This window comes from Pleuronectes platessa, chromosome 3, assembly GCF_947347685.1.
Source record: "Pleuronectes platessa chromosome 3, fPlePla1.1, whole genome shotgun sequence".
NCBI classification, from domain to species: domain Eukaryota; kingdom Metazoa; phylum Chordata; class Actinopteri; order Pleuronectiformes; family Pleuronectidae; genus Pleuronectes; species Pleuronectes platessa.
The window spans coordinates 20,824,027-20,933,542 of record NC_070628.1 but is presented as its reverse complement, the minus strand read 5'-3'; the positions used below and the strand labels follow the sequence as shown (position 1 = coordinate 20,933,542).

Here is a 109,516-nt window from a genome sequence, read left to right as displayed (position 1 = left end):
GTTGTCTTTCCTCTTGGGAGCAATCATCAGACATTTTAAGGACATTGAAGGTCTAGATAATTAAATTCATCATAAAAACTAAAAAACTTCTAGTTGTGAAGAAAGTATTTTGCTCCTCTGGCGTCAGATGTTAGAGACACTGTTCAGCATTGAGTAGCTACACTTTTAATTCATTTTTTAAAGCTTGGCTTGCATCTAGTTCATTTAATTTAAATTAGTTTATAAATTTCACAAAACTTTGCAGAAAAGGGAATTCTTGAAGGCTGACAGACTGTACAGTGATGCTTGCAGGAGTGAGTGCCAGTAACATCATCTGAATGTGAAAATACAGATAAGGCATTTTGTTAACTTGTCTAAAAACCACATTTGTATATCATTACTTGTAACTCTGACAGCACCGAATTATAGTGTGACTCATTAGTGAATAGACAGTAAAACTGCATAAGCATAATCATACTTATCTTCTAAAGTCTGCTTTTGCAGACATTTACAAAACAAGTGTTTGGACCAAGGTGTGAAAGTGCTCCAACTTACTGTTGACAAGCAAACGGTTCAGCGTATTTTCTTGCTCAGGCAAGAAATTGTAAAACCCAAGCTAAGACATCACTAAAGTGGTCCAAACTTTAGATTTTGTACTTACCCACACAGGCAGCATCCATTTAAGGACTGTCATATTCTTCTAACTACCAGGAGCAGCTAATGCTCCCGATGGGCATTGGCGAAGTCTGCAGGGAGGATTGTGGAAAATACATTATGACCATGAAGGGTCAGTGAAAATCCACACATCCTCCACAAAACTCTCAGGATGAATCAGTGTGTGGTGGATTTGTTTCATTCAAGCAAAGTGTATTGGAAAAATGTACTAAGTGTGGTTGAAACCTATTTTGTAGTTGGAAAGTAAGTTTTTGCAGCCCTGCCTAAAGACGTTTATGACCTGAGCTGTTTTATGGTCTGAACTTTATGACCTGAAAACTGCCAGACCCTTTAGCCACTTATTTACCCTCCAAAGAACTGAATGTATGTCATCTTATCTCCTAAGGAAGACATATGTAAATCAGTTGTCTGTGTTTTGATTCATCTCTCAACTTGCGCCTACAGAACCAGTCTGAACTGGTTCTGAGGGATAGCCTAAGTCCTCCTATATAAGATCCTTGCATTTGACTGTTCTCCATCTTATCTCTGAGTTCCCTGTGACTCTCTGTGTTGATCCTTTCTGCAGAAAGCCCATATTAAATACACAAAGACAAATTTGGTGTTTCCAGCCTCTTGTATTTCATCACAATTGTTAATCTGAACTTCAGCCAAATGGACATGTCTATTCCAGGTATTTATGACATGAATTCTGTTCTATTTTAGTTCTATGTTAGGGTCTTCATGAATCCACCAAATACTCAATTTCATAAATATCTCAAGCCTGGTTTAAAGTGTGAAAGCAGAGAGTGGGTCTGTGATTGAAAGGAGATGGAGCAGAGCATCATTACTGAGCATCATCTTCAAGTCCACTTTGATTTCAGAATAAACCATTAAACATATTAAATTTGGTATTGAATGAATAAATAGGCTATTTGAAGGCTAAATCCAATTTTCTTCAACATTTTCCTGACCTTTAGAGGCAAGAATTGGTTTGAAATCATCCGCTTCATCATGGGCGTGTGTGTGTGTGTGTGTGTGTGTGTGTGTGTGTGTGTGTGGGTGTGAGTCTATGACTTCCTGTGGGTTAAAACTGGAGAGGAAGTTGTATCCACGCGCCACACGAAATCAGGAGGTGTTATTTTCGGAACAGGACAAAAACAGCTCCCAACAAAGACATGGCAATGTCAAAGGAGCAGAAATCAATCAGCCGTGACGTCTCTATTGTGGAAAGTACTTGAGTCCAAGAACAAGTGAAGACTGGGTGAGGTTTAACAGAAGAGGAAAAAACACTGCCCACAGCTGTGTGTTACTCTGAGTGTGTGTATTCAATAAAAATCTGAGCACGCCTCGTGAACACAATGCAATTAGAGTTTGTGATATGAATCGAATGTTGTTCCCACAGTAAAGCTTCAATAAGAGTGGTCTTTCCCCTTGATGGTCACAAAGAGAAGAAAATCTGACTTTCTGAAATGTTTGTAGGAAACGACTTCACAGTGGTCGATTCCAGAGACTTGGGATCCCACAGAAACTTTGCGCTATCAAAAGTGATTTCAGACGACAGTCAGACAGGGATGAGGATCTATGTAATCAGCTAGCTGCATGTGTAGGGAAAAATTTAAACTGAGAGAAGAATAAGAACATCTGCTCGGCTGTTATAAATGGAATTGAATGCCTCCACTAAAGTCAATAGGGGCGAATCTGGTCAAATATCTGCTCAGTGGTCATCCTATGGTATAGAACAACCTAAACTCAAACAGATAATGATTTGATGATGTCAGATGAAGTAAGAAGAATACAAATTTCATGAATCTTTAAAAATAATATTTGTTGTCTGTGCAAAACTCAATAATATTCAATCCACTTCTCATAATGGTCTATTGGCCCCAGTTCACTATGTACATGCTAAATCGTTTTATTTTCAAAGTCTGTAATCCTCCATAATAGCAGAATATGCAAAGATTGTGACATTTTTACAATGTTTCTCAATAGGTGTGGAACAACACGAAAGCTTTCATTTGCTTTCATCTGCCTCCGGTTTGAGCTGTGGACCTAATATTGCTTTGTGTGGTGTGTGTAGTGAGATTGTGCAGGTGGTGTGACTGCTCTGAGTCTAGAGATCCAGACTGTGCCTCCTCAACATCAGCCCTGCCGGCCCTGTGACTGCTAGAGAAAGCACTGACTGAAGGCTCATCAAGTTATAATAGTTGTAACAGCAATAAAGAAGCAGACAGAGGAAGATGCTGATTTCTTTTTGCACTTGGCCCTAACTTCAGTAATGACGTGTCGGCTCATCTGCCAGAAAAGTGCCACTGCTGCACCTCATGCCACTGAAATGATTTCTCCTCGACCCTCGCAACATATCCTCGCATCAGACCGACAGTCTCCATGTCTTCACCTGATGTGCTGAGATGAGCTGCATTTCTCTTTTTCACATATGACTTCAGTGAGTTTAATGAAGAAGTGAGGAAAGGGATGAGTGGAGCAGCCCAGAATAACACATTACGGTATAAGACACATGATTGATGTGACCACTGATTATTCCAATGACAGCGTGTGGCGAGTGGACGAGCCCGCTTCAGAAAGCACATGAATCACACGGAATCAAGTCACGTCTGGCTTTGCATCAGCTTGAATGATATCCACTCGTTATTATAGCTACCGTCTCTGGGACATTTGAGACTCTCTCCAACAAACAGTCGCTGCCAATGCTTCACTGTCACTTTGTAAATAGGAGCCCGTCTCAAGTCAAACAGCTGAATGAATATTCCCCATGGCATCAAACCATCAAACCTCACTGAGAACATCAGAGTTTTTGGACGGGAGAATCTCTGTGGAAAATGGATTGATGAAAATGTGGTGGTAGTTCAGGTAAAGCTGTGGCCGGTCACCTGAGAGCGTGAAAACACTGTGAAAGTATAATCACACTGCAAAAGGCATTAAATTGTGATTACACCCGATTGCTAATGACCTTTTATGTGACATCAATAAAGGGACGTATGCAAGGTGGCTCAGTCAGTCGACTTGAGTCTGCCGCTAGAAATGTTTTCAGTCTACTCTAAAACGAGGAGAGGATGTCGGCCTCCTGGACTAAGATGGAGAGCTGGTTCCTCAGGGTGTGGTAGCTGAAGGCTCTGCTCTAAGAACTCTAAGAACAACAAGTAATCCTGTATTCTGGGAGAGCATTGCTTGAGTTTTGTGTTTAGGTACATGTGAGCTTTTTAAGATATGATGGTGTGTAACCATCCTGGGCTTTGTTGGTGAGCAGGAGGATTTAAAATGTTCAATTTCATAGGGATCTAATGCAGTGATGTTCGCATAAATTCAAATTGAAACTCAGACCTAGATGTAACAAAGGTTTGGACTCTTATTGAAGTGGGATGTGCCTGATTTTCGCAATGTTACCGAGGTGAAATATCATAACAGTGAAATTTGTTTTATGTGGCAGTAAAAGGACGTATACTTGTCAAGAATAACTCTTAAACTGTTTACTTGTCTTTTCCTTTTCTTGCAAAGAAGACGATGAAAAAATGATGGCAGCCACATGGTTGTGTGTAATTTTCCTACCTTCCACACAGTTCCTGCTCCTTGCACAGATTGGAATTTCATTTCAGTGAATCAATCACAGTTTCAACATATATTTGATCATAGTCAGTGTTGTCTTTTTTTCCTGCAAATGCTGTTTTACCATCAAAATTTGTTATTTCGACATGAGGGGCACTATGGAGCCGGAGAAATGTATTTACCAAGCAGGGAAGCTCTATAAATATGAACCAAAAATTGTGAGTTAAATTAAACGTTTTATGGAAGGATAATACTTAATTGCTTTCAAGTGCTTTCAAGTGATTGTGTGGTGGGTATAGGAAAAATAAATTGATTCAGGAAAGGGTTTAGTTTATTAAAAGTTTGTTGGCTTATGATTCACGAGGCTGTATCTGAGTTCAACAGCCTGAGTCTCTGAGAACCAACCGTGTATGATCATGTATACATTTAAATAGATATTGTATTGTATTGGCAGTCACTGGGTCCTCTGCTCTTATCTCCTCTCTCATGCTGTGGTCTGTGTAAACAGTAGCACATTTTGGGAGAAATGTTTCCACAGGGACTCTGCTGCTGTGTTTGTTCAACGTTTTTTAATGACAAATAATTTAATCATCCCATAAGTGTGTGTATGTGTGTGTTGTCAGGGTCAGAGCTAAGCAAATATATATAGTGGTTAGAGTTCAATTCAGAGGAGTGAATGTAAACAGTGGAAACTCCTCATAAGTCTAGTAAACTTCATACGTGTCTGTGTGTGTGTGTGTGTGTGTGTGTGTGTGTGTGTGTGTGTGTGTGTGTGTGTGTGTGTGTGTGTGTGTGTGTGTGTGTGTGTGTGTGTGTGTGTGTGTGTGTGTGTGTTTGGGTGTTCTTGTATGTTCATGCATGTGTGTGCTTTAAACTCTCAGAGCTTATCACCACAGCATGTTCCTCTATATGTGGATACAAGCCGGTTCACACTTTGAAATGCAAAGACACATTTGGCGCAGGCGGCTTCTGAATTTCAAAGAGCGCGAGGCGGTGTTCAGTTTCCCACAGGGACCGTTCCAGGGCATCAAAGCTGCCGGGCCCTGTGACCTCACCCATTTTTATTACAGAGAGTGAAGAAACCAGAGCAGAGACTAATAATGTGATAAGGTTTGTCTCAGAGGAGAAACATGTGAATCAGCAATGGTACGATGGGAGAACTATTGGATCTGCAGGCAAATGTTTTCTTTCCTCCTTCTATCACTTTGCAGCTCTCTAGGAGTTTTACTCTGAGACGGCTGGCAACAAAATTCACACCTGTAACAACAACATTGTGTAGTTGTGAAGTGTTATACTCATTTTTAGTGCAGTCGATCTGGAGACTCTGCTCGCTGGTTTTACTATAACTAAGGAGATGTGTTAAAAATGCTTAGCCTTAGAGGTGCTCAAGATTTTTATATCTGTTGACACATCCAGGCTAGCTTTTCCTTATTTTTCCAGTCTTGATGCTAAGCTAAACTAAACAAACATAGGCTTAGCGTCATATTTACAATGCACACACACACACACAAGTGGTACAATCCATTTTGTCTCAGGAAGAAACCGTATTTCTCACACCAAAATATGTCCGAATTTTTCATCAAGATCCACAAATGACTCTCGACAAAGAGAAATCAACAAAGATGTCGAAAATGGCCTATGTTAAAAGGTTACAAAGTGAAACAAAGATTCTTCCTACCACCAAGAGTCATTGAAATTAGTTCTTCTGTTTTTGTGTACTGTTGCTAACTCACATACTAAAGAACGAAAGCATGTGAATCATAACGGCCTTGTTGAAAGTTAGAATAAATGAACAGATCTGCACTGGAGCACAATAATTGTGGATTTCATTAAAATGATCACATTTATGATGCATTTGAGATTGGACGAGTTTGCTCAAGGCCGAACATTTTTGCTGTATGTGGACACTGTGTTTTGAGGAGAAGGATTAATTAGGCTCAGTATCGTGTGTAGACATTAATCAATCAGGGGTCGCTGTTATAAACTCTTGCCGTGCATGTAAGTGCGGTGTGCATGTGCGTGTGCCGCACATTTGGCGTAGATATAAGTGCACGCATGTGAGTGCGATGTACATGTAAGTGCGGTGTGCATGTGAGTGCGGCGTACATATAAGTGTGATGTGCTTGCCTCTAGAATAATCTGCCGGCCTCTCCTCTCTGTCCCCAAGGCTCTTCACCACTTTGCTGCCAGAACAGCTGCATTGTGTCTGTCTGTTTGTTATCACGTCTGATTAATTCATACGACGTGTCATGCATTCTTGATGTATGTGTGTATTGTGTCACGTGTGGTGCTGTAGGACTATACAGAGGCTTGGTTTGGAGAGGAACAGGGGCTTTTGATTATTATTCAATTTTCAGTAAGTAGTGTGTGAGCCTTCGAGGTCAGTGACCACGCTCAAAGATTCATATAAAGAGAACAGAAAGTCAGTGGAGAATTGAAACCGCACAATGAGCCGAATCAACATGAATTAATTGAGCCGATAAACAAGAGTGCATCTATTAGTTTTATAACCCCCAGCTGCTGCAGCACTGACACCATGCCTCCTCCTCCTCCTCCATCTCCTCCTCGTCTAAATCCCTTCTTTGTTTCATGCTTGCATCTGTTGCTTTTGTTGTTATTCTTTAATTCTTGGTTTATCACACACACTGTTCCAGAACAAAAATCATTTAGTATGCATTTGCTGATTGTGAACACTTAAAGTGATCGACGTGCACCAAAGGTTGATAAGCATCAAGTTTATATATATTTTAAATGGCTTTTATCTGCAAAGTGCGAAGTCACACAACTTCATCTCCTGCCATGGTGATACCAGAAGCTTGACTTACTGATACGTCTTGTGTATTTAATCCCCATGTTTTGCTCTACATTTGGAGACTAGACTGTAATTAACATGATTTACAGATTGTTTATGAAGGGTTATAAAACTGGACAAGACAATGAAAACTAGGTGTTCCCTGATGGACAGATTATGCTGGAACACGTCTCTAAGAAGTTATAAACAGTAGGAAGTGGGTAGGAGGTGAGTTTAATGACCAACATACACAGGCGCCTCTTTGCCAAGGTCATCTGGCACAAGCAACTTCAGCACATCAACTGGTGGTAGTGGGAGTGAGCTGCTGGTAGACGGAGCTGAATTTTAGAGAATTTATGAATTACTTCATAATGACTGTGTTGTTCACGTTATCTGATGTCAGCAGCTGTGTTGCTGCAGTGTTCAACTTCAAGATATATAAGAATCCTTCATTAAAATGTCAAAAAACAAGTCGACTGATGCATTTTGTTGACTTGTGTATCTACATTATCCAAATGTTTCCAACAGTGTTTAAACCCAAAGACGTCACCACCAATATTCAATCTAATGCAGGGGTGTCAAAATTACGGCCCGCCGGCCATCTGCGGCCCGCCATCCATTTTAAATCAGCCCACCTCAAAAAAAATAAAAAAATAAGTAGTACTTAAATGGCACTTACTTATAGCACTTTGTAGTTTTGCTCTATTTTTGAAGAAATTGTACTTTCTTGATTCTTGTTGTTTGGGGTTTGTACCCTCGCGTACCCTTGAATGCATTGATTGTAAATCGCTTTGGATTAAAGCGTCAGCTAAATTAATTGTAATGTAATGGACTATGGCTCACTGTATTGTACTACTCAGTTTAGACACTAGGTGGCACCCAACTCACCCCTGATCTGCCAGCTGTCCCTCAGAACGCCGCCAACGCCCCCGGCCCTGAACGACGCAATTGAGGCGCACGGTCAACGGTCCGCTCCAGGGCAGGGGGGCTTGGCGGCCTGAGTGGCCCAGACCGTCGAATTTTTTTCTGTATGTGGCCCTCGGGATAAAAAGTTTGGACACCCCTGATCTAAAGGGGCATTTTATTCGGTCACATTTGAATTAAATTTCATCATACCTTCTTTAGCTAGCTGGCCACATGGCTGCTTTTTTCCTCCCACTGTTTGTATTGGTCATTGGAACTGGATCGTAATTGTTCATTGACGTTTACGTAACATGAATAGATCATTAATAAATTACCGTATCACCTGAGTCACGTCAGGTATATTTTCTTCAGCAGTGGTGGTAAAGACAACAACTCTGATGATCCCATGTTGCTACTCGATGTTGTGAAACAATATTTTTTTTTTATTGGGAGATCCCGAGCTATCATGGCTCAATGCACTAAAACACATGCAAATAGACAAAACCCATTTTAAAGGTGAAAACATTTTTATCAATTCAACAACATATGCTATAGGTAAATGGAAAATATACTCACAACGCAGACAAAGTGTGTCTAGGGCAAACTACCAACTGATGAACATGCCTGTGACACTATAGCCTGCAAACAATGCTGATTCATTGAAGAGGCCCGGCTTGCAATTTAATGATGACAAATTTACAATTCATTGTTCAACCGAGGGTGCAAAATACTAAACTGAGCGTGCGATGCAGTAGCAGATCCGTCCATTTCTGTCTCTATAAAGTCTTAACTTTGTCAGTGTCCGAGGAGGAAGCGCTGATGTATGAGGGTGTTGTACCATTAAGAGACTTACAAACAAATTCAATAATTTAAAAATCAATCCTCAGTGAGACTGGAAGCCAGTGTAAAGATGCTAAAACCAGAGAAATGTGATCTCTTTTTCTCGTGTAAACCCTGGCTGCTGAATTTTAAGTTGTAGTCGGTAATCCTGAATATAGTGCATTACAGTTGTCCAGGCGAGAAAGTATAAAGGCATGAATCACCTTTTGGGCATCTTCCAGAGTGAGGTATGGTCTTACTATTGCATGGTTTCCTAAATGATAAAAGGCAATCTTTGTTTATGTGTGAATTAAGAGTTCAGTTGTTTTCTCTAGTCTTTCTTTCCTCTGCTCAGTGTGTGTTTGTGTGTGCGTGTGCGTGTGCGTGTGCGTGTGTGTGTGTGTGTGTGTGAGAGAGAGAGAGTGAGAGAGAGAAGTACAGTGGTGGAGACGGCAGAGGACTCCACTGGAAATGTCTCTTCGCCTCAGACCGCTGATCCTGAGTCTAGGTCTGGATGTTTTGGTCATTATCACAGAAGCTCCTTTCACTTTCACCCACTGTGACACACACACACACACACACACATCATGTCATCTGTTTTGTCTATGAAAAACTCTCGCTGTGCCGGAGATGGAAAATCCAAGAGTGGGCTAAAACAGTGACGTCTCATACCTTCAGCACATTTATCTCCTATTTTGTCAGAAAATGAAAACATGGTCACGGCTGTACATTTGTCAAATTAAATCTAAGATGTACGACCTATAGTTTATCATTTTAATAAGACGAGCTTATTAATTAATGTTTTCCCGTAAAAGCCCATATCCTCAAATAACTTAAACCTCCTTTTTTTCAAAGATAATTGAATTAGTTTTTTTATTTAAAGGTGAAATAGGAACAAGGACAAGCTATATAGATTGTGAGAAAAAAGAAAGAGAGAGGGAGACGACGAAGCAAGAGCAGATACAAAATATGAGATATCTTAAATCAAGGCAAAAAAAAAATTATGAATGTTTATATATGGGTTTGGGTTCTTCTATTCTTTAAGCTTATTTTATTTATTTTCTTGCAGTTATTTGTGTGTGCAGTGTGGGGACCCCTATCCCACCTAGGCCTTTACACTAGGCCCATAGACTAAACACTGATGATAACACAGAGTATAAACTCTTTTCTGTACTAGGTATTTATGGATTTAGATTTATTAACACAACCTAGAATGGTACTCATTAGAGTGCATACCTCTGCCAAGTCCAACCATCCGTTTATTATTCCCTGGGAAAATGATGAGAACTTTGGCAATGTTAAAGAAACTTTAAAATATCCTGGCTCCACCCCTTTGTCCAGATCTGTGCGAAAAGTGAACGGGTTCTTTCTTGTAATATATCCTATCCTTCCACCAAGTTTCAAGACAATTCTTTCCACAGACATTTGTTAATCCTGCTGAGAGACAAACCGAAAAATAGGCAATGATAACACACGAGAACGGACCTATTCTCAGAAATTCGGCAAAATACCTTTTCGGCCGGCCGAAGGTGATTTTGTGGCTGAGGCACCGCAAATGGCAAGTCCAGTTCTTTATGCTGCCCCCATGTATTCCTGTTCATTTAAAAATGCATCACATCCCTGAGGCTTAAGATGCTGTAACTGCTGTTTAACTGTGATGTAAGGCACCAAAACCACAGCCATCAAAACTGAACTCAATGAGCCTGAGGATTTATTCTTGACCTTGGAATTTTGATCCCACGGACTACTTACTCAGTGTGTAAAGCTTCAAGCTTCATCTTGTGGTCTTCCTCAGTGACTCTGAGGTTTTGGTTCGGTGTTCACAGACAGTTGGTAGTTTGTTTCCAATGTTCTTACAGTCCCTCGTCCCCTCTTATTTCACTGAACTAGCATTTGATAATTCATGTCAATGATGTCATACACCACTAAGCCTTCTTTGGCCGGTCCTTCCAGTCTTTCGCGTGTCTGCAAAGATCCTAAGAGTGTTCCGAATGTTAAACGGAGGTAATTGTGGTCACTGCTGATTCTTTGGTATTTTAAATGTTGGCTGCTATCAGAACATCAATGTAAAATGAGTATAGTCCATGCCCTGGATCAGATGGCTTTATCCAAAATTACAGTTATCAATCAATCATCCATCAAGTTTTATTTCTAAAGCCCATATTCACCAATCACAATTTGTCTCAAAGGGCTTATCAAGGTGTGACATCCTCTGTCCTTAACCCTTAAATAACAGTGTTTAAACATTGATTAGAAAAAATAATTTTTTACATAATGGAAAAGTGTGTCAATATTTATACATAAGAAAATGTCAGATAGCGATGATGCGAGCAGCAAAGACAATTGAATTGAGGAGTTATTGTCAGTAATGGTAGAATATGTGAGTAGGCGTACTGTATGTCCAACAGTCTTTTTTTAATCATTGTTCATGATCAGCTGCCAACAGGAACCACGGTTTTCTGATGTGTGGGATAAAAAATAATTCAGATTACTATCAGGCTAAGTATTATCTGGAGAAGAAAAGCAGATATGTAAAGCCTATCCTCTTTGGATTTGTGGACATGGCTTAACTCATAAACAGGTACATGCTGCAACAGAGGATAAGAAACAGCAGATCAGGAAAACCAGGCCGCCGCACTAAAAGCCTATAGGCACACAGTGTCCATATTCCTCCCATTCCCTTCTGTTTCATCTTTTTTCTTGCTTATCACTCCTTAATACACTTTATTTTTTTTAATGTTTTTTGTAATAATACCCCTAAAATGTAGATTATTACATTACATTATATATCTTTCAGCTGATGCTTTTATCCAAAGGGACTTCCAATAAGTGCATTTAAACATGATGGTACAAACCCTGAACAGCAAGAATAATGTCAGCACATTAGCTTCAAAAAGGCCAAACTACAAAGTGCTACAGGTAAGTGCCATGTAAGTGTAATTTTAGCTTTTTGATTATTAGGCCGTCATCTTCTCAACCAGGGTGTAGTCGTAAGAGATGTGTTTTTACCCTGCGGCAGAAGATGTGTAGACTTTCAGCTGTCCAGGCTCCCAAATGGTCGTGATTTTTAACCATGTCCTGGATGTAGACTGGTCCCGATCCATACACAAGTACTAGTGTCTTGAAGTGGATTCGGGCAGCCACTGGTAAACAGGAAGGGAGCGGAGGAGCAGTGTAGTGTGAGAGAACTTAGGTAGGTTGAAGAACAGTGGAGCTGCTGCATTCTGGATGAGGTGCAGAGGTTTGATGGCACTAGCAGGCAGACCAGCCAGGACGGAGTTGCAGAAGTCTAGGAGTGAGGGGACCAGAGCCTGGGCCAGAACCTGTACTGCCTTCTGAGTGAGAAGGGGACGTATTCTCCCGATGTTGTGCAGCATGAATCTACAGACACATCTGAACTAGAAGTCCGTGAGATCCAAAGCCGCGGGTGAAATAACTCAGGCTTGTCGACATCCACTGACTTTCCCCAATCCTCTTTCTCATCCCTCACCCAGTTCCCCGCTCTTCCTCTGTCATCACCTCCATAAATCTCCATCTCAATAGTCCATAAAAGGCAGTTAACTCTGGGGTTTGTTGACCGTGGAAGATGCAGGGTAATTTAAAGGCAGAATGACTAAGCCAGAGGTGAACCTAAAATCTGGTGTCCTGTAACATACGGTGTAAATTTAATAATGTGTGACTCTTTAATTAAATGTGAAAAATGTCCTTTGAAGGTGGTAATGAGATTTTGTAAAAAACAGAAAGTTTTCTGTTCCTGTTCCTGTTCCTGCTCCTTTTCTTCAGTAGATTCAAACCTTCATCAGATGAGAATCATGAAGCTGATTGATAATTGTACAGTGTTGTTTGTTGATGAAAAACACCCATGGCAGATAATCAGACAGATTTTTTTTTAACTCAAGTTGAATGTGCTCCATCCTCTGTTTGATATTGATTGATTGCTGTCAGTAGCAACAACTTATCCACCCAACCAACTGCATGTAGTTCCAATGCTGTTGGTCATGTTTGTTGGGGAACATTAATTAACGCCGCTTTTAGAATTCCAGAAAATGTCTGGAAAACTGGAAACTTTTGGGATCGGACACGTTTACATCAGGCAATGGTCTGGGCGCTCCAGGAGTCAAGATGTAATGTGTTATTCCCATTCTGAAATCATGTGGGTTTTTGTTACAGCACATCGACACTGGTGTCTGCCCTTAAAGGCATCGTAGTTCTCGTTCCAAGTTCACATATTTATCTTTGTCTTACATGTATGGCTCCTCTTTTTCATCCTGAGATATTTCTATTCTCTTTGTTTTTCATTTCATGTGTTATAAACATCATCAACGCAACCACTCGCTCGTGGGGTGTATCTCCTCCAGTGTTGTGCAAGTTCACACCTCTCATGAACTAGTTCAAAGTTCAGTTCACACAAGTAAATATGAATAGTTCACGAAATATCTTGTATGTAGGGATTCAGGAGTTTTTCATGGGACTTTGGGGGCCCAGGCCAAAGGGAAGTGAAAAAAGAGGACACAAGAGACAAAACCACAACATACTGTATATATATCATCTAATCTTCAATAAATGTTAGAACCATAGTGGGTGCAGACTGTGCATACACAACACAATGTACTAACGTTTAAAACCAAACCCCCAACCACCTTCCCAGTTGCATGTACACATGCTTAGACTTTTCTTTCTTCAACCAAACCTTTAACATTACAAAACTCTTTGCAGAGAGTTAGTTGCATAGGGCCTCGTTGGGGGGAGTCGACCATGGTGTCATTGCACTCTCTTGTACACAGCCGATCCCAGAATTAAAAGTGGTTCTCACAAAATTTCTGTTGCTGTGGACTAAGGTAATCAGGCATTCTCGGGGTCCACGCCCAGGTCCGGGCCCTATTGCCGGTTTTACCAAGCATGTTGCGACGCACCTGCACTGAAGGTATTAGCCTAGCTGTTTAAATCATTAAAAACACTGGAGATGTAGGCAGCAAGTCATGAGTGAGGAAACAAAGAGAATTGTATGTGTAGCTCAGTGTAAGCATATGTACCTAAGCTATCAAAAATGAAATCATCCATCTATTATTCATATGGTTTATCCATTGAGAGGCGATGGGGGACTGGCGCTGATTCCAGCTGAGAGACGCTGTACATCCTAAACAGGTCGTCAGCATATTGTAGGGATAACATTCACCCTTATGGTCAATTTAGTGTCTCCAATTAACCAAATCCCAATCTTTGTGTCTTTAGATAGTGGGAGAGAGCCAGAGTCCAGAAAACCAGCATAGAAACGGGGAAACCATGCAAACCTCACAAAGCGAGACCGCGACCGAACCAGGATTTGAACCGAGCACCCTCTTGCACCACTGTGTATTAATCATAATTAACGTCAAAAACCAGGTCGGGATGGCAGACAAGGTCAACCTCACCTTAGGAACAAGATAAAGTGACAAAGCCTTATCAAAATGATTTGATGGTTATGAGCACAACGTGAAGTGAGCGACTCCAAGAATCATTATTTTAGTTCCTGACTGAAGCAGCTCAGTTAATTAGCTCTGCCCTCCAGTGTTTAATGATTCACTCTGTTTTGCTCTCATGTGGCGTCACTGACTTCGAGGCAACACCTTGACATGAAACATGACTTGTTGTCAGCCTCAGGGCTCAGTCACTAGTCCTTGTCCCATTTTGTCTGCTTGTTACTGTTGATTCGTGCTTTAAAAGTGTTCAACTGAATTTGTGTTCTTTTAGGTTTTCAAACAGGGGCAAAGAAACTTTCACAGTCTGTCTGGATGATTGAATTTGGATAACCTCCACTCCAGCCAACCACAGCGTCAAAGACAGTGAGATTTCTCAACATTTTTCACAGTGTCTGTGACACTGAACTGCTGACAACATTTGGAGCTGATATTTATTTAAACTCCCTCCTTTTTCTTTTGTTTTTCTTTTGAGGAGAAAGTACATCATTTTTCAAAAAGTTCTTTAATGATGTGAATAAGGAAACATCAGAAATCAATCCACAAGATGATTAATGACACAACATTATTGCTTAAAGGCTCTCAAATAGGTATTTGATGAAATAATACTTGCAAAACACCCACTTCATTACTGAAGGTATTGGTTGCTGTCTGCTTTTGTTGCTCCCATGCATGGGTTTTCGTAACTCTTTAAGCTAGTAAGTCAAGTGTTTTCTTTAGCCAATTTATAAATCTATTCTACGTATCTCACGTTCAAGATTTGGGAAATAAATTGGCTATTTTTGTGTATATATTAGAATATATTGGAAAGTTTGATGAGCAGATGTTGTCAGAACAAACCAAGTTCACGAGCTAAAATTTGTTTATAATTGACTTGGTCAATAAAAAAACTGGTACCTTCCGAGTGGCTACACACCAAGAAGTTGCTGCTCCTTCTCAACAAATATTCACATAGTTTTTTCTTGCTCTGTGTAACAGAATAAATAAACAATTACTTTGTAAGACGACTGGATTTCTCAAAAGCAAGAATCCTTGTTGCAAGGCTCCAAGCTATCCGCTTGTGGCCGAACTACAGAGCTTTGAGATAAACAACAGTGGTTTGGGTTTAGACCAATCACAACCAGTTAGATTAATGTGTAACAAACCATCAGGTTAAACAAACATGTTATTAAGCTTTAGAAGTGCATAGAGTTGTATTTTGTTCCCTCCAGATATAGCTTTAAATTTAACACGCAGGCATAAGATAAGAGTGATCTTCTCATCTAAATCTTTGTGAGAAAGTAATTCAGACTATTCCACAACATTTCAAACTATTTTTATTTGACTGTATCTTGGTGACTGGTTACATATCTACATATTGAAAGCCTATTTAAGAGGTGATGTCTAAGACAAGCAGGTCAGTCAATTAAGCCATTTTCAAACCCTTGACCGAACCCTTAATTGGCTCCAGACTTTTTGCGAAAGCTTCCTTTCACACATGAGCAACGCAGCGAAATCTCTGGATGATTCAAGTGACGGGTGGTGTAGCAGGCAGAGGCAGAATGTAATGTATTTTTGTCTCTGCAGCGATCATTTGTGTTTGTTTACAGCACATCCACACATTACATTATTACATTTGATTTAGCTGACGCTTTTATCCAAAGCTACTTATAATAAGTGCATTCAACCATGAGGGTACAAACCCAGAACAACAAGAATCAAGCAAGTACAATTTTCTTCAAGGTAGCCAAACTACATAGTGCTATATGTAAGTGCCATATAAGTGCTACCATACAGTGCCTTGCATAAGTATTCACCCCCCTTGGACTTTTTCCCATTATGTACTGTTACTAACTGGAATTCAAATAGACTTAAATAAACTTTTTCCCGTTTGATCAACAAAACATGCATAGTACTTTAGAGGTGCAAAATAAATTTTATTGTGACACAAACAATAATGAGAACAAAAAAGTTGACATCTGTTGGGTGCATAAGTATTCACCCCCCTGTGTCAATACTTGGTAGAACCCCCTTTCGCTGCAATTACAGCTGCAATTCTTTTGGGGTATGTCTCTACCAGCTTTGCACATCTAGAGATGGAAAGGTTTGTCCATTTTTCTTGGCAAAAAAGATGAAGCTCAGTCAGATTGGATGGAGACCGTCTGTGAACCGCAATCTTCAAGTCTTGCCATAGATTCTCTATTGGATTGAGGTCTGGGCTTTGACTGGGCCATTTTAAGACATTAACATTCTTTAATCCAAACCATTCCTTTGTAGCTCTGGCTGTATGTTTAGGGTCATTGTCCTGCTGGAAGATGAACCTCCGCCCCAGTCTCAAGTCTTTTGCAGACTGCATCCGATTTTCTTCAAGGATTTCCCTGTATTTGGCTCCATCCATCTTTCCCTCTATTCTGACCAGTTTCCCTGTACCTGCTGAAGAGAAGCATCCCCACAGCATGATGCTACCACCACCATGTTTCACTGTTGGGATGGTGTGCTCAGGGTGATGGGCAGTGTTGGGTTTTCGCCACACATAGCGTTTTGCATTGAGGCCAAAAAGTTCAATTTTGGTCTCATCTGACCAGAGCACCTTCTTCCACATGTTTGCTGTGTCTCCCACATGGCTTCTGGCAAACTCCAAACGGGATTTTTTATGGATCCCTTTCAACAATGGCTTTCTTCTTGCCACTCTTCCATAAAGGCCAGATTTGTCGAGTAGACGACTAATAGTTGTCCTGTGGACAGATTCTCCCACCTCAGCTGTGGATCTCTGCAACTCCTCCAGAGTAACCATGGGCCTCCTGGTTGCTTCTCTGATTCATTTTCTCCTTGTCCGACTCTTCAGTTTGGGTGGACGGCCTCCTCTTGGTAGGTTTGCGGTTGTGCCATATTCTTTCCATTTTCTTATGATGGATTTTATGGTGCTCAGAGAGATGTTCAAAGCTCTGGATATTTTTTTATAACCTAACCCTGCTTCATATTTCTCCAAAACTTTATCCCTGACCTGTTTGGTGAGCTCCTTGGTCTTCATGATGCTGTTTGTTCAGTAATGATCTCCAACAAACTCTGAGTCCGTCACAGAACAGGTGTATTTATACTGAGATTAAATTGCAGACAGGTGGACCCTATTTACTAAGTATGTGACTTGCAAATGTGACTTGTGAATGCAATTGGTCGCACCAGATCTTTGTTAGGGGTTTCACAGTAAAGGGGGTGAATACATATGCACTCAACACTTTTCAGATTTTTATTTGTAAATAATTCTGAAATCTATGTAATATTTCCCCCCCACTTCCAAATGATGCACTATTTTGTGTTGGTCCATTACATAAACTCACGATGAAATAAATGTTAATCTGTGGTTATACCATGACAAAATGTAGAAAAGTCCAAAGGGGGTGAATACTTATGCAAGGCACTGTATATGTATATATAATTATATATATAGAATGACTTTTTTATCCAACCTCTAGTCGGAAGAGCTGTGTCTTTAATCTGCAGCGATATTTAGACTTTCTGCTGTCCTGATGTCACTGGGGAGCTCGTTCCACCATTTAGGAGCCAGGACAGCAAAGACTCCTAAGTGATTTTGTTGAGTGGTTAGCTCGCAGTGAGGGAGCAGCAAGCCGATTGGCATCGGCATGACCAGAGGTCATACTCTAACCAGGTCATCGGTTTGATACCAGTCTTCCCTATCTGCATGCCGAGGTGTCTGTGGGCAAGATACTGAAACCACATTAAAAAGGTGCTGCCCATAGATGCACTGTTTGAATGTGTGTGTGAATGGAAACAACTGAACTGTAAAGTGCTTTGAGTGATCAACAAGCTATAAAATGAAATAAAGTTTACCATTCAGTACATGTCTGAAAGCAGCATATGTGACTTACATTATCCTGCCTAACTTTTTAGTGTTATGCTTAAGCTAAGAACAGTAAGGCTTCAAGCGTTAAAAGAACATTCACAATTTATTCCATGACCAACACTGAAAATGGATTCACCAGTTTAATCTACTCACCATCATCCTTCCTTTAGAATGTTCTGTGTTCCTATGTTCTCTCTGTCCATGCATCCATCCCTATATCTGTCTGTTTGTCTGTACAATGCAGGGACTGAAGATTTTGGATTGACCAAAACAAGGCCAAGACAAAAGAGAACGGAAAGGAGGAGGAGGTTGAAAGATCCCCCTTTAATAAAAAAAAGGTGACTTTTCCATTTCTCTTTTATAATAAACAGCATGAAAGAGAAACTGCAAATCCAATGATTTAGAATTAAAATGTAAAATATTTGATAGATTATGTTTTTAAACCAACCAGCTTATTTAAAACGACCTCATTGTTCTGAAGGCTGTATGGCTTTGGTTTAGTATTTCCATGAGTCACCAATGCTGCAGGCTATTGATCACCCACTGAATAATTAATGTGCATGTGCAGGAATCCAAGAGAAATGCCATCTTGAAGTTTCAGCTGTGGAAATAGGAAACCTCTGTTCATTTCTGATCTGTGCATGTGTGAATGTAACAGACTGCCATTGCAATGATCGTTCACATACATGCATTTTCTCAGCCCTTCACAACGGGTGTCATGTTTTTTCTACATATAAAGCTGTGAGATGATTTGAAAGCCTGTGTTTTCAGTCCTGGATACAGAAAACAATTGAATGCAAGAGGGAGGCTGAGGAGGCGACGCGAGAGGCCGAATTGACGTTTCTATTCCATACAAACGGAATTGCTTCTTTAAGACATACTTCACAAATTAGTTCCATCGAGCTGCATTTGGCTTGTTTATTTGGATGTTAATTTAGTTGTTTTGCCTGCCTAATGTCTGTAATTATGATAATGGACTAATATGAGTGCTTTTGGCGGCGCACTGTGAATGTGCATGACAACGTGCCTGTGAGCCATAACTTAATATTCATACAAGTGCGAATTTCACTCATCTCTCAATATTATGCCTTTTTGTTCATTCTTTAAAGCTCTGCTTCATCGACACACATTAAAAATCATTGTATCTCAAAGCACATGCTGAGAGACGCTGCAGATTGCTTTATGCACGCTCCATTTTTGCACTCAAATCTCTTGTAATGCCGGAGAAAGAGAGGGACTCCTGCTCAAGAGATGTGGGCATTGTGAGATGACTGAGAGAAGCAGTTAGCAATGCAGAATTATACTGTCATTAACTCAATGACAATATTAAACAATATTCAGTTGCATTAAAGCAAGCCAATGACAAAAAGATTTAAGCACCACTTCTGGTTATTCATCCTTCATATGGTAAAGAGGGATGAGTCACAAATTTCAAGTGGTTTCACAGAGCTCAAATCATTTCCAGAAGATAAAACAGGCGGTCTGCAGATAAGGAAACTCATCTGAGGTAATGAAGGCAGCACAGCGGCTGAGTAGTTTGTTCTATTGCCCTGTCACCAGAATATGAACTGATCTTTCTTCTTCTTATGTCCCGTTTTTGTCGCCTCAGTGTTTTTAACATGTGTTTTTGTCCTGAACACGCATGGATTGATTCTTTGAAGATTTAGATTTTTGGGGGGCTTCTCTCAGGTGCTCCACTTTCCACCAAAACTCCAGTGACATGAAGGCTTGATGTTTCTTAGAAGATAACAAGGAAGATGAATATTTGCAGAGAGAAGTGACAGAAAACCCTGTGATGTTTGAGACTGATGCTGTTCCTAGTTTCATGTTTAGTGACATCCAGTGGTGATGCTGCATAGTGTAACCAATTGAATACCACTTGCGTTATGACATCTTCACACAGGGAAATTGACGTGCATAAAAACGGGGGAAAGGAAACATAGCAGGACTTCCTCATGATCAGTCAAACACAAAACTGATACAATTGGTTCAAAAGTCCACAACAATACAGTTTCTAAAGAGAGTAAGTTCCACAACTTGCAGTGTCTGTTGATTTATATTCAACTACTGTGTCTGTCAGTTCACTTATTATTTAAGACGACGCAACTGAGGATTGTAGTTTGGTGAAACAGTCCAGCACATCACGTATCTTTGAAACTACTGTACTAATCGGTGTCAAGAAAATGTTCTAGGTATGGACAGGACATTGTTTCTCAGCATAAATACCATGCATAACAGATTGACAGTTTACTCTGTCAAAACCAACAGATTTAATTTTAGCCGAAACATCTTGTGACCTCTGACAGTTTAAAAGCAGGTGTTCAAATGTTTCATCTTCATCGCCTCTCCTTCCCTGTTTTATTTGTGTAGCAGAGTGGGGAGACCTGAACCGGTTGGGACGTGACGGACCCCGGGAGGAATCGGGTCAGGCTGGGTTTCAACCAAAAATCTGAAATAAAATTCCGGTTACAGTTGATTCAATCACCTTAGGTTGGTTTTCTACTTGATTTTTTATCAAGGTGAAGCCGCCTCCGAGGAGGATATCAGAAGACATTTAGGCTTAAAACTTGGCGTAAATGACGCAGTTTCGAGTCAAATGTGAATGTCGGGGCTTGCAGACACTTGGATGACACCACACAAGGAGCATGGAGGCATGTTACCTTTTTTTTTACCTGTTGTTTCATTACGTCTGAAGAACAGGTCACAACCTCATTTGTATTGGATTCGGCCGCAAAGCTGTTTACCCCTGAGACTCCACAAATGTTTTGTGGACTCAAACACTTCACCCACCGCTCCATCAGCATAGCGCGTGATAATGAGTGAATTAAACATTTTCTGTGAACTATCCCTTTAAGGTCCCTACTTCTTTAAACTGTATAAGTGCCAGTGTTTGGTTTGTGTGTTCCAGGCCACTGTAGAAACACAACGGTGCAACATGGCGGACTACGTGGACAACATGATTATTGCTCCATTCCATTTTCCTGACAGATCCCGCCAAAGCTTTCACACTGGTTTTTTAATCTTTTACTCAAATACAGTGCACAGCTGTGATATCTCATACAGTATTCACTCAGCATCAATGGTTGTTTGAGAGCAATCTATCTTAACTATCTATTTAATTGCAGCAAAAAGAGAATCATCTTTTACAATAAAGCTCATCTGTGTTTCCTAAAGAGGAAAGAGAAAGTAGAACAAGCTGCACAACTATTTCCATGTGTGTCAATTACATTGTTGAATGATTCCCTCCGATACATCCTGCTTGTAAGATTTCATCTTGTTAAATGTAATTTGTGCCACATTTACATGTTTATCACACTATAGGCAGCTTGTATGTCCTATTCATCAAACATAAAATGACGTTGTTACTCATAATCAGAGCTGTACTGACAACCTTCACTCGAGATGTGACTGAAGTCATTAACAAGATTTGAGACTTGATTTCCCTTTTTGCATAAGAACTGTTATTATACTGCAGCTATTGTTTATTATATTACATTTCTCAAAAAGTGGACGAATCTTTATTTAGAAATAATTTTGGAAAAATGTGTCCAGTGTTTTGACATCATTTGAAATGACTCATTCATAGAACGCATGCTGTCAACTTGTGTGATGCTGTGAATAAAGCACCCGCAGCCTTACCCACAATGCCCTACATTAAAGAGATAGGGACACTTCTAAATAAACCAAAAAGCTAAATTCCTGATAGTGAACACATTTCTACATCTCATATCATCATATTACTGTAACTTGATGGAGCCTTTAACTCAGTTTGGCTGAATTAAGAGAAATTGCATTATAATGTTTTTTAATACTAGCCACTTTTACTGTTTAATTTGCATTATATTTATGTCTGTTTCCCTTTTATTTGCTCTTCTCTGTTGAACATCCTATGAAAGACAACGCTTAAATTGGGATGCATTTAAAGGGACTGTTTTATTGACTGAAATGAAATCTCGAACGTTGAACCTGAGAGGAATAAAACGAAAAAACATCCACATGCCTGTGCATTAACAAGTATTTTTAATTAAACTCATTGAACCCACATATTATATATATATATTATTTTAGTCAATACTTTATTGTATTTGCCTGCACTGTTACTTTGATTCGCAGCAAGGTTTATGCAGAGTTCAACTATAACTCATGTATTGCGTAACCTTTATTCACATGTAACATTTAATATTGGTGTGAATATGTATGTTTTGATCGTTATGACACAAACTTACAGTTGGATATAATAATACAGTATATTATAACTAATACAGGAAAGGGTGGATGGAAAGGGTGGGAGGAAAGGGTGGATTAAACTGGACCGATGTAAAGCAGGCGACACAGTGATGTTGGTCACAGTGGTAATGAGGGAGGTGAGACTGCGAGAGAGAGACGAATGTGACACTATAGGTGAGAGTGACCTGAGGCGTTCAGGGTTTGATGGAACGTTTTGAACATATGACATCATGACAATATGCACTGCACACTTCATATCCACCCAGGGAAAGGAAGGGGCAATTTCAGCAGTGTGTGCGTGTGCGTGTGCGTGTGCGTGTGCGTGTGTGTGTGTGTGTGTGTGTGTGTGTGTGTGTGTGTGTGTGTGTGTGTGTGTGTGTGTGTGTGTGTGTTTGTGTGTGTTCTTTAATTGCTCCATTGTCCTCCTCAGGCATCCAGAGGTCTGTTAAAACTCCTGTGCACTCCTGAAAAAAATCTCGATAGATATCAATATTTTAAAAAAAGGAAAATGAGAGAATGGTTAAGACTCACCCAACTACAGCCTGTGAGTAACCAAACTCTTTCATGAGTAAATCAGCCTTAGATATAAATCGATATATATATAGATAGATAGATATATATGCATCCTGATTATTTCTCAAGATGAAATAATTCACAAAGCAAACGAATGCAATTCCCAGGTTGTATATTCAAATGCATATAGGTCTGAGATACTGTAAATAAACACAACAAATATATTTTGTAAAAACTCATAAATGCATAGAGAGGAGTAAAGGCCAGTAAAGACACAGGGACAGAAGTTGATTGTGATAGAAAGTGAGTGTGATCAGCTAAGTAATAACAGATCTCTACAGCCCCACTGTGGATATCAGGTGTAACTACAGGCACTTATTGTTTCCACTGAAGGCCCATAATTCGACTGAACAGCCACTTTGTTTAACTATATGCATTCACATGATGATCCAATCATTTCCAATTCAAAGATCTGAAATCATTTTTGTATATTTGTGCAAATTCCTAAACAAGATTGGCATGTACTAAGCTACCATGATCACGGTATATGAGGGACTTCAGGGGCCCTGTGTCTGGAGCCTTGGGTCATTTGCCTGTTTATCCAGGTTGTTGTAATACATCCATCTCATTGTTTCAAAGTCAACCGACTGTTGCTGTAAACCTGAAAATAAAGACAACAACAATTCAAACTCGCTGAATTCTGGAGCAATACTGAATACACAGGAATACTCCATTGAACCCATATAAATCCACGGACAATGTTCTCCAGTTGCTGCAGATCTTAATTGTTAAAAATCAGACTGCTCTCCTCTTACTGTCCATTGCTGCATCTCCTCCTTTCAGCCTCTGTCTGAAATGCTTGGGTTTAGCGCCTGTCTTTAAAGTCCCCCCTCCTCATCAAGCGCAGTCTCCTCTGGTTGGCCAGCTGCCCCACTGTGTTGTAAATGCTTCTCTTGCTTCCAACAAGTTTTGGAATTTTCAGCCATCATAGTACAAATTCGGTTTGAAAACAAAAAATACTGACAATACAATAATCATTGGAGATAAACCAGGTATGATGAACAAATTGGTTTTCTAACTTCACTCTGCACCATAGACTGTTAATAAAAAGCTCTGCACTCAACATCCAACTCTCAAACAATAAAAAGTGACATGAGCAGCGGTGTCAACTGCGGCCCGCCATCCAAAATTAGCCCGTATCAAAGTCTAAAAATAAAATTGACCATGGCCCACTGTGCTGCACTTCTTAGTTTAAACACTAGATGGCGCCAAACTCATACCTGACCTGCCACCTGTCCCTCAGACAATTCCACCACGCCCCTACTGCCCTGAGCGAAGCTTCTGGCGTAGTGAAAATCAGTCGAGACCCCGTCCAGGGAGGGAGGGGGGGGGGGGGGGGGGGGCGTGGCTGTGATTACCGACATGAACGTAATTGACCTGCATTTGATTGATTTTGCCAATAGTAGTGCATTAGAAGTGAGGCGGTATACTTCCCGTCTAGTGAGTGGCCCAGTCCTTCCTATATTTTTCTGCATGTGGCCCTAGGGAAAACAACTTTGGACACCCCTGCTCTAGATCAACACCACAGGACAATAGAACAGCCCATTCCAAACAGGCAGGTTTAGAACGGGCACAACACAATACAAATGTATTTACCATATTACTGACAAAGTGTTTCAGGTCCTTCAGGAGTTTTTCTGTGTGTGAGAGCAGCTCCTTTGATTGCAGATCCTTTAACTTTAAAGTATTTTACATAAAAATGATATGACAGACTGGAGCAAAGAAACTGAAAAAGCACAATATGTCTCCTTTAATGTTGGACTGGACTCATTAGGTAGTCAGAGACGGACAAACTAACTCACCTGCAGTGTTTTCTTTGTAAAAGTCTGACAGCGGAAAGAAAGGGTTTGGGGAATGCCGGCACTTTGCCTCATTCCTCTCAGCATGAACAAATATCCAGTAGCTCCTAGTGATGGAACGATTTAACTGGGTGAGATGTTTAACATATTCACTAGGGACACTAAGGTCAACTCCTCTATGATTAGTAGAGAATAGTAGTACTAGTCGGTTCCACTAGCCTGTGAGGTTCAGGCTTACAGTTTTTCACAATTGTTAACACACGTTTTTAAAACATTAACGGCTTCCTCAAAACTGCACACAGACAACTGAAAACCTCACACACAAAATGCTAAACCTGACACTCCCTTTGCAAGATGACTCTTTGCCATCAAATCTCTTATATGTTCACAAAATGGAACTCGTGTTTTCATTTGGTACACACAGTCATATTTTCAAATGACACACACATACCATTCATTGAGTACACACAACTAAGCATTTGCTTGCACACTACCAAGCATTTACAGCACACTGAAGTGCAAAATTGAAACACACCATATGAATGACAATGACTCTGGAGAATGAGCCATTTCTCCTTTTGTAAAATGTCTCAGTGTTGTTCTACCTTTTTGATAGTCAAACATAAAACAGCACACAAATATGCAGCATAAAAAGGTTTATTTCGGTACACACAGAGAACAGTACAGTACTGTAAACCGGCCTGCTCACCCCCCCCCCCCCTTCACAAAAATTACAGTTTTTCACAATTGTTAACACATGTTTTTCAAAACAATAACGGCTTTCTCAAAACTGCACACCGAAAACTAAAAACCTCACACACACAATGCTGACAGGCCTCGACACTCACGTCGCCACAAGCCTCCTCCATGGCCTGGAGCAGTGAGACCCGGTCCTGTGGGTTCCGTTCGTACACCTTCCACCTCCAAGCTGAAAATAATTCCTCTATGGGATTCAGGAAAGGAGAAAAAGGTGGAAGGTATAGAACGGAAAAATGTGGGTGGTCCTGGAACCACTCACGCACTTGAGCAGCCCGGTGGAAGCTCACATTGTCCCAGATGACAACGTGATCGATCCGCTGTGGGTCATCTATCTGGTCAGGTGGTACCAGCAGGTCATGCAGGCCATCCAGGAAGACGAGGAGACGGACAGCGTTATAGGCCCCTAGGTGGGCATGACGGTGCAACATCCCATGGTGATTCATTGCAGCACACATTGTGATGTTCCCACCACGCTGGCCGGGGACCTCAACAATGGCCCGCTGGCCAATGACGTTTCTGCCCCGTCACCTCCTCTTCACCAGGTTGAATCCCACCTCATCAATAAAGATGTACTGGTACAACACATGAGCTGTGTCATGCTCCTGGAACCGCTGACACAGACAGCATGAGAATGCAAGTTACAGTATGGACACAGAGAGGTCAACACAGTGGGCTACAGTGAGACAAGGAGTAATATTGAATTACAGGTACAATACATGCATGTGTCAGTGCTGAATGTTGGTACTTAATTACAAGCACAAACGCTCGCCGTAAATTCTTGAGTCTGTGTTCCGTTCGAATGGGACCCTGAACACTTGTTTCATCTGCATGGCATTCCTATGAAGAATACAGTCCAATGTAGAGACGCTGATGGTCTGGACGTTTCTAAATGTAGCATGGTCAGCCAGGATCCTAGTTTTTACAGTTTTTCTCAGTTGTTAACACACAAAAAGCGAAAATTCAGCACAATTTGCACAACCTTCACTTCATGTACCAATCGCTCGACCCAATTTGGCACTACTTCAATCTCCCTTATCTGCATTAGACTCTGACTTTCCTTCTTTACACTCTGATGTCAATTACACATCACCTTGTTGTCAAAACACTACACACAATGTTCAGTTGTTGCACACACTTCTCAAGTAAAATCTCAAAGCATCAACCTAAAACACACAAATACTCAAATCTCTAAACATTCAGGTCTGTTGAGCAATTTCACCACATTTACACAGCCGAAGAGGAGACTGAAACTGTATGGTTCGTGAGAACCACTCCATCACACTCAGAAAAATACAGTTTTTCACAATTGTTAACACATGTTTTTCAAAACAATAACGGCTTTTTCAAAACTGCACACAGACAACTGAAAACCTCACTCACAAAATGTTAAACCTGACACTCCCTTTGCAAGATGACGGCCATCATTCCCAAGGATATTGATTTGATTAGGTTTTTAAAAAAAATTGTATTTGTTACAAATTAACCTGCTGAGACTGCTATGACTGAATCATCTCAGGGATAATGTGGAGACAAAGACGAGCCAGATTTTTTCATTTGCATGGTTACATCTGAAAATGTCACTGTTATTTTGTCATCCTTTTAACAATTATAGCCAGAATGTGCCATTTCTTCTTGGTTAATATTGTATTTGATTTATGGAAATCATTTCACAACCTCGGGCAGCAAAGTGGTGCTATGGTAAGCACGTTTGCCTCACAGCAAAGAGATCAGGGTCTTTCAATGTGGAGTTTGCATGATCTCCCCATATCTGTGTGGGTTTTCTCGAGGTACTCCAGCTTCCTTCTACACTCGAAAGACCTGCAGATTGGGATTAGGTTATTTGGAAACTCAGAATTGACCAGGAAGGTATGACTGGATGATGTCTTTGTGTGTTGACTCTGTGATACTCTGCTGTCATGTCCAGGGTGTACCACGCCTCTTTCAAAATGGCAGCTGGGATTGGCTCCTGATCCCCCCACAACCATAAAAGAACAAACAGTCTAAATAATGGATGGATGGATGGATGGATGGGTTGATCCAGGCGGCCACATCCTGGATTGTGTCGTGGTGGCAGTTGATCGTTGATTATGATATAAATAAATTGCTTAGATATAGAGTATGCTTACTAACATATTGTCCCGTTTTATGCAAGCAGGAGGATCCACCAATGCAGAACAAACAGTGTATCAAAAAAGTGTCCTTTAATTCAGGCAAACTCAACAAACCAAAAAAGCACAGGAAAGGGTTAGGGCTAAAGCATAGGAGAGATATGAGCTGACTAAACAAGTCATCCCTGCTCTCTGTCTCTGGGCTGTGGCACACTCCTCCCTCTTTCTCTCTTTGCTGTGTCTCCATCTCCTCCTCTGACGCATCACTTTCCACTTGCTGTGCAACTGGGAACAAGGCACAATTTACAATGCATATACTTGTATTAACCATAATCATCTACTTTTGCGCCTTATCAATAAGAGGCCCACCTTGTATAGAACACATAAAATAACTAATATATTGCAATGTTGTGTTGTTTATTGTTGTTGTCGTCTTAGATTGAACAATTGCATTGTGAACAACTGGTACATGTCTTACTCTTACCTTGTGCTCTTTAAATCCAGCTGGTCAGGGATCAGCTGCCTTTTGCAGCCTATCTCCTCTCTTTACAAGGCATGCATTGCACTGCAGAATGAAATATCAGGAGAAAATATGATACACCGAAAGCACACACAAACAGTGACATTTCGTTTTCCACAGTATTTTGATGTCAACAATATTATTTATTCTAATGAAACAAATTTATTTCCAGTTAGATATTATGTTTATTGTGATATGTTGTTGTACATATCACTGTTGCTACTGTTGAAATAATATTTTGTGGTATTTAAAATATTCTAATCCTGTTCAAAATTTATATTGAATTTTTTAATTTGAATGATAATTAAATAACTAAAAAACAAGCATTGATAATTGGGAGGATGAGAAAATCAGAGTCACATCCATTCACTAAAAGACTTGTGAGAATGTTTTGTGATTTTTTTTTCTATGCCATAAACACAGTGTGTAAAATGGTGGACAGAAGTATTCGTCCATGACATAAGAAATACATAAAGAAACAAAACAGCCATCATATGTATTTCCGCCGATACGCACGGCGTTATAAACCACATCTATGCATGTTCATTGCTCACTACGGTCATGTAAAAATACACGCAAATACATGCAAACGCCATTTACCGGTGTTAAAGTGTTTGCACCCGCTGCTTCAAACAGCGCTTGGCGTCCGGATGGCAGCCGCAGCAGAGGGCACATCAGGGTAATCTCAGGTCAGGTCAAAACCCCAAAACCCATCATGTGACTGACGGCAACCAGGTCCTTTTATTTATAGATATTAATTGTCAAATGTTCTTCATGAAGGGCCATGGGCAGGACTTCACACACAAACCAAAAAAAGGAAAACATGCCTCTGACAAAAGGGCACTTTGGGGCATCAGGGGCAAAGGGGCGGGTCCAGCCCCCCCTGCACAAATGAGGAACAGATGGAGACAATCACAAGGGCGGGAAACAGGACAAAGACAGGAAGTCAAGCTGGAAATACGAAAGGAGAAAAAAAAACTTCAAAATAAAACCGGAAACAGAACTCACGGAGAAACATAAATCCAAACACAAGGAAAACACAGGTTCGGGCAATACAAGCAAATGATCTGCAATCCAAAACCAAAGCACTGCTTATCCAGGAGGCCAAAGTAATAAGTGCTGAGTCATGACACATATTCTACTAACTGTAGACCGACTTACTGTCATTTACAATTTTCATTGCTGCTGCTCCCTTCATCTCTCTCTCACATTCTCTTTAGTCAAAATACTGTCAACATTGATACACCTCTCCATCGATAACAGTCTTTTCTCATGAATGTTTTATTATTTTATTGACGTGCTCTGTTACACAGCAGTTATTTCAATCCTATCCGCCCTGGTATAGAGGGATCCGTCGCTCTCTGGTCTCTGTCATGTTTTTGCTAGGTTTGCTCACTCCTGTTTAGATTTGATTGATTGAAATGACTGGTATTACTCCCATCCAGACGCAAATTACTGGATTCATATGCCTTTATAGAACAGCATCCATGTTGATGTGTGCTGACTGTGGATCGGTAGTCATAGCGCAGGTCTGTGAGTTAAGCCGTGAGTCGGTGTATTTCTCATCCCTCTGAGCAGGGCCGGGCCCACCGCCACCGGTCCTGCAGGCTCACGCGCAGACACGGGCTGATCCACCGGCTGTGGCCGGATCCCGTTGCCATGGCGATGACGTCATGCTGCAGCACCGGGAAGGAGGGCGCGTGCGCAGTAGCAGGGGGAGGAGCGAGGTGACTAGAAAACTGCGTAGCCTTATAGCACAGCCACAGCTCCTGCGCCATTCAACCCGGGACTGTCCACCGAAGCAGAAGCACCGACAGCCAGCATCCAGCATCTAGCCAGCAGCACCGGAGACGGTACCAGCTTCTTCTTCGTAGACAGAGCCACCACCACCGCACCGACAACATGCGTGAGATCCTGCATCTGCAGGCCGGCCAGTGCGGGAACCAGATTGGAGCAAAGGTAGGAATTAACGCTAGCACGCAGCCGCCGGGGCCCTAATCGACCTGATAACCGCTTTATTATAACTGGACTAAATTGTATTCTACGAAGCCATGTCTGCCCATCCGAGCCAGTAAGTACGGCCACGACGCCATGTCTCCCCACTGGAGACAATAAGCCCCTTCATGACGCTATTTCTGCCCACACGAGGCGGTCCTACGACGCTAATTCTCCCCAGCCGAGACCGATGCCCCCGTTACGACGCCATTTTTACCCACCCGAGCCATTAAGCCCCGGCTCGACGCCATTTCTCTCAACCGAGGCCAGTAAATAGGTCAGCGAGGAGGGGAGGGTAGTGGAGCTCAAAGCGGCTCCTACGAATATGGGCGGTGGCCGGCAGAGATGTCCCCGCCGAATTTCACACGAGGCGCGCAAACCTAGCGCCGTTGCTGAGAGACAGAGGCGCGAAGAAACAAGATCCGTGTTTCACCGTGAATCCAGACAATCGGACGAAAGAACACTGCGTCCGTGTGTGTGAGATGGAGGGTGGTGTGATCGAGGTGTGGCTCGCAATTCACAAGAACGCCGACAGGCGCATCCCCCCCCCAGCACGCACACACACACGCCTTCCCCTACCCGCATTGGATCATGTAAAATGAAAACCGTAATTGGGTCAAACGCAGAGGTTTATCCCCATCGCTGCATGACTCAGTGTGAATGGCCTCCATCTTAGTGCAGGGATCCGTCGAGTTAAGAAACTTAAGGTAGATAAATTTATATTCAGATATCATTCTAGGGCGTCAACCAACAAGAGTTAATTTAATCTAATCAGTCAGTTACTCTTCTTTTCAATCGTTAATAATGTGTCTGAGATACACCCGTTAATCAATAAATCATTGGTTAAGACCTTGATCACAAATGCATTTTAGGCTTTAACAATTCACACTGCAAAAACTCCAAATAACCACAAGTGAGGGATGATTGAATCATGAATGGGTTCTTATAATATAATTATATAATTTGTTTTTTGGCAATAAAGCAATATCATCTATAGCAATATATATATATATATATATATATATATATATATATATATATATATATATATATATATAAAAAATCAATATATTAAAAAAAATGCCTGTATCAAATAATTGCTATGCAATTCAATGGACAATATTTGTCCATGAGGGGCACAGGGTGTCATCCATTGACTGGGTGTGGCCAGTGGAGGTTGGCTGTAGGGGTTTTCTTATAACATCCACCATCAGGTTGCTGAAAGATCTGGGGATCAGAGGACAAGCCCTGCGTCAGACCATAAAAGAAACATCGCACACTGCGGAACGCTGCAGCCAATAACTATTGATCAGGATGAAAACTCCCAACTGGGCCCCAAGATGCTAGGGACACACCAACTACTGATCATCCTGTAGTGGACCGACCTTAGAAAAGGGCTTCTTGTGATTAAAAGGCCAAAATACGACATCCTATTACATCGCCGTAACCCTACTGGCGGTAGGCCTTGATTTGATGCGGCAAAACCTTTACATGTATCCTCCATCTGGCGCTCTTTTCAAGTGTTCAGTTTAAAAAGGCTTAATGTCTGATCTACTGAGCGGGCCACATGGTTTTTATAGTACTGCCATACGAGCAAGTGGTCAGATTAACCTTTAGCCTTATTTTACTTAGGTTTGGCCTGTATCTTTGCAAGCCCAAAACATTTGATGATACACACTTGTGCTGAAGACCCTCAAATGTACAAGGAATATTCAACATCTCATCTTGTATGCTAAAACATCACGGTGATGCTGCTGTAGCTAAACATCTGCACCAGGTTGTAAAGTCTATCATCTCCTGTGCTCACACAATATTTAACTTCACTGTATTGTCAAAGATTTTACCAGCTGGTCTCTAATCTCACCAATCTGTTTGCAGTTCTGGGAGGTGATCAGTGATGAGCACGGCATCGACCCAACAGGCAGTTATCATGGAGACAGCGACCTGCAGCTGGACAGAATAAATGTCTACTACAATGAGGCTTCAGGTAAAAACAGAAACATACACGTATTCATTTGTTATGTTTTTTTTCTACGATAGTTCTAACCCATTTTTTTTTTTTTGTGTTCAAGGTGGGAAATACGTCCCGAGGGCCATCTTGGTGGATCTGGAGCCAGGCACCATGGACTCTGTCCGCTCCGGCCCCTTTGGCCAGCTCTTCAGACCAGACAACTTTGTCTTCGGTACAGTCACAGTCACAAACATGGATATTTAGTCATTCATTACACAAGAAAAATATGGTCAAGTTATCAGCATTTTAATGCGACTTGCTGCAGTCTAAATTGCATTAAAGTTTCAGAGTTGAAAGGACAAACTAAGGCAGAAGTGACAAATGAGGCTGAATATTCAATTAGTTTGTATTTCGCCTAATAACATACATTATCACAAGGTACTTTTATATAGCTATACCTTGAAAATTTAAGAAACTCAATGAGCAAACACTTTATACAGGAAGAAACCTTTTGATTCTCTTTGGGTGACCATATGGTTGGACCGGTTTTGAGTGAGCATAGAAAAAAGAGAGGTGGATGGAAAAGGAGACCGATCAGGAAAAATTGTGTAGATGTCGTATTTAAGCTCCATCGGACTGGTTGTCATGAAAATTGTATTAGTACTACTTGTAGATTTAATGATATGAATATTCAAATGGAAGATTGTAATGAGTCCTTTCCCTCCAGGCCAGAGTGGAGCAGGTAACAACTGGGCCAAGGGCCACTACACAGAGGGGGCTGAGCTGGTGGACTCTGTCATGGACGTAGTGAGGAAGGAGGCGGAGAGCTGCGACTGTCTCCAGGGTTTCCAGCTCACACACTCCCTGGGTGGTGGTACCGGCTCCGGCATGGGAACACTGCTCATCAGCAAGATCCGCGAGGAGTACCCCGATCGTATCATGAACACCTTCAGCGTGGTTCCCTCTCCTAAGGTACAGAGATTATGTCCAATTTCTTATTGTTTGTATGTTGTCCTACTCTTCAGCTCCCTGACCTCTGCGTGTTCCATCTTTAGGTGTCAGACACAGTGGTGGAGCCCTACAACGCCACCCTGTCAGTCCACCAGCTGGTTGAGAACACAGATGAGACTTACTGCATCGACAACGAGGCCTTGTATGACATCTGCTTCCGCACCCTCAAACTCACCACACCCACTTACGGAGACCTCAACCATCTGGTCTCTGCCACCATGAGCGGCGTGACAACATGCCTGCGTTTCCCCGGCCAGCTCAACGCCGACCTCCGCAAATTGGCCGTCAACATGGTACCCTTCCCTCGTCTGCACTTCTTCATGCCCGGCTTTGCCCCCCTGACCAGCCGCGGCAGCCAGCAGTACAGAGCCCTCTCTGTGCCCGAACTCACTCAACAGATGTTCGACGCCAAGAACATGATGGCCGCCTGCGACCCACGCCACGGCCGCTACCTGACAGTGGCCGCCATCTTCCGTGGACGCATGTCGATGAAAGAGGTGGATGAGCAAATGCTCAACGTGCAGAACAAGAACAGCAGCTACTTTGTGGAATGGATCCCCAACAACGTCAAGACAGCAGTGTGCGACATCCCTCCACGTGGGCTCAAGATGGCCGCCACCTTCATCGGCAACAGCACAGCCATCCAGGAGCTGTTCAAGCGCATCTCCGAGCAGTTCACCGCCATGTTCCGCAGAAAGGCCTTCCTCCATTGGTACACCGGCGAGGGCATGGATGAGATGGAGTTCACTGAGGCAGAGAGCAACATGAACGACCTGGTGTCCGAGTACCAGCAGTACCAGGACGCCACGGCCGAGGAGGGCGAGTTCGAGGAGGAGGGAGAGGAAGAAGTGGCCTGAGGCTGAAATCACTCATTTCTCCAGTGCACTCGTCACAACTCCATCCATTCTTCCCCTGACTTCAGCCCTACTCTGCTCTCTACTCTTTATTTTTACAGTCCACCCATTCCCTTGCTCCTTTCCCTCTGTTTTCTTTTCTTTCCTCTCTTCCTCTCTCCACCTTGAGTAGGAACACCAAGCTGACCCTCCCATTTTAGTTCTCATGTAGAGGTAGCTAACACAGTTGTGCTTGTGCTCTTTGTTCTGTAGCCTTCTGGTGATGTTCAATTATCACCCAGCAGTTCCATCAATAAAACCGTTCAACTCACCTATATCTGAGCAATTGTCTAATTTGCCATTGATTGAAATAAACTTGTCGTGAAAAATTGTGTGATGCGTAACATTTTTTTAATCTTTTTGAAATGTGTTAATATAGGAGATGGTTTAAATTTGTGTGTCAGTAAAGCCTACACTCTGACCAACATCCCCAAAATATATTTCTACTGAATTATGTAGATTAAACAGTTATTGAACTAAACCGAATCGACCAAGGAGAGAATCAGCGACTTTTTTCAGGTTTTCCTCGATGTCAGCATGAAACTAAAATGGAGACCAGTATTGTCCACCGGTTGGGTAATGTTACACCACAAGGGGGCAGTGTGAGCTCTGGCAGCTGGGTTCCTCTGAGCAGGAAATGGACTCTGTTGCCTCTTCCGCTATGAAAGCAGTACCGGCACATGTTCTGATATGATAGAAATACTTACCCAGCCGGTTTTCTAACGGTAACTAGACACCATCAAGGGAGAAATAGTCCTGTGGTCAATACTGGTTTATACACAGTGGCGGAGGGAGTACTCAACGAATTAACTTAAGTAAAAGTATAACCAAGACAGATGTTCAAAAGTATCTACTTTTCAACCCGAGAAAAAAAGGTTTTAAATATACTTTGTATTATCATTAAAAGTGCCACATCAACTTTCCAACTTGAGTTAAAGTAATTGGGTTCTTGCTTTTAAATTTAAAATTACTAAAAGTCAATGTACTTGTAGGGAGTAGCATATTCCCTTCATTAATATGGAGTCTTGGCCTAAATTGGAACAATTCTCTTATTTATTAATTTCCAAAATATAAGAAACAATTTAAAAATGTGTTGGAGTAGAAAGTAGTTATTGGCTGATATATGTTTTAGAGAACCACTTAAAAATACTCGCAAATAAATCTACTTAACTAAGGTACAGATAAATGGAAAAAGTATTTAAGTACAGTAAGGAAGTAAACGTATGTCGTTACAACCCTCAAACAAAATACAAACAGCTTCAATGTTGAGATCACTTGTTTAATAATGGTCATTCCAATTTATATAATAGATGATTACATTTTAAAAGTTGTAGTATGGAAATGAAAAATGAAATCACAGGAAGACAGTGATATTTGTTAATGCAAAAATATTATTCTACAAATTGGACATTCCAGCTTCTGCTCATGCAGATACATATGATCTAAACCTTCCAATAAGTAAAGGCTGAACAATGGAGAGATGAGAAGAGGTGGTGTACAACAGACGTCACACATACATTGACAACACACATAATGAGATAAATCAGGAAGTGTTGGTTCACTCTGTCGCTGTCTGTGCAGACTGCTGCTTCTGCTGTCCTCTATCTTCATACACACCACATCAGGGTGGACGACTTATCTCTCTGCCCCCCTGGACTAACACATGGACACGAGCACATTCGGACAGCATGGGCTCCAGACTGAAGTAAGTTTTATCAAGTAATTTTTCTTCTTGTACTTTCATCATCATCATCACTCTGTTCTTGTGGTTTTCATCACTTCCTCTCGCAGCTGCACAGGAAGTTTCCTGCAGCAGCCTCAAATCACTTTTAATACATTTCGTGTTGGACCAGTTTTTGATCAAAACTCACAAGAACCGAGTTGTTTAATAAAACATAAAGTTGTATAATGAACATTGTGCTCTCTCTCTTTCTCTCTATTATTATTATACTCAGATTTTGTTTAATTTTTATTGTTAATACTTTGTACAGTTTTGCTCTTATATTTTCACAACTTGTTTAGTGTGCTATGTGCCCGATACCTTCATTAAATTGCATTACCTTCATCTATCTATCTATCTATCTATATGAATATTTGAATGTAACCACACTTAACTCTCTCTTGTGAGTGCTGAAAATATTGATTAAATTCAACATAAATGTGTGGGTAATACACTTTATAAACTTCTCTAACATCTATCTCTTTGCTGTCAGACAAAACCCGGAGCAAACCTTCTACTGGTTCTTTGAAGCAACTTGTCCTGTTGCCAGAGACAAAGGTGAGGCCCCTGTCCCCATTCCCTGCAGGGCCAGGTTAGACGGGAGAGTGACCTACAAGAGCGTAGTGATTTGCCAGTCAAAGAGAAGTTCATACAAACTTGTTCCTGTAAAACTTTCCTCTGACTCTGCTCGTCATCTTCCTGCCTGGCACACGGCACAACTGTTAAACACCCTCTGAGATTGGCTCCAAAAAACAAAAAGCACCTCTAGATCATTTCTGTGTCACGAAACAGCACAACGTTAAGACTTAGTGTGGGGTGTTTCTGTAGAGCTGAGAGTTGCTCTTGTGCTTCCTGTCACGTGATCAGTCAAACCACACAGCCTGCAGTCTAGCCATATTTGTAACAGATGAGAACGTGTCGTGGTTATGTGAAGGACTTAGCAACTAACGAACGGAATAAAGGGGTTCAAACATCTTTTTATTGTGATGCGACATTTATTGAATTTGGCCATTTGTGATCATTTACCACATACACTTTATTTTCTCTCTGCCTTGTAAAACTGGGCGAAGATGTTCATTCATTTCTTTGACTGTTACAGATCCTGGTGTGCTGTTTCAGTTTCCAGAAGACTTCAGTGATGAGGTTGTCGTACATGTCTCCTGCCCCTATAACATTATATCTGTGGATACAATGTTACATCATAAACTAGAATGACACTCAGTAGACTAGAGTCTACCAAAGATATCAGTTCCCTTAATATGCCTGTTTTTTTCGATCAATATTCATAAATGATTCCCTGTGAAATTACTGAAAATGAAAAAGAAACAAAAAAGTTTCACAATATTAAGGAAAGTAAAACAAAAATAGAATCCTGAATCCGCCCCTTTGTTTGGATGGTTTGGTCCTGGGCCTATATCCCATCCTTCCACCAAGTTTCAATAAGATCTGTAGTTTTTGCATGACCTGACAAACAGACCCACGAACAGACAAACAGCTATGAAAACATTAACCTTTTTGGTGGAAGTTATGACCCTCGCAGCTTGTTTTTAGCCTCATTAGCAGCTTGGTCCTACAGATTGTAATGTCAATTGGTTTGTCCATTCACCACTTTGGTGCAGATTATAATATCTAATTAACCTTTGCATGGACTGCCACAATTGTTATCATCACACAATCATGATACCCAGAGGATGAGTTTTGACCTCCACCAGGGAGGTTATGTTTACATGTGGGGTTCGATAAGGGGACTGTTGGGTCTTGGCTGAGCTATGTGCTCTACTGAGTGACATTCTAGTTATAATTTTTTTGTTGTTTCATATTTCTCTCATGAGCTGTTAACAATGTTGATAATCCACCGATTGTTCATTTAGCTGCAGTATTTGCCCCGAACTTTTATTTAGCAAACATATCACATTACCATCAACCTGACATGTACTTGTCTTTTTATCTGGATCTGCACCAAATTGCACACAGTCATAATTATCGGTCCCCTAAACATCTCAGACCATTAATGATCCGGAAAAAAAAAAGTCCAGACTAATATTTAATAGTAGTTTTTGTGAATCCTGCCGAAGAACTTACAAAATCTTTTGTTTCTGCTTATTCCTCTCTGCTAGGAGTCCTTTCAGACGTTACCTAGATTCTGCTTCCCATATGACATACAGAGGTGAGTATAAACTGGCTGGTTTGCAGCTCACTCCAGCTTCTGGACTGTTTTGGTTTTTCCATGTGTCCAACCCTGTTCATCTGCTCAGAGTGAGGGCTGGGGTGGCCGTGCAGCACTTCACCTTCGTTCTCACTGACCTTGAGGGATGCCAACGCTTCGGCTTCTGTCGTCTCGCCAACAGCATGCAGACCTGCCTTTGCATTCTCAGGTACATGCGTGTGTGCATGTGTCTGAAAGTTTAACCATGACTCTAGCACCTCAATTAAACCCATTTTTCTTCCATTCAAATCCAGTTACCTTCCCTGGTTTGAAGTGTTTTACAAACTTCTCAACAGCTTGGCTGATTACCTGACAAAGGGACAGGTGAGTTTCCACGGCTTCTAATGTTTCTGCCTCTACATCAGTCTTTCATACGATATCATTAACGTAACGGACATTGTCTTCTCACCAGACCAATGAGATGAAGGCGCTGCTGGCTTCTCTCTACCATCAGCCCCTACCACTTGCAGCTGGATCTGTCACTCTGCAGATGGTAAATCTCTAATTAGCCAATAACACCCAGGGGTGAAACCTCACAACTTTACGGCTGTTTTCTGTCGGTGGTTTGCGTGTTGTGTTTTTTTCTGAGGGAGAGCAGCTATTGGTCAGCACAGGGGTGTCCCATCCTGTCGGACACCCGGAGGGTCAAGAGGGGGTGAGTCCTGCTGGAGTTCACTTGGTCTGGAACATTCGCTAAGCAGAGACAAACTAACTCCTGCTGGAAAACTTCAGCTGTCTGTGCTTGTTGACTAAACCTGATATGTGCCGACTAAAACCTCGTCTGTCAGCCCTCGAATCAATCAAACTTAACACCATTAACATCTTAAATTTTGTCAGTTAACTGTGTGTATTCATAACCCGTGACTTTACTGACCTCATCCTCAAAATCCTTTGTCTTACGAGCTATGCCTCAAAGGTACAGCGGAGTGTATTTTTGCATTTCATTCCAAAATGGAAAAATCCTCCTCTTGAAAGATTCATAACCTAAAACAATTCCCTGGTGAAAAATATAGACAATATTATTCAGGTTGTAACCCATTTTTCAGAAATTCCTAATTGATTTTGCAATACCCCATTCATCGGTTGGCATTGTAGCAGCAGATAAAATGTATTCTTTAAGAACTGTAGTTTGCATTAGTGGGAACATAAAGCAACACTATGCAAAAAATGTTTGTAGCGTAGGTTTTCTAAATGGAGAAAATATAAAAGTTGGGCTCCAGACAGGGATTCTTCGCCTGTCAACATTTACAATATATCCCGGTATGAGAGATAACCCGGATAGCTCAGGTACCTAGCTACACGAAACATCAAAGGAAAATAAATTAAATACAAAAATACGGTTAATCAGTATATCTTCAATTATCTCATTTACTCAGGTTAACATCAAAAACAAATACGTACGATATATAACTCAACAGAAAAATACCAATTTTCAACCAAAATCTTCAGTATACCATGAAATCAAATTCTTTTCCAAATAAGAACAATTAAACGTCCCTTCGGGTAAACTTGTGGAAGAAACGTTCATTAAGAGTTCAAGTTCAAATGTTTGTTGGTGTGTGTGTGTGGGGTTTTGTTGGAGAGGGGAGTTAGGGTCCAAAGAAAAGGTGCAGTTAGGGAAATGTTTGTTCTTTTGCTTAGGAGGTCCTTTATCCCCAGGTAGAGGGAAGAGAAGGGGTATTTTCCAGAGGCAAGCGAGCTTGGTGACGCCAGGAGAGGGTAAAGAGTGTACTTATCTGGCTTCGTCTATCCAGGACTGAGGGAATCGCGTTCTGATCCGAGCAGGGTCCAGGGGTTTAAAATCCACTTCCTGCTCCAGGGATTAACTTGTTCCTCAGGTTCCAGGACGTTGGTGCCATCACTCCATTCAGTTCTTAGTCATCTTTCTTTACTTGTTGAGCCGTTTTTTTCTCCTTCCTTCCGTCATGCTCCTTCACCTGTTTACACTCCATACTCCTTTGTTTGAGTTTCCCTCTCTTTTTCTCACACAGGTGTGTCACCTTTATTATCTTCCTGGCCCCTCCTTTTCCTGTTGAGGCCTAAAGGGCCATTCTGTCCTTTTAGTTTTCCTCAAATCTGCTACATGTTAACCTTAAAATAGCATCTTCTGAATTAGATTGATTGTTCACTGACTTGGAATTGTGACAATGGAGCCACTTTCATTCCCACTCTTCCCCCTTAAAGTCTGTTCTTGCTCTGTGCAGCTTTGGTGAGTGGGTACGATCTCCGATTAGAATTGTTTAACCAACTGATTTTCTCTAAATTATATTGTCAGAATAACATCCAGTAAGTTCACAAGTGAAGCCAAACTGTAGATCGGTTGAAAGGGCGTCTAAGGAGTAATTAAGACCAGCATTTATCTGCCATGTTCCTCGAGTAAACTTTTTAAATAATTCTTTAGAGAGTTTGGTGTATTTGTTTAAGCAACAGCTCCTCTGATTTAGGAAGCCAGGGATCATGAGAAATACTCTCCGTATAGTTGTGTTTCAGTTCAGTAAGTGGGTTTACGCTCTCACAGTCACTATATACACTCAGAGCTCCAGTCAAGAGATTGATGGGCTTTGTTATTTCTTCTCCATTAAAACCACTTATTCGCTAGAAATCTAGCCCAACACGATTCATCACGACGTCTGGCTGCAGAGGGCGCTGCTGCTCATTGAAAGTCACAAAGTGTTGCTTTAATTCAGTGTTGTTTGAAAGTGAAGACAAAGTTTAATCCAGCACAGGAATGGATGAGTAACCCAGTTAGTGATGAAAGCTTGTGTAAACACAATGAACACAATATCAGGGGTTGGATTTGCTGAAGGTCTTACAGAAGGTTGTGTTACAGTGGATTCAATAGACAACAACTGTAAAGGACGCCGAATTTTGGAATGAAACTCCAAAGTCTGATCCTCTAACCTTTGATGCTCACTTGTCTGAATGATGCTGAAAATACTAATCAATCAAAAAAAGATGTTTTCATTTAAGTCACAGGTTTATTCAAATTTGTCTGTTTAACTCATTTTGACCAGGTTCCATACTTTATTGCTCCAGACCCCAGAAGTCTCCCTTCCATCCCTGAAAATGTGAGTTTGTCAGATTAAAAAAAATCCTTCGTAAAGCAAGAGGGATTTTGTTCAAAATACTATGCCCATTTAAACTGGTGTGTGTGTGTGTTTATCAGAGGAACTTAACAGAGCTGATTGTGGCAGTAGATGTGGGGAACCTGCTCCAGCTCTACGCCAGCATGCTGTTTGAGAGACGCATTCTGATCTTTGCCAGCAAACTCAGCACTGTAAGAATCACATTAGTCATTCTACTATTTTTATCATATTGTGTTTTCCCCTGTGTTCACTCTCTGGAAACGCACTACCCCTTTTTTTGAAACCATACTTGAGATAATGTCCAATAGTAACTGTTCACCCTTCAGCGCATTATTAACCTCCCGTGAAGACAGAAACCACCCGAGCTTCTGATGAATGCTGAAACATTGCAATTAGAACTAGAATGGCATCTACAGTACATACCTCCACCAAGGCCCAAGAGTCTTCTTAAATTAAAATTCAATTCAAGAACTCATAGATCTCAGTCCACTTATAACGAAATAAGTCATCATTTTAGGCCACATGTCATTTTGGAGAGGAAATAGCAGAAATAATAAGCCTGTCGCCTGCAGTGAAACTGGGAAAGCGTCTTTTATAGTTATGCTTTAGTATAAGTTTCACATATTACAAAATATTTCGTCTTTTGGCTTATCAGCACCATACCATCATAAATATCAAGACTTTAAACAGATTGAGCAAGAAACTGTGTCTGGTCTGAAAAAGAACCATGCGGACTTGGAGGAAGTGGCCTCTTTTGTGGAGGAAGAGAAGTTTGATAGTGGTCGACTGCAGAGTTGCAGTTTGTTACATCTGAATGATTCTCAAAGGGGTTTCATAGTTTCTATTGAAACTGGGAGCCAAAATGAGCGAGACTCCATCAAGCACTGGTTATTTCTTTATTTGGGAATTTATTACTTTTTTGTCATTAAATTATGAATTTATTATCTTAATAGTGGGACTTAAATCCTGTTCTTCTGAAAATTAAATATGGCCCTAATACTCATCATACAAACAAACCGTCAAACAGACAAATGGACATAAACTCCATCATTGTGCTGCCTTGAAATCACAAACCGGCCTACATGACTGGACCACACGGACATGTTTGTGTGTCCTGTGCGTTGTTGTCGTCTAAACCTGCCTTCCATTTTGTCTTTGTAGCTGACGTCTTGTGTGCACGCATTCAGCACTTTGTTATACCCCATGTACTGGCAACACATCTTCATACCTATCCTGCCGCCTCACCTACTGGACTACTGCTGGTAAGAATCTGTCCATCCCGTCAGCCTCCTGTGCACTGACCTTGGATTAATGCAAGTTTTTCATTTGGTTGCAGTGCTCCTATGCCTTACCTAATAGGGGTCCACACCAGTCTAGCTGAGGTAAACTGATGAAAACTGCTTCAGTCAAATACCAAACCTTTCAAATCTACCAGCAGGTTTGTGATGTAAATGATTATAAGACGTGTCTGTGTGTGTCTGACAGAAGGTGAGGAGTCGAGGGTTGGAAGAAGTTGTCATCCTAAATGTGGACACAAACACTCTAGAGACGCCCTTTGATGACCTTAAAAGGATACCTTCAGATGTGGTAATACATTCTCTGTGTGGAGGATTGTGTACTTTTTTTGTGATTATTTATGAGTCTCTCTTTCGTTTTGTTTGTATCATAGTGAAATATGACTGGAAAGTTATTTAAACGCTATATTTAGATGATGGTCTGTAGCACAGAACCAGGTGATGAGTGTTAACCACAGGAACTGAACTTGAAAGTAAAGGTCTATTTTAGACATTGCCTGTGCATTTTCTCCATATGTGAAGAACCAAGGTGAGGTAATTAGAACCAGTAAAGACACTGTAGTTATTTTGGATATAATCAAACATTGCAGCAGCTGTAGGTTTGGGTGTTCGGTAATCTGCCCCAAAACATTCTAACAAAAGCCAAATAGCAAATCACCTGGGCACGTACATTTTGGGACGGGTAAATCTGGCTCTGGTGACAATACAAAAGTGACTGAAATGATCCCTTGGCCCCAGGGAAAGCTACTGGGACGGAAGAACTACTGCAGTGTCAGACAAAAATACAAAAGTCCAAACGTTTCCTCCCTCTTTCACATTACACACTCCCTCCACATCTTCAATTGATGGAAAGTTGCTGTTTTGATTGTGATTAGTTTACAACAGTAGCACTGTAGGTTCATCCAAGATTAATGTCAGAGCTGTGTCGGTGAAACTGTTTCCAGATGTCTGGGCTGAAGCTGTGTTTGAAGCGTCAGGCCGTGTCTCCAGGCTGTGGAGTCTCTCTGGCCTTCCTGAAAGCTCAGGCTCTGCTTTTCGGAGGCTACAGGGACGCACTGCAGACTCAAAAGGTCAGTCACTCACTCATCGGGTAATTAATAGATGGCAATTTAAAGGAGACATATTCTGCTTCTCTCAGGTTTTCTCTCCTGAAGTTTGTCAAATAGGTTTCTTGTTTATGTGATATGGGCCTGGAAAGATACGGTACTGGCCAATCAGTGCAGACTTGACTTTATCAGGATTCATCCACATTCATCCATTTTCATTTGAAAGCCCACCAACTCCTCTACAGGCACACGTGGTTCCCATTCTACTCCGGAGCTTCAGAGCCACTGAAACAGAGATGTTTGGAAACACTGTTGGCCCTGTTTTAGTTTGAAAACTCCGGTGTAGTCTGGATGAAAACGATGACGTAGACACTCAGAACAACTTGGTTATTGGGTCTTGTTGTTGGTCATAAGGGGGAATTAACTTATTCGTCATTCTGGGGAATGAGAGCTAGGCCTAGGGGATAGAGCGGGTGATCTGCAACAAGAAGGTTGCCGGTTCGAATCCCACTCTATCCCATCTGCATGCCTAAGTGTCCTTGGCAAGATACTGAACCCCTAAATGGCCCCTCATAAATGCTGAGTGTTCTAAAAATGTAAGTCGCTTTGGATAAAAGCGTCAGCTAAATGACATGTAATGTAATTCTCAGCTGAGTAGGTACATTTACAACTCTGCTTTATCAGGTCAGAACAGAAGGCCTGTGTTTATACATTTGGACTCTTTATCTCTTTCTCTGTTCTTCTTTGCAGGAAGGGGAAATATGTTTCAGTGAGAAGATGTTTCTAGATCACAAATCTCCCAGTATGAGGCAGTTTCTGCAGAGTGCTATTCACCTACAGCTCTTCAAACAGGTAAACCCTGCGCTGCCCTCTGCTGGACAAATACTGCAGTTAAACAGTGAAGAGGAGGTCGTAGGGCAGAGAACAGAAGTGAAAGGTTGAAGCTGTTTATAATTAATGTTTCAAGCATCCTTTGATTTTAACCTAAACTGTTTGGTTATATTATATCAGACTTGAGATTTCCACGTGGTTAAAGCCACAGAATTGACTCTAAAATACAGTTTGTTGAAATGATCCTGTCCAGTGAATAATAAATAATATTTGTCTTGTTTTAGTTCATAGATGGCCGCCTGGATATTCTCAACAAGGGAAAGGAACCAGATGACCTCTTCGAGGAAGAGATCCTAAAGTGTGAAGCAGCAGCTGGTGTGTGTGTCTGAATATTAGTTTGTCTCAAATGTTCTATTACTCACTTATCACTTATCCTCTGTATATCTGTTGATCTGCAGGAACAAGCAAATCGTATCAGCAGTTAGTTGGTAATTTAAAGGTAAGTTATTTTTATCTTTAGTGATACACTTTTGTATATCGGGGCATTTTGTTTTCCCAACTTGTTCAAAAGTGCAACACTGCTGCGTTTCCATTCTTGACAGAAAGGAGGAGGGGCGCTAATCCTCAACATGAGGTCCAAAGCTCACATGAGGGTGAGTAGAGGTGTTTGTGTTGGGAGGGGTGCAGCAGGTGAATGTTGTACTCATCATCTGTTTTTTCCCTCCCAGGCCAAAGGTCTCGCCAAGTCTGGTCTGAAAAACCTGCTGTTGCACAAGGTGGGCTTGTGTTTATGTGGGCATCCGCTTTGTTTGGTGCAAACTCTGCCGAAGTTTGCCGTGTCACTTCTTCCCTCCTTCCTGTTTGTGTGTGTGCATTGCAGGCCAACAATGAAGACCACACCCTGCAGAGAGGAGGATCAGTGGCACATCGCCGTGGCCAATCTGACTGCCTGCAGGATCGCCTGCCGATCACACAGCACTTTGGGAAGGTGAGACCTCTCTCAAAACAACCACACGTCCATTTGCACACATCAGCCTCATTCATTTTGAGCTTTTTATTAAATTGGAGATCCCGTCCACATATATTAATGACCCCCTCATGCCTGTTCCACTGTCTCCCACTGCTCGTGTTGCCCTGTTTCTTTTGCTTCATTGTGATCCACCCCAACATTTGCCATGTTGTTTGTGGGGATGTTGCTTTGTGTCTATGTCGCCTCTTATCAGTCACGTCCCCGTCGGCCCTTGCACAAATTCAGGTCCCCCAGAGACCAGGACAACTTGAAGGACACAGGAGATACATGGGATGGGTGAGCAGGGTTGCAAAGTAACAAAGTACATTGACCTAAATACTGTACTTTAATGCAGTTTTGTGGCATATACTTTACTGGAGTGTTTGGATTTTTTGCAGGTTTAGTCCAATTAATTTCAGAGGGACTTATTATGTGTTTTACCTTTATTCATTTATCTCACAGCTGTAGTTACAAACTATTCTTTCGAAGTAAGAGCTTGCACACAAACAAATTGCGAGTTTACAAAATGTGATGTATTTTAACAGATTGAGCCGTCCAGGATTCAAACAAACCAACAAACTGGATGAATCGTATTCAGGAAAAAGAAAAGAAGTGGTCATTGCTCAATGTGGTTTTTTTCTACCTTTATTGAATGAGCAAACACATTTTTCTGTGCGGCTGAACATTTACTAAAAACTGGCAAAAGAATAAGTTAATACTGAGAATAAACCAGACAATCAATAGAAGTTCAAAGAAACTCCTATTCGACCCAACAGTAAAACTGGCTCCATATAAAGGTTACTAGGATGTACTAAACTTTCAATGGGTTATTGGATACATTTTCATACATTTTATATTATATTATATTAAATTATATTTGGATGTACCTAAAGCAAGTGAGTTAAGAGACAGAGAAACAGGGAAACCCAGGTAAAACATGATGATATCCCGTTTGTGTGATCCTTTGTTCTGTTCTTAGAGCTGTGTCCGAGCCGGTGGTTGAGCCTGACTCTGAGCTCCAGAAGGATGAAGACGAGGGGGAAGATACGCTGCTGTGTGACCCGGAGGAGATGGATCTGCTCGGGGAGATTTTTGACACCCTCAGCTCCCGCAGCTACAATGACCGCGGCGTGCTGTACGGCACCCGGAGCCTGGATTTGTTCGGGCCAGACACTCATGATTATATCACGAAGGTAAGAAGAGGCGGAACTCATACACACACACACACACACACACACACACACACACATAAATACTATAGTCTAACAGGGGCTGTTGCTGTGATTCCAGTTTGGTCGAGTCAATCCCAGCCAGGAGAGCTTGTGTCTGTCCATCAGCGGCAGTGGCAGCCTACACAGCTGGAATCTGGACACCACAGAAGAGCTGTCAGACGTGACGGGGGACTCTGATTGGCCATACCTAGACATTAGGGTACCGGAGGACGAGGAGTCAGAGAGTCTTCTGGCAAGATGTGAAAAAGGGGAAAATAATAGACAGAGGGAGGATGGAGAGAAGCAGGAAGAGGTAAAGGTAGTGATAAATGGGAAGCCAGGAGGAGAAAAAGAAAACACAAATACATTTAAGGAAGTGGAATTTGAGGAGAAGAGAAAGAAAGAAGGTGAGGAAATGAGAGAGAGCCTAGGAGAGGAACCAGCGAAAGACAAGCGAGAGGATGAAGGGTTAACAGAAAAGAGGGAGGATGAGAGAAATCAGAGTGACGAAGTAACTGAAGGACACAGAGAAACAGATCAAATACAAACAGATGTAGCAATAGAAGAGAAAAATGAGAACCAGGACGACAAAGAAAAAGAGGTAAAAGGATCTTTAAACACACTTATAAAACTGAATCCCCATGATCGCAACACGGTAGAAGAGCAGCAAGGACAACAGGAGAGAGCTAATCCAGAGAGCACAGCTTCTTCTGGACCTCAGAGCCTCGCAGCTGACCCTCAACCTCCAGCAGGCCAGGAAAAAAGTTGTGAAGAAGCAGTGAATAAATCAGAGCGAGAGTTAAGACAATTACCCTCTACGCCGAGAGTGCTGTCTGCTGTAGAACGCTTCCAGTGTCATGGATCCAGCCGGAGCCTTCTGGTGACGTCCAGCACCAAGGGCTCGGCTGAACCTGGGAGACCGGGCAACGTGTTGTGGAGCAAGGAGAACACACAAACCCACGATGTCTTGCCACGTCACTCCGGTCCATCAGAGGAGAACGACTGCCCGGAGGTGCATAAAGAGGAAGACTCCCCACTCATCAAAGTGTCTGAACTTAAGAAGAGATTTGAAGCTTAAAGGACGATGCTGTTTGTTGTTAGTGTTGACAAGTCATGTGGTTTCCCTGGTTGTTTCTAATGAAGATGTTATTCAGAATTGCCACCCTGCGGTGGTTCGCTTCCAACCACCAGAGCCGTTTCAGTCTACATTACTATATATTTTTTCCAGACTCATGAGGTGAAAATTTGAAGAAATTCCCTAAAGGCAGACTTGAGACATCATGTTCATGTTTTGGGAGGGCAGTCACCATGGACCTTAAGGGTCTTTCAAAAAACATACATTCCAAGAACAGTCGAGCACTTCTTTAGCTAAAACAAAACAAGAGTAAAGAGTTCATTTATTGACGTCAACTTTCAGCTGCAGTTACATTATGTGTGATCGAGTCAAAATAAAGGACAGCACCTGTGGCTCAGGTCGACAAACCCCTTCTTCAGGACACAAACTTTTGCCAAGTGATAAATAGTGAGAATATTTTTTTGTTCATGTGAATCTTGTTTACTTGATGGACGGACTGGAAGCACGGCTGAAAACAAGAACTAAATGAATGTGTTAACAGTGAGGACACTGATTGGTTTACGGATCAGCTACAGCTACTATGAGGGATCATTTGTCAGATACACAAGTATGTGAGTACTCTACAACCACGTGTGTGTGTGTGAGAGAAAGTCTCTATGAGCTATTGCCCAGAGAAAACGGACAAATGCTGAGGATAATTACCGCATGTTTGGTAACTTGTACAGAATAAAGTTTACATTTTGAACAATCGAGCCTCCCCTGGCCTTCAATGCTCCAAGATAATGAAGAGAACGAGCTGCACCACTGGGTGTGCACATTGTTGGTTTATTTATAGAACACTATGAACATTGATTTTGAAATTTTTAATATGAAATTGAGCTTCAAAGAGTTGACTTAAAGGTGCATCACAGTCATTGTCTTTTAATCATTATCCTTAATCTATAAACGTTTTATACATATAAATATATACTTACAGTGATCTCGGTACAAATACAAAATATACTTAAGCTCATATCCCTCATGTGGCAGAACACAGGGAGTACCTAGTTAAGAAAAGGGAATATTAACTCATGACATATTCCCTCTTCTAATGCAGTGAAACAGGCGCTGGAGTGGACAGTCCATTCAGTCTGTGTGTCGTCACCGGGGAGGAAAAAGTGCAGCACAAAGTGTTCTGTGAGGATTCATGGTGCAGAATGCAAACGTAGATAATCTCTGGTGATTAGCAGCAGCGCTTCAATAGAAACCAGCAGGAATTGATCCAGGGGTTTACACAGTGACAAAGGAAAGAAGGCACGCAAGGCCGCGTCCATCATATGAGTCTTTCTTCTTTGGGCAGTGGCAGCGGCAGAGGCAGGCCGGGTTTCTCAGATCCCGCCGCTCCCGTCTGTTTCCTCTCCTCCGCACTGGGCCTGTATGTTCCCTCCATCCTCCGCTTCTTCCTGATGACACACACCAGCAGCAGCAGCGTCAAGCTGAGCAGGGAGAGCGCGGCGGAGACAAGCGCCGACACCGCAGGGGGCATCAACACCTGCGTCGCCATAGTGATGGAGAGCTGGGGAGGGAAGCGCACACAGGTCAGGATGTCAGAGGGGTCAGTTTTTCTGAATTTGATCACTTGCAGTGTGTCAGTCTCTGCAATTAGGTTTTCATCTGCATTTCTGCATTAGTTAGCAGCATAACATAAAAGCTAGTGGAGGGATTACGATGAAACCTGAGTGAGGGTCAGGCAATAATCCATTCATTTTTTTAAATTTTTTTTTTTATTGTGAGTTGAGGCATTTTTCAACTCTGTTGTTGTCCGTATGTATGAAAAAGAGGAAAATATCCTTTTAATATCACAACACGAGAATGTATGGCGCACACACACACGTCTAATTAACAAACAGATTGTTTTGATAATCGATTCATAATTTAGTCTGAGAAAATATGAAAATAGAACAAAAGGGGCACGGGACACCATCAAAAGTTTATAGTTTGTTCACAAAGTTATTTTAATAGCCAATCATCAATACAGCTGAATATATATATATATTGACTAACAATTGCAGATAAAACCCGATAAAAACGTGGGTAAATAGTGATTGTCATCTCTCTACATTTAACAACATAAAAAAAAGACTATTAGACTACTATTGAGAAAATAGGAAAAATTGCAACGAACAATTCAAATGCCTACTTTATTACGCCCTCAGGTATGCAATCACTAAAGACTGGGTGTGGGAGCGGGTCTATAAACTGGTCCTGGGATAGGTACATACCGAAACCACGGACTATCACCTGGTGAAAACCCCTAGAGACAAAAGGACAAAACAATCACCTCACCACAAATGTCCTGACACTGACGGGTAGTTCCTTCTTCCCGTGTGAGGATAATGCTTTTAACTCCAATAACTCTCACACTACACGTTCATTTCCTCTCTAATCCTGGAACAAACTAAATGCCACCGCACGTCCGTGTCGCCACCACAGCGCGGACGCATACCTGCGCACGGTGGAATGCGGCAGGTCCTGCTGCACCTGTCTGACCGCTACCGCCTCCTCCCCCTCCACTCCTCCTCCTCCGCTGCCCTGAGCCGAAAGGTGGAGGAGGGACGGAGCTGCTGCCCTGAGCCGACAGGTGGAGGAGGGACAGAGCTGCTGCCGCTTTCCCGACGCTCACACACACTTTACGTCCAGCTGTGATCGTGGACTGCGTGCTTTATTTGTTTATCTTTACCTGCAGGGAAACGTCGGATGAAGGCTCGGTTACCTGTCAGGCGTGGAGCGTCCCACCCACGTGCCCCGCAGCGTCGACCTTTTGATTCAAAGGCAAGATGCTTCCGGTTGACCGATGAACTTCATGCTCCAGCGGGCATGGGGTCGCCCTGTCGCGGCATGACTGATACTATTTCCCCCTCACCTGCCCTCCTCCACCTGCCTGTGCGCTAGGAACTGAGCCAAGTCACATGTCCTGCCTGCGCCAATCAGAAACTCAGACATCATGGAAGCTTGGGTTAAATGATCAGAGAGAAGAGGCCTTGTGCTGAGTTCAGTTTGTTAGCTGAGCTGTCTGCTCTGTGGTGTGATTAATTATAATCAAATTACACATTGCAATTCATAAGAGGTACATAGATGACCATGATAATCATGGTAGAATTCAAAGAACAATAATAATTCGGCAGCCCAAGTAAATTCAGGCATATTCCTTCTGTAAAAAGTGTTTCTATAGCCGAGACTTAAAAGAAGTATGAATCTCATTCCAGAGCTTTGGGGGCTTGATGGCAAACGCTCTGTCCATCCTGTTGGTCAGCCTGGAATCAGGAAGGGACTGCAGAACCTTGCCCACAGATCGCAAGCTACGCAGAGGGAAATAGGGAATTAATGATTTAGCCCCGGGCCAGGTTCATGGAAAGCCTTAAAAAAGAATCTATACATTTTAGAAACAATCTAAAAGAAAACTGGGAGCCAACAGTTGTGATCTGATCATATCTCTTAGTTCTATTTAAAAGTCTGGCTGCTGAGCTTTAGTTGAATTGTAGAAACTACAGTCATTTCAGGATTTTCAGATGAAGATCAGAGGAAAGCACAAGGTAATAAAAGCATGTATGATTGTTTCTGCTACTCTTATTTTTGGATTACATTTTTGGCAATATTACCGAGATGGTAAAAACACGATTGGATAACTTATGAAATAGTTAAATTATAGTCTAACAATATGCAGTTTTAAAAGTTTTGACATGTTGTGAGATGTGGTCAATAGATTGCAGTATTTCTTCAGTGATCTGTTGTTGCCGAATCCGGTTCTGAGTCGAGTTCGGCAACTCTTGGAGAAAATATTTGTTTGTTTGATCAAAAACTGTTGAAATAATGTTAATGATATGAAGATGTATGTGTAGGGCTTTCTAGGCTGTGCCCCTTTACTTCATGGAGCCGTGTGGCACTGAGTTGGACAGGAGCTGTTTTTAGACAGGAAATCTAGTAAATTAGTTACAGACATTTTCCGGAGTTTGGCACATAAAGAACGCATTAGGAGATCTGGGTCTAACAGCTAATCTTTTAATGAATTTAACCAGATGACGAATATTTACCAAGTCCCCTGAGTGCCTGAACAAATCCATTCCAAAGATAATAATTCAGTATCCACATAATTGGAACCTGATTGTTTTAAAACAATGGGATATAGATTTTATTGAATACATTCATCAAAATACATTTGCAAGGCCCAATTGAAATCATTGAGCCATGGAATTTTGTGAAATCCGTTTTTTTTATGAAGAATTATATAAACCATTACAAAATAATAAAATCACTGATTATATCCTTTAAAACTGAGTGAAAAAGAAAAAAAATTCCCAGATTACGACATTCCCAAAAAATCCTTTAACTTTAACCAGCAATTACACAACACTGTGTTCACTGCACTGGAGGTCTGTGAGTGTGTGTTTGCTTGTGTGTGATTTGTGACTGTGTGTGTTTTCTGAATCAGCAAACTCAGAAGAATTATAAGTGACTTGAGGTCTCTAATCAAAACAAGCTTTTTTTGTATGTCGCAATTCAAAACTGTCCATGGCTAAAGCAGAATAGCTTCTTCGATTAAGTGTTTATTTGTGAGTATGTTTTGCATCAGTCGGTTCTGTTGATTAGTATTGATTCTCTTATGTTTATCTTTTTCTTCATAAAGGTGATAACCTTTATCGGAACTGAACAATTTCTCAACTGCTGCTGGGAAATTGTGTAGTTGTGTTTGTGTTGACATGTGTTCAGAGAACTCTGGGAAGGGGCTGGTGAGTCGGTGTGGAGGTGAACTCAGTAGAGGAGGGAGGCGAGAATATAAAAAGGAGGGAGCGGCAGTGCAACAGTCGACATTGTCAGCAGAACAGAATCAGCGAGGAGGATGAGTAGGACTCCACTGTGGCTGCTGGCCTGGCTGGCCTTTTCCTCTGTCACCTCACTGGTTGATGGAGCTCCACTGTGAGTAGATCTGTCTTTGTTACGTCTGCTGAGGAGTTTATGTTTTCATCCCTGTCCATTTGTTTTTCAGCAGGATAACGCAAATGCATACTTAGTGGATTTCCACAAAACTTTGTGGAACAATTGTACATGGGCAATGAAAGAACCCATTCACTTTAAGAGGGGATCCATGCAGACACGGGAAAATCCAGAAACCCCCCCCCCTCCTATTTTTGTTCACAGAGAGAGATATGACATTTTTTTACTTTTAGTAACAATAAAATTAATAATAATAATATTATTAATAAATCTTATTTGTATAGCGCTTTTGAAAGAACTCGGATAAAAACATAACATCATTATATATTGAAAGCAGCTCTGAAGAGGTGAGTTTTGAATAGCGGTTTGAAAGTGGACAGGTCGGTGAAACCTGATAAATTAGGGGAGTTCCACAGGGAGGGGGCAGCTATTTAGGAGGTTCTGTCCCCCCAATTCTAATGCTTGGTCCTCTGTGGAATGGAGAGGGTTTCAGAAGTGAACAAATTCAGTTCTTACACTGTCCAGTTTAGAGTTTCATAAGTCAAGGTTATGTTGTTTTTTAAATCATGTCAGTAAGGCTTGATTATGTCCTGAGTTTGTAGAGTGATGTGTTAGAAAGGACAAAGCAAGCAAAGTCCAGAGACATGATGAAATGTTTAACTTGTAATTTAGATAAATAAAAACTTTAGCACAGACTCTGAGACAGTAGGTTGGTGCCTGAAAAGCAAACAACAAAACTAGGACAGCACTCAGTAGCGCGCAAACTGCTGCCAAGGTCCAAAAGTTCATTAACAACATTATATTACATTTCATCACATACTATTTCAATGTTAAGGTAAAACACATGTGATGGGGCCTCGAAACTTTTACATATATATGTAAATACCAGAGTTGAGGATTATTATTAGACATTATCTTCTTAACCAAGGTGTAGTCGGAAGAGATGGGTTAGCCTGCCTTTAGCCTGCCTAGTTCCAGCTAGTTCCACCATTTAGAAGCCAGGACAGCAAACAGTCGTGATTTTGTTGAGTGTCTAGCTCGCAGTGCAGGAGCAGCAAGCTGATTGGCAGATGCAGAGTAGAGTGGACGAGTCGGATGTAAGGTTTAACCATGTCCAGGATGGAGGCCGATCCGTTACGGGCAGTCAGCACATTCATAGACATCAGCAGGGTGTTAGTTGTCAAAGAAATCAGAGCGGAGACTGTTTTAAAACATTTTATTCACTTAGCTTAATCATTTACCTCATTGGATCTATAGACTATGAAGCATCGTAGGATAATTCTTGCAGCTATTTTAATATTTATATAATCATTAGGAATTAAAATATAACTAATTTAAAACTTGGGCATATCAATGCATTTGCAGGAATTTATATGTATAGATATTATAATCTAATCATTAAATAACATATATTTTTACTCGATCATACAAGACATGCCAAATTTAAATCCTGCTCTCAGTGACAAGAGATATCTCATTTTTGCCTGTGAGTAAACACAGTTAAGTTAGTTTATTGACTTGAATATCTAATCGGACATAGTCAAATCCAAGTAGTACAGCAAGCTATTTGTCAGACTAAGAAATGGGTCTGCTTCAATGGTGGACCTTTGTCCTCTTTTTATATATTCCAAAAGTGTCAAGATTTCATGGTTTCTTTTCTGAACCACACCACATTCCTCCACAAAATGTCGTGGTAATTTGTCCAGTAGTTTAGCATAATCCTGCCTATAGACAAACAATCACACAAACACATGAAGATGAAAACACAACCTCCTATAGGTAAAAAAAAGAGTAGTGTCAGTTCATATGGACGTGGGCCACTGTCCACGTCAGGCCTTCGTGTGGCCTGGACAAAATAGATAAGAGCCTAAAATAGCCCACTTGAAATATAGCAAAAGTGGCCGTGCTCTAGGTAATATGTAATCCTGATGTAGACCTATAGTGGCCCATATGGTAAATGGTGACTATGGCCCAAACACCACAAAACAAGTTCAGCTCACCTTTGGTTGACTTGCAGTATGGCTGTGGTTTAATTGTGGCCCAGATCGAGCCAACAGGAGCAGATTGCTCAATTACCATTAGTCCTTGCTGTAGGTTGGCTAGATTACACTGTGGCATTATGACGGTGGTTTTATTTATCTTTGTCTTTTCCTCCTGCTCTGTAGGAAGGTGATGTCTGCCCCCAACTTGCTGCGTGTAGGAACGGCAGAAAATGTCTTTGTGGAGTGTCAAGACTGCACAGGAGGAAACATCAAGGTCGAAATCAACGTGATGAACCATCCAACCAAGAACAAAAGGCTGGCAACCACATCTGTGACGCTTACCAGTGCAGGACACTTCCAGGCACTGGGAGAAATAAGGGTATGTGAACCACTGTTGCTGTGACTTGGCGTCATTTTCTAACATGAACTCCGAGAGAAATGCTCCTCACACATGTTCGTCCTGCTCCTCGTTCACACACTCATTTCTCTACATGCTGCCATCAGATCCCTGCTGGAGACTTTAGCAAGGACCCCAAAGTGAAGCAGTACGTCTACCTGCAAGCTCAGTTCCCTGACCGCCTGCTGGAGAAAGTCGTCTTGGTGTCCTTCCAGTCTGGCTACATCTTTATCCAGACTGACAAGACCCTCTACACCCCAAACAGTAAAGGTCAGTTCAATACGACTTCAGCGCTGACGAACTCACCCATATCTCTGCAAGTAGGCCATCATTTTTTCTTTTTTATGAATGACTGCACTGTAAGATAAACCTCTGTCTCTCTTCCTGTCAGTTCATTTCAGGATGTTTGCAGTGACGCCCGGCATGGAGCCGGTGGAGAGGGACGAGCAAATTCAAAGCGAAGCTTCCATTTCCATTGAGTTTGTGGTATTGCATTTTACCTTTACATTTTACAAAGAAAAGTTGAATTATAATAAGCTCAATGGCACATCATTTCCTAGCTTTCACAATCATCTCCAACGAATTCTTAGATTTAAAAAAAAAAAAAATACCTTCAGTGGATGTTGTTCCTCAGACGAAACAATCACATTTCAAGGGATGTGTTGTGCCATCACTCAAAGTAGAAGTAAAGAAGCATTGTTGAAATAGCCCAGTGTCCGTCATTGAGCTGATAACACGGAGGGATGTTGTTGAAAACTGTTGGTTGTTTGTATTGTTAGACTTCACTAAAAGTGGCAGGGTTCAGTGTTAATGGTTGTCCAATGATTTGAATTTTAAGACTCCTGATGGCATCGTTTTACCTCTGGATCCAGTCTCTCTGAAATCAGGGATCCACTCTGGAGATTACCAACTCGGTGAAATTGTCAGGTTAGTATTTTATTAAATTAAATGCAACTTTTTTAGGCAGCTGTCAGCTTATTATTTTTATTTACAACCTGACAGCTGTAATCTATTGGACTGACAGAAATAACAGAACAGGGACAGACTTCATGATTTATTTGAGAGTCAACCTGAGTACTTCAAATGCAGTTTTTCTCATCTTAAGACAATTTAATTCAAATTTTTGTATGTGTGTGTGTGTGTGTGTGTGTGTGTGTGTGTGTGTGTCTGTGTGTGTGTGTGTGTGTGTGTGTGTGTGTGTGTGTGTGTGTGTGTGTGTGTGTGTGTGTGTGTGTGTGTGTGTGTGTGTGTCTGTGTGTGTGTGTCTGTGTGTGTGTGTGTGCATTCATGCAGCCCTGGACTTTGGAAAGTTGTCGCTAAGTTCCACAGCAACCCACAGGAGAGCTTTTCTGCAGAGTTCGAGGTCAAAGAATATGGTGAGTCCCTTTTACCTCAAGCGTTATTTACTGTAAAACCTAAAAAGCATTCATTCATTTTTACTTCCACAATAAACTTACTTGATGTAATACATTTTTCATTTTTTAGTGCTGCCCAGTTTTGAGGTGAAACTGACGCCTTCGAGCTCCTTCTTCTATGTCGACAGTCCAGATCTCACCATCAACATCAAAGCTACGTATGTGAAGGTTTTTGTTTTGTGGTTCTACAGAGAAGAGTTGTCATTATTGGATTGATTGAATTAGAGGATGTGTTGGAGCTTTTGCTGAATTAGTCTGTTGTCATTGTTCAGTGGTGGATCTAGGAGTTTTCTGAAGCAGGGGCCATAAATGGCCCACAATTTACATGAGGAACCGATTTAAATATCCAAAATCAATGCATAACTCTTGATCCAGTAAGGTGCACATTTATGCATTCCTTGTTTGGCTCGATAGCTTTAAGCAAAGCCACTTATTGTATATATTTTGAAAAGTGATTCTTTTTCAAACACATTGTGTTCTTCAAAAAAGCATAGAAAGTAAAAATCTTAACAGTTTTAATTTTTTATAAGTATTGTGAGTAACTGACCTCGTTTTCATATTTACTATAAAAAAAATGTATTTCTTAAAAAAACAAACACTTACAGGATATTGTCACTTCAGGGCCCAATCACATTTAAACTGGGGGAAGTTGTGCCCGGTGGTCCTACCCCTGGATCCGCCATTGTTTTGATTTAGTTTTTTTATTTTCTTAGTATACTTTTCTTTTTATTTGTGTTAAAGAGTTTATTGATATTTTCCTTATTTTTGTAAAGCGTCTTTGACAGCATTGAAAAGCGCTATAAAAATCTCATGTATTATTATTATTATTGTCACATTTTGATGATCCCAATTTTAACTGCTCAGTTTTTCTTCTTTGTGGGTTTAAACCTTTGCTTAGTTATCTGTTTGGTGAAGAGGTGAGTGGCCAAGCATACGTGGTATTTGGGGTTCAGTATGATGGTCAGAAGATAAGCTTCCCCAGCTCTCTTCAGAGAATATTGGTGAGCACATACTATAATTCTGTCTGCCAATTTGCCAGTTGCATTGCATTTCATTGTACTGTCACATTCCTATCTGCAGATATTCAATATTCATGATGTTCAGAATGAAGCCAGACTGACCAGTACCTCCAACCTTTTGCTTACTGTTCTACTGTGCCACTATACTGTGTTTAATAGTTTTTTATGTGTTATGTCACATTAGATCGAGAATGGTAATGGGGTGGTCCAACTGAAGAGACAGCACATCACACAGACCTTCCAGGATATCAATAAACTGGTGGGGAGTCCGATATTTGTAGCCATCAGTGTGCTGACAGAGAGCGGTAAGAAAGACAAACTGTGAGTTTGTGCCATTTCAGCTTGTCTGATTCAGCAGCTCCAAGGACTTATTCAATGTCATTGACAAATATCCACACTATGAGCAAAAATATCAACTTCATTTAGGATATGTGCATTAGAAATGACCATTTTCATATATCAGTTTAGAATGTGAACAAATGTAATGAGGCTGTGCTGGTGTGCGTTTGTGTTTCTGCACAGGTGGTGAGATGGTGGAGGCAGAGTTGAGAGGTATCCAGATTGTCACATCACCCTACACCATCCACTTCAAGAAAACGCCCAAATTTTTCAAACCGGGAATGACCTTCGATGTTGCGGTAAAGCCCTGACAGATTTATACAATTATATAAAATAACAATGACGTTCTATATTTCAATGATGCAACATGAACGAATTATATTCCAGAGGGCAAGCAGTAATTCATACATTTCAAATCATGTGTTTATTTATTTGCTGGAGACAGTGCTTCTTATTCCAGAGACAAAATACTGTAAACAAGTTAGCTGTACAAGCTAATTTGATCTATCAACTTTTACCAGGCAACCTGAAATAAAATAAAATTACCTATGCTATATAATTAAAAATATTTATGGATAATATATATGCAATCACAAATATTGTCTGAACTGACTGTACAAAAAACCCTGAACAAAACACTAATCCAATTTCAATGTTTGGTTTTGGTTAAATTATTCATGTGTTTTTTGTAATATATCGCAAGGTGTCTTTGGTTGTCAAGGCACAGTGAAATAAAATGTATAGTTCTTAATATTTTATTATTATTATTATTATTATTATTATTTCTGTTTTTGTTGTTGTCTTGAGTTTGTATTTTAAAGGTTAGATAATTCCTACTCAAATCAACAGGTTAATTATTCTAATCCCACATAGCAAAATTGTTTGGGCCTACACTGTCCCACTGTCATCCAGCCCACATACTGCGTGGAATGATGGCACTTGGGCAGTACGCTCCTGTTTGCCAGATCTGAGTGGCCCTAATTAGTTTTGTTCTAACATTCACCATTGTTCTGTTCTATCTATTATTGCACAGTACATACACTGCATACAAAATTATGTAATAGAGATTGTTTGCCCTTAATATGTGATTAACTGTATGCTTTGATAATACAGGTGAATACTGTGTACATCATCACTGAGGTGAATCTCATTGTTTGCCTGTTTGTTTCCTTGATGACAGATTGAAGTCACAGATCCAGATGGAACTCCAGCACAAGGTGTTGCAGTGGTGGTGAATCCAGGTCAGGTGCAGGGTATAACCGCAGCAAATGGCTATGCAAAGCTTACAGTCAACACAGTGGCCGGAGTTTCAACACTGACCATCAATGTAAGTGCCTGAAGTTTCTTTAATTTAATTTTTGCTCCTTATATGACACAGTTCGTTTGGAAACAGGCGCCTATCACATGACCCTATTCCAGAAGAAAAATCAGACAGCATTAGCCTTGGTATCCAATGTAGAACACATCATGGACAATCAATTACAAGTGTTGTTAAATTCTGCATTGTACAATGATACAACCGGTAACATGTGAAGGAAAACCCGCATGTGCATGCCAAGCGTACGTGGTCATTTAATTGTATACGTGTTATTTTTCAATGGGATTTTTTCCTGAAACAAGCCAAAGCACTCACATTGTCAGAGATCATTTTAGTATAACCTAGTAGTGTGGATAAAGCTACAGTAGCTGGAATAGGTTCCTCCACCACAGAGGTCATATGAGCTTATTCACCGATCCCAGTCACGGACGTAGGAAGGAAGATGAAGTGTTACATTTAAGTCATTTTAAAGTGACACAAGGACTTTTTTTTTAACAAAGAGTTTTAAAGATGTTATAAACTTCTGGAGAAGGATTTTAAAACCCTCAGAAATTCTTGTCAGTGTCATTCAACAATAGGATGAGATCGGACGGGACTGTGCAGAGCTGAGATCTTTTATATGTATTTCTTTATAACCATGTGTGTCTCAAATTGAAGGCCAACACCAAAGATCCTCGTATCTCACCTGAGAGACAAGCAAAAGCCACCATGACAGCTGCGAAGTACAACACTAAAAGCCAAAACTACATCCACATAGGTAAGTCTAAATAACTTCAGATGATAGGACAAGGCTTTGATGATGAATCACTGTCTGTGCCATAAACTGTTTAGTGTCTCGCACTCATGCAAAATATAATTTTGTAGGGGTGGATACAGCAGAGCTGGAATTAGAAAACAATCTGAAGGTCAACCTCAATCTAAAAAAGCAATCAACTCAAGACAGTGACATCACATACCTGGTGAGTGATGTTTCTCTCTGCCTCACACCTCGACCTATGTAAAGTATAAACTCCGGTTTTAAGTACTTATGTGTGAATCTGTGGCCCTAGATCCTGAGCAGGGGTCAGTTGATCCAACACGGCCGTTACAAGACAAGAGGCCAAGTGTTGATTGCCCTGATAGTTCCCATCACCAAAGCCATGCTGCCATCATTCCGCATCATAGCCTATTATCATCTAACTGACAATGAGGTGGTGTCAGACTCTGTGTGGGTGGATGTCAAGGACACCTGCATGGGCTCGGTAAGACTCACATCACTTTAAAGAGTTAAACTAATAACGAGAGGAAAAAAGACAAGCAGAAAGTGAAAAAGTTGGTTCTGTATTTTTGGAATACATTTTTATGTGCTTTTCATCAAGCACAAAACTGCTCGTCTCCCTCATTCATCGCCCTCCCCTTCATGTTTAGCTGAAGCTGGAATCTACGAGAGCTGCTCCGTCCTACGAGCCACGCAGGATGTTTGGTCTGAAGGTCACCGGAGATCCAGACGCCTTGGTGGGACTGGTAGCAGTGGACAAAGGCGTCTACGTTCTCAATAACAAGCACCGCCTCACCCAGAAAAAGGTAATGTCTTTATTATATCATTATCAATTGTAATATTTCCAAAAGCGGTTAATTAAAAATAAAAGTGCCCTTTTTAAGTTTTCAATATAGGTCGTTTCAGACATGAACTCCGAAGTTTGCCTTTCATACTGAATGAATGACGCAGGAAGAGATTCTCTGCTTAGACGTGTTCACAACAGCACAGACATCTCTGAAGCGTTCATGTGAGGGGAGGCGCAGGATGTAACGTATTCATCCGGCTGCAGAGATCTCGTGTTTTTTGTTTACGGCACATTGACAGTGGCATCGGCCCATATCACCAAAAGCTCTCTAGACGTTTTCATCGGGGTCTTCTACGTGTGTGGCACAGATTTTTCATCTTGGGATATTTGTATTTTTCCCTTTTGCATCCGTCACGTGTTAGAAGGGTAATGAAAATGCCCATTTGTTTGCCGGTGAACCTTCAGTGGATATCCAGCTCCAAGTCTCTTACTTAGACATTCGCGTTCTCAGTTACAGCCGTGCTGGAGAAGGTCAGATTTTCTCGTGGTCAGTCCATGTGTGAAATCTTATTTTGGAGGGTCACAATTCCTCCACCAAGGCTCAATATAAGATAGTCTAGAAATTATAGTACATATACAAATGAAAAAAGGTAGTGCTTATTTATTTTTCATTAAAAGAAAACCAAAAAAATCACCGGATGTGCCTTAATCCATATTTGGACCAAAGAATAATAATCAGGACTGTTCCTCCAACAAGTTTGGGGAAAATTGATTCAGTGGTTTTGCTTAATCTTGCTGACAAAAATATCCACCAACAAACAAACCAGTAGACCAGTGGTTCTCAAACTTTTTCTCTCAAGCCCCACTTTGGAGCTCAAATATTTGTCATGCCCCACCCGCTCCCCTGCCCCAACAAAATGATGACAAAATGGGCCAAGTTTAACATGTGTATATACATAACATACACATGAGCATTAAATCCACATCACTTTCAGGAATTTCTGATGTACAAATAAAAAACATTTTTCAAACAGCTTTTTGTGACATTTGTCACTTTTTCAAAAAATAGTGCCATAACTTTGCTTAAATTCAACTTAATTGAAGTACTTTAGGTGACATTTATCACTACATTCCTCCATCAGTCTGTACTTTTTCAATAATAGAGAAAAAGAAATTCAATTATAATCACTTTGTTACTAAGATGATAAAGCTCAAACAAAACGAACACGTGCATGTGACTGGGGTGTAATGTTTCTAAGAGTCTTCTTAATTTGTTGGGTCTTATAGAGATTTTAGACATAAAATACACACAGGACTCTCCTCATGTCCTACCCCATTGACTGTTAACCCAAGAGCAAGACAGGCTTCATCGTACTTTATTTTCAACTTGTTTTTTGAACACTGTCTCTTGTTTGTCCCTGACTGGCTGCTCCACGTGAACGACCTCTGATCTCAAGTGTGCATCTATGAGCGAGTGAGTGGGGCGGAGGGCGGAGCCCCGGGGCCTGAGTGTGTGCGCTGTCCGTTCGCGACATGCACAGCATATAGGGAGCCACTGCAGATGGGCTGAAGCTGCGGGTTGCCGATCCCTGGCTGCGGTGAAAGAGCGATTTGTTTTCTGCTCCGCCGTTAAAGAGATGCGGACGTCAAAACATTAGTTAGACTATTATATTAGGCATATCGCAGTTTGAGAATCACTGCAGTAGACACAGGTAAAAACATAACCTCCTTGGTGTAGGTAATAATGTAGATGTATAGTGATGAATATCCAGTAAACTCTAGTTATCCGTCATGCTGCTGATGCACTTTATAAATACGTCTTTCTTATGGTGATTCAGAACTTGATTTTTTTCCTTAATTCCGCAACTTTGTATCCCTATGTGTAAATGACCTCCACACTGTTCAGGTGTGGGACATGGTAGAGAAATACGACACAGGCTGCACACCCGGCGGAGGGAAGGACGGTATGAGTGTGTTCTACGATGCCGGCCTGTTGTTCGAGTCCAGCACTGCAGGGACTCCCTACAGACAAGGTGACACCGATTTTATCAAATTTGTTTTCCCTTCTCACATTAAACTGATTTCATCCAACCGTCAAGATCAAAGCCAAACTATATCCTCTGTCAGTGGCTCCGTTTAACACTTAGTCTGTGTTGCATTTCCAGAGAGGAAATGTCCGGTCCTCACCAGGAGGAAACGATCTCCCACTATAATGCATGTCACGACCAGCTTGGGTAAGAACCACAAGTCTAAACTATCTAGTCCACACATGACTATTTGAATTTCTAATAAAAGTGACTGGCCGTAAGGTGGATAAGACTGACTTGACTAGTTTATGTATCTCTGTTTCTAATTTGCCTTAATTTAAAATGCTTTATTCCAAACAGCTCCCCTTTCATTTTGTACTTCATCCCTTCTCACCTCTGTCTCTCCTCAAACCTCTTTCCAGTGAGTCAGTATACCAATGAACTGCAGCGTGAGTGTTGTTTGGATGGCATGAGGGAGACCCCCCTGTCATACACTTGTCAGACGCGCAGTGAGTACATCTCGGACGGTGCATCCTGTGCTGAGGCTTTCCTGCACTGCTGCACAGAGGTGGAGAACCTGCGAGGCGAATTGAAGCAGGATCAGCTCGTCTTGGCCCGCAGTAAGAGATGGGTGATGAGGGAAGGGGGGAAGAGGGCTTGGTGGGTCATCCAGGGCCAGACAATAGATTGTATATAAAGATGGACGACACGTCTCTGCTTTCTCCCACTTTTTAGAATATCAAATCCAAAATGTACACATCTTCGTCGGTGTCTTCTACGTGTGTGACACAGATTTTTCATCCCGAGATATTTCTATCTTTTTGAAGTTCTCTTCATGTTTGCATCTATCGAGTTTAAGAAATGTCATCAACATAAAAGGCAGCTCTAGAGGAGGCCAGATGTATCCTGTATACTGCAGCCAGCCACCAGGTCGCAACCAAGACAGGCTTCACTTTTGTGTCCATCTCTATTTAAGATCTGTGGGTCAGACTTGTGGTTGTGAGACAATCAAAGTGGTAACCTTCCTTGTTAATGACTCTCCAGGTCAGGAGGACGACAACAGTTACATGGACAGCAATGAAATTGTTTCTCGCACCAAGTTCCCTGAGAGTTGGCTGTGGTCAGACATCAAACTGCCTCCTTGCCCACAACAAACACCGAACTGGTGAGGCAACTAAAATAGACATTCAAAAATACTATACTCCGTTCATGACACCACCAATGTTGAAAACCTCTCTTAGTTTGTGCACTTTTTTTGTTTGATTCAGTGACTCCACATCCTTTGTGAAGAGCGTTCCTTTGCAAGACTCCATCACAACCTGGCAGTTCACTGGCATCAGTCTGTCAAGAACCCGCGGTGAGGACTCTGTGAATTTTAGTCGTACCACGATCATCTTAAATCTCTCTCATCCCCCATTTTCTTTCTTCTCTGTTTCACCTCTTCTTATGCTTCTCATCGTTAAGGAATCTGCATTGGCGAGCCATTGGAAGTGATTGTCCGGAAGGACTTCTTCATCGATCTCAGACTGCCCTACTCTGCTGTCCGTGGAGAGCAGCTGGAAGTAAAGGCGATCCTTCACAACTACACCCCTGATGTTATCACAGTAAGTCTGAGCACGATGCTTTGTTGTTTCACGATGGAGTCAATGAGAGGATGATCATTTTTCTCACTGATGTCAAAGAAAGCAAAAGTAGATATTTAAGTGGTTGTTGCTCCTGGCTTTCATAGGGTTTTTTGTGGGATCTTGAAAAGTTTAACAAAGTCTAAAATTGGTTGAATTTCAGGCTGTAAAGGGTCCTAAAAGTCTTGAATATGTTTAGGTAGGTCATTCAATTCTAAATCAGTTGCACTTTAAGATTACCAGTATTCATTTCTGAGAGAAATGTTTTGGCTTCATGCATAGTTTCTAATATCTCTATATATGTAGTTTTTTCTCTTTGCTGTAGTTATTAGCACGCTCTAATGGAACTACAAACAAGACCAACATGGGACTGATAGCTGATTCTACAAACACCTTGTTCAGAGTTTGTCACAGTACACTGATACTGCCTGTAGTTTGTGAAGTAGTTTGTGTTTCCAGGGTTATTCTTTACTCTACTATTTCATTCATTATTATTCCAATATTCCTTTGTATCTGTCGTAATTGACATAAGTCTTAAATTTCATTCATTATGGTCTAAATCTTACGGCTGAAACCCTGAAGAAACCCTGGATACATGTAGTTGTGCTTGACATGGCTCTTTCGCGTTCTCTAGGTCAAAATGTTCTTTTGGACAAAACATCAATTTCAACCATTACATTTTTGTTAATTTCTTTTATTTACATCGAAGTGTACCTGAAATTGTCAAATATGAGAGGCATCATTGAAGAAGAATCCACATCTTCTTGAAGCAGATCTTTGACAGACTGCACATATACCTCACTCATTGATGCATCTTTTTGTCTTTCTCAAGGTGCGTGTGGATCTGCTTGAGGAGGAGCATGTGTGCAGTGCGGCTTCTAAACACGCAAGGTATCGTCAGGAGGTCAGAGTCGGGCAGCAAACCACACGATCTGTCCCATTCGTCATCATTCCCATGAAGGAAGGACAATTCAGCATTGAGGTCAAAGCAGCTGTTAAGGACTCATCACTCAATGATGGAGTCCAGAAGATGCTGCGGGTGGTGGTAAGAGAAACACACTCTGTAATTTACCTCTTTTGCACCACATATAGCAGGTGTAAGCAGGTATGTAAACCTGCTACAAAGGGGAATGACACCTTTACCATTGCCTGAAGAGGAGTTAGCCTTTTCCCCCCTGGTTCATCATGTTCTACGTCACAAACCTTAATGGGGTCAGTGGGCTCGTCATCAGGGCCACATCATTAGTGACAGAAATGGCGAGGTGTACTGTAGACAAGCTGTATGACCAGGCTTGGAATTATTTGTGGGATGTGTCGTAAATTTTTCTGTCTTGATCTTACCATTTGCTAAATGTTAATCTCCTTGAGGGTCTCCATCTTTGTTTATGTTTACCGGAAGTGGCAGAACCTTAGCAACTATAACGCTCACCATGCAGCCGGTTGCCTACACAAACTCGACCTGAGGCCTGTTACTGTGTGATGTGGATTTATGTGTGGCTGCTTTCAGCCCGTTGCAACCAGTGTAACCTGAACTTTTGTATGTAGCCATTTTAATTGTAACATATCCTGGTCTCATTAGGTGTGTCAATATCATTCCCAATAACTCCATCGGGTTCTATAAAAGCATTCACCCCCTGCCATCAAATCTGAAGGTTCTGAGCCACAAAGTTCGCCCAGGCCCAGCATGAATCAGATGGTCTGGGAAGGATTTCCTTTTTGTATCACCAGCTTGTCCCGTTCTTACCATCTCATCGTTACCTACAATGGCTGCGCTCACTACAGCCCAGCCACTCGTTTACCTAGCTCATTGGCTTTGCCTCTGGCATGCAATGAATCCTGGGATATGTTTGGCCGGAGAAGGATTCACCTATTGGATCCAAAATGCTGCCCCTTAATTGGGTTACAGCTTTTGTGTCATTAGAAACTACAATTCTACAATGCAGTCCTCATTTTCATATTTCATCAAATGATAAAGTTATTGCTGTTCACACATATAGCTGTCAGTGGCCAAATACTGATGATGACTAGTGATTTAATGAATGGGCAACAAACAGCGATCTCCTGTGGTAAAGTAAGTTTGGTGAAGCAGAAATCTTTTAGGGCTTTACTTTGACTTCAAATGCAAACTGTATCAGCCCTTTCAAAATGCAACATCAACTGAGAAGAAGAACCAGACCAATAAGGATTGAATATTTTAACAGGCACACACCTCTGTATTTTATTGTTAACCAGCATAATATATTACTTAAAAAGTAGATTTGTAATGTTTGTTTCTTCTGTTTTTTTTCCAGCCAGAAGGTGTTCTGGTTAAACAGCCAAAGATTATAACACTAGATCCCTCTAAGAATGGTGTCGGTGAGTTTACCACATAAACGGCTGCATTTGATAGTCATGTAGTAATACTGTGTTTTCATTATTTCTTGAATTCATCCTGTTTCTCTCTTCAGATGGTAAAGAAGAGGTAATTATCAACAGTGGAATCCCAAGGAATGCTTTGGTTCCGAACACACCTACTAGCACACAGATTTCTGTGACAGGTGGGATTATGGTACATTTGGACATGGCGTGTATCGCATGCCCGTAAAATGAATTCATGGTTATTTGCACGTTTCCTCCTGTTGATTAAAAGTGCTTTGGTTTTTCTTTTGGTGTGTGTGCCTGCAGGGACGGAAAACATTGCTCCACTGGTAGAGAACGCAATTAGTGGGCAGTCGATGGGTAGCCTCATCTACCAGCCGTCAGGCTGCGGAGAGCAGAACATGATCCACATGACCCTACCGCTCATTGCAACCACTTATTTGGACAAAACCAACCAGTGGGAGGCTGTGGGCCTTGGGAAACGAGAAACAGCCCTCCAGCATATCAGGACTGGTAGGATCCCTCAGATGTATTTACTCGCACATACCTAATTTTACTATGGCTGAACTGCCATCAATACGAACGAGACACAACATGCTACCCCTGCTCCACATATCCGGGCTACAACACTCAAGCTGTTTTCAGACCGGAACTCAAGAGAATATCATACAATTGGGTCCATAGTTTTTCCCAAGTTCTTCTTCCATATATGAACAACATAGCAGGAGATTCTCCGTCAGACTCATTCGCAACAACACAGAAATTACCAGAGTGTTTGGGGGGGGGGGGGGGGGGGGTGGTTCAGCAGACAGAGGCAAAATTTGACAAATTCTGCTGCAGAGATCGAGAGTTGTTTACAGCATATCAACATCAGCATTGTCTCTTATCACTAAACTCTCTGCTGACATCTTTGCCAGTTTCTTCTACATGTATGGCACGACTTTTTCATCCTGAAATATCGGTTCTCTTTTTCTAATTTTGTATCTTTTGCGTGTTAGAAACGTCATCAACCCACCCACTCGCTTGCAGTGAATCCTGCCGTGTTAAGATCTTATTTTAAGTGGACCCAAAAAGAGTGCAGACCAGGAACACGGCAGAGTGATGGCAGAAAAAGGTTTATGTTGAATGTCCAAAAAAGGCAGGCAGGCAGGAAGAACTGTATGGAAGGAGTCGAACCAAGAAGGTGCGCAGCTGAGTCACACAGGTGAACGGACGATCTGGCGAAGACAGGAGAGATGAGCTGAGGTTTTATGGTTCTTGGATACTGACTTTAATGGAATGTCTCTGGAGGAAATCACACTGACTAACCTGGTTTATAAACTGGAGCAGGAATCCTACGTTTGTCAGCGATAGGTTTGTTGGCTTCCACAGAGCGAAGGAGCGCTGAGCGGGTGTCGTTCCAGACCTTCCTACAGCGATGAAGGTGATGCTGAACGGAGGATACAGCCAAATCGCTTTCCTGGGAGGGAAACAGAGGTGGTTGATAGCCCAGAGAGGCCTCAAAAGGGGACATACCTGTGGCCGCGTTGGTTAATGAGTTATGGGCATATTCAATCCAGGTCAGATGAGAGCTCCAGTTTGAATGATTGACTTTAGAGATGCAGCGCAGGGCAGACCCCAGGTACTGATTAGCCCTTTCTGCTTGTCCATTGGTCTGTGGGTGGAATCCAGACGATAGGCTGACCTTGGCGCCAAGTGGTTGGCAAAAAGCCTTCAACACATGAGAGCTCCCTGTCAGAAACTATGTCAACTGGTATGCCGTGTAGACGGAAAACATGGTCAGTTAATAGTTTAGCAGTCTTCTGAGCAGATGGTAACTTGGATTGGGCATGAAAATGGACAGTCTTTGAAAATCGATCCACAATGGTGAGAATAACTGTGTTACCTTGTGAGGGCGGCAACCCAGTAACGAAGCCCAAGGCAATGTTTGACCAGGGATGGTTAGGAACAGAAAGTGGATGCAGAAGGCCGGCTGGAGGACGGTGCGACGCCTTGCTCCTCGCACACAAAGAACAGGCGTCAACATAAGAACGTGTATCAGCATCCTTTGTGGGCCACCAGAAGTGTCTCTTCAGGAGAGAGAGAGTGCGGCTAATTCCAGGGTGGCAGGCAAACCTAGAGGTGTGAGCCCACTGTAGGACCTGGGAACGGAGAGAATCTGGGACGAAAAGACGGTTAGGTGGGCCTGTACCTGGATCAGGATGGTTCTGTTGTGCCCATCTTATCTCCTCTTCAATCATTCATGTGACTGCTGCCACAACGCAGGAGGGGGGCAAGATGGTTTCATAATTTGTATTGGACATCTCACCCATATGTTGTCGGGAGAGGGCATCCGGCCTGATGTTACGCTTACCTGGGCGGTAAGTTAATTAAAAATTGAAACGACTGAAAAACAAAGCCCACCGAGCCTCTCTGGAGTTTAGCCTTTTAGGTGACTGAATGTATTGTAAGTTCTTGTGATCAGTCCAAACTACGAATGGTTGCACCGCCCCCTCCAACCAATGTCTCCACTCTTCTAAAGCTAACTTGACCGCTAATAACTCCCTGTTCCCAACATCGTAATTCCTCTCAGCAGGTGAGTTTTGGGCAGAAAAAAGGTTTATTTGGAATGTCCAAAAAAGGCAGGCAGGCAGGCAGGCAGGCAGAACTCTGTGGAAGGAGTCGAACCAGGAAGGTGCGCAGCTGAATCATTAGGTTAAGACAGGGGAGATGAGCTGAGGTTTTTTGGAGTGGAGGTGGAGTTGATGAGATGAGTCTCAGCTGCGAGGTATCCCACAGGAGGCCCCTCCCAGCTCCAGGTTGAGCCACCAGTGGAAAGAGTACAGTGGGGGAAGAGAACACAAGAGGTGGAAAGCCTGGTCCTGACATGCCGAGGATTTCTTGCTCACAACGGCTCAATTTAACTTCATCCAGTGTTACTACTCAGAGGCTGGCAGGAGAAACATACACAGCCCCCCCCCCCGGAGAACGTCAACAGATTATCTCGAGTTAGGATCATGTCTCAAAGCACATAGACAAATACACAATTAATGTTTTCAACCAGTTTTTACAAACAAAACTGCCATCAGTTATATTCAGTAAAAGCGTATGTGTGTTTTGTTTGTGTCCAGGCTACAACAACGAGCTTGCCTTCCGTAAACCTGATGGCTCTTTTGCTGTGTGGGCCAAACGCCAAAGTAGCTCCTGGTGAGGCATCATAACATCTAGGAACTAATACGTAAACATCTTCTAATATGTAATATAATTTCTCCAAACGTATATTCTACTATACTATGAGAGGGTGTATTTCATTGGCAAATTTATAGAACTGAACGATTACTCCCTCTCCCCTCGCTAAGGCTGACAGCGTACGTTACCAAGGTGTTCGCCATGGCCAGCAGTGTGGTGGCAGTGCAGAGCAACGTGATCTGTGACGCTGTGAAGTTCCTGATTCTCAACGCGCAGCAACCCGACGGCGTGTTCAGAGAAGTCGGAAAGGTGTCCCACGGAGAGATGATTGTGCGTACACTAATTTCATCAACATCAGTCTTCAACTTAATGGACATGAAGAATAACATTACATATTATATCACCATATACAAATATGATTAAATTTGGGTGTGTGTAGGGTGATGTGCGTGGCTCCAATTCAGATGCCTCCATGACGGCCTTCATCCTCATCGCCATGCAGGAGTCACGGACTATATGTGCTGCCACTGTTAGTGTGAGTACCGGCTATCTTGTATTTCTTAATTTACTCACTTCTCATTATGAAACCATTGGCTGAGCCCTGCCCCCCTTATTTACTCCTGCCACTCCTGTCAACCTTCCTGCTCTTGCACAGCACATACAGTTACAATAATACTTGGGACAGGTTTGCTGCTCAAAAAGTACATTTACTTTGATACTGTACTGAAGTTTATTATTAAGTAGATTCAGGGTCAGGGTTACCACAAAATATACGTATCAGCAAATATCTGTACTTTCTACTCCTTTCAATGCATTGTGTAACATGTTGTATTATAGTGATTCCCCTCATCCTCTTTTTTCCTCTCCTGATGCCCAGAGTCTTCCAGGCAGTGTAGACAAAGCGGTGCAGTTCCTGGAGAGACGTTTGGCCAGCCTCACCAACCCATATGCTGTTGCCATGACATCGTACGCCTTGGCCAACGAAGGCAAACTGAACCGAGAAGTCCTCTTCAAGTTCGCTTCTCCAGGTGCTGCCACACAACAAAATTATATGGATGTGTACAAGCAAATATAAAACACATCCACAATTAATTAGAGCTCAAACAACATTGATATTATGGGAAGATTTAAGTCAATAATATAACACATACCTCTGCCAAAACCCAACAGTCCTATTCTGAAACCACATTTAAGTTCACTAGATCCACATTTTTATTTGCATCTTCACCAAATTATAATGACTCATGAATAGTAGTCCCCTAAAAAGTCTTATTGGTTTCTAAAGTCTGATTGGTTTCAAAAGTCAGATTGGTTTCTAAAGTCTGATTGGTTTCAAAAGTCTGATTGGTTTCATCAAGATCAATGGATTATTCTCTAAGATATCAACAATTATGTCCAAGTAAAAAAAAAAGCCCCTTTAAACTTTACAGTAAAGTTAAAAAAAAGTTGATCAGTCCCCCGATCCAACTGTGCACCAAAATTCATTATTTTAATATTTTCTTTCTTTTGTCATGCCCCGCCTCTCCACACAATTTCATGAAAATCAGTTGAATGGTTTTTCATAATCCTGCAAACAATTAAACAAACATTGTTGTCTGTAAAGTATATATATATTTATAATTGAATATCAAGTCTTATTTCAGAAATATTTAACATATATGTACATATTAAAAACTAAATGTCAAATATCTGTATTTGCCTTAATAATCCATTATAAATTGGATTTTTATTTAAATAAGCTTGTATTTGCTCACATTTTCAAATTCCTCCTTTTTTTATTTCATTTTTGAAGCAAAATTAGATATTCTTAGTGACTGAAGTCTGTCACAAGTTCTTCTTTGTATTAAAAAGTAGCTTTGTCTGTTTTCACCCCCCTCAGACCGGTCCCACTGGCCTGTAGTTAAGGGACATATTTACACACTGGAGGCCACAGCTTACGCTCTTCTGGCTCTGGTCAAGGTCGGGGTAAGCATGTCCCATTTACAGTATTTGTTTTTGACCAGCATGTCGAGCTAAACATAATAACAGTCACAAGCCATGCCTCCTCATTAAAGGCTGGAGGGATTATCAGACTAGTGCAGTGCCTGTTCTTAAATAACAATTTGGAATGGGCTGTTTGCTTGGCCTGAGCTAATGCTGGTTGCAATTTTCTCGTACAGTAAAAAAACATTGCTACCCTTTGATGATGGATTGCTTGTATCAGGCGAGCAACAAGTCTCTGCAAGGAAGAATTGCCATGACAGAAAAAACAAATTTACATGATGGGCTTCTGAAAACCCAACCAAAACTGATGCTCGATCACAGATACTTCAACCCTTTCTCCCCCTCTGTTGATTAAGGCCTTCGAAGAAGCCCGACCTATTGTGAGATGGTTCAACCAACAACAGAAGGTGGGCGGAGGATTTGGATCAACTCAGGTAACAAAGCATTCTCTCCATATGCACCTCTAGCTAGTTATCACGCATTTGAATTGTTATTCATTCATTCAACCTTTACTTTAGCCCGGTAATACATTTAGGTTGATGCCTCATTTACAAAATAGCTGAGGACAAACAATTCACAAATTTACAGTTCACAAATCTACAGTTCATGAAAAAACAAATGAATCAACTAAAGAAAAAAACTAAGAAAAGCTGGACGTAAAATAAGATTATATTGACAACTTAAATTGCCCCAAGGATTAAATTGAGTTGAACTTTAGATCTTACTTTATGTTGTGTAAATGAATCTGGTCCTATGAACAATATCTTTGGTTTTTAAAGTGTTATTTTGTCCCCCTCGCTATTTCTCTATCTCCAGGCTACCATCATAGTGTACCAGGCTGTAGCAGAGTACTGGGTCAGCGCTAAAGAACCAAAGTACAATCTGAATGTGGATGTCTCGTTGCCGGGCAGGGCAAAGCCTGAAAAGTTTAACTTCAATTGGGAAAACCGCTATACCACAAGAACATCTAAAGTGAGTACACACTCTCACACACAAACTTACATGTTGCTTTTCTTTTGGTTTCCTTTGCTGATCCAGTGTGTTCTTGTGTGTATTTTATATACTCAGATCAATGATATAAACCAGGATGTGAAAGTGACTGCCACAGGATCAGGAGAAGCAACAGTGACAGTAAGTAAAATTTTGTTTTTTTCTACGCGCTATCATCTGCTGTGTATCTGTTCATATTGATCCCAGATCCGACCAGATACATTTATTACCCAGTGTCAACAAAGTTGTACGACAAAAGCCAATTTATGATATTTTCTGTGTGACAGATGGTGTCGCTGTATTATGCTCTACCTAAAGAGAAGGAGAGCGACTGTCAGAAGTTCAACATGTCAGTGCAGCTCATCCCAGGTAATTTGCCTGTCTCTTCATTTTTATTTGTTGTGATCATTTGTCATTTTCTCTGTTTGTCTCCTTGTATGTGTCTATTTTGTTTGTGCAACTGCAAACTGTGTTTTTCCAGCGCAGTCCCCATCATTCTGCCAAGAGAGGATTTAATGCTTGTGTGTTATCTTGCTTTTCTAGACAAAAAGGATGCAGATGAGATGATATACAACCTGAAAATAGAGGTTTTGTAAGTACAATAATGAAACAATACTGACTGAAGTGTTTTTCATATTAGTTTAACTGTCTCGTTTCATTGAACATTGTACATTTCCTACACAGATATAAGGACAAGGAGCGAGATGCAAGCATGTCAATCTTGGATATTGGTTTGCTGACTGGCTTCACCGTCAACACTAATGACTTGGACTTAGTGAGAGCTGTTACAGATACACACATACACACATAGAGCCAATGTGAGAAAGGACATGTTTAATGGTTTTGAAAGGTGACTGAAACGGTTTGTTTGTGTGTGTAGTTGTCTAAAGGACGTGCCCGCACTATTTCAAAATATGAGATGAACACTGTCCTGTCAGAAAGAGGCTCACTGATTATCTACCTGGACAAGGTGAGACGCAAGCCTTTCTGCCCCCTTTCCCCTTTTTCTCTAGATCTTGTTCGGTCTCTACATCACATTTGCTTTAAATTTCTCCGCAGGTTTCTCACACACGACCAGAGGAGATCACATTTAGGGTTCACCAGACGATGAAAGTGGGCGTGTTACAGCCAGCCACTGTTTCTGTCTATGAATATTATGACCGTAAGCCTCAAACACACTTAGAAAGACACTCAGTAGAGCACTTACCTTCCCCAAGGCCTAACAGTCGCCATAATTCAATCAAGCTGCACCAAATTGCAAACACTCCAAAAAATATCCTATTAAGTGTTTAATGTTGATTTTCACTGATGTATGCCACTTTATATTTATTTTCCACTGCAGAGAGACATTGTGTGAAATTCTATCATCCAGAGAGGAAAGCTGGACAGCTACTGAGGCTCTGCAGAAATGATGAGTGCACATGTGCCGAAGGTAAACAGGGTGGTGTCTCTTTGAAGACAAAAGCCATTCATATATCCATCCAATATCTATACCCCTTATCCTTTGAGGGTCACGGCGGGATGCTGCAGCCAATCCCTGCTGACGTTGGGCAAAGGCAGGGTACACCTTGGATAAATCAGGGGCCAACATACAGAGACAACAACCGTTCACACTCACATTCACACCTACAATCTCCTGCTTAACTTTCGACTGTTGGAGGAAGCCACAGTAACTGAAGAAATCTCACGCAAACACGGGGAGAACATGCAGAGACACGCTCAACACATGACACTAATGTAGTGCATGTAATTCAATTTGGGTGAAGATTAAATGAGTTGGAAGGAGGTGGTCGTGGAAAGCGGCTCACAGTAAATCTCCAGAAGCTGATGTCTCCGGTCGACGCATCCATACACCAACACATGTTGTCAATTAATCAAGTCATCACTCGTGTATTTACTTTGTGCCTATTGTATTGTTTATTTCCAGAGAACTGCAGTATGCAGAAGAAGGGAAAGATCAGCAATGATCTGCGCACAGAAAAATCTTGTGAGACTACGCCTACCAGCAAAATAGATTTCGGTAAGATGCACTACAAATGGTCTGCACTTGAGTTGAGATTTGTTTATACCTTAACATATTGTGTGTTTGTGTAAGTGAGTGATTGTTAAATAATCAAATAGGTGAGGTAACCATCTTCATCTTATCTGTCCTCAGTGTACAAAGTGAGACTGGTGAAATTCACAGACGGTTTGTCAACTGACATTTACACAATGAGGGTATTGGAAGTGATCAAAGAAGGTGGGTATTTATCTCCTCTGTGAACCATCGAAAATTTAAATCACCTTGTGTTTTATTGAATCTTTTTCTAAGGCCGTTTTCATAGAAAGGTTTGCACCAAGGTTCAAAACCAGTATCTTGTCGTTTCTACATTGTTTGCATTGATCTGTTGTTTTGGTTTGTGCCTATACTTCATTTTGATTAGTTTGTAGACAGACCTGTTGTCAGTTGGGCAGGTGGAGAAGTGAATGAACCAGTTGATTTCATTAATTTCATTGCCACAGTAATACTTCTTTGTCTGTCCTCTTTTCTTTAATGCTGTCTCAACTTTGACAAAAATGTTTGCCTTTGTGTTTTTTCCTTGTTCTGCATGTCTGACGTCACAACCAACACATGTGGTGCTCTCTCATCTTGCTGTCTTATCAAATTAGCGCGTTCACCCGGCTGTCATTCAACACTGCTGATAAGAGCCTCGTAAAACCAGTGTCTACTGCCCTGGAAGTGATTACAGAATCCATTCCAATTGCAGATAAAAGCCAGACATTAGTGAATTTTAAGGTTCTTTTTGACCAGTTGAAAAGGGGCTCTTTATTTCTGCATTGTTGTTTCTGTATGCACATAGAGCAATAATTGCCAATTTAAAGAAAGCATTTGAATTTAAATTTGTGCAGAGGGACAGATGAAAATATTGATTTCTGTTTGCAAAGTAAAAAAACTATCCCTAGCAGCAGGCAATGCAGCTTGCATCGCTAGGTGAAGAGTGGGGATACAACCCAGCACCTGCATGTAAACCCCCGTTAGACCCCCAAAATTACTCACTATGCATTCATGCTACATATCTCCTTTAGCTTATTGTGTCTTTCAAGCAGCAGAGTCTTGTCGATGTTGTTGTTGAAGGAAGAAGACCGCGGACCCAGAACTTGCATGTATACAATGTTTATTGCAAGAAGTTTCACAGGTCAGGACGAGCTCTAGAAACTCGGAGACATCACAAGTCGAATGGTGAAAGTCTGACTTGCCTCTTGCAAGACAACGATTCTTATAGAGGTAAAATGATGTCACCCATAGAGTCTCTGACTAAATTTGGGAATGTGTTGTTCCTAAGATTTAAGGACCTGTTGAAGAACACTCCCTTCTCTTAGTATTCCATAAGCGGTTCAAAGAATCGTTCAAACAAGGGAGGAAATTAACAGAACACATCTGGAAAAAGTTTTTAAAGGTCTGAGCATAAGACTCAAGGCGCCTTAGGATATTAACATGTCATTATGGTTAATAACTATGCTAGAGAGATCCATAAGCTGAATATAAGTTTGAGCATAAGGCGTCATAGATATAAATGTCCTTATGTTTTATAACCATGTTCAAAAGATCTCTTAGCTGGATATACGACAAGCTCTCAATTCAATCCTAAAGCATCTTCTCTCATTTAATTCAATCGCAGGAAGTTTCGATGTGGGACCTCAGGGGAAAGAGCGCACATTCCTGAGTTATCCACACTGCAGGGAGTCTTTAGATCTGGGTGAAGACAGAACGTACCTCATCATGGGCACGTCAAAGGATATTCAAAGAGATGAACTACTTCAATTGTAAGTGTCTTTGTGTTTAAAAAACTGCAGCTCCCACATTATCTACTGTTTCAGCACTTTTTCGACATCATGTTCCATGATATTTTCACATGGTATTTCACTCTGCTCTCCACAGGTATCAGTACGTGCTCGGGGAAAGAACCTGGATTGAGTACTGGCCAACAGACGCCGAGTGTCAAGTCGAGGAGCACAGACCAACGTGTTTGGGCTTGGAGGAGATGGTCCAGCAGTACGAGCTCTTTGGATGTCAGCAGTAGCGTAACACGAGAGAAAACACTTTCTTTTTTTAATCATTTTTATTTGCTGCTGTGACATGTGAAGGATTTAAACCTTAATACCTGCATTGTGTTGATTAAAATGTAATGGTCTTAATCTTATTGTCAGTGTCTTTTTTTCAATCAAACTCTGTCATCTGCTGTGATGTAGATTTTAAGACAACTCGTACACTTTGGATCAATTAATATTTGCAGCAGTAATAACAGACAGTTTTACTGTAACTGAAATGCTGTGCTTCTACTGGCTAAATTGGTTAACAAGAAAAACTGGTCTACAAATACTGTGAATAAAAATGCAATGGGAATGTGATGCAGCATCCTCTCATAAAATTTAAATGAACATTAAATTAGGTGATTCAATTGTTGGACAAGTATTAAGGTGACGTGTTGAAGGTGAGTCTGTGTTGATGGCATCCTAAGCAAAGGTGGTTCCTCTAATCGGCGCTCAGGTGAGTGCGCTGCGACCCAGAGCCGACAGGTGGAGGAGGGACGGCGCTACTGCCACCTTCCCGACGCTACCACACACTTTACTTCCAGCTGTGATAGTGAACTGCGTGTTTTATTTGTTTATCTCTTCCTGCGGGGAAACGTCTCGGTTTGGTTCAATCAAGTACTTATTAAGAAGTAATGAAAGGTTTGAAAAGTCCAGAAAAGCAATGGGCACAGCCACGGCCCTCTTGCAGCACCGGGGTAATCAAGAGTCGCACCTCACGGACGGCGGTTATAATATTTATAAAAGTAGGTAGAACAGGATTGGTCAATAACGAGGGTGGGTCGCCGTGGTTTACACTTGATTCTTCCATGATGGTGCGCAGGCATAGTTCCAGCTTCTTGGCACTGGAGTCAGGAAGTGATGAGGAGCGGCTCCCAGTCTCGCGCCTCCTCTGTTAGATGCTGGGCAAATCTTCACATAAACAAGCCTTGACTTAGCTGACGCCTTGTGGGTCGGTGTTGTTGTTCATTGGATGAAAGGATATTGTGTTCCTGCTTTATCGGCTGTATGTTCTGTTTGTGTAAACATGCGCATCCTCCAAACAAAACAACGTCATTCTATCTTCCCGTCAGAACCTGGGGCAGCTGCTTGAACACTGTGTGATGTTGACTAAAGCTAAAGGAGTTATGCTATACAACAGAAAAGTTAGGTTTGAGAACAATTTAAAGTACAGTGCATCATATGCCACAGATTTACAGTCTCCAGAACAGGCAGCGGCTCTTATCAGACCTTTTATCAAGACAGGTGTGTGACGTTCTGTCATTTTAGTTTGTGGATTTCTGTCTCTTTCTGTTTTCTGTTTTATTTTGTAGTCTCGCTTTCTTGTGTGTTGTTTCAGCTTCTCGTGTGTGTTCACTTCCTGTCTTGGTGATTGTGTTCTCCAGCCCTGATGTGTTGCACCTGTGGCTAGTTGTCCCTGCCTTCCCTGTGTCTCTATATAAGTCTCTGTATTCCCCTTTGTCCTTTGTCGGTTCATACTCGTTGTTGTACTCGTTTGACTCGTGGTCATTTATGGGTTTTCGTGTCTTGCTATCTCATCCAGCTTTCCCGTACTTGTTCCGTGTTCCCTGTGCGCCTTGCCGTTCAGCTTCTGCTCCTCTGTAGTAGTTCTTGTCTCCAGTGTCACCCTGTAGTGTTTATGTTTTGTTTTTGTCTTGTTTAAAGACTCTTTTTATATTAAATACCCTTTTTGTTAAAACCTCTGCATCCTGGGTCCATCTCCCTCCACAAACCCTAACAGTGTGAGATTGTACAGCGATGTGACGCACACACATTTGAACCAAATCAAGATTAACACCAAGCAGCAACGGTTATTACACGTCATTGTGTGAAGGCCATATATCTGGCCCAAACTGCTCCTGCCCCCATCCTCCTGCATTTGTTTAGGATTCAGTTCTTTTTTTTTTAAATTCTCTTTTTATTTAGAAAGGCACATTTCCTTCACATACATTAAATTCAGCTTTAGTCTGTCAAGGACATAAGAAAGGCTGTATGTAGTAAATATTAAAAATAACACGTGCAAATACAGAAAACATCTTCATCATTCACAAAGAAGTGATGAACCTGGCTGAAGTGCCATCACCTTCAAGAGTAGCAGACTTAACGTCACAAAGCATTGAACTGCAGCCACGTTCTTCACCCTGGAAACATTTCTGGTGTCCTTTTCTTTATTTGCAGCGTGTTTCTGTATTTGCAGGTGTTGTGACTTTATTAAGCGCATGTGTCATCAAATTATGGCTTCCTCTCTCCCTCATATTCTTTTTGACATGAGTTTTTTGTGTTTTCTCGTCTTTATTTTTGATTTAATTCACAGAGCTTATCGCAGAGAAAATGTGGCTTGGAGAATGCTAATCAATTCCACCAATCAGACATCATGGAAGCTTGGGTTAAATGATCAGAGAGAAGAGGCCTTGTGCTGAGTTAAGTTTGTCAGCTGAGTTGTCTGCTCTCTAGTGTGATTAATAGTAATCAAATAACACATTACCTGAGAAATGGTTCAAATTCATAAGAGGTACATAGATGACCATGATAATAATGATAGAAATAAAAGGACAATAATAATTTGGCAGCCCAAGTAAATTCAGGCATATTCCTTTCTTAAAAGCGGAGGGAAATAGGGAACTAAAAGATTCAGCACAGGGCCAGGTTCAAGAAAAGCCTTAAAAAATAATCAATACATTTTAGAATCAATCTAAAAGAAAACTGGGAGCCAACAGGTGTGATCTGATAATATCTCTTAGTTCTATTTAAAAGTCTGGCTGCTGAGCTTTAGTTGAATTGTAGAAACTACAGTCTGTTCAGGGTTTTCAGATGAAGATCATAGGAAAGCACAAGGTAATAAAAGCATGTATGATTGTTTCTGCTACTCTTATTTTTGGATCAAACTTTTGGCAATATTAAAGGGATGGTAAAAACACGATTTGATGAATTTTGGAATGGTTAACTTGTAGTCAATATGCAGTTTTAACAGTTTTGAAATGTTGTGAGATGTGGTCAATAGATTGCAGTATTTCTTCAGCGATCTGTTGTTGCCCAATCCTGTTCTGAGTCGAGTTCGGCAACTCTTAGAGGGAATATTTGTTTGTTTGATCAAAAACTGTTGAAATAATGTTAATGATATGAAGATGTATGTGTAGGGCTTTCTAGGCTGTGCCCCTTTACTTCATCGAGCCGTGTGGCACTGAGTTGGACAGGAGCTGTTTTTAGACAGGAAATCTGGTAAATTAGTTACAGACATTTTCAGGAGTTTGGCACATAAAGAACGCATTAGGAGATCTGGGTCAGACAGCTAATCTTTTAATGAATTTAACCAGATGACGGACATTTACCAAGTCCCCTGAGTGCCTGAACAAATCCATTCCAAAGATAATAATTCAGTATCCATATAATTGGAACCTGATTGTTTTAAAACAATGGGATATAGATTTTATTGAATACATTCATCAAAATACATTTGCAAGGCCCAATTGAAATCATTGAGCCATGGAATTTTGTGAAATCCGTTTTTTTTATGAAGAATTATATAAACCATTACAAAATAATAAAATCACAGCTTATATCCTTTGAAACTGAGTGAAAAAGAAAAAAAAATCCCAGATTACGACATTCCCAAAACATCCTTTAACTTTAACCAGCAATTACACTGTGTTCACTGCACTGGAGGTCTGTGAGTGTGTGTTTGCTTGTGTGTGATTTGTGACTGTGTGTGTGTTCTGAATCAGCAATCTCAGAAGAATTATAAGTGACTTGAGGTCTCTAATCAAAACAAGCTTTTTTTGTATGTCTCAATTAAAAACTGTCCATGGCTAAAGCAGAATAGCTTCTGCGATTAAGTGTTATTTGTGAGAATGTTTTGCATCAGTCGGTTCTGTTGATTAGTATTGATTCTCTTATGTTTATCTTTTTCTTCATAAAGGTGATAACCTTTATCGGAACTGAACAATTTCTCAACTGCTGCTGGGAAATTGTGTAGTTGTGTTTGTGTTGACATGTGTTCAGAGAACTCTGGGAAGGGGCTGGTGAGTCCGTGTGGAGGTGAACTAAGTAGAGGAGGGAAGCGAGAATATAAAAAGGAGGGAGCAGCAGTGCAACAGTCGACATTGTCAGCAGAACAGAATCAGCGAGGAGGATGAGTAGGACTCCACTGTGGCTGCTGGCCTGGCTGGCCTTTTCCTCTGTCACCTCACTGGTTTATGGAGCTCCACTGTGAGTAGATCTGTCTTTGTTACGTCTGCTGGGGAGTTTATGTTTTCATCCCTGTACATTTGTTTTTCAGCAGGATAACGCAAATGCATACTTAGTGGATTTTCACAAAACTTTGTGGAACAATTGTACATGGGCAATGAAAGAACCCATTAACTTTAAGAGGGGATCCATGCAGACACGGGCAAATCCAGAACCCCCCCCCTCCTATTTTTGTTCATATAGAGAGATAAGACATTTTTTTACTTTTAGTAACAATAAAATTAATAATAATAATATTATTAATAAATCTTATTTGTATAGCGCTTTTGAAAGAACTCGGATAAAAACATAACATCATTATATATTGAAGGCAGCTCTGAAGAGGTGAGTTTTGAATAGCGGTTTGAAAGTGGACAGGTCGGTGAAACCTGATAAATTAGGGGAGTTCCACAGGGAGGGGGCAGCTATTTAGGAGGTTCTGTCCCCCCAATTCTAATGCTTGGTCCTCTGTGGAATGGAGAGGGTTTCAGATGTGAACGAATTCACTTCAATCAGGAGAGACTTGATTTCCAATTTAACAGATTTTATTTATTTTCTTTTTACACGCACAGAAATGTGAATGTTAAACAGTCTTTGGCATTTTAGACCCCTGTGAGATGTCATCAGGATTTAGAAGGGGGTGTAGCAGAACATCGAACAGGAATACCCCCCGGGGTGTAGACACTGGTGGTGGTTTATCGTCTAATGTATGTTTGGAAGGCAAATCTTATGCTTGTAGTCCTATTGAACTTGCTAGTGTGGCATCCTCTGCCCTCAACCCTCACAAGGGTAAGGAAAAACTACAGAAACCTTGACAGGGAAAAAGTAGAAACCTTAGGAAGAGACGCATGCAAGGGATCCCTCTTCCGGGATGGACAGAAGTGCAATAAATGCCACTAGTAATCGTATATTGATAGGCAGTTTTGAATATTTTTTGTCCGCGATCAGCTGCCACCATGATTGGGCGCTGCTATGATCCTCGATCCGTTGGCGTAATCCGCGATCCGTTGAGGTCGGGATCCGGATTAGGTGAATGTACTTCGAGTAGGGAGGAGAATGGGGTGGAGGAGGGGATCGCGAGTCGCTGAATGATGGCAGGCTGAGGAAGAGAATAAAGGGACTTTTAAAGTTTGACAGCTGCTAAATGACTGGCTGACAGAGACCACGCCCGACCTGATTGGATGATTAGGTACACCCCCAATCAGCTGATCACTAGGCAGGTTAAGTCCTCCATTGGGCGTTCCTATGTTTAGGAACGCCCCTGATCAGCTGTTCGTCTGCAGGTTAAGTCTGCCTGACTGAACTTACGCTAGCTTCATTTCTTACACTGTCCAGTTTAGAGTTTCATAAGTCGAGGTTTTGTTGTTTTTTAAATCATGTCAGTAAGGCTCGATTATGTCCTGAGTTTGTAGAGTGATGTGTTAGAAAGGACAAAGCAAGCAAAGTCCAGAGTCATGGTGAAATGTTTAACTTGTAATTTAGATAAATAAAAACTTTAGCACAGACTCTGAGACAGTAGGTTGGTGCCTGAAAAGCAAACAACAAAACTAGGACAGCACTCAGTAGCTAGCAAACTGCTGCCAAGGTCCAAAAGTTCATTAACAACATTATATTACATTTCATCACATAGCATTTCAATGTTAAGGTAAAACACATGTGATGGGGCCTCGAAACTTTTACATATATATGTAAATACCAGAGTTGAGGATTATTATTAGACATTATCTTCTTAACCAAGGTGTAGTCGGAAGAGATGGGTTAGCCTGCCTTTAGCCTGCCTAGTTCCAGCTAGTTCCACCATTTAGAAGCCAGGACAGCAAACAGTCGTGATTTTGTTGAGTGTCTAGCTCGCAGTGCAGGAGCAGCAAGCTGATTGGCAGATGCAGAGTAGAGTGGACGAGTCGGATGTAAGGTTTAACCATGTCCAGGATGGAGGCCGATCCGTTACGGGCAGTCAGCACATTCATAGACATCAGCAGGGTGTTAGTTGTCAAAGAAATCAGAGCGGAGACTGTTTTAAAACATTTTATTCACTTAGCTTAATCATTTACCTCATTGGATCTATAGACTATGAAGCATCGTAGGATAATTCTTGCAGCTATTTTAATATTTATATAATCATTAGGAATTAAAATATAACTAATTTAAAACTTGGGCATATCAATGCATTTGCAGGAATTTATATGTATAGATATTATAATCTAATCATTAAATAACATATATTTTTACTCGATCATACAAGACATGCCAAATTTAAATCCTGCTCTCAGTGACAAGAGAGCTCATTTTTGCCTGTGAGTAAACACAGTTAAGTTAGTTTATTGACTTGAATATCTAATCGGACATAGTCAAATCCAAATAGAACAGCAAGCTATTTGTCAGACTAAGAAATGGGTCTGCTTCAATGGTGGACCTTTGTCCTCTTTTTATATATTCCAAAAGTGTCAAGATTTCATGGTTTCTTTTCTGAACCACACCACATTCCTCCACAAAATGTCGTGGTAATTTGTCCAGTAGTTTAGCATAATCCTGCCTATAGACAAACAATCACACAAACACATGAAGATGAAAACACAACCTCCTATAGGTAAAAAAAAGAGTAGTGTCAGTTCATATGGACGTGGGCCACTGTCCACGTCAGGCCTTCGTGTGGCCTGGACAAAATAGATAAGAGCCTAAAATAGCCCACTTGAAATATAGCAAAAGTGGCCGTGCTCTAGGTAAAATGTAATGCTGATGTAGACCTTTAGTGGCCCATATGGTAAATGGTGACTATGGCCCAAACACCACAAAACAAGTTCAGCTCACCTTTGGTTGACTTGCAGTATGGCTGTGGTTTAATTGTGGCCCAGATCTAGCAAACAGGAGCAGATTGCTCAATTACCATTAGTCCTTGATGTAGGTTGGCTAGATTACACTGTGGCATTATGACGGTGGTTTTATTTATCTTTGTCTTTTCCTCCTGCTCTGTAGGAAGGTGATGTCTGCCCCCAACTTGCTGCGTGTAGGAACGGCAGAAAATGTCTTTGTGGAGTGTCAAGACTGCACAGGAGGAAACATCAAGGTCGAAATCAACGTGATGAACCATCCAACCAAGAACAAAAGGCTGGCAACCACATCTGTGACGCTTACCAGTGCAGGACACTTCCAGGCACTGGGACAAATAAGGGTATGTGAACCACTGTTGCTGTGACTTGGCGTCATTTTCTAACATGAACTCCGAGAGAAATGCTCCTCACACATGTTCGTCCTGCTCCTCGTTCACACACTCATTTCTCTACATGCTGCCATCAGATCCCTGCTGGAGACTTTAGCAAGGACCCCAAAGTGAAGCAGTACGTCTACCTGCAAGCTCAGTTCCCTGACCGCCTGCTGGAGAAAGTCGTCTTGGTGTCCTTCCAGTCTGGTTACATCTTCATCCAGACTGACAAGACCCTCTACACCCCAAACAGTAAAGGTCAGTTCAATACGACTTCAGCGCTGACGAACTCACCCATATCCCTGCAAGTAGGCCATCATTTTTTCTTTTTTATGAATGACTGCACTGTAAGATAAACCTCTGTCTCTCTTCCTGTCAGTTCATTTCAGGATGTTTGCAGTGACGCCCGGCATGGAGCCGGTGGAGAGGGACGAGCAAATTCAAAGCGAAGCTTCCATTTCCATTGAGTTTGTGGTATTGCATTTTACCTTTACATTTTACAAAAAAAAGTTGAATTATAATCAGCTCAATGGCACATCATTTCCTAGCTTTCACAATCATCTCCAACGAATTCTTAGATTTAAAAAAAAAAAAAAATACCTTCAGTGGATGTTGTTCCTCAGACGAAACAATCACATTTCAAGGGATGTGTTGTGCCATCACTCAAAGTACAAGTAAAGAAGCATTGTTGAAATAGCCCAGTGTCCGTCATTGAGCTGATAACACGGAGGGATGTTGTTGAAAACTGTTGGTTGTTTGTATTGTTAGACTTCACTAAAAGTGGCAGGGTTCAGTGTTAATGGTTGTCCAATGATTTGAATTTTAAGACTCCTGATGGCATCGTTTTACCTCTGGATCCAGTCTCTCTGAAATCAGGGATCCACTCTGGAGATTACCAACTCGGTGAAATTGTCAGGTTAGTATTTTATTAAATTAAATGCAACTTTTTTAGGCAGCTGTCAGCTTATTATTTTTATTTACAACCTGACAGCTGTAATCTATTGGACTGACAGAAATAACAGAACAGGGACAGACTTCATGATTTATTTGAGAGTCAACCTGAGTACTTCAAATGCAGTTTTTCTCATCTTAAGACAATTTAATTCAAATTTTTGTATGTGTGTGTGTGTGTGTGTGTGTGTGTGTGTGTGTGTGTGTGTCTGTGTGTGTGTGTCTGTGTGTGTGTGTCTGTGTGTGTGTGTGTGCATTCATGCAGCCCTGGACTTTGGAAAGTTGTCGCTAAGTTCCACAGCAACCCACAGGAGAGCTTTTCTGCAGAGTTCGAGGTCAAAGAATATGGTGAGTCCCTTTTACCTCAAGCGTTATTTACTGTAAAACCTAAAAAGCATTCATTCATTTTTACTTCCACAATAAACTTACTTGATGTAATACATTTTTCATTTTTTAGTGCTGCCCAGTTTTGAGGTGAAACTGACGCCTTCGAGCTCCTTCTTCTATGTCGACAGTCCAGATCTCACCATCAACATCAAAGCTACGTATGTGAAGGTTTTTGTTTTGTGGTTCTACAGAGAAGAGTTGTCATTATTGGATTGATTGAATTAGAGGATGTGTTGGAGCTTTTGCTGAATTAGTCTGTTGTCATTGTTCAGTGGTGGATCTAGGAGTTTTCTGAAGCAGGGGCCATAAATGGCCCACAATTTACATGAGGAACCGATTTAAATATCCAAAATCAATGCATAACTCTTGATCCAGTAAGGTGCACATTTATGCATTCCTTGTTTGGCTCGATAGCTTTAAGCAAAGCCACTTATTGTATATATTTTGAAAAGTGATTCTTGTTCAAACACATTGTGTTCTTCAAAAAAGCATAGAAAGTAAAAATCTTAACAGTTTTAATTTTTTATAAGTATTGTGAGTAACTGACCTCGTTTTCATATTTACTATAAAAAAAATGTATTTCTTAAAAAAACAAACACTTACAGGACATTGTCACTTCAGGGCCCAATCACATTTAAACTGGGGGAAGTTGTGCCCGGTGGTCCTACCCCTGGATCCGCCATTGTTTTGATTTAGTTTTTTATTTTCTTAGTATACTTTTCTTTTTATTTGTGTTAAAGAGTTTATTGATATTTTCCTTATTTTTGTAAAGCGTCTTTGACAGCATTGAAAAGCGCTATAAAAATCTCATGTATTATTATTATTATTGTCACATTTTGATGATCCCAATTTTAACTGCTCAGTTTTTCTTCTTTGTGGGTTTAAACCTTTGCTTAGTTATCTGTTTGGTGAAGAGGTGAGTGGCCAAGCATACGTGGTATTTGGGGTTCAGTATGATGGTCAGAAGATAAGCTTCCCCAGCTCTCTTCAGAGAATATTGGTGAGCACATACTATAATTCTGTCTGCCAATTTGCCAGTTGCATTGCATTTCATTGTACTGTCACATTCCTATCTGCAGATATTCAATATTCATGATGTTCAGAATGAAGCCAGACTGACCAGTACCTCCAACCTTTTGCTTACTGTTCTACTGTGCCACTATACTGTGTTTAATAGTTTTTTATGTGTTATGTCACATTAGATCGAGAATGGTAATGGGGTGGTCCAACTGAAGAGACAGCACATCACACAGACCTTCCAGGATATCAATAAACTGGTGGGGAGTCCGATATTTGTAGCCGTCAGTGTGCTGACAGAGAGCGGTAAGAAAGACAAACTGTGAGTTTGTGCCATTTCAGCTTGTCTGATTCAGCAGCTCCAAGGACTTATTCAATGTCATTGACAAATATCCACACTATGAGCAAAAATATCAACTTCATTTAGGATATGTGCATTAGAAATGACCATTTTCATATATCAGTTTAGAATGTGAACAAATGTAATGAGGCTGTGCTGGTGTGCGTTTGTGTTTCTGCACAGGTGGTGAGATGGTGGAGGCAGAGTTGAGAGGTATCCAGATTGTCACATCACCCTACACCATCCACTTCAAGAAAACGCCCAAATTTTTCAAACCGGGAATGACCTTCGATGTTGCGGTAAAGCCCTGACAGATTTATACAATTATATAAAATAACAATGACGTTCTATATTTCAATGATGCAACATGAACGAATTATATTCCAGAGGGCAAGCAGTAATTCATACATTTCAAATCATGTGTTTATTTATTTGCTGGAGACAGTGCTTCTTATTCCACAGACAAAATACTGTAAACAAGTTAGCTGTACAAGCTAATTTGATGTATCAACTTTTACCAGGCAACCTGAAATAAAATAAAATTACCTATGCTATATAATTAAAAATATTTATGGATAATATATATGCAATCACAAATATTGTCTGAACTGACTGTACAAAAAACCCTGAACAAAACACTAATCCAATTTCAATGTTTGGTTTTGGTTAAATTATTCATGTGTTTTTTGTAATATATCGCAAGGTGTCTTTGGTTGTCAAGGCACAGTGAAATAAAATGTATAGTTCTTAATATTTTATTATTATTATTATTATTATTATTATTTCTGTTTTTGTTGTTGTCTTGAGTTTGTATTTTAAAGGTTAGATAATTCCTACTCAAATCAACAGGTTAATTATTCTAATCCCACATTGCAAAATTGTTTGGGCCTACACTGTCCCACTGTCATCCAGCCCACATACTGCGTGGAATGATGGCACTTGGGCAGTACGCTCCTGTTTGCCAGATCTGAGTGGCCCTAATTAGTTTTGTTCTAACATTCACCATTGTTCTGTTCTGTCTACACTGCATACAAAATGATGTAATAGAGATTGTTTGCCCTTAATATGTGATTAACTGTATGCTTTGATAATACAGGTGAATACTGTGTACATCATCACTGAGGTGAATCTCATTGTTTGCCTGTTTGTTTCCTTGATGACAGATTGAAGTCACAGATCCAGATGGAACTCCAGCACAAGGTGTTGCAGTGGTGGTGAATCCAGGTCAGGTGCAGGGTATAACCGCAGCAAATGGCTATGCAAAGCTTACAGTCAACACAGTGGCCGGAGTTTCAACACTGACCATCAATGTAAGTGCCTGAAGTTTCTTTAATTTAATTTTTGCTCTTTATATGACACAGTCCGTTTGGAAACAGGCGCCTATCACATGACCCTATTCCAGAAGAAAAATCAGACAGCATTAGCCTTGGTATCCAATGTAGAACACATCATGGACAATCAATTACAAGTGTTGTTAAATTCTGCATTGTACAATGATACAACCGGTAACATGTGAAGGAAAACCCGCATGTGCATGCCAAGCGTACGTGGTCATTTAATTGTATACGTGTTATTTTTCAATGGGATTTTTTCCTGAAACAAGCCAAAGCACTCACATTGTCAGAGATCATTTTAGTATAACCTAGTAGTGTGGATAAAGCTACTGTAGCTGGAATAGGTTCCTCCACCACAGAGGTCATATGAGCTTATTCACCGATCCCAGTCACGGATGTAGGAAGGAAGATGAAGTGTTACATTTAAGTCATTTTAAAGTGACACAAGGACTTTTTTTTTTAACAAAGAGTTTTAAAGATGTTATAAACTTCTGGAGAAGGATTTTAAAACCCTCAGAAATTCTTGTCAGTGTCATTCAACAATAGGATGAGATCGGACGGGACTGTGCAGAGCTGAGATCTTTTATATGTATTTCTTTATAACCATGTGTGTCTCAAATTGAAGGCCAACACCAAAGATCCTCGTATCTCACCTGAGAGGCAAGCAAAAGCCACCATGACAGCTGCGAAGTACAACACTAAAAGCCAAAACTACATCCACATAGGTAAGTCTAAATAACTTCAGATGATAGGACAAGGCTTTGATGATGAATCACTGTCTGCTCCATAAACTGTTCAGTGTCTCGCACTCATGCAAAATATATTTTTGTAGGGGTGGATACAGCAGAGCTGGAATTAGAAAACAATCTGAAGGTCAACCTCAATCTAAAAAAGCAATCAACTCAAGACAGTGACATCACATACCTGGTGAGTAATGTTTCTCTCTGCCTCACACCTCGACCTATGTAAAGTATAAACTCCGGTTTTAAGTACTTATGTGTGAATCTGTGGCCCTAGATCCTGAGCAGGGGTCAGTTGATCCAACACGGCCGTTACAAGACAAGAGGCCAAGTGTTGATTGCCCTGATAGTTCCCATCACCAAAGACATGCTGCCATCATTCCGCATCATAGCCTATTATCATCTAACTGACAATGAAGTGGTGTCAGACTCTGTATGGGTGGATGTCAAGGACACCTGCATGGGCTCGGTAAGACTCACATCACTTTAAAGAGTTAAACTAATAACGAGAGGAAAAAAGACAAGCAGAAAGTGAAAAAGTTGGTTCTGTATTTTTGGAATACATTTTTATGTGCTTTTCATCAAGCACAAAACTGCTCGTCTCCCTCATTCATCGCCCTCCCCTTCATGTTTAGCTGAAGCTGGAATCTACGAGAGCTGCTCCGTCCTACGAGCCGCGCAGGATGTTTGGTCTGAAGGTCACCGGAGATCCAGACGCCTTGGTGGGACTGGTAGCAGTGGACAAAGGCGTCTACGTTCTCAATAACAAGCACCGCCTCACCCAGAAAAAGGTAATGTCTTTATTATATCATTATCAATTGTAATATTTCCAAAAGCGGTTAATTAAAAATAAAAGTGCCCTTTTTAAGTTTTCAATATAGGTCGTTTCAGACATGAACTCCGAAGTTTGCCTTTCATACTGAATGAATGACGCAGGAAGAGATTCTCTGCTTAGACGTGTTCACAACAGCACAGACATCTCTGAAGCGTTCATGTGAGGGGAGGCGCAGGATGTAACGTATTCATCCGGCTGCAGAGATCTCGTGTTTTTTGTTTACGGCACATTGACAGTGGCATCGGCCCATATCACCAAAAGCTCTCTAGACGTTTTCATCGGGGTCTTCTACGTGTGTGGCACAGATTTTTCATCTTGGGATATTTGTATTTTTCCCTTTTGCATCCGTCACGTGTTAGAAGGGTAATGAAAACGCCCATTTGTTTGCCGGTGAACCTTCAGTGGATATCCAGCTCCAAGTCTCTTACTTAGACATTCGCGTTCTCAGTTACAGCCGTGCTGGAGAAGGTCAGATTTTCTCGTGGTCAGTCCATGTGTGAAATCTTATTTTGGAGGGTCACAATTCCTCCACCAAGGCTCAATATAAGATAGTCTAGAAATTATAGTACATATACAAATGAAAAAAGGAAGTGCTTATTTATTTTTCATTAAAAGAAAACCAAAAAAATCACCGGATGTGCCTTAATCCATATTTGGACCAAAGAATAATAATCAGGACTGTTCCTCCAACAAGTTTGGGGAAAATTGATTCAGTGGTTTTGCTTAATCTTGCTGACAAAAATATCCACCAACAAACAAACCAGTAGACCAGTGGTTCTCAAACTTTTTCTCTCAAGCCCCACTTTGGAGCTCAAATATTTGTCATGCCCCACCCGCTCCCCTGCCCCAACAAAATGATGACAAAATGGGCCAAGTTTAACATGTGTATATACATAACATACACATGAGCATTAAATCCACATCACTTTCAGGAATTTCTGATGTACAAATAAAAAACATTTTTCAAACAGCTTTTTGTGACATTTGTCACTTTTTCAAAAAATAGTGCCATAACTTTGCTTAAATTCAACTTAATTGAAGTACTTTAGGTGACATTTATCACTACATTCCTCCATCAGTCTGTACTTTTTCAATAATAGAGAAAAAGAAATTCAATTATAATCACTTTGTTACTAAGATGATAAAGCTCAAACAAAACGAACACGTGCATGTGACTGGGGTGTAATGTTTCTAAGAGTCTTCTTAATTTGTTGGGTCTTATAGAGATTTTAGACATAAAATACACACAGGACTCTCCTCATGTCCTACCCCATTGACTGTTAACCCAAGAGCAAGACAGGCTTCATCGTACTTTATTTTCAACTTGTTTTTTGAACACTGTCTCTTGTTTGTCCCTGACTGGCTGCTCCACGTGAACGACCTCTGATCTCAAGTGTGCATCTATGAGCGAGTGAGTGGGGCGGAGGGCGGAGCCCCGGGGCCTGAGTGTGTGCGCTGTCCGTTCGCGACATGCACAGCATATAGGGAGCCACTGCAGATGGGCTGAAGCTGCGGGTTGCCGATCCCTGGCTGCGGTGAAAGAGCGATTTGTTTTCTGCTCCGCCGTTAAAGAGATGCGGACGTCAAAACATTAGTTAGACTATTATATTAGGCATATCGCAGTTTGAGAATCACTGCAGTAGACACAGGTAAAAACATAACCTCCTTGGTGTAGGTAATAATGTAGATGTATAGTGATGAATATCCAGTAAACTCTAGTTATCTGTCATGCTGCTGATGCACTTTATAAATACGTCTTTCTTATGGTGATTCAGAACTTGATTTTTTTCCTTAATTCCGCAACTTTGTATCCCTATGTGTAAATGACCTCCACACTGTTCAGGTGTGGGACATGGTAGAGAAATACGACACAGGCTGCACACCTGGCGGAGGGAAGGACGGTATGAGTGTGTTCTACGATGCCGGCCTGTTGTTCGAGTCCAGCGCTGCCTCAGGGACTCCCTACAGACAAGGTGACACCGATTTTATCAAATTTGTTTTCCCTTCTCACATTAAACTGATTTCATCCAACCGTCAAGATCAAAGCCAAACTATATCCTCCGTCAGTGGCTCCGTTTAACACTTAGTCTGTGTTGCATTTCCAGAGAGGAAATGTCCGGTCCTCACCAGGAGGAAACGATCTCCCACTATAATGCATGTCACGACCAGCTTGGGTAAGAACCACAAGTCTAAACTATCTAGTCCACACATGACTATTTGAATTTCTAATAAAAGTGACTGGCCGTAAGGTGGATAAGACTGACTTGACTAGTTTATGTATCTCTCTTTCTAATTTGCCTTAATTTAAAATGCTTTATTCCAAACAGCTCCCCTTTCATTTTGTACTTCATCCCTTCTCACCTCTGTCTCTCCTCAACCCTCTTTCCAGTGAGTCAGTATACCAATGAACTGCAGCGTGAGTGTTGTTTGGATGGCATGAGGGAGACCCCCCTGTCATACACTTGTCAGACGCGCAGTGAGTACATCTCGGACGGTGCATCCTGTGCTGAGGCTTTCCTGCACTGCTGCACAGAGGTGGAGAACCTGCGAGGTGAATTGAAGCAGGATCAGCTCGTCTTGGCCCGCAGTAAGAGATGGGTGATGAGGGAAGGGGGGAAGAGGGCTGGGTTGGTCATCCAGGGCCAGACAATAGATTTTATATAAAGATGGACGACACGTCTCTGCTTTCTCCCACTTTTTAGAATATCAAATCCAAAATGTACACATCTTCGTCGGTGTCTTCTACGTGTGTGACACAGATTTTTCATCCCGAGATATTTCTATCTTTTTGAAGTTCTCTTCATGTTTGCATCTATCGAGTTTAAGAAATGTCATCAACATAAAAGGCAGCTCTAGAGGAGGCCAGATGTATCCTGTATACTGCAGCCAGCCACCAGGTCGCAACCAAGACAGGCTTCACTTTTGTGTCCATCTCTATTTAAGATCTGTGGGTCAGACTTGTGGTTGTGAGACAATCAAAGTGGTAACCTTCCTTGTTAATGACTCTCCAGGTCAGGAGGACGACAACAGTTACATGGACAACAATGAAATTGTTTCTCGCACCAAGTTCCCTGAGAGTTGGCTGTGGTCAGACATCAAACTGCCTCCTTGCCCACAACAAACACCGAACTGGTGAGACAACTAAAATAGACATTCAAAAATACTATACTCCGTTCATGACACCACCAATGTTGAAAACCTCTCTTAGTTTGTGCACTTTTTTTGTTTGATTCAGTGACTCCACATCCTTTGTGAAGAGCGTTCCTTTGCAAGACTCCATCACAACCTGGCAGTTCACTGGCATCAGTCTGTCAAGAACCCGCGGTGAGGACTCTGTGAATTTTAGTCGTACCACGATCATCTTAAATCTCTCTCATCCCCCATTTTCTTTCTTCTCTGTTTCACCTCTTCTTATGCTTCTCATCGTTAAGGAATCTGCATTGGCGAGCCATTGGAAGTGATTGTCCGGAAGGACTTCTTCATCGATCTCAGACTGCCCTACTCTGCTGTCCGTGGAGAGCAGCTGGAAGTAAAGGCGATCCTTCACAACTACACCCCTGATGTTATCACAGTAAGTCTGAGCACGATGCTTTGTTGTTTCACGATGGAGTCAATGAGAGGATGATAATTTTTCTCACTGATGTCAAAGAAAGCAAAAGTAGATATTTAAGTGGTTGTTGCTCCTGGCTTTCATAGGGTTTTTTGTGGGATCTTGAAAAGTTTAACAAAGTCTAAAATTGGTTGAATTTCAGGCTGTAAAGGGTCCTAAAAGTCTTGAATATGTTTAGGTAGGTCATTCAATTCTAAATCAGTTGCACTTTAAGATTACCATTATTCATTTCTGAGAGAAATGTTTTGGCTTCATGCATAGTTTCTAATATCTCTATATATGTAGTTTTTTCTCTTTGCTGTAGTTATTAGCACGCTCTAATGGAACTACAAACAAGACCAACATGGGACTGATAGCTGATTCTACAAACACCTTGTTCAGAGTTTGTCACAGTACACTGATACTGCCTGTAGTTTGTGAAGTAGTTTGTGTTTCCAGGGTTATTCTTTACTCTACTATTTCATTCATTATTATTCCAATATTCCTTTGTATCTGTCGTAATTGACATAAGTCTTAAATTTCATTCATTATGGTCTAAATCTTACGGCTGAAACCCTGAAGAAACCCTGGATACATGTAGTTGTGCTTGACATGGCTCTTTCGCGTTCTCTAGGTCAAAATGTTCTTTTGGACAAAACATCAATTTCAACCATTACATTTTTGTTAATTTCTTTTATTTACATCGAAGTGTACCTGAAATTGTCAAATATGAGAGGCATCATTGAAGAAGAATCCACATCTTCTTGAAGCAGATCTTTGACAGACTGCACATATACCTCACTCATTGATGCATCTTTTTGTCTTTCTCAAGGTGCGTGTGGATCTGCTTGAGGAGGAGCATGTGTGCAGTGCGGCTTCTAAACACGCAAGGTATCGTCAGGAGGTCAGAGTCGGGCAGCAAACCACACGATCTGTCCCATTCGTCATCATTCCCATGAAGGAAGGACAATTCAGCATTGAGGTCAAAGCAGCTGTTAAGGACTCATCACTCAATGATGGAGTCCAGAAGATGCTGCGGGTGGTGGTAAGAGAAACACACTCTGTAATTTACCTCTTTTGCACCACATATAGCAGGTGTAAGCAGGTATGTAAACCTGCTACAAAGGGGAATGACACCTTTACCATTGCCTGAAGAGGAGTTAGCCTTTTCCCCCCTGGTTCATCATGTTCTACGTCACAAACCTTAATGGGGTCAGTGGGCTCGTCATCAGGGCCACATCATTAGTGACAGAAATGGCGAGGTGTACTGTAGACAAGCTGTATGACCAGGCTTGGAATTATTTGTGGGATGTGTCGTAAATTTTTCTGTCTTGATCTTACCATTTGCTAAATGTTAATCTCCTTGAGGGTCTCCATCTTTGTTTATGTTTACCGGAAGTGGCAGAACCTTAGCAACTATAACGCTCACCATGCAGCCGGTTGCCTACACAAACTCGACCTGAGGCCTGTTACTGTGTGATGTGGATTTATGTGTGGCTGCTTTCAGCCCGTTGCAACCAGTGTAACCTGAACTTTTGTATGTAGCCATTTTAATTGTAACATATCCTGGTCTCATTAGGTGTGTCAATATCATTCCCAATAACTCCATCGGGTTCTATAAAAGCATTCACCCCCTGCCATCAAATCTGAAGGTTCTGAGCCACAAAGTTCGCCCAGGCCCAGCATGAATCAGATGGTCTGGGAAGGATTTCCTTTTTGTATCACCAGCTTGTCCCGTTCTTACCATCTCATCGTTACCTACAATGGCTGCGCTCACTACAGCCCAGCCACTCGTTTACCTAGCTCATTGGCTTTGCCTCTGGCATGCAATGAATCCTGGGATATGTTTGGCCGGAGAAGGATTCACCTATTGGATCCAAAATGCTGCCCCTTAATTGGGTTACAGCTTTTGTGTCATTAGAAACTACAATTCTACAATGCAGTCCTCATTTTCATATTTCATCAAATGATAAAGTTATTGCTGTTCACACATATAGCTGTCAGTGGCCAAATACTGATGATGACTAGTGATTTAATGAATGGGCAACAAACAGCGATCTCCTGTGGTAAAGTAAGTTTGGTGAAGCAGAAATCTTTTAGGGCTTTACTTTGACTTCAAATGCAAACTGTATCAGCCCTTTCAAAATGCAACATCAACTGAGAAGAAGAACCAGACCAATAAGGATTGAATATTTTAACAGGCACACACCTCTGTATTTTATTGTTAACCAGCATAATATATTACTTAAAAAGTAGATTTGTAATGTTTGTTTCTTCTGTTTTTTTTCCAGCCAGAAGGTGTTCTGGTTAAACAGCCAAAGATTATAACACTAGATCCCTCTAAGAATGGTGTCGGTGAGTTTACCACATAAACGGCTGCATTTGATAGTCATGTAGTAATACTGTGTTTTCATTATTTCTTGAATTCATCCTGTTTCTCTCTTCAGATGGTAAAGAAGAGGTAATTATCAACAGTGGAATCCCAAGGAAGGCTTTGGTTCCGAACACACCTACTAGCACACAGATTTCTGTGACAGGTGGGATTATGGTACATTTGGACATGGCGTGTATCGCATGCCCGTAAAATGAATTCATGGTTATTTGCACGTTTCCTCCTGTTGATTAAAAGTGCTTTGGTTTTTCTTTTGGTGTGTGTGCCTGCAGGGACGGAAAACATTGCTCCACTGGTAGAGAACGCAATTAGTGGGCAGTCGATGGGTAGCCTCATCTACCAGCCGTCAGGCTGCGGAGAGCAGAACATGATCCACATGACCCTACCGCTCATTGCAACCACTTATTTGGACAAAACCAACCAGTGGGAGGCTGTGGGCCTTGGGAAACGAGAAACAGCCCTCCAGCATATCAGGACTGGTAGGATCCCTCAGATGTATTTACTCGCACATACCTAATTTTACTATGGCTGAACTGCCATCAATACGAACGAGACACAACATGCTACCCCTGCTCCACATATCCGGGCTACAACACTCAAGCTGTTTTCAGACCGGAACTCAAGAGAATATCATACAATTGGGTCCATAGTTTTTCCCAAGTTCTTCTTCCATATATGAACAACATAGCAGGAGATTCTCCGTCAGACTCATTCGCAACAACACAGAAATTACCAGAGTGTTTGGGGGGGGGGGGGGGGGGGGGTGGTTCAGCAGACAGAGGCAAAATTTGACAAATTCTGCTGCAGAGATCGAGAGTTGTTTACAGCATATCAACATCAGCATTGTCTCTTATCACTAAACTCTCTGCTGACATCTTTGCCAGTTTCTTCTACATGTATGGCACGACTTTTTCATCCTGAAATATCGGTTCTCTTTTTCTAATTTTGTATCTTTTGCGTGTTAGAAACGTCATCAACCCACCCACTCGCTTGCAGTGAATCCTGCCGTGTTAAGATCTTATTTTAAGTGGACCCAAAAAGAGTGCAGACCAGGAACACGGCAGAGTGATGGCAGAAAAAGGTTTATGTTGAATGTCCAAAAAAGGCAGGCAGGCAGGAAGAACTGTATGGAAGGAGTCGAACCAAGAAGGTGCGCAGCTGAGTCACACAGGTGAACGGACGATCTGGCGAAGACAGGAGAGATGAGCTGAGGTTTTATGGTTCTTGGATACTGACTTTAATGGAATGTCTCTGGAGGAAATCACACTGACTAACCTGGTTTATAAACTGGAGCAGGAATCCTACGTTTGTCAGCGATAGGTTTGTTGGCTTCCACAGAGCGAAGGAGCGCTGAGCGGGTGTCGTTCCAGACCTTCCTACAGCGATGAAGGTGATGCTGAACGGAGGATACAGCCAAATCGCTTTCCTGGGAGGGAAACAGAGGTGGTTGATAGCCCAGAGAGGCCTCAAAAGGGGACATACCTGTGGCCGCGTTGGTTAATGAGTTATGGGCATATTCAATCCAGGTCAGATGAGAGCTCCAGTTTGAATGATTGACTTTAGAGATGCAGCGCAGGGCAGACCCCAGGTACTGATTAGCCCTTTCTGCTTGTCCATTGGTCTGTGGGTGGAATCCAGACGATAGGCTGACCTTGGCGCCAAGTGGTTGGCAAAAAGCCTTCAACACATGAGAGCTCCCTGTCAGAAACTATGTCAACTGGTATGCCGTGTAGACGGAAAACATGGTCAGTTAATAGTTTAGCAGTCTTCTGAGCAGATGGTAACTTGGATTGGGCATGAAAATGGACAGTCTTTGAAAATCGATCCACAATGGTGAGAATAACTGTGTTACCTTGTGAGGGCGGCAACCCAGTAACGAAGCCCAAGGCAATGTTTGACCAGGGATGGTTAGGAACAGAAAGTGGATGCAGAAGGCCGGCTGGAGGACGGTGCGACGCCTTGCTCCTCGCACACAAAGAACAGGCGTCAACATAAGAACGTGTATCAGCATCCTTTGTGGGCCACCAGAAGTGTCTCTTCAGGAGAGAGAGAGTGCGGCTAATTCCAGGGTGGCAGGCAAACCTAGAGGTGTGAGCCCACTGTAGGACCTGGGAACGGAGAGAATCTGGGACGAAAAGACGGTTAGGTGGGCCTGTACCTGGATCAGGATGGTTCTGTTGTGCCCATCTTATCTCCTCTTCAATCATTCATGTGACTGCTGCCACAACGCAGGAGGGGGGCAAGATGGTTTCATAATTTGTATTGGACATCTCACCCATATGTTGTCGGGAGAGGGCATCCGGCCTGATGTTACGCTTACCTGGGCGGTAAGTTAATTAAAAATTGAAACGACTGAAAAACAAAGCCCACCGAGCCTCTCTGGAGTTTAGCCTTTTAGGTGACTGAATGTATTGTAAGTTCTTGTGATCAGTCCAAACTACGAATGGTTGCACCACCCCCTCCAACCAATGTCTCCACTCTTCTAAAGCTAACTTGACCGCTAATAACTCCCTGTTCCCAACATCGTAATTCCTCTCAGCAGGTGAGTTTTGGGCAGAAAAAAGTTTTATTTGGAATGTCCAAAAATGGCAGGCAGGCAGGCAGGCAGAACTCTGTGGAAGGAGTCGAACCAGGAAGGTGCGCAGCTGAATCATTAGGTTAAGACAGGGGAGATGAGCTGAGGTTTTTTGGAGTGGAGGTGGAGTTGATGAGATGAGTCTCAGCTGCGAGGTATCCCGCAGGAGGCCCCTCCCAGCTCCAGGTTGAGCCACCAGTGGAAAGAGTACAGTGGGGGAAGAGAACACAAGAGGTGGAAAGCCTGGTCCTGACATGCCGAGGATTTCTTGCTCACAACGGCTCAATTTAACTTCATCCAGTGTTACTACTCAGAGGCTGGCAGGAGAAACATACACAGCCCCCCCCCCCGGAGAACGTCAACAGATTATCTCGAGTTAGGATCATGTCTCAAAGCACATAGACAAATACACAATTAATGTTTTCAACCAGTTTTTACAAACAAAACTGCCATCAGTTATATTCAGTAAAAGCGTATGTGTGTTTTGTTTGTGTCCAGGCTACAACAACGAGCTTGCCTTCCGTAAACCTGATGGCTCTTTTGCTGTGTGGGCCAAACGCCAAAGTAGCTCCTGGTGAGGCATCATAACATCTAGGAACTAATACGTAAACATCTTCTAATATGTAATATAATTTCTCCAAACGTATATTCTACTATACTATGAGAGGGTGTATTTCATTGGCAAATTTATAGAACTGAACGATTACTCCCTCTCCCCTCGCTAAGGCTGACAGCGTACGTTACCAAGGTGTTCGCCATGGCCAGCAGTGTGGTGGCAGTGCAGAGCAACGTGATCTGTGACGCTGTGAAGTTCCTGATTCTCAACGCGCAGCAACCCGACGGCGTGTTCAGAGAAGTCGGAAAGGTGTCCCACGGAGAGATGATTGTGCGTACACTAATTTCATCAACATCAGTCTTCAACTTAATGGACATGAAGAATAACATTACATATTATATCACCATATACAAATATGATTAAATTTGGGTGTGTGTAGGGTGATGTGCGTGGCTCCAATTCAGATGCCTCCATGACGGCCTTCATCCTCATCGCCATGCAGGAGTCACGGACTATATGTGCTGCCACTGTTAGTGTGAGTACCGGCTATCTTGTATTTCTTAATTTACTCACTTCTCATTATGAAACCATTGGCTGAGCCCTGCCCCCCTTATTTACTCCTGCCACTCCTGTCAACCTTCCTGCTCTTGCACAGCACATACAGTTACAATAATACTTGGGACAGGTTTGCTGCTCAAAAAGTACATTTACTTTGATACTGTACTGAAGTTTATTATTAAGTAGATTCAGGGTCAGGGTTACCACAAAATATACGTATCAGCAAATATCTGTACTTTCTACTCCTTTCAATGCATTGTGTAACATGTTGTATTATAGTGATTCCCCTCATCCTCTTTTTTCCTCTCCTGATGCCCAGAGTCTTCCAGGCAGTGTAGACAAAGCGGTGCAGTTCCTGGAGAGACGTTTGGCCAGCCTCACCAACCCATATGCTGTTGCCATGACATCGTACGCCTTGGCCAACGAAGGCAAACTGAACCGAGAAGTCCTCTTCAAGTTCGCTTCTCCAGGTGCTGCCACACAACAAAATTATATGGATGTGTACAAGCAAATATAAAACACATCCACAATTAATTAGAGCTCAAACAACATTGATATTATGGGAAGATTTAAGTCAATAATATAACACATACCTCTGCCAAAACCCAACAGTCCTATTCTGAAACCACATTTAAGTTCACTAGATCCACATTTTTATTTGCATCTTCACCAAATTATAATGACTCATGAATAGTAGTCCCCTAAAAAGTCTTATTGGTTTCTAAAGTCTGATTGGTTTCAAAAGTCAGATTGGTTTCTAAAGTCTGATTGGTTTCAAAAGTCTGATTGGTTTCATCAAGATCAATGGATTATTCTCTAAGATATCAACAATTATGTCCAAGTAAAAAAAAAAGCCCCTTTAAACTTTACAGTAAAGTTAAAAAAAAGTTGATCAGTCCCCCGATCCAACTGTGCACCAAAATTCATTATTTTAATATTTTCTTTCTTTTGTCATGCCCCGCCTCTCCACACAATTTCATGAAAATCAGTTGAATGGTTTTTCATAATCCTGCAAACAATTAAACAAACATTGTTGTCTGTAAAGTATATATATATTTATAATTGAATATCAAGTCTTATTTCAGAAATATTTAACATATATGTACATATTAAAAACTAAATGTCAAATATCTGTATTTGCCTTAATAATCCATTATAAATTGGATTTTTATTTAAATAAGCTTGTATTTGCTCACATTTTCAAATTCCTCCTTTTTTTATTTCATTTTTGAAGCAAAATTAGATATTCTTAGTGACTGAAGTCTGTCACAAGTTCTTCTTTGTATTAAAAAGTAGCTTTGTCTGTTTTCACCCCCCTCAGACCGGTCCCACTGGCCTGTAGTTAAGGGACATATTTACACACTGGAGGCCACAGCTTACGCTCTTCTGGCTCTGGTCAAGGTCGGGGTAAGCATGTCCCATTTACAGTATTTGTTTTTGACCAGCATGTCGAGCTAAACATAATAACAGTCACAAGCCATGCCTCCTCATTAAAGGCTGGAGGGATTATCAGACTAGTGCAGTGCCTGTTCTTAAATAACAATTTGGAATGGGCTGTTTGCTTGGCCTGAGCTAATGCTGGTTGCAATTTTCTCGTACAGTAAAAAAACATTGCTACCCTTTGATGATGGATTGCTTGTATCAGGCGAGCAACAAGTCTCTGCAAGGAAGAATTGCCATGACAGAAAAAACAAATTTACATGATGGGCTTCTGAAAACCCAACCAAAACTGATGCTCGATCACAGATACTTCAACCCTTTCTCCCCCTCTGTTGATTAAGGCCTTCGAAGAAGCCCGACCTATTGTGAGATGGTTCAACCAACAACAGAAGGTGGGCGGAGGATTTGGATCAACTCAGGTAACAAAGCATTCTCTCCATATGCACCTCTAGCTAGTTATCACGCATTTGAATTGTTATTCATTCATTCAACCTTTACTTTAGCCCGGTAATACATTTAGGTTGATGCCTCATTTACAAAATAGCTGAGGACAAACAATTCACAAATTTACAGTTCACAAATCTACAGTTCATGAAAAAACAAATGAATCAACTAAAGAAAAAAACTAAGAAAAGCTGGACGTAAAATAAGATTATATTGACAACTTAAATTGCCCCAAGGATTAAATTGAGTTGAACTTTAGATCTTACTTTATGTTGTGTAAATGAATCTGGTCCTATGAACAATATCTTTGGTTTTTAAAGTGTTATTTTGTCCCCCTCGCTATTTCTCTATCTCCAGGCTACCATCATAGTGTACCAGGCTGTAGCAGAGTACTGGGTCAGCGCTAAAGAACCAAAGTACAATCTGAATGTGGATGTCTCGTTGCCGGGCAGGGCAAAGCCTGAAAAGTTTAACTTCAATTGGGAAAACCGCTATACCACAAGAACATCTAAAGTGAGTACACACTCTCACACACAAACTTACATGTTGCTTTTCTTTTGGTTTCCTTTGCTGATCCAGTGTGTTCTTGTGTGTATTTTATATACTCAGATCAATGATATAAACCAGGATGTGAAAGTGACTGCCACAGGATCAGGAGAAGCAACAGTGACAGTAAGTAAAATTTTGTTTTTTTCTACGCGCTATCATCTGCTGTGTATCTGTTCATATTGATCCCAGATCCGACCAGATACATTTATTACCCAGTGTCAACAAAGTTGTACGACAAAAGCCAATTTATGATATTTTCTGTGTGACAGATGGTGTCGCTGTATTATGCTCTACCTAAAGAGAAGGAGAGCGACTGTCAGAAGTTCAACATGTCAGTGCAGCTCATCCCAGGTAATTTGCCTGTCTCTTCATTTTTATTTGTTGTGATCATTTGTCATTTTCTCTGTTTGTCTCCTTGTATGTGTCTATTTTGTTTGTGCAACTGCAAACTGTGTTTTTCCAGCGCAGTCCCCATCATTCTGCCAAGAGAGGATTTAATGCTTGTGTGTTATCTTGCTTTTCTAGACAAAAAGGATGCAGATGAGATGATATACAACCTGAAAATAGAGGTTTTGTAAGTACAATAATGAAACAATACTGACTGAAGTGTTTTTCATATTAGTTTAACTGTCTCGTTTCATTGAACATTGTACATTTCCTACACAGATATAAGGACAAGGAGCGAGATGCAAGCATGTCAATCTTGGATATTGGTTTGCTGACTGGCTTCACCGTCAACACTAATGACTTGGACTTAGTGAGAGCTGTTACAGATACACACATACACACATAGAGCCAATGTGAGAAAGGACATGTTTAATGGTTTTGAAAGGTGACTGAAACGGTTTGTTTGTGTGTGTAGTTGTCTAAAGGACGTGCCCGCACTATTTCAAAATATGAGATGAACACTGTCCTGTCAGAAAGAGGCTCACTGATTATCTACCTGGACAAGGTGAGACGCAAGCCTTTCTGCCCCCTTTCCCCTTTTTCTCTAGATCTTGTTCGGTCTCTACATCACATTTGCTTTAAATTTCTCCGCAGGTTTCTCACACACGACCAGAGGAGATCACATTTAGGGTTCACCAGACGATGAAAGTGGGCGTGTTACAGCCAGCCACTGTTTCTGTCTATGAATATTATGACCGTAAGCCTCAAACACACTTAGAAAGACACTCAGTAGAGCACTTACCTTCCCCAAGGCCTAACAGTCGCCATAATTCAATCAAGCTGCACCAAATTGCAAACACTCCAAAAAATATCCTATTAAGTGTTTAATGTTGATTTTCACTGATGTATGCCACTTTATATTTATTTTCCACTGCAGAGAGACATTGTGTGAAATTCTATCATCCAGAGAGGAAAGCTGGACAGCTACTGAGGCTCTGCAGAAATGATGAGTGCACATGTGCCGAAGGTAAACAGGGTGGTGTCTCTTTGAAGACAAAAGCCATTCATATATCCATCCAATATCTATACCCCTTATCCTTTGAGGGTCACGGCGGGATGCTGCAGCCAATCCCTGCTGACGTTGGGCAAAGGCAGGGTACACCTTGGATAAATCAGGGGCCAACATACAGAGACAACAACCGTTCACACTCACATTCACACCTACAATCTCCTGCTTAACTTTCGACTGTTGGAGGAAGCCACAGTAACTGAAGAAATCTCACGCAAACACGGGGAGAACATGCAGAGACACGCTCAACACATGACACTAATGTAGTGCATGTAATTCAATTTGGGTGAAGATTAAATGAGTTGGAAGGAGGTGGTCGTGGAAAGCGGCTCACAGTAAATCTCCAGAAGCTGATGTCTCCGGTCGACGCATCCATACACCAACACATGTTGTCAATTAATCAAGTCATCACTCGTGTATTTACTTTGTGCCTATTGTATTGTTTATTTCCAGAGAACTGCAGTATGCAGAAGAAGGGAAAGATCAGCAATGATCTGCGCACAGAAAAATCTTGTGAGACTACGCCTACCAGCAAAATAGATTTCGGTAAGATGCACTACAAATGGTCTGCACTTGAGTTGAGATTTGTTTATACCTTAACATATTGTGTGTTTGTGTAAGTGAGTGATTGTTAAATAATCAAATAGGTGAGGTAACCATCTTCATCTTATCTGTCCTCAGTGTACAAAGTGAGACTGGTGAAATTCACAGACGGTTTGTCAACTGACATTTACACAATGAGGGTATTGGAAGTGATCAAAGAAGGTGGGTATTTATCTCCTCTGTGAACCATCGAAAATTTAAATCACCTTGTGTTTTATTGAATCTTTTTCTAAGGCCGTTTTCATAGAAAGGTTTGCACCAAGGTTCAAAACCAGTATCTTGTCGTTTCTACATTGTTTGCATTGATCTGTTGTTTTGGTTTGTGCCTATACTTCATTTTGATTAGTTTGTAGACAGACCTGTTGTCAGTTGGGCAGGTGGAGAAGTGAATGAACCAGTTGATTTCATTAATTTCGTTGCCACAGTAATACTTCTTTGTCTGTCCTCTTTTCTTTAATGCCGTCTCAACTTTGACAAAAATGTTTGCCTTTGTGTTTTTTCCTTGTTCTGCATGTCTGACGTCACAACCAACACATGAGGTGCTCTCTCATCTTGCTGTCTTATCAAATTAGCGCGTTCACCCGGCTGTCATTCAACACTGCTGATAAGAGCCTCGTAAAACCAGTGTCTACTGCCCTGGAAGTGATTACAGAATCCATTCCAATTGCAGATAAAAGCCAGACATTAGTGAATTTTAAGGTTCTTTTTGACCAGTTGAAAAGGGGCTCTTTATTTCTGCATTGTTGTTTCTGTATGCACATAGAGCAATAATTGCCAATTTAAAGAAAGCATTTGAATTTAAATTTGTGCAGAGGGACAGATGAAAATATTGATTTCTGTTTGCTAAGTAAAAAAACTATCCCTAGCAGCAGGCAATGCAGCTTGCATCGCTAGGTGAAGAGTGGGGGTACAACCCAGCACCTGCATGTAAACCCCCGTTAGACCCCCAAAATTACTCACTATGCATTCATGCTACATATCTCCTTTAGCTTATTGTGTCTTTCAAGCAGCAGAGTCTTGTCGATGTTGTTGTTGAAGGAAGAAGACCGCGGACCCAGAACTTGCATGTATACAATGTTTATTGCAAGAAGTTTCACAGGTCAGGACGAGCTCTAGAAACTCGGAGACATCACAAGTCGAATGGTGAAAGTCTGACTTGCCTCTTGCAAGACAACGATTCTTATAGAGGTAAAATGATGTCACCCATAGAGTCTCTGACTAAATTTGGGAATGTGTTGTTCCTAAGATTTAAGGACCTGTTGAAGAACACTCCCTTCTCTTAGTATTCCATAAGCGGTTCAAAGAATCGTTCAAACAAGGGAGGAAATTAACAGAACACATCTGGAAAAAGTTTTTAAAGGTCTGAGCATAAGACTCAAGGCGCCTTAGGATATTAACATGTCATTATGGTTAATAACTATGCTAGAGAGATCCATAAGCTGAATATAAGTTTGAGCATAAGGCGTCATAGATATAAATGTCCTTATGTTTTATAACCATGTTCAAAAGATCTCTTAGCTGGATATACGACAAGCTCTCAATTCAATCCTAAAGCATCTTCTCTCATTTAATTCAATCGCAGGAAGTTTCGATGTGGGACCTCAGGGGAAAGAGCGCACATTCCTGAGTTATCCACACTGCAGGGAGTCTTTAGATCTGGGTGAAGACAGAACGTACCTCATCATGGGCACGTCAAAGGATATTCAAAGAGATGAACTACTTCAATTGTAAGTGTCTTTGTGTTTAAAAAACTGCAGCTCCCACATTATCTACTGTTTCAGCACTTTTTCGACATCATGTTCCATGATATTTTCACATGGTATTTCACTCTGCTCTCCACAGGTATCAGTACGTGCTCGGGGAAAGAACCTGGATCGAGTACTGGCCAACAGACGCCGAGTGTCAAGTCGAGGAGCACAGACCAACGTGTTTGGGCTTGGAGGAGATGGTCCAGCAGTACGAGCTCTTTGGATGTCAGCAGTAGCGTAACACGAGAGAAAACACTTTCTTTTTTTAATCATTTTTATTTGCTGCTGTGACATGTGAAGGATTTAAACCTTAATACCTGCATTGTGTTGATTAAAATGTAATGGTCTTAATCTCATTGTCAGTGTCTTTTTTTCAATCAAACTCTGTCATCTGCTGTGATGTAGATTTTAAGACAACTCGTACACTTTGGATCAATTAATATTTGCAGCAGTAATAACAGACAGTTTTACTGTAACTGAAATGCTGTGCTTCTACTGGCTAAATTGGTTAACAAGAAAAACTGGTCTACAAATACTGTGAATAAAAATGCAATGGGAATGTGATGCAGCATCCTCTCATAAAATGTAAATGAACATTAAATTAGGTGATTCAATTGTTGGACAAGTATTAAGGTGACATGTTGAAGGTGAGTCTGTGTTGATGGCATCCTAAGCAAAGGTGGTTCCTCTAATCGGCGCTCAGGTGAGTGCGCTGCGACCCAGAGCCGACAGGTGGAGGAGGGACGGCGCTACTGCCACCTTCCCGACGCTACCACACACTTTACTTCCAGCTGTGATAGTGAACTGCGTGTTTTATTTGTTTATCTCTTCCTGCGGGGAAACGTCTCGGTTTGGTTCAATCAAGTACTTATTAAGAAGTAATGAAAGGTTTGAAAAGTCCAGAAAAGCAATGGGCACAGCCACGGCCCTCTTGCAGCACCGGGGTAATCAAGAGTCGCACCTCACGGACGGCGGTTATAATATTTATAAAAGTAGGTAGAACAGGATTGGTCAATAACGAGGGTGGGTCGCCGTGGTTTACACTTGATTCTTCCATGATGGTGCGCAGGCATAGTTCCAGCTTCTTGGCACTGGAGTCAGGAAGTGATGAGGAGCGGCTCCCAGTCTCGCGCCTCCTCCAATAGATGCTGGGCAAATCTTCACATAAACAAGCCTTGACTTAGCTGACGCCTTGTGGGTCGGTGTTGTTGTTCATTGGATGAAAGGATATTGTGTTCCTGCTTTATCGGCTGTATGTTCTGTTTGTGTAAACATGCGCATCCTCCAAACAAAACAACGTCATTCTATCTTCCCGTCAGAACCTGGGGCAGCTGCTTGAACACTGTGTGATGTTGACTAAAGCTAAAGGAGTTATGCTTTACAACAGAAAAGTTAGGTTTGAGAACAATTCAAAGTACAGTGTATCATATGCCACAGATTTACAGTCTCCAGAACAGGCAGCGGCTCTTATCAGACCTTTTATCAAGACAGGTGTGTGATGTTCTGTCATTTTAGTTTGTGGATTTCTGTCTCTTTCTGTTTTCTGTTTTATTTTGTAGTCTCGCTTTCTTGTGTGTTGTTTCAGCTTCTCGTGTGTGTTCACTTCCTGTCTTGGTGATTGTGTTCCCCAGCCCTCATGTGTTGCACCTGTGGCTAGTTGTCCCTGCCTTCCCTGTGTCTCTATATAAGTCTCTGTGTTCCCCTTTGTGCTTTGTCGGTTCATACTCGTTGTTGTACTCGTTTGACTCGTGGTCATTTATGGGTTTTCGTGTCTTGCTATCTCATCCAGCTTTCCCGTACTTGTTCCGTGTTCCCTGTGCGCCTTGCCGTTCAGCTTCTGCTCCTCTGTAGTAGTTCTTGTCTCCAGTGTCACCCTGAGGCCTGTTTCAGGTAGCTGGTTTTGAGGCAACCCCGAGTTTGTTCGCTCTGAGTTAGTGGAAACTCTGGGTTTTCCGTTTCAGGTAGCAGGTTCAGCGCAACCGAGAGTTAGTTGCTGCGGCAACATACGCCGTGGACCTAACCTGCTCGGGAGGTGGTTAGACCTACTCTGAGTTTGTTGTCTATGAGGCTGAAGGCAGCTCTCCGACAGAAGGAAGTGTTAGAAATGGCATGTCCTTTTCTACGAGAGCCCGTGGACGTAGAGGCTGCGATCCTCAGAAGGAATCTCCGTGAGGAACGATTATTAAGACCCCGGTTGGATATACTTTCTTTTCCTGATAATTTTCTTCACGAGCGCTATCGTTTTTCAGTGCAATCTATCATTTATTTAGACCACCTTCTCAGCCCCCATGTTAACTGTCAAACGCACCGGGGGCATGCTTTAAGTTCAATACAAATTATTTGTGTGGCACTCCGTTTTTTTGCAAACGGCAGCTTTCTTTACAACGTCGGTGACGCCGAGCACATTTCAAAGGCAACCGTGTGTCGGTCTGTCAGAAATGTGACTTTGGCACTGAAACGTTTTCTTTACACGTTTGTGATGTTTCCAAGTCACCGACCTATACGAACAATCAAGGAAGAGTTCTACAGAATTGCAGGTAACAGTAGCAACAATGTTGCCTATTTGTTTCTTGGAACGTTTTAATGTAATAAATAATGTGCACAATTTAATTAATTAATTTGTAATGTTCTAGATTTTCCGGGTGTCATCGGGTGCATCGATGGAACTCATATTCCTATTAAAGCTCCTTCAGTGAATGAAGGAGACTATGTTAATAGGAAGTCCTTCCACAGCATCAATGTGCAGGTGAAGGCCTAGACCTTCAGCATTTTAAATTAAAGATACCTAACAAAACAGCCTCTGTATCTAATTATACTCCTCTGCAATTTGAAGGTTGTATGTGATGCCAGAAATATCATCACCCAAGTGGAGGCAAAGTGGCCGGGGTCTGTGCATGACGCACGCATATTTCGGGAGTCTAATCTGAGCACTCGCTTTGCCCGTGGTGAGTTAAGCCTATATTTGAAGGATTTAGAATCCATATTTGTTCAGATGATTAATATTTCACCTGTATCGTAGGAGAGTTCGACGGTCATGTTTTAGGTGACAGAGGGTACCCTTGCCTTCTGACCCCGTATGCCGATCCCGTGCCAGGACCACAGCAGCGCTACAACCTGGCGCATATGAGGACGAGAGCCAGGGTCGAAAACACGTTTCGGATCCTGAAGGCAAGATTCCAGTGCCTCCAAATGCTGCGAGTCACACCAGAAAGGGCATGAGACATAATAATTGCATGTGTGGTTCTACACAACATCGCGATTTTGAGAGGGGAAAATTGCCCACCTGCAGTTGCAGATGAGCAGCACATAAACCCAAACCATGCCATGGATCCACAGGACGGAAGGGTGGTTAGAGAAAGACTCTGCCAAAATCATTTTGTTTGAGTTTTCTATGTAGTTAAATGTATTTTATTATTTCCGAAATGTTTTCTTTGGCATTCTTTCGCCTTCCTGTATGATAGTAAACTCGTGTGACAGACCCAGCCTCTGGTAGGGGGTGACACTGTTCAACAAAATAACTTGTCCCACCACAGCCCGTGTTCTAATAAAGACAATCTACTTTTTATGAGGATTTCTTTATTTCCTGAAAGCACAAAAAAAAAAAAGGTCATTCATATTGGGTATGTTTTTGGAGCAGGAAACAGTATCCCAGTTTGTACCTCACCCACCTTTAACTTATGTTCCAAAATTTGGATCTCCAAAGCATCCTTTTGCATCTTTTGCCTAATGTGGTCCATTTCCAAGTCTGCTTTGTTTATTTGTTTTCCCAGATAGATTTTATAGAGCTCTTTGACTGGAAGCTATAGGAATGCAAAAGATGACATTGGATTTCACAGTGCCAAGTACAGCGTTTCATTATAATTCCAGGGAGAATCTTACAGAGATAAGCTGTGAAGTAGAGCTAGAAGTGGATGGCCTCTCATTGACTTCGATTTCATCCTGTTTGAGAGAAAGAAGATGTCAGTTTTAAATTGTACAACGCTATCATCAACTTTTAGATGTTATTTTTAAAAGGTGTTAACCTCAATAGGCCTTTCCTCTTCCCTTTCAAATGCT

The 109,516-nt window shown here is 41.4% G+C and overlaps 5 protein-coding genes across 13 annotated transcripts; all 5 read left to right on the top strand.

Annotated features, from left to right (window-relative positions):
• Window positions 1-29,725: 29,725 nt before the first annotated feature.
• On the top strand, window positions 29,726-34,172 carry zgc:65894 (uncharacterized protein LOC335798 homolog). Its single transcript, XM_053418786.1, has 5 exons — window positions 29,726-29,949; window positions 31,864-31,972; window positions 32,058-32,168; window positions 32,664-32,908; window positions 32,992-34,172. Exons 1-5 carry the CDS (start codon window positions 29,893-29,895, stop codon window positions 33,802-33,804), a joined length of 1,335 nt encoding a protein of 444 aa, XP_053274761.1. The 5' UTR covers window positions 29,726-29,892; the 3' UTR covers window positions 33,805-34,172.
• Window positions 34,173-35,375: 1,203 nt separating this feature from the next.
• On the top strand, window positions 35,376-48,067 carry dennd1c (DENN domain containing 1C). Of its 9 annotated transcripts, none has more exons than XM_053417379.1 (23): window positions 35,377-35,545; window positions 36,054-36,118; window positions 36,660-36,703; window positions 37,678-37,727; window positions 37,816-37,935; window positions 38,021-38,090; window positions 38,179-38,259; window positions 38,356-38,421; window positions 40,781-40,834; window positions 40,933-41,043; window positions 42,014-42,114; window positions 42,189-42,234; window positions 42,338-42,439; window positions 43,092-43,217; window positions 43,944-44,045; window positions 44,309-44,399; window positions 44,483-44,523; window positions 44,627-44,677; window positions 44,753-44,800; window positions 44,905-45,012; window positions 45,248-45,330; window positions 46,013-46,226; window positions 46,324-48,067. In XM_053417379.1, exons 1-23 carry the CDS (start codon window positions 35,529-35,531, stop codon window positions 47,320-47,322), a joined length of 2,790 nt encoding a protein of 929 aa, XP_053273354.1. In that variant the 5' UTR covers window positions 35,377-35,528; the 3' UTR covers window positions 47,323-48,067. The 9 variants fall into 9 exon arrangements, with proteins under 9 accessions (XP_053273330.1, XP_053273354.1, XP_053273346.1 ...); XM_053417371.1 differs by having other exon boundaries at window positions 36,660-36,706; XM_053417355.1 differs by lacking the exon at window positions 45,248-45,330 and having other exon boundaries at window positions 35,376-35,545; window positions 36,660-36,706; window positions 42,341-42,439; window positions 44,753-45,012.
• Window positions 48,068-52,112: 4,045 nt separating this feature from the next.
• On the top strand, window positions 52,113-76,628 carry LOC128431104 (complement C3). The gene is made up of 43 exons (XM_053417334.1): window positions 52,113-52,272; window positions 54,456-54,651; window positions 54,777-54,939; window positions 55,061-55,155; window positions 55,508-55,596; window positions 55,963-56,045; window positions 56,155-56,242; window positions 56,983-57,085; window positions 57,288-57,408; window positions 57,626-57,741; window positions 58,623-58,769; window positions 59,418-59,517; window positions 59,625-59,719; window positions 59,810-60,001; window positions 60,168-60,323; window positions 62,211-62,337; window positions 62,470-62,538; window positions 62,754-62,951; window positions 63,376-63,496; window positions 63,600-63,688; window positions 63,796-63,935; window positions 64,786-64,998; window positions 66,245-66,308; window positions 66,401-66,490; window positions 66,618-66,824; window positions 69,422-69,497; window positions 69,650-69,809; window positions 69,919-70,014; window positions 70,357-70,507; window positions 71,359-71,444; window positions 71,819-71,896; window positions 72,279-72,434; window positions 72,531-72,593; window positions 72,740-72,821; window positions 72,996-73,044; window positions 73,137-73,227; window positions 73,333-73,422; window positions 73,512-73,614; window positions 73,795-73,884; window positions 74,380-74,472; window positions 74,608-74,691; window positions 76,112-76,256; window positions 76,372-76,628. Exons 1-43 carry the CDS (start codon window positions 52,196-52,198, stop codon window positions 76,511-76,513), a joined length of 4,974 nt encoding a protein of 1,657 aa, XP_053273309.1. The 5' UTR covers window positions 52,113-52,195; the 3' UTR covers window positions 76,514-76,628.
• Window positions 76,629-80,569: 3,941 nt separating this feature from the next.
• LOC128431064 (complement C3) lies at window positions 80,570-105,811 on the top strand. Its single transcript, XM_053417285.1, has 43 exons — window positions 80,570-80,729; window positions 83,721-83,916; window positions 84,042-84,204; window positions 84,326-84,420; window positions 84,774-84,862; window positions 85,163-85,245; window positions 85,355-85,442; window positions 86,182-86,284; window positions 86,487-86,607; window positions 86,825-86,940; window positions 87,805-87,951; window positions 88,601-88,700; window positions 88,808-88,902; window positions 88,993-89,184; window positions 89,351-89,506; window positions 91,394-91,523; window positions 91,656-91,724; window positions 91,940-92,137; window positions 92,562-92,682; window positions 92,786-92,874; window positions 92,982-93,121; window positions 93,972-94,184; window positions 95,431-95,494; window positions 95,587-95,676; window positions 95,804-96,010; window positions 98,605-98,680; window positions 98,833-98,992; window positions 99,102-99,197; window positions 99,540-99,690; window positions 100,542-100,627; window positions 101,002-101,079; window positions 101,462-101,617; window positions 101,714-101,776; window positions 101,923-102,004; window positions 102,179-102,227; window positions 102,320-102,410; window positions 102,516-102,605; window positions 102,695-102,797; window positions 102,978-103,067; window positions 103,563-103,655; window positions 103,791-103,874; window positions 105,295-105,439; window positions 105,555-105,811. Exons 1-43 carry the CDS (start codon window positions 80,653-80,655, stop codon window positions 105,694-105,696), a joined length of 4,977 nt encoding a protein of 1,658 aa, XP_053273260.1. The 5' UTR covers window positions 80,570-80,652; the 3' UTR covers window positions 105,697-105,811.
• Window positions 105,812-105,949: 138 nt separating this feature from the next.
• Window positions 105,950-109,023, top strand: LOC128431174 (putative nuclease HARBI1). Its single transcript, XM_053417412.1, has 4 exons — window positions 105,950-107,997; window positions 108,094-108,206; window positions 108,294-108,405; window positions 108,480-109,023. The coding sequence occupies exons 1-4, from the start codon at window positions 107,523-107,525 to the stop codon at window positions 108,677-108,679; spliced, it is 900 nt and encodes a 299-aa protein (XP_053273387.1). The 5' UTR covers window positions 105,950-107,522; the 3' UTR covers window positions 108,680-109,023.
• Window positions 109,024-109,516: the final 493 nt, after the last annotated feature.

Bases quoted from the DNA above. Each gene is read 5' to 3' on its own strand.
- zgc:65894 (XM_053418786.1), top strand. From the start codon at position 29,893: ATGCGTGAGATCCTGCATCTGCAGGCCGGCCAGTGCGGGAACCAGATT. The intron at 29,950-31,863 runs GTAGGAATTAAC...ATCTGTTTGCAG, and splicing joins GGAACCAGATTGGAGCAAAG to TTCTGGGAGGTGATCAGTGA. The intron at 31,973-32,057 runs GTAAAAACAGAA...TTTGTGTTCAAG, and splicing joins CTACTACAATGAGGCTTCAG to GTGGGAAATACGTCCCGAGG.
- dennd1c (XM_053417343.1), top strand. The intron at 41,044-42,013 runs GTAAGAATCACA...TTGTCTTTGTAG, and splicing joins TTGCCAGCAAACTCAGCACT to CTGACGTCTTGTGTGCACGC. The intron at 42,115-42,188 runs GTAAGAATCTGT...ATTTGGTTGCAG, and splicing joins CACCTACTGGACTACTGCTG to TGCTCCTATGCCTTACCTAA.
- LOC128431174 (XM_053417412.1), top strand. From the start codon at position 107,523: ATGAGGCTGAAGGCAGCTCTCCGACAGAAGGAAGTGTTAGAAATGGCA. The intron at 107,998-108,093 runs GTAACAGTAGCA...GTAATGTTCTAG, and splicing joins AGAGTTCTACAGAATTGCAG to ATTTTCCGGGTGTCATCGGG. The intron at 108,406-108,479 runs GTGAGTTAAGCC...CCTGTATCGTAG, and splicing joins GAGCACTCGCTTTGCCCGTG to GAGAGTTCGACGGTCATGTT.
- LOC128431104 (XM_053417334.1), top strand. From the start codon at position 52,196: ATGAGTAGGACTCCACTGTGGCTGCTGGCCTGGCTGGCCTTTTCCTCT. The intron at 55,156-55,507 runs GTATTGCATTTT...TTGAATTTTAAG, and splicing joins CCATTTCCATTGAGTTTGTG to ACTCCTGATGGCATCGTTTT. The intron at 56,243-56,982 runs GTATGTGAAGGT...ACCTTTGCTTAG, and splicing joins ACCATCAACATCAAAGCTAC to TTATCTGTTTGGTGAAGAGG.
- LOC128431064 (XM_053417285.1), top strand. From the start codon at position 80,653: ATGAGTAGGACTCCACTGTGGCTGCTGGCCTGGCTGGCCTTTTCCTCT. The intron at 80,730-83,720 runs GTGAGTAGATCT...CCTGCTCTGTAG, and splicing joins CTGGTTTATGGAGCTCCACT to GAAGGTGATGTCTGCCCCCA. The intron at 102,798-102,977 runs GTAAGCCTCAAA...TTTCCACTGCAG, and splicing joins TGTCTATGAATATTATGACC to AGAGACATTGTGTGAAATTC.